The sequence below is a fragment of the Oncorhynchus gorbuscha genome, linkage group LG09 (genome assembly GCF_021184085.1).
Source record: "Oncorhynchus gorbuscha isolate QuinsamMale2020 ecotype Even-year linkage group LG09, OgorEven_v1.0, whole genome shotgun sequence".
Classification (NCBI taxonomy): Eukaryota; Metazoa; Chordata; class Actinopteri; order Salmoniformes; family Salmonidae; genus Oncorhynchus; species Oncorhynchus gorbuscha.
In genome coordinates this window covers 91,230,275-91,343,419 of record NC_060181.1, presented here as the reverse complement: position 1 = coordinate 91,343,419, position 113,145 = coordinate 91,230,275, and the positions used below count along the sequence as shown (strand labels likewise).

Here is a 113,145-nt window from a genome sequence, read left to right as displayed (position 1 = left end):
ACTAAAAGTGGCAGTAATAAAGCATAAGGAAGTGGATGGCTGCAAACTTTCTACTATTAAACTCGGACAAAACAGAGATGCTTGTTCTAGGTCCCAAGAAACAAAGAGATCTTCTGTTGAATCTGACAATTAATCTTAATGGTTGTACAGTCGTCTCAAATAAAACTGTGAAGGACCTCGGCGTTACTCTGGACCCTGATCTCTCTTTTGAAGAACATATCAAGACCATTTCGAGGACAGCTTTTTTCCATCTACGTAACATTGCAAAAATCAGAAACCTTCTGTCCAAAAATGATGCAGAAAAATTCATCCATGCTTTTGTCACTTCTAGGTTAGACTACTGCAATGCTCTACTTTCCGGCTACCCGGATAAAGCACTAAATAAACTTCAGTTAGTGCTAAATACGGCTGCTAGAATCCTGACTAGAACCAAAAAATGTGATCATATTACTCCAGTGCTAGCCTCTCTACACTGGCTTCCTGTCAAAGCAAGGGCTGATTTCAAGGTTTTACTGCTAACCTACAAAGCATTACATGGGCTTGCTCCTACCTATCTCTCTGATTTGGTCCTGCCGTACATACCTACACGTACGCTACGGTCACAAGACGCAGGCCTCCTAATTGTCCCTAGAATTTCTAAGCAAACAGCTGGAGAGGCAGGGCTTTCTCCTATAGAGCTCCATTTTTATGGAACGGTCTGCCTACCCATGTCAGAGACAGTCTTTACTGAAGTCTTTACTGAAGACTCATCTCTTCAGTGGGTCATATGATTGAGTGTAGTATGTACCTTTTGGTGAATGGAAAGGCTCTGGAGCAACGAACCGCCCTTGCTGTCTCTGCCTGGCCGGTTCCCCTCTTTCCACTGGGATTCTTTGCCTCTAACCCTATTACAGGGGCTGAGTCACTGGCTTACTGGGGCTCTCTCATGCCGTCCCTGCAGGGGGTGCGTCACCTGAGTGGGTTGATTCACTGTTGTGGTCATCCTGTCTGGGTTGGCGCCCCCCCCCCCTTGGGTTGTGCCGTGGCGGAGATCTTTGTGGGCTATACTCAGCCTTGTCTCAGGATGGTAAGTTAGTGGTTGAAGATATCCCTCTAGTGGTGTGGGGGCTGTGCTTTGGCAAAGTGGGTGGGGTTATATCCTTCCTGTTTGGCCCTGTCCGGGGGTGTCCTCGGATGGGGCCACAGTGTCTCCTGTCCCCTCCTGTCTCAGCCTCCAGTATTTATGCTGCAGTAGTTTGTGTCGGGGGGCTAGGGTCAGTTTGTTATATCTGGAGTACTTCTCCTGTCCTATTCGGTGTCCTGTGTGAATCTAAGTGTGCGTTCTCTAATTCTCTCCTTCTTTCTTTCTCTCTCTCGGAGGACCTGAGCCCTAGGACCATGCCCCAGGACTACCTGACATGATGACTCCTTGCTGTCCCCAGTCCACCTGGCCATGCTGCTGCTCCAGTTTCAACTGACCTGAGCCCTAGGACCATGCCCCAGGACTACCTGACATGATGACTCCTTGCTGTCCCCAGTCCACCTGGCCATGCTGCTGCTCCAGTTTCAACTTTTCAACTGTTCTGCCTTGTTATTATTCGACCATGCTGGTCATTTATGAACATTTGAACATCTTGGCCATGTTCTGTTATAATCTCCACCCGGCACAGCCAGAAGAGGACTGGCCACCCCACATAGCCTGGTTCCTCTCTAGGTTTCTTCCTCGGTTTTGGCCTTTCTAGGGAGTTTTTCCTAGCCACCGTGCTTCTACACCTGCATTGCTTGCTGTTTGGGGTTTTAGGCTGGGTTTCTGTACAGCACTTTGAGATATCAGCTGATGTACGAAGGGCTATAATAAATACATTTGATTTGATTTGATATAAGCGTGTTGAAAGTCTGTTGTCAATTTGTTTACTGTGAAATAACATTGTATCTGGTAAAACACCATTTTTTTCAGAAGTAAGGATTGGTAACAGGCTGAGTGGTTGGCTATTTGAGCCAGTAAAGGAGGATTTACTATTCTTGGGCAGCGGAATGACTTTAGCTTCCCTCCAGGCCTGAGGGCACATGCTCTCTAGTAGGCTTAAATTGAAGACGTGGCAATATCGTTCGCCATTATCCTCAGTAATTTTTAATCCAGATTGTCAGACCCCGGTGGCTTGTCATTCTTTTTTTAGTTTAGTCACATTTCTTAATTTGCTGTATGTTTGCCAATCAGCTGTGCAGCCAGACTTATTTGCCATTCCTTTTGCCTCATCCCTCTCAACCATACAATTTTCAAATTCCTCATCAATCCAAGGAGATTGAACAGTTTTCAGTCATTTTCTTAATGGCTGTGTGCTTATTAGTAACTGGAATAAGTAGTTTAATAAATGTGTCAAGTGCAGCGTCTGGTTGCTCCTCATTACACACCAGACCAGCAGCGTCTGGTTGCTCCTCATTACACACCAGACCAGCAGCGTCTGGTTGCTCCTCATTATACACCAGACCAGCAGCGTCTGGTTGCTCCTCATTACACACCAGACCAGCAGCGTCTGGTTGCTCCTCATTACACACCAGACCAGCAGCGTCTGGTTGCTCCTCATTACACACTACAGACCAGCAGCATCTGGTGGCTCCTCATTACACACCAGACCAGCAGCGTCTGGTTTCTCCTCATTACACACCAGACCAGCAGCGTCTGGTTGCTCCTCATTACACACCACAGACCAGCAGCATCTGGTGGCTCCTCATTACACACTACAGACCAGCAGCATCTGGTGGCTCCTCACTACACACCACAGACCAGCACATATTCTTTACATCATCAACATGTGAATCACTACAAAACGTATTGTATGACCTCTTATACACTATATTAGGCCCAGCCTTTGAAACTTTGGTTTTCCTAGATATGGGCTATTATTTTGTGATCACTACATCCTATGGATTTAGATACTGCTTTAAATAAAATATCTGCAGAATTAGTAAAGATGATTTAATTCCTGTGCTGTTTGTAAATACCCTGGTAGGTTGATTGACTGACAACCTGAACCTGTCACGCCCTGGTCTTAGTATTTTGTGTTTTCTTTATTATTTTGGTCAGGCCAGGGTGTGACATGGGTTTATTATGTGGTGTGTTTAGTCTTGTTTTTTTTGTAGGTATTGGGATTGTGGTATAGTGGGGTTGTCTAGAAAAGTCTATGGTTGCCTGGAGTGGTTCTCAATCAGAGTCAGGTGATTATCATTGCCTCTGATAGGGAACCATATTTAGGCAGCCATATTCTTTGAGTGTTTCGTGGGTGATTGTTTCTGTGTTTGTTTGCACCAGATTGGCTGTATAGCATGTATGTAAGGGGATAGATTAGGGACGGGGAGATAGGGAAAGGTATTTTGTAGGGTGAGGGGGAGGGAAGATGCTCCCCTGAGGTTTTGTTTGGGGTTTATGTTTAGTTAAGTTAGTTTAATTAAAATACCATTATTTGAGTATGTATGAAAATCATGAGTTGTAAAGAATGAATGGTATTGAAGATAATAAAAAAACATTTTTTTATTTTTTATTTTTTAAATAGGCTGTTTAGGGTTTTTTCACGGTTTATTGTTTTTGTATACTGTTCGTGGTTTCATCTTTATTAAAGATGTATACAAATAACCACGCTGCATTTTGGTCCTCCTCTCCTTCACCGGAAGAAAACCTTAACAGAACCAGGTTACAGGCATTGGTTACAGTTTGAAGTGTTTTCTTGAGTAGGCAGCTTGATAAGCCAGTCAATATTTAAAATCACCCATAAAATATACCTCTGTTGACATCACATTACATTATCAAGCATTTCACACATATTATCCAGATACTGACTGTTAACACTTGGTGGTCTATAGCAACTTCCCATAGTAATATACTTTAGGTGAAGCAGGTGAACCTGTAGCCATGTTACTTCAACAGCATCTGACATGATAGCCTCTTACAGCAATATGACTGGATATATACAGCAACACCTCCCCAACCTGTCTCTGCTGTAGATGTTATAACCATGTACTGGTGTAGTGGAGGGTATACACAGGTATACGCTGTATACCCACTTATTTTTCAATGGGCAATGCGTACAGTCTACTCACTTCTGTCTACTCACTTCTTAATCCCAATGATGTGTATCAAAGCATATATTATTATATATATTATTAATCCCAATGATGTGTATCAAAGTAGTGTAGTGGAGGTATTGTACCCCTCTGTTGACATCACACATATTATCAAGCATTTCACACACATTATCAAGCATTTCACACACATTATCAAGCATTTCACACACATTATCCAGATACTGACTGTTGGCACTTGGTGGACTATAGCAAATTCCCATAGTAATATACTTTAGGTGAGGCAGGTGAAGTAATATGGCTACAGGTTCAACAGTATTTAACATTATATTGTCTCTAAAGCTTTACTGGAACGTGTTTCTGAATATAGATCGCAACACCACCCCCTGTTAACATTTCTCTCTTTACAGTAGATGTTATAACCATGTATTGCTACCACTGTATCAAAGGTATTATCTAGGTGAGTTTCAGAGATGTAACAAGCAAGTTGTTGACTTCATGGACCTTGTTTCTCAGGCTGCATATGTTAATATGGGCTATTTTTAGCACTTTTCTGGGTTGCTTGATTGGTTTTTAATGCTTTACTGGGAAGCTTATCAGAGGTAGACTTACTCGTGTTATTTACATTGGAACTGATAGTGCAGGGTGAGCTGCACAAAGTGGTCTTCTGTGATGGAGAAGCGATTGGTGTACACACACCATTTTGATGGGGGAGTATTGTATATATATTTTAATATATAAAGCTGTCCCATAATGTATACTTTTGGTGACAGTACTGTTTTTCTTCCAGAATCGCTATGTAAATAAACATCCTTGAACAGAAGTACTGTTTCAGCTCCCATCATTTTATTTAATGGAGGTTAGGCTTTTTTCCCCCAGTTTTGCCTTCTGGCCTGCTCTACATCTTCCTACAAGGGTACACCGCCTCAGTGTTAACAAATAGACCCTGAATCCAACACTAACAAACACCTAACCTTTACCCTAACCTTATCCCCTAGCTTAGCTAACGTTAGCCAAAACAAAAATAGACCCTGAATCAAACACTAACAAACACCTAACCTTTACCCTAACCTTATCCCCTAGCTTAGCTAACGTTAGCCAAAACAAATTACAATTCGTAACATATGAAATGGACATCCACAAATGAATTACATACCATACGAAACGTAACATATGATACTCATTTGATTGTTACAGCTTTACGTTTACTATGTTCCGTCTATCCCTGAGTCCAGGTTGGAAGGACCTGTGGAAATAGAGGGGAGAGAGGCTGTCAAGATCAGGGATGAAGATATGCTATTAAACCTATTTGCATGGCCAGCCTTCCTCTTTGCAAACCCAAAGCCTTCCTCTTTGTAACAACAAGTTACATACAACTCTCCTTCTGTGGCCTCCAACTGCTCTTAAATGAAAGCAAAACTAAATGTATGCTCTTCAACCGATCGCTGACCACACCTACCCACCCGTCCAGCATCACTACTCTGGACAGTTCTGACTTAGAATATGTGGACAACTACAAATACCAAGGTGTCTGGCTAGACTGTAAACTCTCCTTCCAGACTCACATTAAGCATCTCCAATCCAAAATTAAATCTAGAATCGGCTTTATATTTCGCAACAAAGCATCCTTCACTCACGTTGCCAAACATACCCTCGTAAAACTGACCATCCTACCGATACTTGACTTCGGCGATGTCATTTACAAAATAGCCCCCAGCACTCTACTCGGCAAATTGGATGCAGTCTATCACAGTGCCATCCGTTTTGTCACCAAAGCCCCATATACTACCCACCACTGTGACCTGTATGCTCTCGTTGGCTGGCCCTCGCTTCATATTCGTCGCCAAACCCACTGGCTCAAGGCCATCTATAAGTTTTTGCTAGGTAAAGCCCCGCCTTATCTCAGCTCCCTGGTCACAATAGCAGCACCCACCCATAGCATGCACTCCAGCAGGTATATTTCACTGGTCATCCCCAAAGCCAATTCCTCCTTCGGCCACCTTTCCTTCCAGTTCTCTGCTGCCAATGACTGGAACTAACTGCAAAAAATCACTGAAGCTGGAGACTCATATCTCCCTCACTAGCTTTAAGCACCAGCTGTCAGAGCAGCTCACAGATAATGCACCTGTACATAGCCCATCTGTAAATAGCCCATCCAACTACCTCATCACCATATTGTTATTTATTTATTTTGGTCCTTTGCACCCCAGTACCACTACTTGCACACTCATCTTCTGCACATCTACCATTCCAGTGTTTAATTTGCCATACTGGAAATGTTTTGCCACTATGGCCTATTTATTGCCTCACCCCCCCTTATCCTACCTCATTTGCACACACTGTATATAGACTTTCTCGATTGTATTATTTGACTGTTTGTTTACTCCATGTGTAACTCTGTGTTGTTGTTTGTGTTGCTTTGCTTTATCTTGGTCAGGGTCGCAGTTGTAAATGAGAACTTGTTCTCAACTAGCTTACCTGGTTAAATAAAGGTGAAAAAAAAAAAAAAAGTTGAACTAAAAATTCAGTTATAGCTTGTTCCACTTGTACTTTTGTGATACTTGAGCAGTGACTAGACATTTGATTAAAATAATTCAACTCAGCAGGTGTTACAGGTGAATCTAAAGGCAATATTGGTCGTGCATATAGTACATTCGTCAAGTATTCAGACCACTTAACATTTTCCACATTTTGTTAATCCCTCAATAATGACAAAGCTGAAACAGGTTTGTAGAATTTTGTACAAATTCATAAAGTAACTTTTTACATAAGTGTTCAGACCCTTTACTTAATACTTTGTTGAAGCACCCTTGGCAGCGAATACAGCCTTGAGGCTTCTTGGGAATGACGCTACAAGCTTGGCACATCTGCATTTGGGGAGTTTCTCCCATTCTTCTCTGCAGATCCTCTCAAGCTCTGTCAGGTTGGATGGGGAGCGTTGCTGCACAGCTATTTTCAGGTCTCTCCAGAGATGTCTGATCGGGTTCAAGTCCGGGCTCTGGCAGGGCCACTCAACGACATTCAGAGACTTGCAAAAATGACTGAAACCCTGTTTTCGCTTTGTTATTATGGGGTATCCTAGGGACATTGGCAGACACAATGTAAGTAACTTAATTTATGTCTCCCTAATTGCCCTGAATTCCTCTGATCCTACAGCTATTATATGTAGTAATCATGAGCCTATGAACCGGAGATATACTGTTTTGGCTAACGTTAGCTAAGCTAGGGGATAAGGTTAGGGTAAAGGTTAGGCGTTTGTTAGTGTTTGATTCAGGGTCGATTTGTTTTGGCTAACGTTAGCTAAGCTAGGGGATAAGGTTAGGGTAAAGGTTAGGTGTTTGTTAGTGTTTGATTCAGGGTCTATTTGTTTTGGCTAACGTTAGCTAAGCTAGGGGATAAGGTTAGGGTAAAGGTTAGGCGTTTGTTAGTGTTTGATTCAGGGTCTATTTGTTTTGGCTAACGTTAGCTAAGCTAGGGGATAAGGTTAGGGTAAAGGTTAGGCGTTTGTTAGTGTTTGATTCAGGGTCTATTTGTTTTGGCTAACGTTAGCTAAGCTATGGGATAAGGTTAGGGTAAAGGTTAGGCGTTTGTTAGTGTTTGATTCAGGGTCTATTTGTTTTGGCTAACGTTAGCTAAGCTAGGGGATAAGGTTAGGGTAAAGGTTAGACGTTTGTTAGTGTTTGATTCAGGGTCGATTTGTTTTGGCTAACGTTAGCTAAGCTAGGGGATAAGGTTAGGGTAAAGGTTAGGCGTTTGTTAGTGTTGGATTCAGGGTCTAGGTCTAGTGTTGGGTCTAGGAGCTACTTTAAACATCATAGTTGGGTTGGGGTTAGCTGCTTTATTGGCTAATGCACCATAAGAAAGAGGATATATGTTATAATTGTATTCTAAACAACATGGTTGAAAGCGTTGATGTGAAAGCATATACAGTACGGAGTTACCTTAAGAGGATGTAGAGGTGTGGCAAAGGAGGAGATGGGGAACAAAGTGAAAATGACATGACTTGGGAACGCCTCTCAGAACCTGGGGCTGGAAGGGTATGAGGTGTTTTTAGGGTCTTCATTTTTGTGGAATCCAGCAGAAAAGTATAGAGTCAGGTGAAGAGAGAGTGAGAATCGTCATGATCTCAGACTTTGGTTTTCATGCATATATAATTATGCATTGCTTATCACGTTGTTAATACTGTTATGTTTTGTGTCTTTTTTTGTTGTTTTCCAAGTCTTGTGCGACTCTTAGGAACCAGAAGAAGAGAAAAGGAGAAACACAAAAGCGTTCCAGCTGACATGGAACAAGACAGCAGGTTCAGCTGGAATGTCATTTTGCTGTGTGATGAGAGACGGAAATAAAATTGTGTGTGGTGTGATCATAGAACAGAGGCCATAGGGCTCTAAGCCTGTAAACCTCACGGCAAATGTTTGTTATCATTGTTTGTTCATTTGTTCGTGTTTTATTATCAAATGTGCTTCTACACCTGCATTGCTTGCTGTTTGAGGTTTTAGGCTGGGTTTCTGTACAGCACTTTGAGATAACAGCTGATGTACGAAGGGCTTATATAAATACATTTGATTTGATTTGATGATTGTTTGTCCATTTATATGTAATTTCCAAGTTTATGTAAATTGAACATTAGGAAGCTATGTTTCCATAGGAGGGACTGTTGGATTTGGGGAAACTTTGAACAGTGTTATACGCATAAACATAGTAGATAAATGAGTGGAAGAGACTGGGTTTTGCGATAGGCGATGCGATAGGCGATGCGATAGGCGATACGGGTGGAAAGCTTTGGATTTGACGTCAAGGGGGTTGAAGTCAGGTCAGGTCACCTTAAGGGAGACAGAACGGTTTATTACTCTATCACTTCGTCTTCCTGTCAAAACATACGATGTAAGGATTAGAGGAGTACATAGTTGAAGTCGTTGGAATCATGAAAACTTGTTTTTCAAACACTCCACAAATTTGTAAACAAACTATAGTTTTGGCAAGTCGGCTAGGACATCTACTTTGTGCATGACACAAGTAATTTTTCCAACAATTGTTTAGACATATTTTTTCACTTATAATTTACTGTATCACAATTCCAGTGGGTCAGAAGTTTACAAACACTAACTTGACTGCTTTTAAACAGCTTAGAAAATTCCAGGAAATGATGTCATGGCTTTAGAAGCTTCTGATAGGCTATTTAACAATTTTAGTCAATTGGAGGTGTACCTGTGGATGTATTTCAAGGCCTACCTTCAAACTCAGTGCCTCTTTGCTTGACATCATGGGAAAATCAAAAGATACAAGCCAAGACCTCAGAAAAAGAATTTTAGACCTCCACAAGTCTGGTTCATCCTTGGGAGCAATTTCCAAACGCCTGAAGGTATCACATTCATCTGTAAAACCAATAGTACGCAAGTATAAACACCATGGGACCATGCAGCAGTCATACCGCTCAGGAAGGAGACACGTTGTCTCCTAGAGATGAGCGTACCTTGGTGCGAAAGTGCAAATCAATCCCAGAACAGCAGCAAAGGACCTTGTGAAGATGGTACAAAAGTATCTATATCCACAGTAAAACAAGTCCTATAATCGACATAACCTGAAAGGCTTCTCAGCAAGGAAGAAGCCATTGCTCCAAAATCGCCATTAAAAAAAAGCCAGACTACAGTTTGCAACTACACATGGGGACAAAGATCGTATTTTTGAGAAATGTTCTCTGGTCTGATGAAAACAAAATAGAACTGTTTGGCCATAATGACCATCGTCGTGTTGAGGAAAAAGGGGAGGCTTGCAAGCCGAAGAACACCATCCCAACCGTGAAGCACAGGGGTGGCAGCATCATGTTGTGGGGGTGCTTTGCTGCAGGAGGGACTGGTGCACTTCACAAAATAGATAGCAACATGAGGAATGAAAATGTGGTTATATCAAAGCACGATCAAGACATCAATCAGGAAGTTAAAACTTGGTTGCAAATGCACTTTCCAAATGGACAATGACTCCAAGCATACTTCCAAAGTTGTGACAAAATTGCTTGAGGACAACAAAGTCAAGGTATTGGAGTGGCCATCACAAAGCCCTGACCTCAGTCCTATAGAAAGTTTGTGCGCAGAACTGAAAAAGTGTGTGAAAGGCCGACAAACCTAACTCAGTTATACCAGCTCTGTCAGGAGGAATGGGCCAAAATTCACCCAACTTATTGTGGGAAGTTTGTGGAAGGCTACCCGAAACATTTGACACAAGTTAAACAATTTAAAGGCTACCAAATACTAATTGAGTGCATGTAAACTTCTGACCCACTGGGAATGTGATGAAAGAAATAAAAAAGTTGAAATAATGTCCTCCACTATTCTGACATTTCACATTCTTAATATAAAGTGGTGATCCTAACTGACCTAAGACAGGGATTTTACTGGGATTAAATGTATTTGGCTAAGGTGTATGTAAAACTTCAACTGTGTGTGTGTGTGTGTGTGTGTGTGTGTGTGTGTGTGTGTGTGTGTGTGTGTGTGTGTGTGTGTGTGTGTGTGTGTGTGTGTGTGTGTGTGTGTGTGTGTGTGAGATATGCACACACACACACAATCCAAATGTTGGCACTCCTCACCAATCCTTACATCTATTATGGTTTGACAGAAAGGTAATAAACCATAATTTCTACCTTAAGGCAATCTGACCTCAACCCCTCATTTCAAAACATGTTTCCACCACCACCACTAGTATATACACTCCAATTTAGGCACAACTCCTTCTCTCTAATCCTGACATCTATTATGGTTTGACGGGAAGACGAAGTAATAGGGCAATAAAGCATCATTTCTCCCTTTAAGGGGACCTGACCTCAACCCCTCATTTTCCTAACACACAGATCACCATCCGTATCCCCTATAGCAATCCTGTGACTTCCTCCCGTCCACCCAACACATTCCAAAGCCATCTGGCTCCTACAGATAACCATTAACTTCTGATGTAAAACAAAAACCAGTCGCTTATCACTCCTTAAATAAGATACTGAGTTTAACAATGTTCCAAGTTGAACCCAGAATCTATCAATAACCTACGTGCGGCAACATGTTCACAATCACATCTTCCCGCCCCAGTGTTCATTTATTGATCACAGACTACACAGAGAAATCACTACAGTGTCAGTATACAATAAAAGGCCTGGGGCAAAGGGTATGAGATGAGATGAGAGATACTTTCTTTAATATGAATGCAACTCCATTTGGAAGCAATTGTTTACAGCATGCCCAACGATATAAAATGCAATAATATTTTGTCAACACTATTCACTACTTAACTCACATTAGGTAAATATCACTCTGCGTCAGACACCAGCTTGGTATAAAGCGGAGACGATAAACATTTGCATTGGCTGTGGTTATGAGGCTTTGACAGATGCAAGGTATGGTGATTTGTCAATGCATTTGGTTTCATGTCACTTCTTATCCAAAAGTTATGCTAATTATTTCCTTGTTTAACTTTGACAAAATGTGGTGGAAAAACCTCTAGGCCAGGGCTGTTTATTGATGTCTCTCTTCCTCTTTCTGATGATTTGTTCGCTGAGGTGGAACAACTTCCACCTAGAGCAGGGCTGTCCAATCCTCTTCCTGGAGATCTACTGTCCTGTAGCCCAGGGCTGTCCAATCCTCTTCCTGGAGATCTACTGTCCTGTAAGCCAGGGCTGTCCAATCCTCTTCCTGGAGATCTACTGTCCTGTAAGCCAGGGCTGTCCAATCCTCTTCCTGGAGATCTACCGTCCTCTAGAGCAGGGCTGTCCAATCCTCTTCCTGGAGATCTACTGTCCTGTAGGCCAGGGCTGTCCAATCCTCTTCCTGGAGATCTTAACAGTCCTCTAGAGCAGGGCTGTCCAATCCTCTTCCTGGAGATCTACTGTCCTGTAAGCCAGGGCTGTCCAATCCTCTTTCTGGAGATCTACCGTCCTCTAGAGCAGGGCTGTCCAATCCTCTTCCTGGAGATCTACTGTCCTGTAGGCCAGGGCTGTCCAATCCTCTTCCTGGAGATCTACCGTCCTGTGGGTTCAGTCCAACCCTCTTCCTGGAGATCTACCGTCCTGTAGGTTTTCAGTCCAACCCTCTTCCTGGAGATCTACTGTCCTGTAGGTTGAGGTTAGAGGATTGGACAGCCCTGGCCTACAGGACAGTAGATCTCCAGGAAGAGGATTGGACAGCCCTGGCCTACAGGACAGTAGATCTCCAGGAAGAGGATTGGACAGCCCTGGCCTACAGGACAGTAGATCTCCAGGAAGAGGATTGGACAGCCCTGGCCTACAGGACAGTAGATCTCCAGGAAGAGGATTGGACAGCCCTGGCCTACAGGACAGTAGATCTCCAGGAAGAGGATTGGACAGCCCTGGCCTACAGGACAGTAGATCTCCAGGAAGAGGATTGGACAGCCCTGGCCTACAGGACAGTAGATCTCCAGGAAGAGGATTGGACAGCCCTGCTCTAGGTGGAAGTTTTTCCACCTCAGCGAACAAATCATCAGAAAGAGGAAGAGACAATGAACATAGACCTTCAGGGATTCAGTTCTTGTTTAAGACTCAGGGGTCCAACCAGTAACAGTTGGACCAAAGCACCTTTCAAAACAAAGAAGAAGTCAAATAATAAGAAAACATGACACTTCCTGATGTCAGATTCTATAAGAATCATAAAAGGACAAAACTAATTTAAATGTTTCTAAAAGTAACACAATAAAAAATAAAAAAACAACAGGCACTCAGATGTGGCAGGATGTGACTATGTACACACAGGACATTCAGTACTTACACTAAACACACACACACCAAATACGCTGCTGCCAATGTACTGTCTATCATCTATACTAAGCACGCACACACACAGGACTCTCAGACATTCAATACTTACACTGACAACACACGCACACACACAGGACTCTCAGACATTCAATACTTACACTGACAACACACGCACACACACAGGACTCAGACATTCAATACTTACACTGACAACACACGCACACACACAGGACTCTCAGACATTCAATACTTACACTGACAACACACGCACACACACAGGACTCAGACATTCAATACTTACACTGACAACACACGCCCACACACGAAATGCACTGCTGCCAATGTACTGTCTTATCTATCCAAGGCACACACACACACACACACAAACACACACACACACGACAGGATTCGTTTTGAAGATTAATTAACCAGAACCATTCCTTGTCAAGAAAATGTCTTGACAGGAAAAATAGGTAGATTTTTTTGGGGGATTGAAATGGTTAAAACTGATACCCTGTTGTTTAAAACACAATGAGCTACCCTGTTTCCCCCTGGATTCACACACTTCACAGGACGCTATAAAATGGAGCGACGGTCTCAGAATTCACTGGGAACAGAAAGTACGCCCCTGGCTGTGACCAGCCGAGTCTTGAGATGAGATAAACGTGTTCCAAACTACACTAAAACATGTCAGTCATTACACCGGCCATAGAAAAGCAAGATGGACTGGGGTCTTTTAGACATCTTGAAGTCAACCCCCCCCCCATACTAAATCTGACATTCTAAAGCTTGTTTCTTATGCCCTTGAAAAAAAATTAAACACAGCAACATGGGATTCATTAAGTCCACTGATGATACAGTCCCAAAATGTTTTGCATGTCAACAGATAAGTTTTCAAAATATTGGGACTTTCAAGAAGCAAAGTGTCACTTGGCAAAGTGTCACTTGGCACACAATGATGCATTTTACATCATGTGACACTTTGCTTCTTGAAAGTCCCAATATTTTGAATCTGCTGTCCTTTGAGGAAAAACAGCAAGACGGAGACTTGAGAACATTCTGTGCAACCATTCTCATTTCTTCATTACAAATCGCCAACCATCATTGATGCTTTCCACTCAGCTCTCCTCTCTCCATTTGTCCTCAGACACAAACATCCACAATCCCCTCGTCCAGATCTCTTTCGTCAGCCGACTCTCTCCCCATCTCCTCCATCTTGACCTGCTCTAGTGTCTGCCAGGAGTCCACTTCCTGGTCTCTCCTGATTGGCTCCCCACAACTACGACCCTGCTGGGCGGAGCCTCCCTCTGTGGAGTAGATTCCAGAGTCTCCACTGTCCTGGCGGATGTGCCTGCCGCTGTCCTGCTCCAGCTCTGAGGGGGGCGCTGTGAGGGGAGGAGGGACGTGTATCTCCAGTAGCACCACCTCAGGACAGATGGTCAGCTTATCACAGCACAGCTCCGCCTCTGAATCAGCAGTGAGGAGGCGGGGCATGTCAGAGCCAGGGGAGGAGTCACAGAGGTACTGGGGGGGAAGAGAGAAAGATAAATAGTCATTGCTTATTCCGAACCACCCTGAAACACACAGACACACAGACACACCCACCAACCAAGAGGATGGACGGTACACCTGGATATTACTGTTATGCTGTTTACTGTTGAGTAAGCGTTTGTGAGACCTACCTCCTGGATGTGTGCAGGCAGCTGGATAGAGGGGTAAAAGGTGTTTTTGAGGACTCTGTAGAACCTGAAGAAGGCGTAGGAGGGAAGCAACACGAGCAGGAAACACACCATCATGGAGACCAGGAAGTACAGGAAGATCTGCCAGTACGGGGTGTCACCTGAGGACGAGAACAGTCACACTTTAGTGGCCTTATTATGCAATTACTCCTGTAAAACACACTCTGGCATCTCTACACACACATTATACAGGTAGGTAATTTGTCATGCAATTTGGAAACAAATCTCCAAGTCTTTAGTGTGAAGTGTTCATCCCTACCCTCCGTCTGCATGCACTGGGGTTCTGTGTAGCTGCTAGTCTTGTTGTAGTAGTCGTAGCGAGACTGGATCATGATACAGTACCACGTCCAGGCCTCCAGCTCAGGCAGCGTCACCAGGTTGTTGCTAGAGTCCAACACTTTAGGCTTCAGACCCTGAACATCCAATAAGAACACGTTATAAAATCAGACAGTGTTGGGATACGTCTCAACAAGTGGAACGGTTGGGGGTACTCCAGGAAAGGTTTGGAACATAGAGATGATATATAAAATCATACCCATCTGCTCTGGTGTAACACAGGGACACAGCAGAGGGGTTATTGATGTTTCAACTGGAAGAGTTCCAGAGAACATGGAACAACTGACATAGAACACTTCAAAACCTTCCAGACTATAAAGCACCATCATAGAACACTTCAAAACCTTCCAGAATACAAAGCACCATCATAGAACACTTCAAAACCTTCCAGAATACAAAGCACCATCATAGAACACTTCAAAACCTTCCAGAATACAAAGCACCAACCAGTTCCCTGCATAATGCTAAATAACTCAGACACTAGAGAAGCTAAACCAAGTTTAATTCTACCCAAGGGGTCGTTACAGCGGTGATTCGGACAACAACAACAAAAAAACACTTCACACAAGCATCTCCTAGGCTGAGTCTCCTCTTCCACAACCTAACAGCCAATGCATCTCTGTTAGACAGAACCTTGGTGATATCGGTTCTTCCTCACCTCATCTGACCTGACCTCTACCCCAAAGTGCTCACTCCTCCCCAACTTACGGCTGTCATGGTTATTGATACCAGACTGTGTCTCTTCTCCTCCCAGAGGATCCCTGATTGCTAACAGTGACATATCCTGACATAATGTAAACGTTATACCTTACCCTCTCTCCCTCAGTGACATATCCTGACAATGTAAACGATACATTACCCTCTCTCCCTCAGTGACATATCCTGACAATGTAAACGATACATTACCCTCTCTCCCTCAGTGACATAATGTAAACGTTACATTACCCTCTCTCCCTCAGTGACATATCCTGACATAATGCAAACGATACATTACCCTCTCTCCCTCAGTGACATATCCTGACAATGTAAACCTTATACATTACCCTCTCTCCCTCAGTGACATATCCTGACATAATGTAAACGTTACATTACCCTCTCTCCCTCAGTGACATAATGTAAACCTTATACATTACCCTTCTCCCTCAGTGACATATCCTGACATAATGTAAACGTTATACATTACCCTCTCTCCCCCAGTGACATATCCTGACAATGTAAACGATCCATTACCCTCTCTCCCTCAGTGACATATCCTGACAATGTAAACGATACATTACCCTCTCTCCATCAGTGACATAATGTAAACGTTACATTACCCTCTCTCCCTCAGTGACATATCCTGACAATGTAAACGTTACATTACCCTCTCTCCCTCAGTGACATATCCTGACATAATGTAAACGTTACATTACCCCCTCTCCCTCTGACATATCCTGACATAATGTAAATGTTACATTACCCTCTCTCCCTCAGTGACATATCCTGACATAATGTAAACATTATACATTACCCTCTCCCTCTGACATAATGTAAACCTTATACATTACCCTCTCCCTCTGACATATCCTGACATAATGTAAACCTTATACATTACCCTCTCCCTCAGTGACATATCCTGACATAATGTAAACGTTACATTACCCTCTCTCCCTCAGTGACATATCCTGACAATGTAAACATTACATTCCCCTCTCTCCCTCAGTGACATAATGTAAACGTTACATTACCCTCTCTCCCTCAGTGACATCATGTAAACGAGACATTACCCTCTCTCCCTCAGTGACATATCCTGACATAATGTAAACCTTATACATTACCCTCTCCCTCAGTGACATATCCTGACATAATGTAAACCTCCGCACTGCTAAAGCTAACTCTCTCTCCTCTGCTCTCATCTTCTGATCTATCGGCTGACGAATGTGAACCATCAGATTCCACCCTCTCCGAGTTGGGCATCTCCGGCCCCCAGTGACACCTGACAGGTCCTGACCAGGTGTAAATCTGTCTCCTCACCACGCGCTCTCACCACTGGTGTCCCCCAGGGCTCTGTTCTTGGCCCTCTCCTCAGTGACAAGTCATGGCTCTGTCATAACCTCACATGGTCTCTCTTATCATTGCTATGCAGACGACACACAATTAATCTTCTCCTTTCCCCTTCTGACCAGGTAATCGCATCTCTGCATGTCTGGCAGACATATCAGTGTGGATGACGGATCACCACCTCAAGCTGAACCTCGGCAAGACAGCTGCTCTTCCTCCCGGGGAAGGACTGCCCGTTCCATGATCTCGCCATCACGGTTGACAACTCCAATGTCCTCCTCCCAGAGCGCCAAGAACCTTGGCGTGATCCTGGACAACACCCTGTCGTTCTCAACTAACATCAGTGCGGTGGCCCGTTCCTGTAGGTTCATGCTCTACAACATCCATAACCCTGCCTCACACAAGCGGCGCAGGTCCTAATCCAGGCACTTGTCATCTCCCGTCTGGATTACTGCTCAGCTGACATATGCCATTAAACCCCTTCAACTCATGTAAAGCCCGTCTGGTGTTCAACCTTCCCAAGTTCTCTCATCACCCCGCTCCTCCGTTCTCTCCACTGGCTTCCAGTGATCCATAAGACCATGGTGCTTGCCTACGGAGCTGTGAGGGGAACGGCACCTCAGTACCTCCAGGCTCTGATCAGGCCCTACACCCAAACAAGGGCACTGCGTTCATCCACCTCTGGCCTGCTCGCCTCCCTACCACTGAGGAAGTACAGCTCCCGCTCAGCCCAGTCAAAACTGTTCGCTGCCCTGGCCCCCAATGGTGGAACAAACTCACGACGCCAGGACAGCGGAGTCAATCACCACCTTCCGGAGACACCTGAAACCCCACCTCTTTAAGGAATACCTAGGATAGGTTGTAAACCCCACCCCCTAAGTTTTAGATGCACTATTGTTAAGTGACTGTCCCACTGGATGTCATAAGTGAATGCACCAATTTGACATCGCTCTGGATAAGAGCGTCTGCTAAATGACTTAAATGTAATGTAAATGTTATACATTACCCTCTCTCCCTCAGTGACATTGTTAGGTTCTAAGATCTCCAGCCGTCTCCCCTTATCAATGCCACATGTAATCACGCAACATATTCCAAGCTTAGTTGTCTTACTAGAGATTTGATTTGACTCCTCACTCCTTTACATACTACTGGTCGGATCTATCATGTCTTTAATATCGCAATGTTCAAAGTCTACTCCGAATCCAACAATAGAAAAACACACTTGTGTTCCTATCTTTAAGTTTGTTGTTTAGAATGTTACATGTTGTAGTTTCTGGTAGCAGTTACAGGGTTACTGAGGGGAGGCTAAGGTTACAGCAGTCCCAGGGTTACTGAGGGGAGGCCAGGTGACAGCAGTCCCAGGGTTACTGAGGGGAGGCCCAGGTTACAGCAGTCCCAGGGTTACTGAGGGGAGGCCCAGGTTACAGCAGTCCCAGGGTTACTGAGGGGAGGCCCAGGTGACAGCAGTCCCAGGGTTACTGAGGGGAGGCCCAGGTGACAGCAGTCCCAGGGTTACTGAGGGGAGGCCCAGGAGTCTTTAGAGGCCACAAAACAAGGCAGAAGGTTGTGCCAGTACCTGAGGGTCATCAGAGCGGCTCCAGTACAGGATGCGGTAGTACAGGTAGAGGACGTGTTCCTTCATGGAGTGCTGGGTGCTGGTCATGGGGTCAGAGATGGTCACGTCCAGCAGGTTCCCCACAGGAGCCATCTCCACCCTGGACGGTGGGCCCAACGAAGCTAGACAGGGGGAAGTACAGATAAGACCTAAATAAACTCAAGAGTTACAATACAGCCAACTCCAGAGTCCTGGGAATGATTCTTGGTGAATGACAGATTAACTGTTTGTGAGTGAAGTTGTGTTTGTGTGTGCACGAGAATAGTGTTGTGTGTGTGCGCGCGAAGGATAGTGTTGTGTGTGTGTGTGTGTGTGTGTGCACGCGCGAAGGATAGTGTTGTGTGTGTGTGCGCGCGCACGAGGATAGTGTTGTGTGTGTGTGCGCGCGCGAAGGATAGTGTTGTGTGTGCGCGCGCACGAGGATAGTGTTGTGTGTGTGCGCGCACACGAGGATAGTGCTGTGTGTGTGCGCGCGCACGAGGATAGTGTTGTGTGTGTGATAGTGCTGTGTGTGTGCGCGCGCACGAGGATAGTGTTGTGTGTGTGCGCGCGCACGAGGATAGTGTTGTGTGTGTGTGTGCGCGCACGAGGATAGTGTTGTGTGTGTGCGCGCACACGAGGATAGTGCTGTGTGTGTGCGCGCGCACGAGGATAGTGTTGTGTGTGTGCGCGCGCACGAGGATAGTGTTGTGTGTGTGCGCGCGCACGAGGATAGTGTTGTGTGTGTGCGCGCGCACGAGGATAGTGCTGTGTGTGTGCGCGCGCACGAGGATAGTGCTGTGTGTGTGCGCGCGCACGAGGATAGTGTTGTGTGTGTGCGCGCGCACGAGGATAGTGTTGTGTGTGTGCGCGCGCGCGAGGATAGTGTTGTGTGTGTGTGTGAACACTTCACACTGACCATTGTACTCGCCCTAGCAGAGCTGGTTAGTCTGGTTTCATGTTATCCAGAGCGTTGGTGACTAAATATGCTAATGGCAAGAATGTTATGCGGACGTTTACTGACACCGGTGTTCAACAGGTATTACCAGTTCATGGCACAAGAGAGTGCTCTGAAATCGGAGTAGCTAGCCCGACTGAATTAACAATGTCCACTGAGAACGCACAACGACTATAGCACTTAGCTAAGCATGACGGGAATAATCAAGTCGATAAACGTTAGGTAGTTAAAATAGCATATAGTTAATATACTGGCAAGTCCAATGTATTAGTAGCCAACTAATGTTAGTTAGCTAGCTAGGCTCACAAACCAGTACATACTGCTTTAATATGCTATGTGGTTCGTAAGGATAGCGGAGCAAACAAAATGTGTAACTTATTGGAAAAGTAATTACTTTATGACATTACTCATAATTAGTTAAAGCAATGAGTTTGTATCCTCTCTCGTCAGACCTCGGCTGCATATTTTCCACCATTTACTACAAATCTGAAAATGTTGTGAAGCCACACCCCCTTTTCTGAGGAATTGCATTATGGGCCCCAAAAGCACAGAAATTGTGTCTACTGCTTGTATACTTTTTTTTAAATTCAGTACAACATCCGGGAACTTTTGGCATACTAACTACATCCACACTATGACCAATAAGCAGACTACATACTCAATTTAAGTCACTAATAGTACAGTTAGAGCAGTTCGTATGAGTATTCGAACACAGCTTAAGTGTCACAAGTTACAGATACATTTGAAGATTAGAAACAACTGCAGCTATCACAAACAGTGTCGTCGATCAGAGTCTTAAAAAAAACAGGCAAAGACACTAACTCCCATAACTTTAATATCTTTCGAAGCATATTTCAGGATGAAGGCATTAAGGGAAAAAAAAGGCCTTCCCCACCTCAGATCTAGACTTAGGAACAGACAAGGACAGCAGCGACTGAACGAAGACTGTATTGAGTGACTGATCCGGTCAGTAATGAACAGAGATACAAAGGGAGTTGTGTACCAGTGTACCAGTGCTTTAGCCTCCTGGTGGAGAGGTACATTGCACCATGGGTAATTGATGTAGCATTTGTTTCGAATCTTAAAGCACCATGATACACTGTGTCCAGAGTTTAAGGTACTTGTGGAGGCCTGCATATAGACAATATCACCATAAATCGAGGACCGATAACAAAGTGCTTTGAACAAGATCCTTTCTGATAGATATTGAAAAGCAAGATTCGTTCCTAAAATAGAAACCCAATTTCAACGTCAGTTTCTTCGTCAATATTGTTTCAAATTCAGCTTTTCATCTAACCAATTCCCAAGATACTTATAGGTGACCCTATCAAATGTGTGACGCCACCTGTTAACTTGAAGAAAAATTATCATGCATTTAGTTTCTTGCATTAAGCACAAGTGTCAATTTGAAAAGTGGCCTCTGAATAACATCAAAAGCCAACTATAAGTCCTGAAAAGCAATCTCAATATTAGATGCGCTAGAATAAATCATTGTGATATATAGTGATATATAGTGATATATGTGCATGCAGAGCAAACAACAAGCTGCACAAGAACTCACTACTGTAGTGGTCCAGGTTACAAAGTGGCTCAGTGACTCACTACTGTAATGGTCCAGGTTACAAAGTGGCTCAGTGACTCACTACTGTAGTGGTCCAGGTTACATAGTGGCTCAGTGACTCACTACTGTAATGGTCCAGGTTACAAAGTGGCTCGTTGACTCGTGTTTGCATCTCAATGTGAAAAATTAAATGAAAATAAACTGTTTGCATGGTTTTCCACAAAGAGGGCAACAGATGCTACTGAGCCACATGTCTGTGTGTCAGGGAAGAAGCTCCAGGTGGTATCTGATTTTAAGTACCTTGGCATCATACTTGATTCCAACCTCTCTTTTAAAAAAGCATGTGAAAAAGGTAATTCAAATAACCAAATTCAACCTAGCTAATTTCCAATTTATACGAAATTGTTTGACTACAGAGGTAGCAAAACTGTACTTCAAATCTATGATACTCCCCCACTTAACATACTGCTTGACTAGTTGGGCCCAAGCTTGCTGTACAACATTAAGACCTATTCAGTCTGTCTACAAACAGGCTCTCCAAGTGCTTGATAGAAAGCCCAAGTCATCATCACTGTTACATCCTCAGAAAGCATGAGCTCTTGAGCAGGAAAAACTTGTGCATTACACCAACGCATGTCTTCTATTCAAGATCCTAAATGGCCTGGCTCCCCCTCCACTCAGTACTTCTGTTAAACAGAAAACCCAAACATATGGCAGCAGATCCTCAAGGTCTGCCATGAGAGGTGACTGTATAGTTACCTTAAGGAAAAGCACCTTTGGTAAATCCGTTTTCTCTGTGAGAGCTTCCCATGTCTGGAATACACTGCCATCAGACACACAACTGCAAAATCACATGCTTGAAGACATGGCTAAAGGTCTATCAGATGTGTGAACATGGTCCCTAGCTGTGTATTGCCGCTTTCCATGTTGTCTGTAGCTTGTGAGGTGTGGAAACACTGATGCTTTTATGAATTTTGTCTTGCTGCTTTTTGTCCTACGTTGCTCCGTGTGTATGCTACGTCTTGCTTGTCCTACATTGCTCTGTCTGTATGCTACGTCTTGCTTGTCCTACGTTGCTGTCTGTATGCTACGTCTTGCTTGTCCTACGTTGCTCTGTCTGTATGCTACGTCTTGCTTGTCCTACGTTGCTGTCTGTATGCTACGTCTTGCTTGTCCTACGTTGCTGTCTGTATGCTACGTCTTGCTTGTCCTACATTGCTCTGTCTGTATGCTACGTCTTGCTTGTCCTACATTGCTCTGTCTGTATGCTACGTCTTGCTTGTCCTACATTGCTTTGTCTGTATGCTACGTCTTGCTTGTCCTACATTGCTCTGTCTGTATGCTACGTCTTGCTTGTCCTATATTGCTTTGTCTGTATGCTACGTCTTGCTTGTCCTACATTGCTCTGTCTGTATGCTACGTCTTGCTTGTCCTATGTTGCTAGTCTATATTGTTTTTAATAACCTGCCCAGGGACTGAGGTTGAAAATTAGCCGGCTGGCTAAAACGGCACTTTTACTGAAACGTTGATTAATGTGCACTGTCCCTGTAAAAATAAAATAAACTCAAACTCAATCAACACATGCTTGTGGCTGTTGGTGTGTAGGTGTTGGTGTGTAGGTGTTGGTGTGTGGGTGTTTAAATGTGTGAATGTTCACAACTGTGTTGATTTTCTTCTCTCATTTAGTTTCCATCTGTGCCCAAGTCTGTCTGCCTTCTCCCATTCCTCTCACCATCGATATCAGGGCAGAAGTCTTTGTTGACCCAGTCCGAGTTGACTCCGCCTGCGCTGGCTCTGACTCGGAGCACGTACATGCCCAGGTAGTGCAGATCAGAACCTGTGAGGTCACAGCGGGTGCGTGTGGTCCTTTCACACACACGGCTCCAGTTCTTCTTCTTCATCTTCATCTTGTACTTCCTGTTGGGGAGCGAGCGAGAGAGTCAGTGATGAGAGCCAGTCTTTGCCCAATACCAGATCATGACTCTCATGGTGGTAAAATAAAGCAGAAGAGTCACTGTTTGGGTGTAGGAGGTGAAATACAGTATGTGACATGTAGGAGGTGAACTACAGTATGTGACATGTAGGAGGAGAGGTGAACTACAGTATGTGACATGTAGGAGGAGAGGTGAACTACAGTATGTGACATGTAGGAGGGGGAGGTGAACTACAGTATGTGACATGTAGGAGGGGAGGTGAACTACAGTATGTGACATGTAGGAGGGGAGGTGAACTACAGTATGTGACATATAGGAGGGGGGAGGTGAACTACAGTATGACATGACAGGAGGGGGAGGTGAACTACAGTATGTGACATGTAGGAGGGAGGTGAACTACAGTATGTGACATGTAGGAGGGGAGGTGAACTACAGTATGTGACATGTAGGAGGGGAGGTGAACTACAGTATGTGACATGTAGGAGGGGAGGTGAACTACAGTATGTGACATATAGGAGGGGGAGGTGAACTACAGTATGACATGTAGGAGGGGGAGGTGAACTACAGTATGTGACATGTAGGAGGGGAGGTGAACTACTGTATGGGACATGTAGGAGGAGAGGTGAACTACAGTATGTGACATGTAGGAGGGGAGGTGAACTACTGTATGGGACATGTAGGAGGAGAGGTGAACTACAGTATGTGACATGTAGGAGGGGGAGGTGAACTACAGTATGTGACATGAACAGGGCTCCGGGCAGCCGAGCGGAAATGGAGGAAAACTCGCCTCCCTGCGGACCTGGCATCCTTTCACTCCCTCCTCTCTACATTTTCCTCCTCTGTCTCTGCTGCTAAAGCCACTTTCTACCACGCTAAATTCCAAGCATCTGCCTCTAACCCTAGGAAGCTCTTTGCCACCTTCTCCTCCCTCCTGAATCCTCCGCCCCCTCCCCCCCCTCCTCCCTCTCTGCAGATGACTTCGTCAACCATTTTGAAAAGAAGGTCGACGACATCCGATCCTCGTTTGCTAAGTCAAACGACACCGCTGGTTCTGCTCACACTGCCCTACCCTGTGCTCTGACCTCTTTCTCCCCTCTCTCTCCAGATGAAATCTCGCGTCTTGTGACGGCCGGCCGCCCAACAACCTGCCCGCTTGACCCTATCCCCTCCTCTCTTCTCCAGACCATTTCCGGAGACCTTCTCCCTTACCTCACCTCGCTCATCAACTCATCCCTGACCGTTGGCTACGTCCCTTCCGTCTTCAAGAGAGCGAGAGTTGCACCCCTTCTGAAAAAACCTACACTCGATCCCTCCGATGTCAACAATTACAGACCAGTATCCCTTCTTTCTTTTCTCTCCAAAACTCTTGAACGTGCCGTCCTTGGCCAGCTCTCCCGCTATCTCTCTCTGAATGACCTTCTTGATCCAAATCAGTCAGGTTTCAAGACTAGTCATTCAACTGAGACTGCTCTCCTCTGTATCACGGAGGTGCTCCGCACTGCTAAAGCTAACTCTCTCTCCTCTGCTCTCATCCTTCTAGATCTATCGGCTGCCTTCGATACTGTGAACCATCAGATCCTCCTCTCCACCCTCTCCGAGTTGGGCATCTCCGGCGCGGCCCACGCTTGGATTGCGTCCTACCTGACAGGTCGCTCCTACCAGGTGGCGTGGCGAGAATCTGTCTCCTCACCACGCGCTCTCACCACTGGTGTCCCCCAGGGCTCTGTTCTTGGCCCTCTCCTATTCTCGCTATACACCAAGTCACTTGGCTCTGTCATAACCTCACATGGTCTCTCTTATCATTGCTATGCAGACGACACACAATTAATCTTCTCCTTTCCCCCTTCTGATGACCAGGTGGCGAATCGCATCTCTGCATGTCTGGCAGACATATCAGTGTGGATGACGGATCACCACCTCAAGCTGAACCTCGGCAAGACGGAGCTGCTCTTCCTCCCGGGGAAGGACTGCCCGTTCCATGATCTCGCCATCACGGTCGACAACTCCATTGTGTCCTCCTCCCAGAGCGCCAAGAACCTTGGCGTGATCCTGGACAACACCCTGTCGTTCTCTACTAACATCAAGGCGGTGGCCCGTTCCTGTAGGTTCATGCTCTACAACATCCGCAGAGTACGACCCTGCCTCACACAGGAAGCGGCGCAGGTCCTAATCCAGGCACTTGTCATCTCCCGTCTGGATTACTGCAACTCGCTGTTGGCTGGGCTCCCTGCCTGTGCCATTAAACCCCTTCAACTCATCCAGAACGCCGCAGCCCGTCTGGTGTTCAACCTTCCCAAGTTCTCTCACGTCACCCCGCTCCTCCGTTCTCTCCACTGGCTTCCAGTTGAAGCTCGCATCCGCTACAAGACCATGGTGCTTGCCTACGGAGCTGTGAGGGGAACGGCACCTCAGTACCTCCAGGCTCTGATCAGGCCCTACACCCAAACAAGGGCACTGCGTTCATCCACCTCTGGCCTGCTCGCCTCCCTACCACTGAGGAAGTACAGCTCCCGCTCAGCCCAGTCAAAACTGTTCGCTGCCCTGGCCCCCAATGGTGGAACAAACTCCCTCACGACGCCAGGACAGCGGAGTCAATCACCACCTTCCGGAGACACCTGAAACCCCACCTCTTTAAGGAATACCTAGGATAGGTTAAGTAATCCCTCTCACCCCACCCCCCCTAAGTTTTAGATGCACTATTGTTAAGTGACTGTCCCACTGGATGTCATAAGGTGAATGCACCAATTTGTAAGTCGCTCTGGATAAGAGCGTCTGCTAAATGACTTAAATGTAAATGTAAATGTAAAATGTATATGTAGGAGGGGAGGTGAACTACTGTATGGGACATGTAGGAGGAGAGGTGAACTACAGTATGTGACATGTAGGAGGGGGAGGTGAACTACAGTATGTGACATGTAGGAGGGGAGGTGAACTACAGTATGTGACATGTAGGAGGGGAGGTGAACTACAGTATGTGACATATAGGAGGGGAGGTGAACTACAGTATGACATGTAGGAGGGGAGGTGAACTACTGTATGGGACATGTAGGAGGAGAGGTGAACTACAGTATGTGACATGTAGGAGGGGGAGGTGAACTACAGTATGTGACATGTAGGAGGGGAGGTGAACTACAGTATGACATGTAGGAGGGGGAGGTGAACTACAGTATGTGACATGTAGGAGGGGAGGTGAACTACAGTATGTGACATGTAGGAGGGGAGGTGAACTACAGTATGTGACATGTAGGAGGGGAGGTGAACTACAGTATGTGACATGTAGGAGGGGGAGGTGAACTACAGTATGTGACATGTAGGAGGGGAGGTGAACTACAGTATGTGACATGTAGGAGGGGAGGTGAACTACAGTATGTGACATGTAGGAGGGAGGTGAACTACAGTATTTGACATGTAGGAGGGGAGGTGAACTACAGTATGTGACATGTAGGAGGGGGAGGTGAACTACAGTATGTGACATGTAGGAGGGGAGGTGAACTACAGTATGTGACATGTAGGAGGGAGGTGAACTACAGTATGTGACATGTAGGAGGGGAGGTGAACTACAGTATGTGACATGTAGGAGGGAGGTGAACTACAGTATCATGTGACATGTAGGAGGGGGAGGTGAACTACAGTATCATGTGACATGTAGGAGGGGGAGGTGAACTACAGTATGTGACATGTAGGGGAGGTGAACTACAGTATGTGACATGTAGGAGGGAGGTGAACTACAGTATGTGACATGTAGGAGGGAGGTGAACTACAGTATGACATGTAGGAGGGGGAGGTGAACTACAGTATGTGACATGTAGGAGGAGAGGTGAACTACAGTATGTGACATGTAGGAGGGGGAGGTGAACTACAGTATGTGACATGTAGGAGGGAGGTGAACTACAGTATGTGACATGTAGGAGGGAGGTGAACTACAGTATGTGACATATAGGAGGGGGAGGTGAACTACAGTATGACATGTAGGAGGGGGAGGTGAACTACAGTATGTGACATGTAGGAGGGGAGGTGAACTACTGTATGGGACATGTAGGAGGAGAGGTGAACTACAGTATGTGACATGTAGGAGGGGAGGTGAACTACAGTATGTGACATGAACAGGGCTCCGGGCAGCCGAGCGGAAATGGAGGAAAACTCGCCTCCCTGCGGACCTGGCATCCTTTCACTCCCTCCTCTCTACATTTTCCTCCTCTGTCTCTGCTGCTAAAGCCACTTTCTACCACGCTAAATTCCAAGCATCTGCCTCTAACCCTAGGAAGCTCTTTGCCACCTTCTCCTCCCTCCTGAATCCTCCGCCCCCTCCCCCCTCCTCCCTCTCTGCAGATGACTTCGTCAACCATTTTGAAAAGAAGGTCGACGACATCCGATCCTCGTTTGCTAAGTCAAACGACACCGCTGGTTCTGCTCACACTGCCCTACCCTGTGCTCTGACCTCTTTCTCCCCTCTCTCTCCAGATGAAATCTCGCGTCTTGTGACGGCCGGCCGCCCAACAACCTGCCCGCTTGACCCTATCCCCTCCTCTCTTCTCCAGACCATTTCCGGAGACCTTCTCCCTTACCTCACCTCGCTCATCAACTCATCCCTGACCGTTGGCTACGTCCCTTCCGTCTTCAAGAGAGCGAGAGTTGCACCCCTTCTGAAAAAACCTACACTCGATCCCTCCGATGTCAACAATTACAGACCAGTATCCCTTCTTTCTTTTCTCTCCAAAACTCTTGAACGTGCCGTCCTTGGCCAGCTCTCCCGCTATCTCTCTCTGAATGACCTTCTTGATCCAAATCAGTCAGGTTTCAAGACTAGTCATTCAACTGAGACTGCTCTCCTCTGTATCACGGAGGCGCTCCGCACTGCTAAAGCTAACTCTCTCTCCTCTGCTCTCATCCTTCTAGATCTATCGGCTGCCTTCGATACTGTGAACCATCAGATCCTCCTCTCCACCCTCTCCGAGTTGGGCATCTCCGGCGCGGCCCACGCTTGGATTGCGTCCTACCTGACAGGTCGCTCCTACCAGGTGGCGTGGCGAGAATCTGTCTCCTCACCACGCGCTCTCACCACTGGTGTCCCCCAGGGCTCTGTTCTTGGCCCTCTCCTATTCTCGCTATACACCAAGTCACTTGGCTCTGTCATAACCTCACATGGTCTCTCTTATCATTGCTATGCAGACGACACACAATTAATCTTCTCCTTTCCCCCTTCTGATGACCAGGTGGCGAATCGCATCTCTGCATGTCTGGCAGACATATCAGTGTGGATGACGGATCACCACCTCAAGCTGAACCTCGGCAAGACGGAGCTGCTCTTCCTCCCGGGGAAGGACTGCCCGTTCCATGATCTCGCCATCACGGTCGACAACTCCATTGTGTCCTCCTCCCAGAGCGCCAAGAACCTTGGCGTGATCCTGGACAACACCCTGTCGTTCTCTACTAACATCAAGGCGGTGGCCCGTTCCTGTAGGTTCATGCTCTACAACATCCGCAGAGTACGACCCTGCCTCACACAGGAAGCGGCGCAGGTCCTAATCCAGGCACTTGTCATCTCCCGTCTGGATTACTGCAACTCGCTGTTGGCTGGGCTCCCTGCCTGTGCCATTAAACCCCTTCAACTCATCCAGAACGCCGCAGCCCGTCTGGTGTTCAACCTTCCCAAGTTCTCTCACGTCACCCCGCTCCTCCGTTCTCTCCACTGGCTTCCAGTTGAAGCTCGCATCCGCTACAAGACCATGGTGCTTGCCTACGGAGCTGTGAGGGGAACGGCACCTCAGTACCTCCAGGCTCTGATCAGGCCCTACACCCAAACAAGGGCACTGCGTTCATCCACCTCTGGCCTGCTCGCCTCCCTACCACTGAGGAAGTACAGCTCCCGCTCAGCCCAGTCAAAACTGTTCGCTGCCCTGGCCCCCCAATGGTGGAACAAACTCCCTCACGACGCCAGGACAGCGGAGTCAATCACCACCTTCCGGAGACACCTGAAACCCCACCTCTTTAAGGAATACCTAGGATAGGTTAAGTAATCCCTCTCACCCCACCCCCTAAGTTTTAGATGCACTATTGTTAAGTGACTGTCCCACTGGATGTCATAAGGTGAATGCACCAATTTGTAAGTCGCTCTGGATAAGAGCGTCTGCTAAATGACTTAAATGTAAATGTAAATGTAAAATGTATATGTAGGAGGGGAGGTGAACTACTGTATGGGACATGTAGGAGGAGAGGTGAACTACAGTATGTGACATGTAGGAGGGGAGGTGAACTACAGTATGTGACATGTAGGAGGGAGGTGAACTACAGTATGTGACATGTAGGAGGGGAGGTGAACTACAGTATGTGACATATAGGAGGGGAGGTGAACTACAGTATGACATGTAGGAGGGGGAGGTGAACTACAGTATCATGTGACATGTAGGAGGAGAGATGAACTACTGTATGGGACATGTAGGAGGAGAGGTGAACTACAGTATGTGACATGTAGGAGGGGAGGTGAACTACAGTATGTGACATGTAGGAGGGGAGGTGAACTACAGTATGACATGTAGGAGGGAGGTGAACTACAGTATGTGACATGTAGGAGGGGAGGTGAACTACAGTATGTGACATGTAGGAGGGAGGTGAACTACAGTATGTGACATGTAGGAGGGGAGGTGAACTACAGTATGTGACATGTAGGAGGGGAGGTGAACTACAGTATGTGACATGTAGGAGGGGAGGTGAACTACAGTATGTGACATGTAGGAGGGGAGGTGAACTACAGTATGTGACATGTAGGAGGAGGTGAACTACAGTATTTGACATGTAGGAGGGAGGTGAACTACAGTATGTGACATGTAGGAGGGAGGTGAACTACAGTATGTGACATGTAGGAGGGGAGGTGAACTACAGTATCATGTGACATGTAGGAGGGGAGGTGAACTACAGTATCATGTGACATGTAGGAGGGGGAGGTGAACTACAGTATGTGACATGTAGGAGGGGAGGTGAACTACAGTATCATGTGACATGTAGGAGGGGGAGGTGAACTACAGTATCATGTGACATGTAGGAGGGGGAGGTGAACTACAGTATGTGACATGTAGGAGGGGAGGTGAACTACAGTATGTGACATGTAGGAGGGGAGGTGAACTACAGTATGTGACATGTAGGAGGGGAGGTGAACTACAGTATGTGACATGTAGGAGGGGAGGTGAACTACAGTATGTGACATGTAGGAGGGAGGTGAACTACAGTATCATGTGACATGTAGGAGGGGGAGGTGAACTACAGTATGTGACATGTAGGAGGGGGAGGTGAACTACAGTATGTGACATGTAGGAGGTGAACTACAGTATGTGACATGTAGGAGGGGAGGTGAACTACAGTATGTGACATGTAGGAGGGGGTGAACTACAGTATCATGTGACATGTAGGAGGGGAGGTGAACTACAGTATCATGTGACATGTAGGAGGAGAGGTGAACTACAGTATGTGACATGTAGGAGGTGGAGGTGAACTACAGTATGTGACATGTAGGAGGGGAGGTGAACTACAGTATCATGTGACATGTAGGAGGAGAGGTGAACTACAGTATCATGTGACATGTAGGAGGGAGGTGAACTACAGTATGTGACATGTAGGAGGGGAGGTGAACTACAGTATGTGACATGTAGGAGGGGAGGTGAACTACAGTATGTGACATGTAGGAGGGGAGGTGAACTACAGTATGTGACATGTAGGAGGGGAGGTGAACTACAGTATGTGACATGTAGGAGGTGAACTACAGTATGTGACATGTAGGAGGGAGGTGAACTACAGTATGTGACATGTAGGAGGGAGGTGAACTACAGTATGTGACATGTAGGAGGGGAGGTGAACTACAGTATGTGACATGTAGGAGGGGAGGTGAACTACAGTATGTGACATGTAGGAGGGAGGTGAACTACAGTATCATGTGACATGTAGGAGGGGAGGTGAACTACAGTATCATGTGACATGTAGGAGGGGAGGTGAACTACAGTATGTGACATGTAGGAGGGGAGGTGAACTACAGTATGTGACATGTAGGAGGGAGGTGAACTACAGTATGTGACATGTAGGAGGGGAGGTGAACTACAGTATGTGACATGTAGGAGGAGAGGTGAACTACAGTATGTGACATGTAGGAGGGGAGGTGAACTACAGTATGTGACATGTAGGAGGGAGGTGAACTACAGTATGTGACATGTAGGAGGGAGGTGAACTACAGTATGTGACATGTAGGAGGGGAGGTGAACTACAGTATGTGACATGTAGGAGGGGAGGTGAACTACAGTATGTGACATGTAGGAGGGAGGTGAACTACAGTATGTGACATGTAGGAGGGGAGGTGAACTACAGTATCATGTGACATGTAGGAGGGGGAGGTGAACTACAGTATGTGACATGTAGGAGGGGGAGGTGAACTACAGTATGTGACATGTAGGAGGGGAGGTGAACTACAGTATGTGACATGTAGGAGGGAGGTGAACTACAGTATGTGACATGTAGGAGGAGGTGAACTACAGTATCATGTGACATGTAGGACGAGAGGTGAACTACAGTATGTGACATGTAGGAGGTGGAGGTGAACTACAGTATGTGACATGTAGGAGGGGAGGTGAACTACAGTATGTGACATGTAGGAGGGGAGGTGAACTACAGTATCATGTGACATGTAGGAGGAGAGGTGAACTACAGTATCATGTGACATGTAGGAGGGGAGGTGAACTACAGTATCATGTGACATGTAGGAGGGGAGGTGAACTACAGTATGTGACATGTAGGAGGGGAGGTGAACTACAGTATGTGACATGTAGGAGGGAGGTGAACTACAGTATGTGACATGTAGGAGGGGAGGTGAACTACAGTATGTGACATGTAGGAGGGAGGTGAACTACAGTATGTGACATGTAGGAGGGGAGGTGAACTACAGTATCATGTGACATGTAGGAGGGAGGTGAACTACAGTATCATGTGACATGTAGGAGGGGGAGGTGAACTACAGTATGTGACATGTAGGAGGGGAGGTGAACTACAGTATCATGTGACATGTAGGAGGGGAGGTGAACTACAGTATCATGTGACATGTAGGAGGGGAGGTGAACTACAGTATGTGACATGTAGGAGGGGAGGTGAACTACAGTATGACATGTAGGAGGGAGGTGAACTACAGTATGTGACATGTAGGAGGGGAGGTGAACTACAGTATGACATGTAGGAGGGGAGGTGAACTACAGTATGTGACATGTAGGAGGGGAGGTGAACTACAGTATGTGACATGTAGGAGGTGGAGGTGAACTACAGTATGTGACATGTAGGAGGGGAGGTGAACTACAGTATGTGACATGTAGGAGGGGAGGTGAACTACAGTATGTGACATGTAGGAGGGAGGTGAACTACAGTATGTGACATGTAGGAGGTGGAGGTGAACTACAGTATGTGACATGTAGGAGGGAGGTGAACTACAGTATGTGACATGTAGGAGGGGGAGGTGAACTACAGTATGTGACATGTAGGAGGGAGGTGAACTACAGTATGTGACATGTAGGAGGGGAGGTGAACTACAGTATGTGACATGTAGGAGGGGGAGGTGAACTACAGTATGTGACATGTAGGAGGGGGAGGTGAACTACAGTATGTGACATGTAGGAGGGGAGGTGAACTACAGTATGTGACATGTAGGAGGGGAGGTGAACTACAGTATGTGACATGTAGGAGGGGGAGGTGAACTACAGTATGTGACATGTAGGAGGGGAGGTGAACTACAGTATGTGACATGTAGGAGGGAGGTGAACTACAGTATGTGACATGTAGGAGGGGAGGTGAACTACAGTATGTGACATGTAGGAGGGGAGGTGAACTACAGTATGTGACATGTAGGAGGAGAGGTGAACTACAGTATGTGACATGTAGGAGGGGAGGTGAACTACAGTATGTGACATGTAGGAGGGGAGGTGAACTACAGTATGTGACATGTAGGAGGGGAGGTGAACTACAGTATGTGACATGTAGGAGGGGAGGTGAACTACAGTATGTGACATGTAGGAGGGGAGGTGAACTACAGTATCATGTGACATGTAGGAGGGGGAGGTGAACTACAGTATGTGACATGTAGGAGGGGGAGGTGAACTACAGTATGTGACATGTAGGAGGTGAACTACAGTATGTGACATGTAGGAGGGGAGGTGAACTACAGTATGTGACATGTAGGAGGGGAGGTGAACTACAGTATCATGTGACATGTAGGAGGAGAGGTGAACTACAGTATGTGACATGTAGGAGGTGGAGGTGAACTACAGTATGTGACATGTAGGAGGGGAGGTGAACTACAGTATGTGACATGTAGGAGGGGAGGTGAACTACAGTATCATGTGACATGTAGGAGGAGAGGTGAACTACAGTATCATGTGACATGTAGGAGGGGAGGTGAACTACAGTATGTGACATGTAGGAGGGGAGGTGAACTACAGTATGTGACATGTAGGAGGGGAGGTGAACTACAGTATGTGACATGTAGGAGGGGAGGTGAACTACAGTATGTGACATGTAGGAGGGAGGTGAACTACAGTATGTGACATGTAGGAGGGGAGGTGAACTACAGTATGTGACATGTAGGAGGGAGGTGAACTACAGTATGTGACATGTAGGAGGAGGTGAACTACAGTATCATGTGACATGTAGGAGGGGAGGTGAACTACAGTATGTGACATGTAGGAGGGGAGGTGAACTACAGTATCATGTGACATGTAGGAGGGGAGGTGAACTACAGTATCATGTGACATGTAGGAGGGGAGGTGAACTACAGTATGTGACATGTAGGAGGTGGAGGTGAACTACAGTATGTGACATGTAGGAGGGGAGGTGAACTACAGTATGTGACATGTAGGAGGGGGAGGTGAACTACAGTATGTGACATGTAGGAGGGGAGGTGAACTACAGTATGTGACATGTAGGAGGTGGAGGTGAACTACAGTATGTGACATGTAGGAGGGGGAGGTGAACTACAGTATGTGACATGTAGGAGGGGAGGTGAACTACAGTATCATGTGACATGTAGGAGGGGAGGTGAACTACAGTATGTGACATGTAGGAGGGGAGGTGAACTACAGTATGTGACATGTAGGAGGGAGGTGAACTACAGTATGTGACATGTAGGAGGGGGAGGTGAACTACAGTATGTGACATGTAGGAGGGGAGGTGAACTACAGTATGTGAAATGTAGAAGGGGAGGTGAACTACAGTATGTGACATGTAGGAGGGGAGGTGAACTACAGTATTTGACATGTAGGAGGGGGAGGTGAACTACAGTATGTGACATGTAGGAGGGGGAGGTGAACTACAGTATGTGACATGTAGGAGGGGTCTGGTGTGAGTGCATCTGGTGACTTACGCCATGTACTCTACAGTGAAGGTAACAGAGTTGCCTGTGGTCGTCTGGTCCCAGTCCCACGTCAGTACATACTGTGTGTTCAGGGTGAGCAGAGTCAGGTTCTGAGGTTGAGGCAGCTCTGCAAGCACTGGAACACAGAGAGTAAGACAGGCAGACCGGGTCACTGAATAGTTCTTCACTGTTTGGTACCGTGTTGTTTACATGTTATATGATGGGAGTTGGATATAATCAACTGATTCGGCAGCAAACTTTGAAGTTAAAAATAGCCTCAACATTTGCATACTTTAGGCTGTTGGCCAGGGTGTAGATTTATGACAGTCAAATACCTCTTTCCCCATTTTTCCTCTCTCTACCCTACTGCTGTTACATTTGCAAACCCAGTTGGATAACATAGAGATTCTAGGAACATCAGAAGGGGGGAAATGAACTATATTCTGGTAATCCGACCAATTGAACATATGCGGTGGTACTTAATGAATATGATGTCAGTTCGGTTGTCATCTGAGACATTCTCATCAATGATAAGATTACAAACTCTACAGTGGAAAGTCTACACATCAGAGTTATCAGATTCACATGGAATTGTTGTTCAATTTCAAATGTTTGAATAAGAAATTATTCATGATGGGATGAAATGTGATTTTGGCTTCTAAAATGTGAGATTTGGGTTTTCGTAAGGTAGGGCTCTGCTCAATCAGTGGCCCGCCCCTGTGAAGGGACATGGGCTATAAAACTTTTCAAAAACACCCTCCTCTCCCTTCCTATATAAAGCCTTGACGACAATATAACCTTCTGTTCCGAGGATGTGAGGACGACGGTCCGATGTCAGAATGGAGCCAACATCAGCATGAGCTTTGGTTGCGAAAGGTATGAACTTTGAACTCTTATTCACTACAGAAGTGATACCTCCTAGCCGTTGAATTAGCAACAGCAGCTGCAAACGCAGGTTAGGAAGGAACAGACAGAGTATCCCATCTACCACACAACAACGTATCCAATTTACCAGCAGAGACATTCTTCAAAGGACTCGGTTGGGCAACACGGCCTTCCATCTACCACCAACCTACCGAAGCGCAGCTCAGAGTAAATATTTATTGTATTTTCCTTTTCCAAATGGGCAGTAATTTATAATGCATAAGATACTGTATTTATGATAGCATAGCTTCACCCTTTCTTCCACAGTCTTCCTGCTCTTTCACTCAAACCCAGCCCCTTTTCTTTTGTGTAACAAGCTGTCAAATCTGTTCCGCCCGCTTAGGGATGTTTTCCTTTCTGACGTAATTTGTAATCAAGTTATGATTTAATTATGTGTATGTTTAATTGTGTGATTAGTTAGGTATGTAGTAAATAAATAATTAAACCCAATTTTGTATTGCTGATTCAACTTGTTAGCCAGGGTTCATGCAGATAACCAAGAATTTACAACTTTCAGATGAGACTGAATTAAGATGATGATTAAATATCGACTGCTATTGATGTAAAATATTACTAGGTCTTTAAGAGTTTATTTGGAGGATAACAGCTCTATAAATATTATTTTGTGGTGCCCCGACTCTAGTTAATTACATTTACATGATTAGCTCAATCAGGTAATATTAATTACGGAGAAATTATTTTATAGAATAGCATGTCGTATCACTTAATCCGGCATAGCCAAATACACGACACTTTATTTCTTCACAGCCAACCACCAATTCACATGTCATGTGGACAACATGATGTCATAAGGTGAATGCACCAATTTGTAAGTCGCTCTGGATAAGAGCGTCTGCTAAATGACTTAAATGTAAATGTAAATTCAACAAAGAGGAATTGATCCAATATTTAAAATCTCTGAAGAACAAATAAGCAAACACACCCGTGGTGAGAAAGAAACAATAGACTGGCAACAATGACTGTGACCTCACTAGCCAGCCAGCGTTTCTATTGGCCGATTCCACGCCTGGGTTTCTATTGGCCGATTCCACGCCAGCGAGAAATATTTTCAGTATGTCAGAATGTTCTTGTAATTCTCACATAGGAACAGCATTGGGAGGAAGGATGTTTATCATGCGGTTTACCTATGTAGCAAACTATTATTATTATCATTTAAACACGATTAAAGTGGCCATTTAAGACCCTAATGATCTGTAAACCGTACATTATAGACATCTTGGCGTCATTATAACTCCTTGTTGTGTTCTCTCAAATATGGAGTATGTCTAGACTATTTTAAATATAAAAAATTGTCACATTTAATCAACATAAAAAATATTGATATCTCAAAAGGACACTTTTCGATTTAGCTTATTTTTAGAGACATACCGTTTGTAAACAATATACTCTTCTTCAGGAGAAACATTTCCAGAGTAGTACTTTTAATGATATGATCCATCTATTACATAGAAATGGACATTATAGATCATTAACCAATCACATCCCTCCTTTAGGATTGCACATTCAGCAAGTCACCAGCAGATGGATTGACTTTGAATCCCATTTTCCCCATTCACTGTGTTGGTGGTGCTCATAAACTGATTCACACAGAATTAGCAGAGCCCACTCTGGAAATTTGATGTACTTGTAGAGTATTCAAATTGGTCGGAAGCCGAAAAAGGAAATTCCTGAGGACAACAATGCAAACTCCACCTATGCTCTCCAGTAAACATTAAATCACATGGTTTTATCTGGTTGCTCTGTGACTGCAATAACTTGAGAACCAAATTTGACTACAATAAAGTTGCCAATGTCTTTGCAAATGATCCAAAACGAGCCACGTATAAGCAACATGCTTCAAATGAAAACTCAAGATGGAACAGCAGGCTATAGGCTCATTACACACGAAAGAGAATTGTCTACATATCGAACCCAAGACCGTCATATGCCAGGGCAGTGACGATAGGCGGTACGCTACAAATCCTGTAATAGATGCATCAACTTGATTTAAAAATTGTCCGTATGATGACAGCAGCACATTTTTTTTTCTCCAAAAATTTGGATTTTCAGTACTGATTGAATGTTTAGTCATCTTTGGTTATTTATTTTTTCCTTAAAAACAGTTGTTGGGTTCAAAGACACTCATTTTATCACATCCCTAACAAAGTCAGTAAGCATGGAGTTTAACTGCACGCATCACACGAGCAAGGGATGATTATTATGATGTTGAGATTGTTTCTGCAACTTGGGAGTCCACGTGGTAAATTCAATTGACTGGACAAGATTTGGAAAGGCACACCTGTCTAGATAAAGGACCCACAGTTGACAGAGCATGTCAGAGCAAAAAAAAACAAGCCATGAGGTGAAAAAGGAGCTCAGAGACAGGACTGTGGTCAAGCCACAGATCTAGGGAAGGGTACCAACAGAAATTCTGGTCCCCAAGAACACTGTGGCCTCCATCATTCTTAAATTAAAGAAGTTCGGAACTACCAAGACTCTTCCTAAAGGTGGCAGCCCGGCCAAACTGAGCAATCGGGGATCTGACCAAGAACCTGATGGTCACTGACAGGTCTCCAGAGTTCCTCTGTGGAGATGGTTGTCCTTTTGGAAGGTTCTTCCATCTCCGCAGCACTCCACCAATCAGGCCTTTACAGTAGTGGCCAGACTAAAAAATAAAAGGCACATGACAGCCCGCTTGCAGTTGGCCAAAAGGCACCTAAAGGACTGACAATGAGAAACAAGATTCTCTGATCTGATCTGATGAAACCAAAATTGAGCTTTATGGCCTGAATGCCAAATGTCACGTCTGGAGGAAACCTAGCACCATCCCCACGGTGAAGCATGGTCGTGGCAGGATAATGCTGTGGGGATGTTTTTCAGCACCAAAGACTGGGAGTCTAGTCAGGAGAGGCAAAGATGAATGGAGCAAAGTACAGAGAGATCCTTAATGAAAACCTGCTCCAGAGCCCTCAGCACCTCAGACTGGGGAGAAGGTTCACCTTCAAACAGGACAACGACCATAAGCACACAGCCAAGACAACACAGTAGTGGCTTCGAGACAAGTCTCTGAATGTCCTTGAGTGGCTCAGACAGAGCCCGGACTTGAACCCGATCAAACATCTCTGGAGAGCCCTGAAAATAAATGTGCAGCAACACTCCCCATCCAACCCGAGAGCTTGAGAGGATCTGGAGAGAAGAATGGGAGAAACTCCCCAAATACAGGTGTGCCAAGCTTGTAGCATCAAACCCAAGACGACTAGAGGCTGTAATCGCTGCCAAAGCTGCTTCAATGAAGTACTGAGTAAAGGGTCTGAAAAATTGCTTTGTCATTATTGGGTATTGTGTAAATGGATTAAATTGTTTAAAAAAAAAAAAAAAATCATCAATCTTCCTTTGCATCTCATCCAACTGGTGTTACCTTGACAGATGCTAGCTGATACTGTTGCGTAGCAACTGAGTTGGTCGACCGGTTTAGAGCTCTGAGATAGGGCTGAAAGATGTCAGCATTGTTAGAAATGCTAAAAGAAAAAGTAGCACATCCTTAGTTTTTAAATGATCAGAAATGTGCCCATGAGACACAAATGGTTGCACCAAAAACCTGTTCAGTTCAAATGGATTTACTCTCTATATATACAAAAATATATATATATTTTTATATAAGTGCCCGAATACCCTAATGCTAGCGACCTCGCCCGAACACCCTAATGCTAGCGACCTCGCCCGAACACCCTAATGCTAGCGACCTCGCCCGAACACCCTAATGCTAGCGACCTCGCCCGAACACCCTAATGCTAGCGACCTCGCCCGAACACCCTAATGCTAGCGACCTCGCCCGAACACCCTAATGCTAGCGACCTCGCCCGAACACCCTAATGCTAGCGACCTCGCCCGAACACCCTAATGCTAGCGACCTCGCCCGAACACCCTAATGCTAGCGACCTCGCCCGAACACCCTAATGCTAGCGACCTCGCCCGAACACCCTAATGCTAGCGACCTCGCCCGAATACCCTAATGCTAGCGACCTTGCCAAAAATCTGGTATAATGGTTCTCTGTACAGCCGGACGGATCATGACGAGAGGCGGTGTGACGTGTTCCGCCTGTCAAGTTGATTTGCAAATGTTCATCGATATTGGTGTCATATTGGCTTAGATATGACAGTAGAGAGATTTTAATTTAACAATTGAACTGCAAAAACAATGCACACTATAGTTGAGCCAACAGAAACTACTATAATATTGTTCCAAAAAAAAGGGGGGTGTTTCTATTGATATAAAAAAAAATATTAACAAATTCATGCTAACATTTTTACTTAAGAATCAAGACAGGCTTCTCCATATGTTAGAGTACACTATAAGGAGTATAATGATACCGTCATCATAAGGCCTGTATATATCTTAAAAGAGCCTAAATTTGCCACTTTCATCATAAATCCCCCCCCAAAAAACAAGTGTACAAATTTAAAAAGCATTTCAAACCTTTCCCCCCCCCCAAAAAAATAAAATAATGTACTTGAGAATGTGTGTGTGAGAATGGCCAGAACAAAAGCAGAGATATTCTCCTGCTGGTGTGGAAAAACCTTGTAGAGCTTGCTTGACTGAGACCCAATGCCTCAACAGGATGTTGCATCGGATGGGGGGAGGGGCATCTAATTTAGAGGGAACAGTTCCCCTAACATCTGTGTGTGCTAAGCTTCAGTGCACCCTCAGACTCAAATCTGTATCTTTTTTCCCTCCTTCTAAATCAGGAAGGGGGCACAGTCGGGGTGCCTGCTAAACCAAGTATAACTATAAGAAATCTAAGATGTGTCAAATTATATCCAGCTCAGGGTCTCCAGCTATGCATTTGATTTGCTAACTAAGTGGCTAGATGTCAAGATTAAGTTTATTGGTCACTGTGGAGACATTCAATCCAATCCTGGATCGAGATCCTCCCGTTGCCTAATTTGTTCTGTGCATGACTATGACTGGTTATGACGTTTCCTATAACTCAGCCTTTGCACTCCGAAACAAAAGTCCACGGTGTTGGAGTTATAAAAAAAAGTATGAGTGTGACAGAGTGACAAAAAGCTTACCATGGTTTCGGGAATCATCCCAGGTTATAAATAGCTCGTCTACAATGAAACCAGTAATGTACTGCTTTATTGTACTCTACTGTGCTGTCCAAATTTGTGAACCCAACAATGGTGTGACTATGAATTCCAAATGTAGCCAATTCAATGGCAGAAATTACCGATTTTTTTTCCATAAATTCCGTTTTACCGATTTGGTCATGGAATTGTTTTAATCAATTAATCATTCCTAAACAAAATATCAGTAAAACAAATTGATAGTAACAAGTAAAGTTAGAACTTCTGTGACCTTTCATTATCCTCCCTCATGAAAGACACATTTTAAAATACACCACATGCATGACTATGACTGGTTATGACGTTTCCTATAACTTAGCCTTTGCACTCCGAAACAAGAGTCCACAGTGTTGGAGTTATAAAATAAAGTATGAGGGTGTGACAGAAAGCTAACCATGGTTTCGGGAATCATCCCAGGTTATAAATAGCTTGTCTACAATGAAACCAGTTAGACTGCTGATGACAATGTAAATAACAGTACATATTGAACATGAAGTATGACACATCCAAGATCCAGAAAGTGACTCAACCATAAAGGAATTGTACAGCGTGGAGAACAGCATAACTTTCCAAACTGTCACTGAAGCACTGAAACAGATTTGGAACATTGGAATTCAGGAAACTCTAGGCTAGGGTCTGCTGACTTTAGTTCCTCTTCCCTGACCTAACCTCTCCAAGTCTATTAAAAAAGGTTGCTAGAGGTTCTTAGGCTACAGGGCAATTCCACGGTGACGGCATTAAACTGTGACTCAAGATTTTTCACTTCAAAATGAATGCCCAAATGAATGCCCAAATGAATGCCCAAATGAATGCCAAATGAATGCCAAATGAATGCCAAATGAATGCCAAATGAATGCCAAATGAATGCCAAATGAATGCCAAATGACTCTGAAAATATATATTTTCAGTTATTGAACTACAGTAAATAAAGTGGATTTACACCCAGTAACAGAATTTAATTACGGGTCTGTACTACACAGAAATGCATAATTAATTATGGATATTAATGTTATTCTCTTCATGGTGATGTATCCTATGCAGGGCTCTACAGTGTCGACCATTTTACGCGCATATGGGAATAAATATTTTGCTATGTGACGAGGATTGTTTTTACACCGGAGCACCAATGCGCAAATATCCTAAAATATGTGTGTTGTCCGGACCAAATCTGAACCAAGCATCGACATCTATGTTTTACAATTTTGGCCATAAAAGTACAGCTCCGGTGGCAGGGTAGCCTAGTGGTTAGAGTGTTGGACTAGTAACCGAAAGGTTGCAAGTTCAAATCCCCGAGCTGACAAGGTAAAAATCTGTCGTTCTGCCCCTGAACAGGCAGTTAACCCACTGTTCCTAGGCTGTCATTGAAAAGAAGAATTTGTTCTGAATGGACTTGCCTGGTTAAAATAAAGGTTAAAAAAAAAAACACAAAAAACACAGTGTACTCAACTCGTGTGATCTAATGTGTACTGTAATGTAGTGCTTTATTGTACTCTACTGTGCTGTCCAAATTTGTGAACCCAACAATGGTGTGACTATGAATTCCAAATGTAGCCAATTCAATGGCAGAAATTCCGTTACCGATTTGGTCATGGAATTGTTTTAATCAATTAATAATTCCTAAACAAAATATCAGTAAAAACAAATTGATAGTAACAAGTAAAGTTAGAACTTATGTGACCTTTCATTATCCTCCCTCATGAAAGACACATTTTAATATACACCACATGGCCAAAGGTATGTGGACACCTGCTAGTCAAACATCTCATTCTAAAATCATGGGCATTAATATGGAGTTGGTTCCCCCTTTGTTATAGCAGCAGTCTCCACTCTTCCGGGAAAGGGTTCCACTAGATGTTGGAACATTGCTGCGGGGACTTGCTTTCATTCAGCCACAAGAGCACTTGTGAGGTCGGGCACTGATGTTGGGCGATCAGGCCTGGCTTGCAGTCGGCATTCCAATTCATCCCAAAGGTGATCGATGGGGTTGAGGTCAGGGCTCCGTGCAGGTCAGTCAAGTTCTTCCACACGATCAACAAACCATTTCTGTATGAACCTCAGTCTCCCGAGTGGCGAGGCGGTCTAAGGCACTGCATCTCAGTGCTTGAGGCGTCACTACAGACCCTTTTACAATTTCAGGCTGTATCACAACCAACCGTGATTGGGAGTCCCATAGGGCGGCGCACAATTGGCCCAGCGTCGTCCAGGTTTGGCTGTCATTGCAAATAGGATTTGCTCTTAACTGACTTGCTTAGTTAAATAATAAATAAAAATACACACACACACACACACACACACACACACACACACACACACACACACACACACACACACACACACACACACACACACACACACACACACACACACACACACACACACACACACACACACAGAGAGAGAGAGAGGATGCCTGGTTATTCTTTAAAAGTGCTTTCCTCACCATCTTAAGTAAGCATGCCCCATTAAAACATGTTGATGTTCTGAAAGGGCTGAAAAATCTGTACCGCTACAAATCAGCTGGGCTAGACAATCAGGAACGTCCAAAATTATCCGTCACAATTGTTGCAACCCCTATTACAAGCCTGTTCAACCTCTCATATCGTCTGAGAGACCCAAAGATTGGAAAGCTGCCGCGGTCATCCCCCTCTTCAAAGGGGGAGACACCCTAGATCCAAACTGTTACAGACCTAGATCTTACCCTGCCTTTCGGAGGTCTTCCAAAGCCAAGTCAACAAACAGATCACTGACCATTTCGAATCCCACCGTACCTTCTCTATGCAATCTGGTTTCAGAGCTGGTCATGGGTGCACCTCAGCCACGGTCAAGGTCCTAAACGATATCTTAACAGTCATCGATAAAAGAGAATACCGTGCAGCTGTATTCGTCGACCTGGCCAAGGCTTTCGACTCTGTCAATCACAACATTCTTATCAGTAGATTCAACAGCCTTGGTTTCTGCCTCGCCTGGTTCACCAACTACTTCTCAGATAGAGTTCGCATGGCTTGTTGTCCGGACCTCTGGCAGTCTCTATGGGGGTGTCACAGGGTTCAATTCACATGCAGACTTTTCTCTGTATACATAAAACAACATCGCTCTTGCAGCTGGTGATTCTCTGATCCACCTCTACGCAGACGACACCATTCTGTACACCTCTACCCTAGTAAAACTTCGTAACGACTTAGGCATTGTCATTTACAAAATAGCCTGCAACAACTCTACTCAGCAAATTGGATGCGGTCTATCACAGTGCCATCCGTTTTGTCACCAAAGCCCCATATACTACCCACCACTGCGACCTGTATGCTCTCGTTGGCTGGCCCTCGCCTCATATTCTTCGCCAAACCCACTGGCTCCAGGTCATCCATAGGTCTTTGTAAAGGGGTAAAGCCTTGCCTTATCTCAGCTCACTAGTCATCATAAGCAGCACTCACTAGCACGCGCTCCAGCAGGTATATTATATCACTATATTGTTTTCTTGTTGCTCCTTTGCACCCCAGTATCTCTACTTGCACATCTGTCACTCCAATGTTTAATTGCTAAATTGTCATTTAACTCTTTAAAAAAAAAAAAAAACGTTATTTAACTAGGCAAGTCAGTTAAGAACAAATTCTTATTTTCAATGACGGCCTACCAGGGAACAGTGGGTTAACTGCCTGTTCAGGGGCAGAACGACAGTCAGCTCGGGGATTTGAACTTGCAACCTTCCGGTTATTAGTCCAACGTTAACCACTAGGCTACCCTGCCGCCCCGACTGACTCTGTCTTGTTGTTTATGTCACACTGCTTTGCTTTATCTTGGCCAGATCGCAGATTTAAATGAGAACTTGTTCTCAACTGGCCTACCTGGTTAAATAAAAGGTGAAATAAGAAAAATAAAATTAATAAAACTCAATGTAAGCGTGAATCGATTCCCAATTGCGGCACGGTTCTAGAAACAAATCCATTTACTTGCATATCACATCAAAATCAATACTTACTGTACACGGTTTTAAAAAGGTGAACGCAGTTGCAGCCGACATTATTTTTCAGTGTATAAACAAAGACTAGACGCTGCTAGGGCGAGAGGAAAATGGTCAGAAGGTGGAAGTAACTAGCATGTGTGGTCTGAATGCTTGGATTAACCCTTACACCTCGAACCAGAGCACTCCTCATTTATTTGAGAAAAAAAGGTACATCTAACAAATGCTCTGAATTTTCTAAAACGTCCGGAGTACCATCTGACACTCCACAGTGAATTTATAAACACACCCAGTGAAGAAGGCGAAGACATAACAATATTGTATCCATATAAATCATCGGGTCGACATCTATATTCATGTAGTTAAACACACGGGGGTTTCAGCCACTGACGCACCACCCGCCATTAGAAACGAATGTTCAAATAGCTCTCAGATAATTACAAATCAAGTCGATATAAAACCCACCGAGTTTGACCGAAGGTAACGTTAACTATCCGTTTACAGGGATCTCTAATTACAGCTAAATTAGCTAGTTGCTGTACTTACCATTGGTTATTGGGAGAGACCAGAGGAGAACGAGTGCAAAGCCCACCTTCATGATGAATAATGATTATTTAACAAGTAATCCAACGGTACGTTTTTCCCCCCAAAAAACTACCATCACAGATCGTTCATTTCCCCACTCCCAGCTTTAGTTGCTGTGGCCCGTTGATTTGGTCCCGGTTCAAGGGAACATCACCGGATAAACAAACCGATATGGACGCCAACGAAATTACTTATATGGAGATGTATGAATGACGTCAAAACTCAGTAACTTTACTCTGATTGGTCCTACGTGATTACGTTTTTTTTGTACGTAGTTTGCGACACAGTCGTCAAGACATGGATGAGATCAATGGATAATCAGATATGGGTAAATACATAGATGGACAGTTAGATGTGTAGCTAGCTAGTTAGTTTGCAACAATAGTTTAATTTATTTTATTTTATGCTTGGTAGATTATTTTGTTTAGTTTTACAAGGTTGGTGAAATTCAGGAGGGGTGAATGTAACAGTTGTTAAAATACTTTGTGAATTTCACCAGGTTCATATATTAATATAGCATGTTGATTTGTTATTATGCATGCTTGTAAAAATAATTAAAGAGCAGCAGGAAAATAACAGTAGCGAGGCTATATACAGAGGGTACCAGTACAGGGTCAATGTGCGGGGGCACAGGTTAGTTGAGGTAAATGAGGTAATATGTACAAGTAGGTAGAGTTAAAGTGACTATGCATAGATAATAAACAGAGAGAAGCAGCAGTGTAAAAAAAAGGGGGGGGGCAATGCAAATAGTCTGGGTAGCCATTTGATTAGCTGTTCAGGAGTCTTATGGCTTGGGGGGTAGAAGCTGTTTAGAAGCCTCTTGGACCTAGACTTGGCGCTCCGGTACCGCTTGCCGTGCGGTAGCAGAGAGAACAGTCTATGACTAGGGTGGCTGGAGTCTTTGACAATTCTTAGGGCCTTCCTCTGACACCGCCTGGTATAGAGGTCCTGGATGGCAGGAAGCTTGGCCACTTCCTTAATATTAGATTTCATGCACCAGCTGTTATTTACATATGGACACAGACAGCTGTTCTATCTTGCCTACACACGGAAAACCCAGCCAGCTGTATGTTATCCATGTCGTCGTTCAGCCATGACTCAGTGAAACATAAGATATCACAGTTTATTTTTTGTTTTATTTTTTATTGTATTTTTATTTTTTATTTTTTTATTTTTTTTACCTTTATTTTACTAGGCAAGTCAGTTAAGAACATATGCCCCATAATGTCCCGTTGGTAGGATAGTTTTGATCGGAGCTCATCCATTTTATTACACAATGATTGCATGTTGGCTAATAGGACTGATGATAGAGGAAGATTACTCGTTGTCGGATCCTTACAAAGACCCCGACCTACTTCCCAGATATCTTCTTCATGTGAATGATGGGGATGTGGGCCTTGTCGTGTGTCTGAAGTAAATCTTTTACGTTCGACTCGTTAAAGAAAACATCTTGTCCAGTACGAGGTGAGAAATCGCTGTCCTGATTTCCAGAAGCTCTTTTCGGTCATAAAAGACGGTGGCAGAAACATTATATACAAAATAACTTACAAATAACGCAAAAAAAACTTCAATAGCACAATTGATTAGTAGCCCATAAAACGGCAGCGTAAATCCAGCACAATACTGTGACTAAATATTACACTAAACCCTAGGCTGTGGAACGAGAGGCTGTTGAACGAGAGGCTGTGGAACGAGAGGCTGTGGAACGAGAGGCTGTGGAACGAGAGGCTGTTGAACGAGAGGCTGTGGAACGAGAGGCTGTGGAACGAGAGGCTGTGGAACGAGAGGCTGTTAAACGAGAGGCTGTTGAACGAGAGGCTGTTAAACGAGAGGCTGTTGAACGAGAGGCTGTTGAACGAGAGCAACTTACCAACCCAGCGCCTACAAAGAGAGGTAGTTGAAATGAAGGCTACATGTAATGCAGATGCTGTAGTATATTTAAGCAATAAGGCCTGAGGGGGTTTGTGGTATAGGGGGGGCAGAGAGTGCTGTAGACCCCTGGATGTAGGGGCGAGTGACCTGCAGGGACACCACAGTAAATTCTATCAACAAATTGATGAAATGAGGACCACTAGAATGGACAATATTTTTCCATTTCCAAAAGAGCAGACTAAAGTTTCACTCAGTTGGACTTCTGGCTAAGGGTGAAGGCCTGAACACGGGCCTGACAGTAACAGAAAGAATCCTTGAACTTGTTAAAGAGGTCATATGGCTGGTTGGTCTTCAACCTGGCACAATCCTTCACATGAGTTCTTCCTGGAGGAGGGAACAAGAGACAAAGAGAAATAGTGAAACCGAGAGTGAGATATAGAGGGGAAAACAAAGCTAAGGACGATCAAATCTAAACTGTCCTAGATTGTATCGCTGCAATTGTGCAGTATTTTGCCTTTACCACGTAACCAGCTGAAAGGAAAGCACTTACTCAGCAGCTACACGAGAAGGATCGAGAAAGGAAAGCACTTGCTCAGCAGCTACACGAGAAGGATTGGAAAAGGAAAGCACTTGCTCAACAGCTACACGAGAAGGATCGGAAAAAGAAAGCACTTGCTCAACAGCTACACTAGAAGGATAGAACAATGAAAGCACTTACTCAACAGCTACACGAGAAGGATCGGAAAAAGAAAGCACTTGCTCAACAGCTACACTAGAAGGATCGGAAAAGGAAAGCACTTACTCAACAGCTACACTAGAAGGATCGGAAAAAGAAAGCACTTGCTCAACAGCTACACTAGAAGGATCGGAAAAAGAAAGCACTTGCTCAACAGCTACACTAGAAGGATCGGAAAAGGAAAGCACTTACTCAGCAGCTACACGAGAAGGATCGGAAAAGGAAAGCATGGGACTGAAGAGTAAGAGCGTACCTGAGGCTCTGAACTGTGAAGTGGGTGTTGGCAGGAGTCCCTGGACAGGGCAGCCAGGTCAGAGTGTGCTCAAGGTTGAAGGAGACAATGGACACGTTGCTAAAGACTGGGGGCAGGCACACCACTGAAACATATTGACATATAGAGAGAAAGGGAGGGAGACGCAGACAAAAAAATATAAAATGATAGACACAAAGAAAATGTTTCAGAGAATACAAAGAACGAAGATAAGGTAGGTAACGGAAGCTGCTCTTTCCATGACACACACTGACCAAGTGAATCCAGATTAAAGCTATGATCCCTTATTGATGTCATTTGTTAAGTCCACTTCAATCAGTGTAGATGAAGGGGAGGAGACGTGTTAAAGATGGATTTATAAGCCTTGAGACAATTGAGACATGTATTGTGTGTGTGCCATTCAGAGGGTGAATGGGCAAGACAAAATATTTAAGTGCCTTTCAATGGGGTATGGTAGTAGGTGCCAGGTGCACTGGTTTGAGTGTGTCAAGAACTGCAATGCTGCTAGGTTTTTCACACTCAACAGTTTCCTGTGTGTATAGAGAGTGACCAACCACCCAAAGGACATCCAGCCAACTTGACAACTGTTGGAAGCATTGGAGTCAACATGGGCCAGCATCCCTGTGGAACGCTTTCGACACTATGTGGAGTCCATGCCCCGACAAATTGACTGATCTGAGGGGTGCAACTCAATATTAGGAAGGTGTTCCTAATGTTTTGTACACTCAGTGTATTTCTTTGCTGTCCATTTTGATGTAATATTTTGAAGTGTTTGCTGTATTAGTTGTGTTTCTGTGGTTTGAAGGATATCTGTCAGGAACATAAAAAGCTTCTAATGTTGTACTGAATAGTTTCTTAACTGTGTTTATAACAAACAATAAAACAAAATGTTCAGATGGTATAGAAAAATATTTTATTACATTAAAAAAAATGAAGGATTAAAATAATGGTCTTTAAGACTCATTACAATATGTTTGTATTATTCATTGCACCCTTGGCGTTAACAAATATTACATTTATTTTACATTTGTTGTAATTTTACAGATTACAACAAATGTATAATACACACTTCAAAAGGACGACTTTTTCCTGAATATGTAACAGATTAAATGTTTCTTACAGTATAGCAAAAAGCAAGTAAACAAGTACTACTACGATGATCGCATAAACACTAAAAAGTATGTTGACCTTCTGAATAAGTACAGAATACTGTATTGTATAGCTTGACCAATGATGCCCTTGACGTTTGCCCGTTAGCATTAGTACTACTGGCTAATGCTGTCTGTGAACATCGATAATATAACCCCAAAGTACTTGTAAACCTAATTTAACTTTTGATAATGGCTCTCACATTCAAGTTAGCAACTTAGCATGGCCTCTTGAGAACTAGATAGAGGTAATATCTACTTTACAATTTCACGATGTAAAAAACATAATTCTATTTGTCTGAATATTTTTAAAACGATATGTAATCATTACGGACTACAAAGGGAAACCCAGCCGCCCAGTGACGCGAGCCTACCAGATGAGCTAAATGCCTTTTATGCTCACTTCAAGGCAAGCAACACTGAAGCAGGCATGAGAGCACCAGCTGTTCCGGACGACTGTGATCACGCTCTCTGTAGCCGATGTGAGCAAGACCTTTAAACAGGTCAACATTCACAAAGCCGCGGGGCCAGACGGATTATCAGGATGTGTACTCAAAGCATACACAGAAACAACTGCATGCACGCCACCGTGGCCTATTTATTTCCTTATCTTACCTCATTTGCACTCACTGTATATATTCTTTTTGTTTTATTTTGTTCTACTGTATTATTGACTGTATGTTTTGTTTATTCCATGTGTAACTCTGTGTTGTTGTATGTGCCGAATTGCTACGCTTTATCTTGGCCAGGTCGCAGTTGCAAATGAGAACTTGTTCTCAACTAGCCTACCTGGTTAAATAAAGGTGAAATTAAAAATTTACAAATTTTTAAAAACTGGCATGTGTCTTCACTGACATTTTCAACCTCTCCCTGACCGAGTCTGTAATACCTACATGTTTCAAGCAGACCACCATAGTCCCTGTGCCCAAGGAAGTGAAGGTAACCTGCCTAACTGGCTACAGACCCGTAGTACTCACGTCGGTAGCCAAGAAGTGCTTTCAAAGGCTGGTCATGGCTTACATTAACACCATCATCCAGGAAACCCTAGACCCACTCCAATTCACATACCACCCCAACAGATCCACAGATGATGCAATCTCAAATCACACTGCCCTTTCCCACCTGGACAAAAGGAACACCTATGTGAGAACACTGTTCGTCGAGAGGTATTGCCATGTTGAATGCACCGAGCTGTCTGTCTACACTACTGGCACACAGCTCTGACACCCATGCATAGCCCACAAGACATGCCACAAGAGGTCTCTTCACAGACCCCAAGTCCAGAACAGACTATGGGAGGCACACAGTACTACATAGAGCCATGACTACATGGAACTCTATTCCACATCAAGTAACTGTCGCAAGCAGTAAAATTTGATTTTAAAAAATAGATAAAAAACACCTTATGGAACAGCGGGGACTGTGAAGCAACACAAACATTGGCACAGACACACACACACACACACACGATAACATACGCACTATACATACACATGGATTTAGTACTGTAGATATGTGGTAGTGTTGGAGTAGGGGCCTGAGGGCACACAGTGTGTTATATATATATATGTGGTAGTGGTGGAGGAGGGGCCTGAGGGCACACAGTGTGTTATATATATATGTGGTAGTGGTGGAGTAGGGGCCTGAGGACACACAGTGTGTTATATATATATGTGGTAGTGGTGGAGGAGGGGCCTGAGGGCACACAGTGTGTTGTAGATATGTGGTAGTGGTGGAGGAGGGGCCTGAGGGCACACAGTGTGTTGTGAAATCTGTGAATATATTGTAATGTTTTAAAATGGTATAAAATTGCCTTAATTTTGCTGGACCCCAGGAAGAGTAGCTGATGCTTTGGCAGCAGCTAATGGGGATCCATAATAAATACAGTGTTCAACACCATAGTGCCCACGAAGCTCATCACTAAGCTAAGGACCCTGGGACTAAACACCTCCTTCTGCAACTGGATCCTGGACTTCCTGACGGGCAGGAAGAGTAGGCAACAACACATCTGCCACGCTGATCCTCGAGGACCCCTCAGGGGTGTGTACTTAGTCCACTCCTGTGCTCCCTGTTCACCCAAGACTGAGTGGCCAAACATGACTGTAACACCATCATTAAGTTTGCTGACGACAACAGTGGTAGGCCTAATCACCGACAACGATGAGACAGCCTATAGGGAGGAGGGACAACAACCTCTCCCTCAATGTGAGCAAGACAAAGGAGCTGATAGGGGACTGTAGGAAAAGGAGGGCCGAACAAGCCCCCATTAACATCGACGGGGCTGAAATTGACCGGGTTGAGAGTTGAGTTCCTTGGTGTCCACATAACCAACAAACTATCATGGTCCAAACCCACCAAGACAGTTGTGAAGAGGACAAGACAACACCTTTTCCCCCTCAGGTGACTGAAAAGATTTGGCATGGGTCCACAGATCCACAAAAGGTCCTACAGCTGCACCGTCGAGAGCATCCTGACCGGGTGCATCACCGCCTGGTATGGCCGTAATACGCTACAGAGGGTAGTGCGTACGGACCAGTACATCACTGGGGCTAAGCTTCCTGACATCCAGGACCTCTATACCAGGCGGTGTCAGAAAAAGGCCCTAAAAATTGTCGAAGACTCCAATCACCCACATCAGACTGTTCTCTCTGCTACCGCACAGCAAGCGATACCGGAGCGCCAATTCTACGACCAAAAGGCTCCTTAACAGCTTCTACCCCCAAGCCATAAGACTACGGAACAATTAATCAACTGGCCATCTGTACTTTTTACACTGCTGCTACTCACTGTTTATTATCTATGCATAGTCACTTTCCAAATTACCTCAACTAACCTGTACCCCCGCACACTGACTCGGTACCGGTACCCCCTGTATATAGCCTTGCTATTGTATGTCATTTTCTTGTGTTACTTTTTGATCAGATTTTTTTTCTCTTCACTTTAGTTTACTTAGTAAATATTTTCTTAACTCCATTTATTGAACTGCATTGGGCATTTCACAGTAAGGTGGTATACCTGTTGTATTCGGTGCATGTGACAAATAAAATGTGATTTGGTTTTAGTTTAGTCCATATCAGTATTATTGGTTGCCTGACGACTTTAACGGAATTATTCCGCTGTTCTGTCGTTCGCTACATACTTCAGTCTGAAACTGACATCAATTAAGTCATTGGTGGTGACATCAAAAGGAGGGGGTGTTGTACTAAACAAAGTCATCAGCAATTGGATCATCTCTAACCAATCAGAGTATCAAAAACCAATGACACATTTTCTAAACGCCGCTTTACCGTGTGTTCTAACTCTGGCCAATCCATCAGTTTCTGGGACCAATCAGAATGGTTAGAAAGTGTTTGCATTCTAGAAATCATCGGGGAGGTACTCGGATCCAGACTCATTGAGGAGAAAAAAAAATGTCCGTGGGCGTGGCGTAGCATATGGACGGAGCAAGGAGTCTGGCTAGTCAGGCAAATACATTCTCTTTTACATTTAAATTTGAGCTGGTCTGAAAATACAAAAAAAGTCTAAGCAATATGGTGGAGAGATAAACAGTTATTTTCACATAGTGCAGATAAAGGAGGGGAAACCACTTCAGCCTATCTTAAGAAGACTGTGATATTTATGCCAGAAGAGTACACTAAATGTCCACCCGTCGGCACCATATGACTTTCAGAAATACATTTAAAAAACTCCTGACAAAAAAGAAAGTCTCAAAAAGCTTGTCGTCCGCACGCTGTATGTGGTGGACAAGGCTCCCTTGCTTTCACAGCATAACAGGGTGAACAACGTTATAGGAGAAATGCCTTTATCTTCTCTCAATGTATTTACAGCCATCGTACACAGAGAATGAAGGATAGAAGGGAGAGGCTCGAGTGTAAAGAATTAGCTTGTGAAATCGCACAGTGTGAAGGCAACTATCAGGCCATGTTGTGCAGAGTGCTTTCAATTGCAAGCAGACATCGAATTGCATAGTGTGAGATGCTGCCACCGTTTCAGATAGTTGAAATTGTCCTTAAAGTACAAATCCAAAACCACCCATTTCTATAACAAAAAACGATGTGTGAACAAATGTTTAATTTAGGCATTATTAAATGGTCGGTAATCTAGCAACGTGAAAATCGTTGTGGAAATCCGTTAAAGCTCAGGTCGACTACAAAATCCACAATGCAATGCTCTCTCTATGGCCTGGCTGGCTTAGGTACAAACAATAATACCAAAGATAATATAAGCATGTGAAGTAGATAGTTATAGTGCAGTTTGTTTAGGGGATTTTACAGCTATCAATTTAGGAGTCTACAATCTCACTATGTTCAACCTGCAGATTGATGTGCCTCACAGAGTGGTGGAGTCTGACATTAGCAACAGCAGAGATACTTTTGATGAGATGGGACACTCCATTGGAATTAACTGCCAATGCTTCGTCAATGGACCATACGGTTCATTCAGAGTGATTCTGGTACAAGAAGAGCGCTCCTTCAATGAGGAAATGGGAGTCAATTGGGCGCAAAACTCAAAACTTCCACATTTGCATGAATTTCGTCAACAGGAAAGTACAACAATACAAATATTTTCCGAGATGTGAGATAATTAACTTGATATCTGTAATATTGTAAAGCTTTGGGATCGTGATATTACGTACTTTTGAGGACAATAAGGCACGTTTCTCGACTCGTACACTGTCACACGCGTTTGACTTTAGCAACCGCTCGACACAGCATGACAACATGAATGCGATTGGTCGACAGTCTGCTGGGTGGGCTTCCTATCTCCTTTCTCTAAAAATCAATGTAAATTAAACAATAAACAGTAAACATTAAACTCACAAAAGTTCCAAAGGAATAGAGACGTTTAAAATGTCATATTATGGCTATATACAGTGTTGTAATATCTCTGACAACGGCACCATGACATTCCTTCAGCACAAGCTCATTCCTTCAGCACAAGCTCATTCCTTCAGCACAAGCTCATTCCTTCAGCACAAGCTCATTCCTTCAGCACAAGCTCATTCCTTCAGCACAAGCTCATTCCTTCAGCACAAGCTCAGCCATTCACACAAAGGTATGCGTGTGCAATGATTACATTTGGAACATTTTCACGCTGTGAGAAATTGTACAACACGACATCACAATACAAGCATAACGATTGGGAACTATTTCACGCTGGGAAGATTTTTACATGACAGGTAGGAAAGCCTGCTCCCTACTAACCCTAGGATAGGCAGGCCTACTACACTTAATAGCACAGATAGTTGATAGGTGTTATGATGTTGGCCATTAGACCACAAATGCAGTGTTTATCTGGGACTGGTCTTGTTCCATTGGCACTAATTCCTGAAACCCAAATAAACCTGTAGAAATTTGTGTAGATCTGGAAGTATTGAAAATGTATGCTGGTAGCTCCATGTTGACCTCTGATTGGCCAGGTGGGATTAAAGACATTTGATGTTGAGGTGTGTTATTTTTAATTTTGTATTGGCATTGGTACAACACAGTTCTTTTGCTAGCTAGGTCTCAAAACGATCTTGTTGGAGCTCTGATCTTGACGCTGCAATAAAGACACTGCTTTTCTATGCACTAAAGTAGATGAGTGATACATTTTTATTTATTTAACTAGGCACGTAAATTAAGAACACATTCCTATTTACAGTGTTAAACTGGGCGAAGAGTGTTGTGGTTTTAAATTAAATTGACCTGCTAGGTATACGTGCAACAACACTATTTGCACAGTTTAACACTGTACATATGAATGTGTTTTTAATTTACGTGCCTAGTTAAATAAAGGCTAAATATAAATAAATGCGTCACCCATCTAGCTCGCTAAATAGCTGGTCGTTTTGTGAATAGACCTCGTGTGCATCGCATTCAGATTTGCTATTAACAAATATAATTTTGTTATTGCAAACGAACTAGCTAAGAAGCTATCTATCTATTCAATTCAATGGGCTTTATGGGCATGGGAAACATGTGTTAACATTGCTATCTATCTATCTATCTATCTATCTATCTATCTATCTATCTATCTATCTATCTATCTATCTATCTATCTATCTATCTATCTATCTATCTATCTATCTATCTATCTAATCTGTACAAAAACACGTAATCACGTAGGACCAATCAGAGTAAAGTTACTGAGTTCCGACGTCATTCATACATCTCCATATAAGTAATTTCGTTGGCGTCCATATCGGTTTGTTTATCCGGTGATGTTCCATTGAACCGGGACCAAATCAACTGGCCACAGCAACTAAAGCTGGGAGTGGGGAAATGAACGATCTGTGAAGGTAGTTTTTTTGGGGGAAAACGTACCGTTGGATTACTTGTTAAATAATCATTATTCATCATGAAGGTGGGCTTTGCACTCGTTCTCCTCTGGTCTCTCCCAATAACCAATGGTAAGTACAGCAACTAGCTAATTTAGCTGTAGTTAGAGATCCTTGTAATGGATGTTTTTTTTTTTTACATATATTTGTAAATCTTTATTTAACTAGGCAAATCGGTTAATGACAGCCTACCCCGACCAAACCCTCACCCTAACCAGGACAACAGCTGGGCCAATTGTGCACTGCCCTATGGGACTCCAGATCACCAGCTGGTTGTGATACAGCCCGGGATCGAACCAGGGTCTGTAGTGATGCCTCTAAATCAAATCTTAATGGTCACATACACATGATTAGCAGATGTTATTGTGAGTGTAGCAAAATGCTCGTGCTTCTAGTTCCGACAGTGCAGCAATATCTAATATGTAACCTAACAATTCCACAACAACAATATACATATATCTAAGTAAAGGGATGGAGTAAGAATATATTTATATGGATGAGCAATGCCCGAGCAGCATAGATAAGATGCAATAGATGGTATAAAATACAGTATATCCATATGAGATGAGTAATGCAAGTTATGTGAACATTATTAAAGTGACTAGTGATCAATTTATTAAAGTGGCCAATGATTTAAAGTCTGTATGTAGGCAGCAGCCTGTCTGTGTTAGTGATTGCTGTTTAACAGTCTGATGGCTTTGAGATAGTAGCTGGTTTTCAGGCTCTCGGCGGTGTGGTAATCCTAACCTTAGCACTGAGATGCAGTGCTTTAGCCCGCTGCACCACTCGATAGCTACGTTAGGACGACATTTGGGATTAGCTATGTAGATGTTGGCCCCGATGGTATATGGATACAATTGTTACGTTTTCGCGTCCAATTCCCTCTGGAGTGCCAGGGTGCTCTGGACTTTCGCAAATGCAAAGTATTGTCAGATTGTCCGTTCATAAATTCAGAGCGCACACTTGACTGGACTGCAGAGCCCTGACCTCAACCCTATTGAACACCTTTGGGAGGCGTGGGGTTGATCGGAGCGTTCCGACATCAACCGCAGTCAAGTACCCAAGCTAGAAAAGCTGATTGTGTTGTGTTCATGTTATCTAGAGGGATGGTGCCTGTGCTGCTGGCAATAATTGTATTGTGTTTGTTTTTTTGCCGACGTTTACTGACACTGGTCATATTCAACAAGTGTTGAGTATTTGTAAACAGTTATTCTGCACTCCGGCGCTCAGACGAGAGCGCTCTGGAGTCGGAATAGATGGCCAGAGTTGAATTCACGAACGCACAGCTCGTCCTTGACTCCCGGTTCCACTACACAGGGTTAGGATTGGATTGAACTCAGCCATATTTCCACGTTACAGTGCTTGTTAACGGAAAACCGGTACCTGTGCTAATTAGCTTGCCATCAGCGTCTCCGAACACGTATGTTTAATTCAACAAAGACAGACGCCGAAAATGTGTTTTCACTGAAAAATAATGTCGGCTGCAACTGTGTTAATCTTTAAACCGGTGTACAGTAAGTATATTTTGCGTTTGTTAAATTATTTGAATGTGATATGACAGTAAAGGGATTTGTTGCTAGAACCATACCGGAATTGTGAATTGATTCACGTTTAGACGGAGTATTTGGCTGTTTTGTTTTCGAGACAATTTGCGCTTTAAACAAAACCTGTACATTAATTTGGACTACGGATGAACCAAATACACCACAGTCTGTCGTTTCCAAATGGGCGCAAATTGAATCTGAGTAGGTAGAACGAGCAAGGAGGTGGGCAGAGCCTAACAAGCGAGCTCGAGCCTATTGGCACGTTCAAGCATGTATTTTCAAAATGGGTTTGGCGACTGCCAGGAGGGCGCTATTTGCCCGAATGCATAGTGCCAACTAACGTTTCGAGCAAGAATAATGGGTTGGGCAGTTTTTCATGGTTTGGTCAAGGCCCCTTTAGTTCCAGTGAAGGGAAATCTTAATGATACTTTTATTTCACCTTTATTTAACCAGGTAGGCTAGTTGAGAACACCTTTATTTAACCAGGTAGGCTAGTTGAGAACACCTTTATTTAACCAGGGAGGCTAGTTGAGAACACCTTTATTTAACCAGGTAGGCTAGTTGAGAACACCTTTATTTAACCAGGGAGGCTAGTTGAGAACACCTTTATTTAACCAGGTAGGCTAGTTGAGAACACCTTTATTTAACCAGGTAGGCTAGTTGAGAACACCTTTATTTAACCAGGTAGGCCAGTTGAGAACACCTTTATTTAACCAGGTAGGCTAGTTGAGAACACCTTTATTTAACCAGGTAGGCTAGTTGAGAACACCTTTATTTAACCAGGTAGGCCAGTTGAGAACACCTTTATTTAACCAGGGAGGCTAGTTGAGAACACCTTTATTTAACCAGGTAGGCTAGTTGAGAACACCTTTATTTAACCAGGGAGGCTAGTTGAGAACACCTTTATTTAACCAGGTAGGCTAGTTGAGAACACCTTTATTTAACCAGGTAGGCTAGTTGAGAACACCTTTATTTAACCAGGTAGGCCAGTTGAGAACACCTTTATTTAACCAGGTAGGCTAGTTGAGAACACCTTTATTTAACCAGGTAGGCTAGTTGAGAACACCTTTATTTAACCAGGTAGGCCAGTTGAGAACACCTTTATTTAACCAGGTGGGCTAGTTGAGAACACCTTTATTTAACCAGGTAGGCTAGTTGAGAACACCTTTATTTAACCAGGTAGGCCAGTTGAGAACACCTTTATTTAACCAGGTAGGCCAGTTGAGAACACCTTTATTTAACCAGGTAGGCTAGTTGAGAACACCTTTATTTAACCAGGTAGGCTAGTTGAGAACACCTTTATTTAACCAGGTAGGCTAGTTGAGAACACCTTTATTTAACCAGGTAGGCTAGTTGAGAACACCTTTATTTAACCAGGTAGGCTAGTTGAGAACACCTTTATTTAACCAGGTAGGCTAGTTGAGAACACCTTTATTTAACCAGGTAGGCTAGTTGAGAACACCTTTATTTAACCAGGTAGGCTAGTTGAGAACACCTTTATTTAACCAGGTAGGCTAGTTGAGAACACCTTTATTTAACCAGTTAGGCTAGTTGAGAACACCTTTATTTAACCAGGTAGGCTAGTTGAGAACACCTTTATTTAACCAGGTAGGCTAGTTGAGAACACCTTTATTTAACCAGGTAGGCTAGTTGAGAACACCTTTATTTAACCAGGGAGGCTAGTTGAGAACACCTTTATTTAACCAGGGAGGCTAGTTGAGAACACCTTTATTTAACCAGGTAGGCTAGTTGAGAACACCTTTATTTAACCAGGTAGGCTAGTTGAGAACACCTTTATTTAACCAGGTAGGCTAGTTGAGAACACCTTTATTTAACCAGGTGGGCTAGTTGAGAACACCTTTATTTAACCAGGTGGGCTAGTTGAGAACACCTTTATTTAACCAGGTAGGCTAGTTGAGAACACCTTTATTTAACCAGGTAGGCTAGTTGAGAACACCTTTATTTAACCAGGTAGGCTAGTTGAGAACACCTTTATTTAACCAGGTAGGCTAGTTGAGAACACCTTTATTTAACCAGGTAGGCTAGTTGAGAACACCTTTATTTAACCAGGTAGGCTAGTTGAGAACACCTTTATTTAACCAGGTAGGCTAGTTGAGAACACCTTTATTTAACCAGGTAGGCTAGTTGAGAACACCTTTATTTAACCAGGTAGGCTAGTTGAGAACACCTTTATTTAACCAGGTAGGCTAGTTGAGAACACCTTTATTTAACCAGGGAGGCTAGTTGAGAACACCTTTATTTAACCAGGTAGGCTAGTTGAGAACACCTTTATTTAACCAGGTAGGCTAGTTGAGAACACCTTTATTTAACCAGGTAGGCTAGTTGAGAACACCTTTATTTAACCAGGGAGGCTAGTTGAGAACACCTTTATTTAACCAGGGAGGCTAGTTGAGAACACCTTTATTTAACCAGGGAGGCTAGTTGAGAACACCTTTATTTAACCAGGGAGGCTAGTTGAGAACACCTTTATTTAACCAGGGAGGCTAGTTGAGAACACCTTTATTTAACCAGGGAGGCTAGTTGAGAACACCTTTATTTAACCAGGGAGGCTAGTTGAGAACACCTTTATTTAACCAGGTAGGCTAGTTGAGAACACCTTTATTTAACCAGGTAGGCTAGTTGAGAACACCTTTATTTAACCAGGTAGGCTAGTTGAGAACACCTTTATTTAACCAGGTAGGCTAGTTGAGAACACCTTTATTTAACCAGGTAGGCTAGTTGAGAACACCTTTATTTAACCAGGTAGGCTAGTTGAGAACACCTTTATTTAACCAGGTAGGCTAGTTGAGAACACCTTTATTTAACCAGGTAGGCTAGTTGAGAACACCTTTATTTAACCAGGTAGGCTAGTTGAGAACACCTTTATTTAACCAGGTAGGCTAGTTGAGAACACCTTTATTTAACCAGGTAGGCTAGTTGAGAACACCTTTATTTAACCAGGTAGGCCAGTTGAGAACACCTTTATTTAACCAGGTAGGCTAGTTGAGAACAAGTTCTCATTTACCACTGCGACCTGGCCAAGATAAAGCATAGCAGTGTGAACAGACAGCAACACACGGAGTAAACAATAAACAAGTCAATAACACAGTAGAATTTTTATTTTTTTATTTTTTTAAAATAGTCTATATACATTGTGTGCAAAAGGCATGAGGAGGTAGGCGAATAATTACAATTTTGCAGATTAACACTGGAGTGATAAATGATCACATGGTCATGTGCAGGTAGAGATACTGGTGTGCAAAATAGCAGAAAAGTAAACTAAATGAGGTAGGTAAATTGGGTGGGCTATTTACCGATGGACTATGTACAGCTGCAGCGATCGGTTAGCTGCTCCGATAGCAGATGTTTAAAGTTGGTGAGGGAGATAAGTCTTCAACTACAACGACCTTCTAGACAATTCTGTGCTTCAAACTTTGTGACAACAATTTGGGGAAGCCGTTTCTTGTTTCGGTATGATAATGCCCCCATGCACAAAGTGAGGTCCATTTAGAAATGGTTTGTTGAGATCGGTGTGGAAGAACTTGACGGGCCTGCACAGAGCCCTGACCTCAACCCTATTGAACACCTTTGGGATGAATTGGAATGCCGACTACGAGCCAGGCCTAATCGCCCAACATCAGTCCCCAAATGTTCTCCTGGCTGAATGGAAGCAAGTCCCTGCAGCAATGTTCCAACATCTAGTGGAAAGCCTTCCCAGAAGAGTGGAGGGTGTTATTGCAGCAAACGGGGGACCAACTCCATATTAATGGCCATGAGGTGTGTATTTTCAAATGTCTTTCATGTGGGAGGATAATGGAAGAAACAAGTACAATTAGACCTTTCAGTTAGTGTTTTTACTGATATCAATTTTGTTTATGAATTAAGTGATTAAAACAACTCCATTACCAAATTGTTAAATTGTTAGTGGAATTTCTGCAATTGGCTACATTTGGAATTTATAGTAGTCACACCATCGTTGGGTTCACAAGTTTGGACAGCACAGTAGAGTACAGTGAAGTAGAGTACAGTACACAGTAGATCACAGTACACAGTAGATCACACGACTTGAGTACACTGTACTCTACTGAGCTGTACTGTGGTGTACTTAGATGTCTATGCTTGGTTCAGATTTGGTCCGGAACAACCAAATTTTGTCTTGTTTTGATGCAGAGCTCATTTAGAATAATGCCCAAGTATGCAAAGGAGGATATTGCATATTGCAGACCTTTTGTGTACTTACTTGGGTTTACGCTGTCGTTGACATATTTTATAAGGAGCACATGTGTGTTGAAGTTGAGAAATGTAGGCGGGGCACACAGAAATTTAGGAACACAATGCAAAATATTTGCTCTAATATTGCTAGAATACTTAATTGTTCCAGGTGCATTGGTGCTCCTAAATAAAAAAAAATGTTATCTTAGTCACACAGGTTAGTGTGGCAGGGTAGCCTAGTGGTTAGAGTGTTGGAGTAGTAACCGGAAGGTTGCAAGTTCAAACCCCTGAGCTGACAAGGTACAAATCTGTTTTGCCCCTGTACAGGCAGTTAACCCACTGTTCCTAGGCCGTCATTGAAAATAAGAATTTGTTCTTAACCGACTTGCCTAGTTAAATAAAGGTAAAAAATACCCATATTGACAAAGCAAAAACAGGTTTTTAGAAATATTTGCAAATGTATTTCAAATAAAAAACATAAGTATTCAGACCCTTTACTATGAGACGCGAAATTGAGCTCAGGTGCATCCTGTCTCCATTGATCATCCTTGAGATGTTTCTACAACTTGATTGGAGTCCACCTGTGGTAAATTAAATTGATTGTACATGATTTGGAAAGGCACACACCTGTCTATAAGGTCCCACAGTTGTCCGTGTATGTTAGAGCAAAAACCAGGCCATCGAAGGAATTGTCCGTAGAGCTCCGAGACAGGATTGTGTCGATGCACAGATCTGGGGAATTTACCAAAACATGTATGCAACATTCAAGGTCACAGTATCCTCCCACCATTCTTAAATGGAAGAAGTTTGGAACCACCAAGACTCTTCCTGCCCGGCCAAACTGAGAAAGTGGGGGTGAAGGGCCTTGGTCATGGAGGTGACCAAGAACCTGATGGTCACTCTGACAGAAATGCAGAATTCCTCTGTGGACTGGGAGACTAATCAGGATCGAGGTAAAGATGTACAGAGAGATCCTTGATGAAAACCTGCTCAGGACCTCAGACTTGGGCAAAGGTTCACCTTTCAACAAGACAACGACCCTAAGCACACAGCCAAGACAACGCAGGAGTGGCTTCGGGACAACTCTCTGAATGTCGTTGAGTGGCCCAGCCAGACCCCGGACTTGAACCTGATCAAACATCTCTGGAAAGACTTGAAAATAACTGTGCAGTGACGTTCCCCATCCAACCTGACAGAGCTTGAGAGGATCTGCAGAGAAGAATGGGAGAAACTCCCCAAATATAGGTGTGCCAAACTTGTAGCTTTATACCTAAGAAGACTCGAGGCTGTTATCGCTTCCAAAGGTGCTTCAACAAAGTACTGAGTAAATGGTCTGAATCATTATGTAAATGTGATATTTCAGTTTTGTGTTTTTTTTTAATGCATTATCCCAAAAATTTAAACTCTTTTTTTTGTCATTATTGTGTGTAGATTGCGGAAAAATCTCAATTTTAGAATAAGTGAACCAAATGTGGAAAAGTCAAGGGGTCTGAGCACTTTCTGAATGCACTGGATAATGTAAATGTCTCGGTGGGTCACATCATTAAAAGTACCAGAGCCCACTCTGGAAATTTGACATGTTTGAAAAAGTATATATTGTTACAAACAAACAGTATCCCAAAAAATAAGATAAATAAAAAAAGCGTAGTTTAATGTTGAATAAATGAATGTGGCAATTATTTCAGAGTCTAGACATACTCCTTATTTGAGAGAACACAACAAGGAGTTATAATGACGCCAACATTTACATTTAAGTCATTTAGCAGATGCTCTTATCCAGAGCGACTTACAAATTGGTGCATTCACCTTATGACATCCAGTGGAACAGCCACTTTACAATAGTCTATCATGTACGGTTTACAGATCATTAGGGTCTTAAATGGCCACTTTAATCGTGTTTAAATGATAATAATAATAGTTTGCTACATAGGTAAACCGCATGTTAAACATCCTTCCTCCCAATGCTGTTCCTATGTGAGAATTACAAGAACATTCTGGCATATTGAAAATATTTCTCGCTGGCGTGGAATCGGCCAATAGAAACCCAGGCGTGGAATCGGCCAATAGAAACGCTGGCTGGCTAGTGAGGTCACTAGGCCGCCCAACAACCTGCCCGCTCGACCCTATCCCCTCCTCTCTTCTCCAGACCATTTCCGGAGACCTTCTCCCTTACCTCACCTCGCTCATCAACTTATCCCTGACCGCTGGCTACGTCCCTTCCGTCTTCAAGAGAGCGAGAGTTGCACCCCTTCTGAAAAAACCTACACTCGATCCCTCCGATGTCAACAACTACAGACCAGTATCCCTTCTTTCTTTTCTCTCCAAAACTCTTGAACGTGCCGTCCTTGGTCAGCTCTCCCGCTATCTCTCTCAGAATGACCTTCTTGATCCAAATCAGTCAGGTTTCAAGACTAGTCATTCAACTGAGACTGCTCTTCTCTGTATCACGGAGGCGCTCCGCACCGCTAAAGCTAACTCTCTCTCCTCTGCTCTCATCCTTCTAGACCTATCGGCTGCCTTCGATACTGTGAACCATCAGATCCTCCTCTCCACCCTCTCCGAGTTGGGCATCTCCGGCGCGGCCCACGCTTGGATTGCGTCCTACCTGACAGGTCGCTCCTACCAGGTGGCGTGGCGAGAATCTGTCTCCTCACCACGCGCTCTCACCACTGGTGTCCCCCAGGGCTCTGTTCTAGGCCCTCTCCTATTCTCGCTATACACCAAGTCACTTGGCTCTGTCATAACCTCACATGGTCTCTCCTATCATTGCTATGCAGACGACACACAATTAATCTTCTCCTTTCCCCCTTCTGATGACCAGGTGGCGAATCGCATCTCTGCATGTCTGGCAGACATATCAGTGTGGATGACGGATCACCACCTCAAGCTGAACTTCGGCAAGACGGAGCTGCTCTTCCTCCCGGGGAAGGACTGCCCGTTCCATGATCTCGCCATCACGGTTGACAACTCCATTGTGTTCTCCTCCCAGAGCGCTAAGAACCTTGGCGTGATCCTGGACAACACCCTGTCGTTCTCAACTAACATCAAGGCGGTGGCCCGTTCCTGTAGGTTCATGCTCTACAACATCCGCAGAGTACGACCCTGCCTCACACAGGAAGCGGCGCAGGTCCTAATCCAGGCACTTGTCATCTCCCGTCTGGATTACTGCAACTCGCTGTTGGCTGGGCTCCCTGCCTGTGCCATTAAACCCCTACAACTCATCCAGAACGCCGCAGCCCGTCTGGTGTTCAACCTTCCCAAGTTCTCTCACGTCACCCCGCTCCTCCGCTCTCTCCACTAGCTTCCAGTTGAAGCTCGCATCCGCTACAAGACCTTGGTGCTTGCCTACGGAGCTGTGAGGGGAACGGCACCTCAGTACCTCCAGGCTCTGATCAGGCCCTACACCCAAACAAGGGCACTGCGTTCATCCACCTCTGGCCTGCTCGCCTCCCTACCACTGAGGAAGTACAGTTCCCGCTCAGCCCAGTCAAAACTGTTCGCTGCTCTGGCTCCCCAATGGTGGAACAAACTCCCTCACGACGCCAGGACAGCGGTGTCAATCACCACCTTCCGGAGACACCTGAAACCCCACCTCTTTAAGGAATACCTAGGATAGGATAAGTAATCCTTCTCACCCCCCCCTTTAAGATTTAGATGCACTATTGTAAAGTGACTGTTCTACTGGATGTCATAAGGTGAATGCACCAATTTGTAAGTCGCTCTGGATAAGAGCGTCTGCTAAACGACTTAAATGTTAAATGTAAATGTACGTCACTGTCATTGTTGCCAGTCTATTGTTTCTTTCTCACCACAGGGGTGTGTTTGATTATTGGTTCTTCAGAGATTTTAAATATGGGATCAATTCCTCTTTTTTTGTATATTTCATATTGTCCACAGGACATGTGAATTGGTGGTTGGCTGTGAAGTAGTGATGAAATGCAAAGCCTAAAGTATGCAAATGTTGAGGCTATTTTTAACTTCAAAGTTTGCTGCCGAATCTGTTGATTATATCCTACTCCCATCATGTAACATGTAAATGACACGGTACCAAACAGTGAAGAACTATTCAGTGACCCGGTCTGCCTGTCTTACTCTCTGTTCCAGTGCTTGCAGAGCTGCCTAAACCTCAGAACCTGACTCTGCTCACCCTGAACACACAGTATGTACTGACGTGGGACTGGGACCAGACGACCACAGGCAACTCTGTTACCTTCACTGTAGAGTACATGGCGTAAGTCACCAGATGCACTCACACCAGACCCCTCCTACATGTCACATACTGTAGTTCATCTCCCCCTCCTACATGTCACATACTGTAGTTCATCTCCCCCTCCTACATGTCACATACTGTAGTTCACCTCCTACATGTCACATACTGTAGTTCACCTCCTACATGTCACATACTGTAGTTCACCTCCTACATGTCACATACTGTAGTTCACCTCCCCCTCCTACATGTCACATACTGTACTGTAGTTCACCTCCCCCTCCTACATGTCACATACTGTACTGTAGTTCACCTCCTACATGTCACATACTGTACTGTAGTTCACCTCCCCCTCCTACATGTCACATACTGTAGTTCACCTCCCCCTCCTACATGTCACATACTGTAGTTCACCTCCCCCTCCTACATGTCACATACTGTACTGTAGTTCACCTCCCCCTCCTACATGTCACATACTGTACTGTAGTTCACCTCCCCCTCCTACATGTCACATACTGTACTGTATTTCACCTACACCCAAACAGTGACTCTTCTGCTCTATTTTACCACCATGAGAGTCATGATCTGGTATTGGGCAAAGACTGGCTCTCATCACTGACTCTCTCGCTCGCTCCCCAACAGGAAGTACAAGATGAAGATGAAGAAGAACTGGAGCCGTGTGTGTGAAAGGACCACACGCACCCGCTGTGACCTCACAGGTTCTGATCTGCACTACCTGGGCATGTACGTGCTCCGAGTCCGAGCCAGCGCAGGCGGAGTCAACTCTGACTGGGTCAACAAAGACTTCTGCCCTGATAAAAATGGTGAGAGGAATGGGAGAAGGCAGACAGACTTGGGCACAGATGAAAATACACACACACACACACACACACACACACACACACACACACACACACACACACACACACACACACACCACACACACCCACACCCACACCCACACCCACACCCACACCCACACCCACACCCACAGCCACAGCCACAGCCACAGCCACAGCCACAGCCACAGCCACAGCCACAGCCACAGCCACAGCCACACCACACCCACAGCCACCACACCCACAGCCACACACACCCACAGCCACACACACCCACAGCCACACACACACACACACACACACACACACACACACACACACACACACACACACACACACACACACACACACACACACACACACACACACACACACACACACACACACACACACCCACACCCACACACACACACACACACACACAGCCACACACAGCCACACACACACACCACAGCCACACACCACACACACAGCCACACACAGCCACACACACACACAGCCACACACACACACACACACACACACAGCCACACACACACACACACCACACACAGCACACACACAGCCACACACAGCCACACACACCACACACACACAGCCACAGCCACACACACAGACACACACACAGCCACACACACACACAGACACACACACACACAGCCACACAGCCACACACACAGCCACACACAGCCACACACAGCCACACACACACACACAGCCACACACACACACACACACACACACAGCCACACACACAGCCACACACACAGCCACAGCCACACACACAGACACACAGCCAGACACACACAGCCACACACACACACACACAGCCAGACAGCCACAGCCACACACACAGACACACAGCCAGACAGCCACAGCCACACACACAGACACACAGCCAGACACACAGCCACACAGCCACACACACAGACACACAGCCACACACACACACAGCCACACACACACACACACAGCCAGACAGCCACAGCCACACACACAGACACACAGCCACACAGACACACACACAGCCACACAGACACACACACAGCCACACAGACACAGCCACAGCCACACAGACACAGCCACAGCCACACACACACAGCCACACACACACACAGCCACACACACACCACACACACACACAGCCACACACACACACAGCCACACACACACACAGCCACACAGACACAGCCACAGCCACACAGACACAGCCACAGCCACACAGACACAGCCACAGCCACACAGACACAGCCACAGCCACACACACACACACAGCCACACACACACACAGCCACACACACACAGACACACACGTGTGTTGATTGAGCTTACAGAAGTTGTAAAGGCACTCAAATCTATTGGTATTAAGAAAGCCGGCTGGCCCGGATGAATTGAACCCTAATTCTTCAAATAATGGGTGCCGAGATTATTGCTGCCCCTCTCACTCATATATTAAATATTTCATTGGCGAGTAATACCATTCCTAAAGTCTGGAAAGCAGCCTACGTCACGCCTTTACGTTAAGGGTGGAGATATGTCCCAATTGGATAACTATCGTCCCATGTCTAAACTGTCTGCACATCCAAACATTTAGGAAAAAAACTGAGTGAGTTTTTTTCAGGTTCTCAATTCCAGTTTTAGAGCCCAGCATGCTGCCCTACCCAGCAAAAAGGCAGTAACTGCTCATAGTGTGGATCTGTGGAAAATTACTTTTATTTACCTTGGTTTCACAGTAACTTTTATACAGTAACTGTTAACATGACCCCAATTTTCACCACAACTCAATACAATAGAGGCAGGATACTTGTCCACATGATTAAGCATGTATTTAACTGTAGCAAATGAGCAGTTACTGAGCAGTTACTGCCAGTTTTGCTTGGTAGGGCAGTATAGGAAAATTACTGCAATAATGTTGGTTATTTTCTAGATGCTCACTTTCTATCGACTTGTCAAAGGCCTTTGACACTATTAACCATGCCCTGCTGTTGAATAGACTAAATGTTTAAGTGTTGATGCATTGTATTGGTTCCAAAACTACCTTTCTGACAGAACAGTGTGTAGCACAGCAGGGTATGGAATCTGAGTTTCGAAGACTTACGATAGGCGTCCCCCAGGGCTCCACTTTAGGTCCGATCTTTTTTACACTATATAAATTACATAGGGAAGACTGTTGACTCTGCAAATCTCCATCTGTATGCTGATGACACAATGACTTATTCTTGCACATCTAATATTGAGATCACTTTTCTGGAGTTATAGTTGGCTTTTGATGTTATTCAGAGACATATTTTCAAATTGAAGCTTGTGCATTTTTTTCCTTATATTTAGTTGGAGTCACTTTCAGATTTTAACTATGAAAGGCCAGCAAATTGATAGGGTCACCTCCTATAAGGATCTTGGGAATTAGTTGGATGAAAAGCTGAATTTTAAACAGCACATTAATAACATTGACGAAGAAACTAGTTGCAATTGGGTTTCTATTTTAGGAACAAATCTTGCTTTTCAATGTCTGTCAAATTATCTTGTTCAAAGCACTTTGTTATCGGTCCTCGATTATGGTGATATTGTCTATATGCAGGCCTCCACAAGTACCTTAAACTCTGGACATAGTGTATCATGGTGCTTTAAGATTTGAAACAAATGCTACATCAATTACCCATGGTGCAATGTACCTCTCTCTCCACCAGGAGGCTAAAGCACTGGTACACTTTTGTATACAAAGCATTGATGGGACAACTCCCTTTGTATCTCTGTTCGTCGCTGACCAGATCAGTCACTCAATAGTCTTCCTTCACAGTCGCTGCTGTCCTTGTCTGTTCCTAAGACTAGGACCGAGGTGGGGGAGGCTGGGACCGAGGTGGGGGAGGCTGGGACCGAGGTGGGGGAGGCAATATCTTTTTTTCCCCATAATGCCTTCATCCTGGAATATGCTTTGAAAGATATTAAAGTTATGGGAGTTAGGCAAAGACACTGTTTTTAAGACGCTGATCAATGACACTCTTTGTGATAGCTGCATTTGTTTCTCATCTTCAAATATATACACTGCTCAAAAAAATAAAGGGAACACTAAAGTAACACATCCTAGATCTGAATGAATTAAATTCTTAAATACTTTTTTCTTTACATAGTTGAATGTGCTGACAACAAAATCACACAAATTATCAATGGAAATCAAATTTATCAACCCATGGAGGTCTGGATTTGGAGTCACACTCAAAATTAAAGTGGAAAACTACACTACAGACTGATCCAACTTTGATGTAATGTCCTGAAAACAAGTCAAAATGAGGCTCAGTAGTGTGTGTGGCCCCCACGTGCATGTATGACCTCCCTACAACGCCTGGGCATGCTCCTGATGAGGTGGTGGATGGTCTCCTGAGGGATCTCCTCCCAGACCTGGACTAAAGCATTCACCAACTCCTGGACAGTCTGGTGCAACGTGGCGTTGGTGGATGGAGCGAGACATGATATCCCAGGTGTGCTCAATTGGATTCAGGTCTGGGGAACTGGCGGGCCAGTCCATAGCATCAATGTCTTCCTCTTGCAGGACCTGCTGACACACTCTAGCCACATGAGGTCTAGCATTGTCTTGCATTAGGAGGAACCCAGGGCCAACCGCACCAGCATATGGTCTCACAAGGGGTCTGAGGATCTCATCTCGGTACCTAATGGCAGTCAGGCTACTGCTGGCGAGCACATGGAGGACTGTGCGGCCCCCGAAAGAAATGCCACCCCACACCATGACTGACCCACCGCCAAACCGGTCATGCTGGAGGATGTTGCAGGCAGCAGAACGTTCTCCACAGCGTCTCCAGACTGTCATGTCTGTCACGTGCTCAGTGTGAACCTGCTTTCATCTGGGAAGAGCACAGGGCACCAGTGGCGAATTTGCCAATCTTGGTGTTCTCTGGCAAATGCCAAACGTCCTGCACGGTGTTGGGCTGTAAGCACAACCCCCACATGTGGACGTCGGGCCCTCATACCACCCTCATGGAGTCTGTTTCTGACTGTTTGAGCAGACACATGCACATTTGTGGCCTGCTGGAGGTCATTTTGCAGGGCTCTGGCAGTGCTCCTCCTGCTCCTCCTTGCACAAATGCAGAGATAGCGGTCCTGCTGCTGGGTTGTTGCCCTCCTACGGCCTCCTCCACATCTACTGATGTACTGGCCTGTATCCTGGTAGCGCCTCCATGCTCTGGACACTAATGCTGACAGACACCGCAAACCTTCTTGCCACAGCTCGCATTGATGTGCCATCCTGGATGAGCAGCACTACCTGAGCCACTTGTGTGGGTTGTAGACTCCGTCTCATGCTACCACTAGAGTGAAAGCACCGGCAGCATTCAAAAGTGACCAAAACATCAGCCAGGAAGCATAGGAACTGAGAAGTGGTCTGTGGTTACCACCTGCAGAACCACTCCTTTATTAGGGGTGTCTTGCTAATTGCCTATAATTTCCACCTGTTATCTATTCCATTTGCACAACAGCATGTGAAATTTATTGTCAGTGTTGCTTCCTCAGTGGACAGTTTGATTTCACAGAAGTGTGATTGACTTGGAGTTACATTGTGTTTAAGTGTTCCCTTTTTTATTTTTTTGAGCAGTGTATATAACTAGTGACACTTTAGCTGTGTTCGAATACTCATACTAACCATACTATTTTTGATGTACATGCTTATTTGGCATAGTATGGATTTTTATTTAACCAGAGAAGTCAGTTAAGAACAAATTATTATTTATAATGTCACCCTACCAAAAGGCCTCCTGCAGGGACGGGGGTCTGGGATTAAAAAGAAATGCAATATAAATATAGGACAAAACACACATCACTACATAAAGAGAGACCAAAGACAACACCATAGCAAGGCAGCAACACATGACAACACGGCATGGTGGCAACACAAAACATGGTACAAACATTATTGGGCACAGACGACAGCACAAAGGGCAAGAAGGTAGAGACAACGATGAATCACACAAAGCAGACTTTGTAGCGGGGCAGGGGAAAAAGAGGGAGGAGCATCGGGGATGGTCGCATTAGAAGGGATGGGAGATGAGGAAATGTTGGACGGGCAGGGAGGCATGGCTGAGTCAAATAGGAACTCTGACTTAATGAAATGGTGATTTTTTTTTTTAAAAAGCTCAGCCATGTTCTTGTCAGTAACAACCACATCAACATTAAGGGACATAGGCGGCTGTGAGGAGGCAGGTTTATTCTCCAGGTCTTTAACCGTTTTCCAGAACTTCTTGGTGTTAGACCCACAGAGCTAGAACTGCTCCTTAAAGTAACTGACATTGGCCTTCCGCATAGCCTGAGTGCACTTATTTCTCATTTGCCTGAACGATAGCCAGTCAGCCTGAGTATGTGTGTGCTGAGCCTTTCGCCAAATGCATTTCTTGAGGTGGAGTAACTCTGCAAGATCGCGGTCGAAACAGGGGCTGAACTTTGAAAAAAAAAAAAAATGTAATTCTCATTTTCTTTATTTGGGGCGTGTTTGTTAACAATACCATTGAAAATATCCAAAAAAGAAGGTCCAAGCGCCTTCGACAGAGGGGATCAAGCTGTCTCTATACCATTTTACAGATATAGTTAGTATGACAATTCCCAGATGTGGTCCTAAATTTGCTGAAGTATACACGCAGAGGACACTATTTCTGTACTTTAGGGCCCATAATGCAATTCCTCAAAAGGGGGTGTGGCTTCACAACATTTTCAGATTTGTAGTAAATGGTGGAAAATATGCAGCCGAGGTCTGACGAGAGAGGATACAAACTCATTGCTTTAACTAATTATGAGTAATGTCATAAAGTAATTACTTTTCAAATAAGTTACACATTTTGTTAGCTACGCTATCCTTACGAACCACATAGCATATTAAAGCAGTATGTACCGGTATGTTAGCTAGCTACCTAATGTTAGTTGGCTACTAATACATTGGACTTGCCAGTATATCAACTATATGCTATTTAATTTAGTTAAGTTGTGTAGTCTTAGTGTGTTCTCAGTGGACATTGTTAATTCGCTCTGGCGATCTTAAAAAAAATATTATAATAATAATTTTAAAAAGCATGATTCAATTGTTGCCAGCAGCACAGTTGGTTACCAACACTCTGGATAACATGAAACAAGCCTAACCAGCTCTGCTAGGGCGAGTACAATGGTCAGTGAAGTGTTCTCTCATTTGTGTCTGGATGTAGCTAGCAAGCTAGCCAACATTAGCCAGTTACAACGGCACCCAAGCTGAGGTCAGAACACTTGGATCAACCCTCCACCAGAGCGTCCAGTGTGCGTTTATGAACAGATAATCTGACAACGCTCTGAATTTAGGAACGCCCAGAGCGTCCTCTGCCACTCCCAGATTGAATTTAAGAACACGGCCAAAGTTTTATGATGTCCTAGCTAATAATTTGTTATTCTAACAATCTAGCAAGCGGTTGCAAAGCAACAGCATCAAATTCCGGGATAGACGGGTGAAGCACTGGTACGCTCAACTGAAAGAATACCGTTTAGTTTACAGTATAATAAAATTAACAAATAGTATGTAGTGTATATACAGTATGTTAGTGTGGGTATTCGAACGCAGCTTTTGTATTTTTCTGTAATATTTTCTGGACACGCTGCTATTTCCCTGTTTTGTCTTCTTGTCAGGTCGCCCGTCACAAAATAGGCTTTTAACCTCAATGGCTCTTACCTGGTTAAATAAAATGAAAATATAACTCACACACAGCGACACGCCAACACGCACAGCCACCCTTACACACAACTAGCACAGAGACCGTTAATCTGTCCTTCACCAAGAATCATTCCCAGGACTCTGGAGTTGCCTGTGTGGCGACTATTGATTATTAGTGAGTTTATTTAGGTCTTATCTGTTCTTCCCCCTGTCTAGCTTCGTTGGGCCCACCGTCCAGGGTGGAGATGGCTCCTGTGGGGAACCTGCTGGACGTGACCATCTCTGACCCCATGACCAGCACCCAGCACTCCATGAAGGAACACGTCCTCTACCTGTACTACCGCATCCTGTACTGGAGTCGCTCTGATGACCCTCAGGTACTGGCACAACCTTCTGCCTTGTTTTGTGGCCTCTAAAGACTCCTGGGCCTCCCCTCAGTAACCCTGGGACTGCTGTCACCTGGGCCTCCCCTCAGTAACCCTGGGACTGCTGTCTCCTGGGCCTCCCCTCAGTAACCCTGGGACTGCTGTCACCTGGGCCTCCCCTCAGTAACCCTGGGACTGCTGTCACCTGGGCCTCCCCTCAGTAACCCTGGGACTGCTGTCACCTGGGCCTCCCCTCAGTAACCCTGGGACTGCTGTCTCCTGGGCCTCCCCTCAGTAACCCTGGGACTGCTGTCTCCTGGGCCTCCCCTCAGTAACCCTGGGACTGCTGTCACCTGGGCCTCCCCTCAGTAACCCTGGGACTGCTGTCACCTGGGCCTCCCCTCAGTAACCCTGGGACTGCTGTCTCCTGGGCCTCCCCTCAGTAACCCTGGGACTGCTGTCTCCTGGGCCTCCCCTCAGTAACCCTGGGACTGCTGTCACCTGGGCCTCCCCTCAGTAACCCTGGGACTGCTGTCACCTGGGCCTCCCCTCAGTAACCCTGGGACTGCTGTCACCTGGGCCTCCCCTCAGTAACACTGGGACTGCTATAAAATACCAGAAGCTACAACATGGTGTAACACTAAACAATAAACTTAAAGATAGGAACACAAGTGTGTTCTAATAAGGCTTTCAATGCAGATAACTGGTTGGTGCTCTGTATTCTAGAAGGTTTTGAAGTGTTCTATGATGGTGCTCTGTATTCTAGAACACTTCAAAACCTTCTATGTCAGTTGTTCCATGTTCTCTGGAACTCTTCCAGTTGAAACATCAATAACCCCTCTGCTGTGTCCCTGTGTTACACCAGAGCAGATGGGTATGATTTTATATATCATCTCTATGTCCCAAACCGTTCCTGGAGTACCCCCAACCGTTCCACTTGTTGAGACGTATTCAGGACTAGCACATCTGATTCAACTTGTGAAGGGCTTGATGATGAGTTCATCACTAGAATCCCATGTGCTCCTACTGGAATGGGTGAAATAAGTGGAATGTCTGGGGGGGGGTTAGGGCAAGACAGGGCAGCATATCCCAACACTGTCTGATTTTATAACGTGTTCTTATTGGATGTTCAGGGTCTGAAGCCTAAAGTGTTGGACTCTAGCAACAACCTGGTGACGCTGCCTGAGCTGGAGGCCTGGACGTGGTACTGTATCATGATCCAGTCTCGCTACGACTACTACAACAAGACTAGCAGCTACACAGAACCCCAGTGCATGCAGACGGAGGGTAGGGATGAACACTTCACACTAAAGACTTGGAGATTTGTTTCCAAATTGCTTGACTAATTACCTACCTGTATAATGTGTGTGTAGAGATGCCAGAGAGTGTGTTTTACAGGAGTAATTGCATAATAACGCCACTAAAGTGTGACTGTTCTCGTCCTCAGGTGACACCCCGTACTGGCAGATCTTCCTGTACTTCCTGGTCTCCATGATGGTGTGTTTCCTGCTCGTGTTGCTTCCCTCCTACGCCTTCTTCAGGTTCTACAGAGTCCTCAAAAACACCTTTTACCCCTCTATCCAGCTGCCTGCACACATCCAGGAGGTAGGTCTCACAAACGCTTACTCAACAGTAAACAGCATAACAGTAATATCCAGGTGTACCGTCCATCCTCTTGGTTGGTGGGTGTGTCTGTGTGTTTAAGGGTGGTTGGGAATAAGCAATGAGAATTTATCTTTCTCTCTCACCCCCCAGTACCTCTGTGACTCCTCCCCCGGCTCCGACATGCCCAGTCTTCTCGCTGCTGTTTCAGAGGCGGAGCTGTGCTGTGGTAAGCTGACCATCTGTTCTGAGGTGGTGCTACTGGAGATACACGTCCCTCCTCCCCTCTCAGCGCCCCCCTCAGAGCTGGAGCAGGACAGCGGCAGGCACATCCGCCAGGACAGTGGAAACTCTGGGATCTGCTCCACAGAGGGAGGCTCCACCCAGCAGGGTTGTAGTTGTGGGGATCAGGACAGACCAGGAAGTGGATTCCTGGCAGAGACTGGCGCAGGCCAGGATGGAGGAGATGGGGTGAGACGTCATATCATGAAAGTCCAATATTTTTGGAAACTTGTCTGTTCAAATCAAATCAAATCAAATTTATTTATATAGCCCTTCGTACGTCAGCTGATATCTCAAAGTGCTGTACAGAAACCCAGCCTAAAACCCCAAACAGCAAACAATGCAGGTGTAAAAGCACGGTGGCTAGGAAAAACTCCCTAGAAAGGCCAAAACCTAGGAAGAAACCTAGAGAGGAACCGGGCTATGTGGGGTGGCCAGTCCTCTTCTGGCTGTGCCGGGTAGAGATTATAACAGAACATGACCAAGATGTTCAAATGTTCATAAATGACCAGCATGGTCAAATAATAATAAGGCAGAACAGTTGAAACTGGAGCAGCAGCACAGTCAGGTGGACTGGGGACAGCAAGGAGCCATCATGTCAGGTAGTCCTGGGGCACGGTCCTAGGGCTCAGGTCCTCCGAGAGAGAGAAAGAAAGAGAGAATTAGAGAGAGCATATGTGGGGTGGCCAGTCCTCTTCCGGCTGTGCCGGGTGGAGATTATAACAGAACGTGGCCAAGATGTTCAAATGTTCATAAATGACCAGCATGGTTGAATAATAGTAAGGCAGAACAGTTGAAACTGGAGACATGTTGACATGTTTAACATTTTGGGACTATCAAAAACCTAAATAAAAAATGGTTATGGATGATTTTATTTATGCAGCATGTTATTCATGTGATTCTGGTCTTTTAGTATACCAGTACACTGTCAGCTGCCTGGGTTGGCCTGGGAATCTCATGTTGCTGTGTGTTTAAGGGTGTAGAAACATGCATAAAAAGTGTCAGATTTGGTATGGAGGCGCATTGACTTTTAGACATCTTAAAGTCAAGTCCACCTTTTCTTTTCTATGACTTGGGTATAGAAGCTGTTCAGGGTCGTGTTGGTTCCAGACGTGGTGCACTGTGGTTGCTCGAGTCTTTCACAACGTCAGCAACGTGGGGACTTGCTCTTGACACTGCCTGGTATATTGGTCCTAGATGGCAGGGAGCTCTGCCCGAGTGATGGACTGGGCCGTACGCACCCTGCGTTGTAGCGCCTGGCGGTCGGGTGGCTTGTAGTTGCCTTTCCAAGCGGTAATGCAGCCAATCAAGATTATTTCGATGGTGCAGCTGTCGAACAGCCTCCTGAGGTGTAGAGGTGCTGTCATGCCCTCTTATCAACTGTGTGTATGGACCTTAAGTTCTTAGTGATTTGGACACTGAGGAACTTGAAGCTCTCGACCTGCTTCACTACCGCCCCATTGATGTGGATGGGGGCGTGTGTTCTCCCCTCCGTTTCCTCTAGTCCATGATCGGTGTCTTCCTGTGTCTTGCTGACGTTGAGGGAGAGGTTGTTGTCCCTACACTACACAACCAGGTTTCTGAACTCCGCCCTATAGGCTGCCTCTTCGTCCTAAGTGATAAGTCTTACCACCGTCGTGTCGTCAGCAAACTTGGTGTTAGACTCGTGCGCGGCCATGCAGTCATGGGTGAACAGGGAATACAGGAGGGGACTAAGCACACAGCCCTGCGGGGCCCCTATGTTGATGGTCAGTGTGGTGGAAGTGTTGTTGCCTACCCTCACCACCTGGGGGCGGCCCATCAGAAAGTCCAGGATCCAGTTGCAGAGGGAGGTGTTCAAACCCAGGGTCCTGAGCTTGGTGGTTAGCTTGGAAGGGACTATGGTTTTGATTGCTGAGCTGTAGTCAATGAATAGCATTCTTACATAGGTACTCCTTTTGTCCAGGTGGTTGAGGGCAGTATGGAGTGCAATAGAGATTGCGTCATCTGTTGGGGTGGAATGCAAAATGGAGTGTGTCCAGGGTGTCTGGGATGAGGGTGTGAACCATGACCAACCTTTCAAAGCATTTCATGGCTGTAGATGTGAGTGCTACGGGGTAATTTGCCAGCTCGTCAGTGCAAACTCTGAGGATGTGGCCTGGTATTCCATCTGGCCCCGCGGCCTTGTGAATGTTAACCTGTTTGAAGGTCTTACATTTACTACGGAGAGCAAGATCATACATTAGTACTGAACAACTGGGGCTCTCATGCATGGTTCTGTGTTGCTTACCTCAAAGTGAGCATAAAGGCATTTAGCTCCTTTGGTAAGCTTATGTCGCTGGGCATGTCACGGCTGGGTGGATTACAAAGGGTGTGCAAGTTTTTTTGAAAACTTTTTTTTTTAAACTTTTAAAAACATTAATTAGTTTGTTCTTTATGGAATCTGAAATCAAGGAAAGTGTCATGTTTTCTTATTATTTGACTTCATCTTTGTTTTGAAAGGTGCTTTGGTCCAACTGTTACTGGTTGGACCCCTGAGTCTTAAACAAGAACTGAATCCCTGAAGGTCTATGTTCATTGATGTCTCTCTTTCTGATGGTTTGTTTTCTGAGGTGAAACTCCCCTGTGGAACAAATTCATCTTAGAGGTTTTGCACTATTCATACCAAATTTTTGTCAAAGTTAAATTATCAGCATCATCTGGGATAAAAAGTGACATAAAACAAAATGCATCCATGAAAAACCATACATTACATCTGTCAAAGCCTCAAACACAGCCAATGCAAATGTTTGTCTATGCTTTATCATACCTAGCTGATATCTGACGTGGCATTATAGTTACATACTGTAGGTTTAAAAAGTAGTCCTGGTGAGTCTTGTGCACAAACAATTGTCGCATTTTACAGTAACACACCTACTCATTCAAGTTTTTTATTTTATTTTCACTGTTTTCTACATTGTAGAATAATAGTAAAGACAGACTATGAAATAACACATATGGAATCATGTAGTAACCAACAAAGTGTTAGATACAAATAATATAATAATAATAATAATATAATAATAATAATAATATAATAATAATAATATAATAATAATAATATAATAATAATAATATAATAATAATATAATAATAATAATAATAATAATAATAATAATATAATAATAATATGCCATTTAGCAGACGCTTTTATCCAAAGCGACTTACAGTCATGTGTGCATACATTCTACGTATGGGTGGTCCCGGGAATCGAACCCACTACCCTGGCGTTACAAGCGCCATGCTCTACCAACTGAGCTACAGAAGGACCATCAAAATATCAAAATATATTTTAGATTCTTTAAAGTAGCCACCCTTTGACTTGATGCCAGGTCATCTGATGCAGCATTCCATCACTCTCCTTCATCAAATAGCTCTTACACAGCCTGGAGGTGTGTTTTTTTTGGGGTCATTGTCCTGTTGAAAAACAAATGATAGTCCCACTAAGCGCAAACCAGATGGGATGGCGTTTAGCTGAAGAATGCTGTGGTAGCCATGCTGGTGAAGTGTGCCTTGAATTCTAGGACATATTTCCACCAGTCTAATGTCAATTGCCTGTGTTTCTTGGCCCAAGCACGTCTCTTCTTCTTATTGGTGTCCTTTAGTAATGGTTTCTTTGCAGCAATTTGACCATGAAGGCCTGATTCATGCAGTCTCCTCTGAAAAGTTGATGTTGAGATGTCTGTTACTTGAACTCTGAAGCATTTATTTGGGCTGCAATCTGAGGTGCAATTAACTCTAATGAATTTATCCTCTGGGTCTTCCTTTCCTGTGACGGTCCTCATGAGAGCCAGTTTCATCATAGCGCTTGAGGCATCTCTATAACAGAACAAGGCATCTCTATAACAGAACAAGGCATCTCTAGAGCAGAACAGGGCATCTCTAGAGCAGAACAGGGCATCTCTAGAGCAGAACAGGGCATCTCTAGAGCAGAACAGGGCATCTCTAGAGCAGAACAGGGCATCTCTAGAGCAGAACAGGGCATCTCTAGAGCAGAGCAGGGCATCTCTAGAGCAGAGCAGGGCATCTCTAGAGCAGAGCAGGGCATCTCTAGAGCAGAACAGGGCATCTCTAGAGCAGAGCAGAACAGGGCATGTCTCTCACGTCCTGCTCTACATGTCGGTACCGGTCTGGTTTCGGGCAAGAGAGCTGCCCGTCTAGTTTTGACTATAAATCAACCACAGGAATGTTGATGCTATTCATTTCACACACCTTCCACAACAGCTTTCTCGTGTGTTGAAGTGTACTACCGCTCCAGGCAGACTAAAAAGTCTCAGTTTCTTATGTTGGTGTAATGTTTTAGTTGTCCTCCACGTCTGCTTATTACTGCACTATAGCATCCAACATTCCTGTGATGCTGAAGTACAATGTGAAACGTGACATAATAATAATAATATATGCCATTTAGCAGACGCTTTTATCCAAAGCGACTTACAGTCATGTGTGCATACATTCTACGTATTGGTGGTCCCGGGGCTCGAACCCACTACTCTGGCGTTACAAGCGCCATGCTCTACCAACTGAGCTACAGAAGTTCTGGCCTTGTGTTTCTCAGCGTCTGCTACGCTGCCCAGACCTCACAACGTGACCGTGCAGTGAACACTCCATACATCCTGAGATTGGACCGTTCCCTGACATCCAGGACAACGATACAAGGCGGCGTTAGAGGAAGAGGCCCTAAACATTTTAAAAGACTCCAGCCACACAAGTCATATATGGCACGGCACGTGGTACCGGAGCGCCAAGTCTGGGACCAAAATGGCTCCTGTAAAGTTTTTACCCCCAAGCCATAAGACTGCTAAAACTGTTCATCAAATGGCGACCCGGACTATTTACATTGACCCTCTTGTTATTTTGTTTTGCGATAATTCTCATGCGCTGACCCTATTCACACTCACTGGACTTTACCCACTCACACATACTGCGCTGACCCTATTCACACTCACTGGACTTTACCCACTCACACATACTGCGCTGACCCTATTCACACTCACTGGACATTACCCACTCACACATACTGCGCTGACCCTATTCACACTCACTGGACTTTACCCACTCACACATACTGCGCTGACCCTATTCACACTCACTGGACTTTACCCACTCACACATACTGCGCTGACCCTATTCACACTCACTGGACTTTACCCACTCACACTACACACACACTACACACTCATGCATATTGACACCTCACACATGGAAACACTTTTACACTCCTCACATACGCTGCTGTTATTCTGTTTATCATCTATCCTGATTGCCTAGTCACTTTTAGCCCTACCTACATGTACATATTACCTAAACTACCTGGTACCCCTGCACATTGATTCGGTACTGGTACTCCTTGTATATAGCCTCGTTATTTTATTAACTTTTTACATTTTTTGACAATTTTTGTACTTTTTTTAAACTGGTATTGGGAAAGGGCTTGTAAGTAAGCATTTCACGGTAAAGTCTACACCTGTTGTATTTGGCACATGTGACAAATAACATTTTATGAACTTTGATTTGAATCACTCCCTAACCAATCACAATGTCACGTTCAACGTACAAAACACTTTGGGAATATACTCTTAGAAAAAAAGCGTTCCAAAAGGAAAAACTCTTTTTGGTTCCGGGTGGAACCCTCTGTGAAAAAGGAACACATGGAACACAAAAGGGTTCTCCTATGGGGACAGCCGAAGAGCCTTTTCAGTTTCTAGATGGTACACTCTTATAAAAAAAATTTAAAAGGTGCTAAGATCCTTTCTTACTCCGGGACTGTAAAGAGTACATGTTTATTTGAGGTAAATGTAGGGGAGGAGCGACTTCTCTGGGGAGATGGACAACTCTGGCTCATACAGTACGTACTGAGATTGAGGGCAAGGGTCAGATGTCTAACTAGTCCTGGCTGAAGTTCTATCCTTATCAACACGGTGAGGCCAACAGTATCCGTTACCTGGACAATCACACTGTGGCTGTGTCCAAGCTTTTGTTTCAGCCCAGCTCCAACACACCTGATTCTAATAACTGTGGTCTAAAATAAAGACTGTTTGTTGATGATTTGAATCAGGTGTGTAAGTGCTGGGCTGGAACAAAGCTAGCCGACAGACTAAAAACGGAGCATGCTCACAACTGCCATATGTTGTTGTTCAGAAGGCTGGGGTGTAACCATGACAGCAGATTGTGTTCCTGTGTTACAGTGGCCCTAAAATCGTACATTCGGACAGATTTCCACCAGTCTAATGTCCATTGCCTGTGTTTCTTGGCCCAAGCAAGTCTCTTCTTCTTATTGGTGTCCTTTAGTAGTGGTTTTTTCGCAGCATTTTCGACCATGAATGTCTGATTCACGCAGTCTCCTCTGAACAGTTGATGTTGAGATGTGACTGTTACTTGAACTCTGTGAAGCATTTTTTTTGGTGCTGCAATCTGAGCGTATCCTCTGCAGCAGAGGTACCTCTGTTTCTGCCTTTCCTGTGTGGTCCTTGTGAGAGCCAGTTTCATCATAGCTCTTGATGGTTTTGCGACTGCACTTGAAGAAACTTCAACTTCTAAGTTCAAAGTTCTTGAAATGTTCCGCATTGACTGACCTTGTCTTAAAGTAATGGTGGACTGTGATGTGATCGTACTGCAGCAGGGTGAGAAGGTGGGGGGGACGAATGTGCTGTGGGGGGGGGGGGGACGAGCTGCAGCAGGGTGAGACGGTGAAGATATGCTATTAAACCTATTTGCATGGCCAGATTCCCTCTTTGCATACCAAGGTAAGTTTCCATACTCAAAATAAAATGACAGATTGCTCCACTTGAGCAGTGACTAGACATTTGATTAAAATAAATCCCAACTAAACAAGTGTTACAGGTGAATCTAAAAGCATGCAGTAATGAGTGTGTATACAGTGCATTAGGAAAGTACTCAGACCCCTTGACTTTTTCCACATTTTGTTACGTTACAGTCTTATTCTAAAATGGATTGAAATGTTTTTTCCCCCCTCATCCTCATCAATCTACACACAATACATGACATCACAATACCCCAAAATGACATCACAATACACCATAATGACAAAGCAAAAACGATTTGGTAGAATTTTGTACAAATGTTGTTGTTTTTTAAACTAAGAACCCTTTACGTAAGTCTTCATACTCTTTACTCAATACTTTGTCGAAGCACCTTTGGCAGCGATTACAACCTCAAGTCTTGCGCATGACACTACAAGCTTGGCACACCTGCATTTGGGGAGTTTCTCCCATTCTTCTTTGCAGATCCTCTCAAGCTCTGTCAGGTTGTAAGGGGAGCTTCGCTGCACAGCTATTATCAAGTCTCTCCAGAGATGTTCGATCCTGTGTCTGGCTGGGCCACTCAAGGACATTCAGAGACTTGTCCCGAAGACACTCCTGCATTGTCTTGTCTGTGTGCTTAGGGTTTTTCATCCTGTTGGGAGGTGAACCTTCACCCCAGTCTGAGATCCTGATACTCTGGAGTATGTTTTCATCAAGGATATCTGGGTGAACAGGCAGTTGCTTGGGTGGTTGATGTCCTTGATTATCTTTTTTGGCCTTCCTGTGACATCGGGTGCTGTAGGTGTCCAAGAGGGCAGGTAGTTGGCCCCCGGTGATGCGTTGTGCATACCGCACTACCCTCTGGAGAGCCTTGCAGTTGAGGGCGGAGCAGTTGCCGTACCAGGAGGTGATACAGGATGCTCTCAATTGTGCATCTGTAAAAGCCTGTGAGGGTTTTAGGTGACAGCCTCCTGAGGTTGAAGAGGCACTGTTGTGCCTTCTTCACCACGTAGTCTGTGTGGGTGGATCATTTCAGTTTGTCTGTGATGTGTACGCCAAGGAACTTAACTTTCCGCCTTCTCCAGCCTTCTCCATTACCGTCCCATTGATGTGGATAGGGGAGTGCTCCCTCTGCCATTTCCTGAGGTACACAATCATCTCCTTCGATTTGTTGATGTTGAGTGAGAGGTTGTTTTTGAGTGCCCTCACCTCCCTGTAGGCTGTGTTGGTAATCAAGCCCAATACTGTTGGGGGAGAAGGGCCTTGGTCACCTCGCCGAATAAGGCCCTTCTCCCGCCGATTCCTCAGTTTGGACAGGCCTCCAGCTCTAGGAAGGGTCTTGGTGGTTCCAAACTTCTTCCATTTAAGAATGATGGAGGCCACTGTGTTCTTGGGGACCTTCAATGTTGCACACATTTTTTTTGTACCCTTCCCCAGATCTGTGCCTTGACACAATCCTGTCTTGGAGCTCTACGAACAATTCCTTCCACCACATTGCTTGGTTTTTGCTCTGACATGCACTGTCAACTGTGGGACCTTATATAGACAGGTGTGTGCCTTTCCAAATCATGTCCAATCAATAGAATTTGCCACAGGTTAGTTGTAGAAACATCTCAAGGATGATCAATGGAAACAGGATGCGTCTGAGCTCAATTTTGAGTCTCAAATCAAAGGGTCTTGAATACTTATGTAAATAATGTATTTCTAAAAACCAGTTCATTATGAGGTATTGTGTGTGTGTGTGTGTGTGTGTGTGTGTGTGTGTGTGTGTGTGTGTGTGTGTGTGTGTGTGTGTGTGTGTGTGTGTGTGTGTGTGTGTGTGTGTGTGTGTGTGTGTGTGTGTGTGTGTGTGTGTGTGTGTGTGTGTGTGTGTGTGTGTGCTTTTTCTCAGCGCTGATCTGATTGGTCAATAGACCAGTTAGTGAAAAAAGATCAGAATTGAGCTGTGTGTCTAAACTGAGCCATCTTTACCCATGCTGTTATGAGTAAACTTGAAATTACTTTTTTTTCATGTCATCATTCTGTCAATAGTGACATTTTCTTCAGTGTTGCAATGATTATTTTATTTTTTGCAGAACTGAGAACCGCAAGAGCACATGTCTCATTACACAAGGCAAGTGTCAATGTTAATTCCCATAACAGACGGATAATTAAGAGACTGGTTTGTGTGTCATAATAGCCCTGTTAAATACCAGTTTTTTTCCCCCCCATGCGTCCTGTGTTCTGATCGTGCCCACATTTTCAGACTGGTGATGACAATTAAAACACGCATTGGGAAACTATTGTGAACCAATCTTCTTGACCACCTCAGGAGGTAATCAGCGATGCTTCATGCATTGTGTATCTGGAAATCTAACCTCATCCTCAGGCTACATTGCTAACAAGAGAGAGCCGGCTGGTGGACGAGATTACTTCAATGGTATAATGAAAACCACATGTTAATGCAAAGGTGTAACCAGTGTTTATATAACTGGTTTGTCACACATATATATGTTCCATTAGCTATCTTGGCCAACTAACAGCTTGATTGCCTGCTGTGTCTTAGATTACTGGCCCTGAATTGTGGGTAAGAGTTGCTTGGTATGTACACCACACACAAAACCTAATTTGGCTTCCTCAGGGTTAAGTGCTGTTGTCTTTAGTAATTGTCTTTTTAGATCAGATATGCCATTTCAATTGGTACTGTATTTCTGTTAACAGGTGGCAGAATTTCAGTGTCAGATTAAGTCTCTGCAGAGCCAGCCACACAGCAGACACCTGCCTTCTTACTAAGGGCAGAAAACCCCTGTCCACTGCTTGGATTAACCCAGGACTGGTAGACTTCCAACCTACATTCAGTGCCTCTGTAGCACATGGGGATGTGTGAAACTCACTCATCAGCCTGAAGTGTCCCGACTTGCACTGCTGAATAGCTTTTCGGTGTCAGAACTGGGTGAGATGCTTCAGGACGGTCATGTGTGTTTGCGAGGCAGAGCTCCTCGTTATGAGCTGAATCAGGTGGAAGTGGTAGGCCTATTCACTAAGCAAGAAACGGGGCAAAAATGGATTGTACTGTGATGTTGAACAAGGAAAACTACTTGGATTTGCAAAAAGTCATAAATGTGAATTTTGTATTTTTTTCACCCAACTTTTGAACCTAAAATCCCATTTTTGGGGGGGTTTGATTTCACCTTAGCTGATAACTTAACCAAATGTAAATCCAAACTAGACGTTGTATGTGCCCACTGTGTTACACCTTTACCATTTAGCATAATTATCCCACAGTCCAGTTAGTGAACATTTCTAATACAAATAAGTTACAGTGACATGCTCTTCATACTGTATGTGTCTAATCTGATCAGTAGTGGGGAAAGTACCCAAATGTCCTACTTGAGTAAAAGTAAAGATGCATTAATAGAAAGTTACTCAAGTGAAAGTCACTGAGTAAAGTCATACTTGAATAAAAGTCTGAATGGATTTGGTTTTAAATATACTTTAAGTATCAAAAGTAAACGTAGTTGCTAAAATATACTTTAAGTATCAAAAGTAAACGTAGTTGCTAAAATATACTTTAAGTATCAAAAGTAAACGTAGTTGCTAAAATATACTTTAAGTATCAAAAGTAAACGTAGTTGCTAAAATATACTTTAAGTATCAAAAGTAAACGTAGTTGCTAAAATATACTTTAGTATCAAAAGTAAACGTAGTTGCTAAAATATACTTTAAGTATCAAAAGTAAACGTAGTTGCTAAAATATACTTTAAGTATCAAAAGTAAACGTAGTTGCTAAAATATACTTTAAGTATCAAAAGTAAACGTAGTTGCTAAAATATACTTTAAGTATCAAAAGTAAACGTAGTTGCTAAAATATACTTTAAGTATCAAAAGTAAACGTAGTTGCTAAAATATACTTTAGTATCAAAAGTAAAAGTACAAATAATTTTAAATTCCTTTTATTAAACAAACCAGACGGCACAATTTTCTTGTTTTTATTTATTTATGGGTAGCCAAGGGAACGCACCAACTAAACATAATTTACAAACAAAGCATGTTTTCAGTCCTCAAGATCAGAGGCAGTAGGGATGACCGGGGATGTTTTCTTCATAAGTGTGCGAATTAGACCATTTTCCTGTTCTGCTAAGTATTCAACATGTAATGAGTACTTTTGAGTGTCAAGGTTAAATGTATGGAATAAAAAGTACATCATTTCCTTTAGGAATGTAGAGAAGTAAAAGTTGTCAATACCCCCCCCCCCAAAAAAAATGACTTAAGTAGTACTTTAAAAGGTGTTTTTACTTAAGTACTTGATAGAGGAAAATATGTTTGAAATGACTAATTATGTATACATTCCAATCAGAAACTGACTAGTCCAAATGCTATAATGTATTGTCCCTCTTGCTCCCTTTCACAATTGTATATAATGTAGTCAGGAAGTTAAGTAACAATGAAGGTCTGTTCTTTAAGTTCATTCAGTTGTACAAATCTCCAGGTGGTGGGAACGGGCCATCTCCAAAATGGTCGGGAATGTTGATTTATGCTGACTGGCCTTGACTTCGTGCTGTTAACGCGGAGGCTTGAGAATTAGAGGGGCCCTCTGTTTGTGAAACGGAACGTTTGGAAAACGCTGACGTCATTTTCAGTTTATAACCTGTGGTAATGTGTGTGAGCATTCAGTACTCATCAAGAATAAATGCTGAACTTGTTTTTTAAGACTGGTCTCTTACTAATTCATGCAAATGATAAACTTACAACTTATCATGAATTAGAAATGAGTGCGAATTAAATTGGTTTTGGCAATAAAACATAAGGGAATTTAAAATTCCTCTATCAATTTGGTCCTTCGAAGCCGGATCTAAATATCTTTATCTGTTATCTGAAGGTAATACGCTGAAAATCGTGCACGGACGAGTTTGACTCGTTTTACTAAAGACCTGACCTCTGAATTGAGGTTAACTTAAACAGGCCTGCGTATTATCACAGAGAACAGAGAGAGTGACTAGATACAACGAACATTGCTTTCCCAGTCGGCGATAAGGTCAGTATGTTTTATTCTTGATTAAGGGGGAATGATTTAAATTATCATAGAGTGATTTAAGTTGTTCTCAGTTTAAAAGTCAACTCTACAAATAGGCTATGCTTGGAGCGACATTGTAGTTCAAAGTCCTATAGAGAACAGGGATTACTGTATAGTCCTACAGTGATCACTGTATACGGGTGAAAACTAATGTTAGATTGAGCGATGAATGGACGGGGGGGGTCTTTCCCGGTTTTTAGTAGTCGGTGTTCTTGATAGTGAAAAGTGATCGTGTGGTTGAGGTTCCGTGGGAAGAAACGGAACAGGTGATTTTATGCCATCAGCTTTCAAGAATAGACACTGCAGGATTGGTTTTGGGACTGGCCTCGGTCCATTTGTTTTCGGTCAACTTTACAAGTAGGCTAGGTTTGGAGCGACATAGTTTAAGTTAAAAGGCCTAAAGGAACGAGGATTACTGTATACGGGTGAGTTAAATGTCAGATTGAACAATGTATCCAGCGGAGAGACGGAACAAGTGACCCCATAGATATATAGATCTTGGAAATAGACACTGCAGGTTGGTGGTCCTTATTTTTTAGATTATGGGGAACAATTGAGTTGCTTTTCCGTTGGTCATTTTCAATCAACTCTACAGATTAAGCTATATTTGGGGCGATATTTTAAGTTCAAAGTCCTATAGGAACATTGATCGCTGTATACGGGTGAAAACTAGTATCAGATTGAACGACGAGTGGACGGAGACTCTTGAGACTCGGTCTATTTGTCTTCGGTCAACCCTACAAGTAGGCTGATTTGGAGCGACAATCTTAGCAAAAGTCCTAAAGGAACAGTAATGTATCGTATACGGGTGAGACTTAATGTCAGACTTTAGTAGATGAGGATCCCAATAAAAGAGATATTAACCATAAGGTGTTAAATATTGGAATTATTAGGCGTAAGTAGATAAGGATTCCAATAAAGAGAAATTAACATAAAGGGTTGGAGATTGGAATTATTTTGGGGCAGGAATGTATTATAATGGGTAGTAACCCTTCTAAACTGCTTTCTGAAGAGACGGAAGATTACCGTTATATGAAACAAAAAAGATAGAAGGAATGTAGATTTCTGTCCTAAATGGGAAAAAGGGTATGGTTTTGACGGACGCCTAGATGTCGAAAAGTTAGAATTCCTGGTAAAACAAATACATAAGGAATGTGGTAATAATGTGAAAAAGAAAAATACAAGATGTTTTAATTGTAACAAAATTGGGAGTGTAACACTCCACGAAAAAATCATCAACAGGTTGTAATTTAACTGTGGGGAAGTCAGAGGCGACAATCGAGTAAAGAAAGGGAACTGAGGGAAAACTTTGGGCGTTCAAATTTGGGCTATTTTCTGTTGTCTAGATGTCGGAGTAACAAATACAATTAACTGTGAAAAAGGGGATAACGGAGAGATACAATACAATTCCAGCCTGCCTGGACGTTATGGCTATTTATGAATCAATTGACATGAGAAGTTTAACACAAAAACAGGGTACGTTAAATGTTAGGGTAAATTAAATTGAGAAGTTCGGTTGGGTTTACTCTGATTATAATTTAAAACTGAACTCAATCGGAATAGGGAATATATATTTTACAAAGGCGGGCAGATTTGTGTCTATAGCCAAGCAACGGAATTGCTAGACACTCAAATGGGGCTATATAGTGCAACGCTTTTGACTATAAATTAGGTAAGAATAGTTTAATCGTAAGAAGTTGTGATTGTTTTTCTGATTATTGATGTTTGGTTAAGGTAACGCCAGTGAATTTGAACAAAAAAAGTAACGTATTCTAAAAACGATCTGGTTTCCGTTCTCATTGCGGGGAACAAAGGAAAAGTCTTATCTTAAAGGGACAGTGCACGGTAATCACAGTGGTTTGAGTTGTAATTAGACAAGTGAATAACGTATTGGGAATAGAGTTGTAATTAAAATACTAAGTCAAAGACGAGACAGGTATTTAGAGCAAATTGGATTCTAAATGATAACAAAGAGACAATCATGATTTATGCCCATCGAAAAGATTTTATAAAATTGGCGAATTTAGAGATGATTGGTTGGGGTGGTAAATTATAATTCAGAATTTGAACAGATGTGACAAATTAGGTTTGGTTAATCGAACAATAATTATTTACAATTCATTTGAAGTCGCTACGAATTGGCAGATTGAGCGCTTGATGATGACGTCACCATCGTGACACTTTTGTCACCAGAAAACTGGCAATAACGGAGCAAACTGTATGGCTATTAGAGTGTGTATCGAGGCTTCGAGTAAACCTTTCAGAAGTTGAGAAAAGTTTTTGTTTATTTGTTTATTGGTTATAGTCAATTTTTGGGTTTGATTTAACTTAGTTGAACAGTGTTTTCTGGCGGGTTTAGGTAGAACTCTTTGTTCCTGAACGGATGAAAGTTACCCAAGATAAGTAAATTAAAGGAGCCATGAGAGAATGCGAATGCATATTTATTAAATATCGGGGATTAAATTACGAATTCCTTACACTGTGAAATGTATGACATTTGCGGCAGAGAGAAAAAGTAATTCATTGGATAATAATGTTATCGGGTTAATTGTATCTAAAAGTAGCATGGTCATTTAAGTAAACATATCCGTAGACGATGTTTAAAACTTATGATTAATGATTTGAGTCAAAGGGGAATTATCATTAGGTTTAGTTATAGTTCACCTATTGAGTTTCTGATTCGAAATAGCATTAGGGAATGATAGTTAGGGGTGAGGTGGCTCACTTTAGAGGCCTCCTGGGATTACAACTTTGGGGAGAGATAAGCTTTAAAAAGGTCTACAAATTATACACATGGAACAACTGTTAGAACTGTTTGTTTAGTGCAAGGGTATTTTAGAGGCAGGCTCACATATGGAACCTTATGAGATGTTTTTTATGGGTTTGAATTATACAGGTGACTATTTCTATTCAAAAGATAAAGGGTTCTTTATGCCTAATATGGTATGACCTTTTGACCTTATCATGACTGGCTCCCAAGGTCTGATCAGCCTCGGGGGAGAGTCATTTGTATAATGAATGGGGTCATATTGAGTTACTAGTTTTAAGGTAAATTCATTAGAAATGAAGCAGTTTTGGTTGAGGGTTAGAATTACTGTTTGAACCGCAAATGAGAAAGTGGTTCAGGATTCTGTCTTATAACATTAGCTGTGAAGTTTTTGAATGGGCTATTAGGGATTTGGTATTGTAACAGAGAGAAAGTCATATTTATCATTGAGAATAAATAGTGGAAGATAACATATTTAGAGCCAACAGGGCAGGGAAGAAATTGAGATATTTTTGTTTGGTTTTAACACTCGGTTACAGGAGTGTCAAAAGACGGGAGACATTACCTGTGTAATAGGGGAGGGTGTCCGTATGATAACCAACTTGGGACAGTTTTGGGACTGGAGAAAGGGGATCCCACAAAGGTGGATAGGCTTTCCATGATATGAGGAAAACCTGGGAGCACTGTTGAACTTTGTAAAGGTGATGAAATCCTACTAACCATCAAAACTATTAAGCTCTCTGATGCAGGCACTTGCACCCCCGGACTACAAAGGACCGGGACAGACACGGTGGGTGTGTTTTCTATTAAGGTACTGCCAAAACCGGAGGTCTCAGACGGACCGGGGCCAGACACACTCCTCTATCACCCCTGGACCGAACCTGTCACCACTATGCTAAAAATCCCATTCAGGTAATTAATGTTAGACTATTCAGCTATTGATCAATGAGGCACGGAGACTGGTTTTGATGGTAGGGACAATTTGTGGCTGTCTTATACAGAATGGACTTGCTTAGAATATGCTTCTTGCTAGTCAGGGGGGAGTCTACAAAATGTTCAGTGAACAATATTGTACGTATATCCCTAATAACACCAGTCCAGATGGTAGTATATCTAAGGGCCTTAAATGGGCTATCTGCTGAGATGAGGACCATGGCGGGGGTAGAGGAGTCTGACTGTCCACCCTGGTTGGGAGACTGGTTTGGTAAGTATACCGGTATGGTGGTTACTGGATTTCTGACCCTAATTCCTGTATTATTTACTGACTGAGGATGACCCATGTATGTTTGTTCTCCCTGTCGTGAAGGGTGGCATGGTGCCCACCTGATGCTGGATAAGAATAGCTGAGAGGACCAGATGGGTTATAAGAATGCTTTGTTCTGCTTTACTCTGTTTTCCAGGACCAAAGTTTTATTCCACACTTTGCAACACATATTAAACCCATGTTATTGTCGGATAGAATACTGAGGGTCCCCAAGGAGAGGGCTTGTTAGTGTAGGAAGGATTTTTAATATGGTTAGCATCTATTAGATTATACGTTTTTAAATAGTATTATATTTAACAGGAATATAGGACATCTATGAGGAGTTAGGATTATTGTTGGGATTAAGATAGATTGATTAAGGAATTTGGAGAAAAGCCGCTCATAGACATTTTTTTTTTTTTCTAAAAGAGGGTCCATGGGTTTGTAGTTCCCATGTAGTTCAAATTTGGAAAACATGAGAAACATACAGAGGAGCCCTCCCCGCACCGCAGAGACCTTGAAGGTGGGAGAGCAGAGAAGTTAGAGGGGGGTGCAGGAAGAGCAAAGATAACATAGTGGGTAAATAAGTTTCTAAATGGGTCAGAATGGGAGCTGTAGATAGAGGAGGTATTTGGCATAAAGGGAATCTACCTGTTTTACCTAAGTCACTGTTTAAATATGCTGCTGTATTGATACATGGGCAAAGCCATGTATCAACAGGGGGGATGGTAGGAATGGTTAAACAGCACTTTGTAGCATATGGAATAACTAACTATTTTAAAAACTTTTGCTCACGGTGTACTATATTGAATTAACTAGGAGTGAAAACAAGAAGTGGTGTTTAACAATAATTGATAAATATACCAAATGGGTAGAAGTGTTTCCTACATCCTCAGCAGACGCAGAAACAGTGGCTAGAGCATTATGTCAGGAGATAATTCCGCGATTTGGATTACCAGAAGTAATTGAGCATATAGGTCAGAAATTGGATATAAATATGAAGAAACATAGTTCTTATCACCCCCAAAGCGCTGGCCTTATCGAGAACATGAATCGATCGGTAAAAGGTTGATTAAGGAAAACACACCTAAGTACTGGAATGAACGGGATAAAATGCCTGCCCATAGTGTTAATGACTATTAGAATAACCCCTGATAGGGAGGGGCTATCTCCATTTGAGAAAGTTTTTGGTAGACCCTATAGAGTGCCCCAATTAGGGCGATTAGAAATAGAAAGCAGTATGGTGGGACACATGAGGAGGTTGTTCATTAATCAAACACGTATGTCAAAAGTTTTATGCCCAGCAGGAGAATTAGAGGGAGGTGGCACACACGAGATTCAACCAGGAGACTGGATCTGGATCCAATCATTGAAGAAAAAAACTGGAAGCAGCCTCGGTGGGAGGGACCATTCCAAGTACTACTGGTGACTGCCTTCGCGGTGAGAATAGCCGAAAGAGCTACCTGGGTACATGTCACACATTGTAAGGGGGTGAGTCATACTGGCACTGTCGATCGGTCACAGGGGAAGGAGAGGAACCGTGACCCATATGGAACGGGGGTCAAACTCCTTCTGAAGATTCCCTATACCTGACCTTTCCCCAGCTGTGAGCGTTCATAGAAGTGAAGTGATGGCTTGGCCTCTGGCTGTTGATATGTTCTCGGGGAGAGGGTGGGGCTTCACGTGTGCACTGACCGTCCTGAGCTGTTTTATTGTGGGGGCCATATTCCTGATTCACCATGATCCCCGGAAAGTGCCAAAGAGGATAATTTGACTCATGTGCTAGATGAGGGAAATGGGATGTTACCTAAGATTCTCTGAAGGTCACTGAAACAAAATAGTAAGGAAGTGAGGGTGGAATTGGGCAAGGATCTCTCAGTAGAATTTTGTGTAGATCAATTGGGGTCATTCACCCCTTGGCAGTCTAGAACCATGGGACTCTATGGGAAGTATTTGTGTAAATCACCGTGTAAGTCGTGGAGCCAGGTCATAGCTCACACTGAAAGGGATGGCTATGTAAACCCATACACTCAATTTGGGACCAGGTAAAGTATAGTAAGGGAATGGCATGTATGGTAAAGCTGTTCATGAAAGCAGGAATGCCAAGTAATGATAGCTGTATTGATTTACACTATTTATATCCCCAGGTTCCATTTAAATCAAGACTTCCTCCCTTTATCGTGACGAGAGGAGAATATTACTGTTTTGACAGATACAGTACACACGGGAAATACGTGGGGGAAGTTGGTACCTGCAATAAGACAGAGAATATTACCACTGACGAGACCATGTCTGATTTGACAGGCTGGTTGAACTCTGGAGATTTCAAAATGTTGAAGGTGGCCAGGGCTGACATCTGGTGGTTGTGCGGGGGAATTAATTTGTGGTCGGTATTACCGACTGATTGGACTGGGCTATGCGCTCTAGTACATTTAGGAATGCCTTTTACACTCATACAACACCAAGACGTGAAGTTAGCCAAAACGAGAGAGATGCTCCATCTGGGTCTTTTGACGACAGTATATATTGATAACATTGGGATTCCACGAGGTGTGTAATTATAGTTATGGTAATCAACAGCGCTTTAGCAGGAATACCAAAGGTGTTGTTAAAGGTTTTGTAGAACAGACTGAAGCAACCAGCTGGAAGACCTGACAGAATAGAATTGCATTAGATAAAAGGAGGAAGTGGGCGTGATAATCAGGACCATGTCTTACATCCCAGGTAGCACGGCTCCGGACGAATCAGTGCCCGAAGTCTCAGCTGGTTTGACCACCCTGGCTCACGGGTTGGCAGAAACTCTGGGGTGGATACTTCTCTGAACTAAATTGGGTAGACAGTATTTATGGAAAAATGTGGTGTTTTGGGCTGTATCAACCTGTATGACTGTATTAATTTTATGCGGCTGTTGTCTAATTCCCTGTGTGCGAGGCCTTGTTTCCAGGACTCTGGAAAGATCAATGACCCAACGGATGGTGCGTTATGGGCCGATTCCAGATTCTGACCTGTGTAGGACTGGAGGCATGTCTACAGAGGAAGTGGACGAATCCGGATCTGTCATTTGTGGGGAATTTATGTTTGATGAGAATAGTGTTGACATGAAGGGGAATTAGATTGTAATTTGTTTCAATGATTAAACTGTTTTTTTGATGAAGATTGTAAAAAGAAAAACAAAAAAGAATCCTGGAAGGAAGAGTTATGATTCTGATGTAGATTTAAAAACAGTTGGAGTTAAGGTTAGAATTGATTAATGAAATGTGGAGAGTTGGATAAACATTTATAATTGATTTGTTGATTATTTGTCTATTCATATGATAATCTGATAAACCTCTATAAAAAGGTTAGATAAATTCGTTTATAATTTCATTTTTTATGATTAAATAAAACTAGATGTAGAATTGAATGTATAATATTTGATCAAAGGGAGGATTGATAGAGGAAAATATGTTTGAAATGACTAATTATGTATACATTCCAATCAGAAACTGACTAGTCCAAATGCTATAATGTACTGTCCCTCTTGCTCCCTTTCACAATTGTATATAATGTAGTCAGGAAGTTAAGTAACAATGAAGGTCTGTTCTTTAAGTTCATTCAGTTGTACAAATCTCCAGGTGGTGGGAACGGGCCATCTCCAAAATGGTCGGGAATGTTGATTTATGCTGACTGGCCTTGACTTCGTGCTGTTAACGCGGAGGCTTGAGAATTAGAGGGGCCCTCTGTTTGTGAAACGGAACGTTTGGAAAACGCTGACGTCATTTTCAGTTTATAACCTGTGGTAATGTGTGTGAGCATTCAGTACTCATCAAGAATAAATGCTGAACTTGTTTTTTAAGACTGGTCTCTTACTAATTCATGCAAATGATAAACTTACAACTTATCATGAATTAGAAATGAGTGCGAATTAAATTGGTTTTGGCAATAAAACATAAGGGAATTTAAAATTCCTCTATCAGTACTTTACACCACTGAATCGTATTGTGCTGTTTATACTAGATGCTGGAGGTGTTACTTGTGTGGTTTGTTTGACTGTACCCCAGCCCTCATATATTCACCACGGAAACCACACTGATACCGCAGACTCCTCTCACTTAAGCATGAGGTGCATAGACTTACACTATTTGAAAATACATTTCCAAAATGATTCTTTGTGTGGGAAAACTGGTTCTTCTTAAATGTTTTTATTCCCCTATTTTGTTTTATCAAGGTAATTCGCTTATAAATAACCGTATATTAAGGCCAAATCGCTTCATGACAGTTGTGGCTGACCGCCTCGTTTTCCTGCTTCAGTTTGCCTCGAATGATTCTAGGGTATCGGGTTACATATCCACAGCCATTGGATGCTCGGGAGTCCTGTCTTAACTCTCATTCGCTGATCGGACTGTCCGTCAATTAGTGACGACACAGCGGCAAATCGAATCAATTCAGATTGTTTTGACGGTGTCGGGAACTGCATTAGAGGTGTCATGGCTCCCGGTGTTGTAAACGGATGATGTGTTTACGTTTATACTGTTGTGGTTTAGTGGAGCAGGGGCCTGTTGCACAAAAGTAGAATTAAGACATCCGGGATAAATGACTCAGCTGAGCTCAATGAAGCCAAAACATGTGCGTCCAGGCTTAATTGGTTGCACAAAGACCAAGCCAGGATGAGCAGACACGGATTCATTAAGCCAGGTGAAACCAATCCTGGATAGGTGCGCGCTCACGGCTCACTCAAATAGACCCCGCCACAGATCACAGATTAATTGATTTACCATGGCAACTAGAGCCGCGTACTTTTCCCCGTCGGAAGCACAAATCCTCATGGAGGCATACGAGGAGGTAAAAGATATAATTAAGAAGAAAGGCAACACCGCCACAGTGATAAAGCAAAGAGAAAAAGCGTGGCAAAGTATTGCAGACCGCCTGAATGCGTAAGTAGTGCACAATTACACACTCACCGCTCCGCTGAAACATCACAATTACAATTCAAATATTTAATTCACATCTCCAAAAACGCAGTTGTACTGTAATTATGAAACGGTTAAATTTTTAATTGAAATGCACTGCAGATATGAGTGAAATTGTGTAAAGTAAGTCCATCACACTGTATAAAGCTATGATAAATTATTATTAAAGCCTTACATTATTATTTAACGTTACTACGCTCAGTACGGTTTAATCTTAGCCGTTGTACTCTGCTTCTTATGTTGTCCACCGTTGTTTTTGTGTTTCTCCTGCTTTCATTGATGTAAAGCTGCTTTGACAGAATGAAACAATTGTGAAAAGTGCTATATAAATAAAATGTAATTGAATAAATAGATGAGCTATAATAATAATCACTTTAATTTATATAGCGCCTTTCAAAGGACCCAAGGTTGGTTGCTCACTGCACTGCAAAAATGTCTTTCTTTCTTAGTATTTTTGTCTTGTTTTCAGTAAAAAAAAATATCTAAAAAACATCTTGAATATTTTCTTGAGCAAAATTACCTAGGAAAATAAGCAAAAAAATCTGCCAGTGAAACGAGAACTTTTCTAAAATTAAGTGTTTATGGAAAAAGTAAACTTATTTCAAGAGAATTTTTATTATATTGACAGATTTTTATTTGCTTGTTTTAAGCACACATTTACTTAAAGTTTATATTTTTTGTCTAAACTATACTTATTTTGCTAGGTCATTTAGCAAATCAAGAAAATACATCTTTAATTTTTTTGTTTGTTGATATTTCTACTGAAAACAAGACAAAAATACCAAGTAATTTTTTTTTTGCAGTGTGTGTGTGTGTGTGTGTGTGTGTGTGTGTAGATTAAACATGAACGGGCCAAAACGGACATGGCAGCAGGTCAAAATCAAATACAAGAACATTCTGCAGAATGGTATGGTCCCTGACTAATATTTAACAAAGCACAAGCATATATTGTACCCAGAAGGTGCCTGCTCACACATTGTCTGTACTGTTTTAGCAGTGAAAAAGAATACCCACAGACAAGGCACGGGTGGTGGGTCACCAAAGGCTGACCTTACCCCAGCAGAGGACATGGCCTTGGAGCTAAATAAAGGCAGGCCCGTCTTAGAGGGGATCCCTGGGGGGAAAGAGACGAGCATAGGTTCCTCCCAAGATGCCACCCGCTTCATTCAAGGTATGTCCTTCCATCTCTACATGGAATACAACCACATTCATATTGAATCAATTTGGACTGTCTGACTTTGGTTTACCTATTGCCTTGCAGTGTCTGGCAGCACTGTGTTCCTGTTAGAGCCACCAGCACAAGCACCAGACGATGCTGATCCAGTGAGTACTCCATCAAAGGCATACTGTAGGCCTGGCATGTCTTGTCTACTAGCTTCAATATGAATCCGATTAAATGTGATAGGGTGAAGGCCCCAGTGCAGCAGCAACAGCACATGATGGAGACGATGATGATGAGGAGGATTCTGGATTCCAGAAGGCATGAGGTATCATGGTAAGACTGTGAAAGTACTATTTACTCTACAATGGTGAGGAGTCCTCATCAAAATAAAAAAATCTAATTTCTTTTACAGGACCCAGATGCTATACAGTGGGAAAACTAGCCTGGCAACATAGTGCGTATTAATAAAAGGACACCACATCCTGCCAAATTCCAGCTGCGCTAATTGTATTGTGTTCACAGAGCACACAAGCTATCAGAAAGTTGTATGGCAACCACCTCCGGCGCCAAATAGAACTGGCAGACATAGACATTCAGTACAAGAAGAAAAAGATGGAAAATCTTGCACTGGAGTCCGAAATAAAAAAGAGGACAATTAGGAAACTGGACCTTGAAATAAAAAACCTTGAGAGGGAGGTGAGATATGCCTTCAATGTACACTGTATGCTAACTGGAACACAAATGTATTAATCATTATTTGTATTTCCTCCCCCAGCTCCAAGAAGATGACACAGCTCAAAATAAAAATTAGGTATATTCTCGTAAAGTCAAGTGAGCCATGACATATGAGCTCTTATTGTGAGCACACAGGACGGTGGCATCTTTCTAAGGTTTTTTTTTATTTTCCCAGCAATCAGTACAACCAAGTCATCGTTATAAGGCATCGCCCTCTTTTGCTCACCCCCCCAGCACCAGGTGTGGCCACTAGCCTATATGAAGGCCCAAAATTGTGTGTTCCTTTCTGCTCTGACAATGGCATGCCCATTCGTGCGAGATGTGGTGGATGAAGAAGCACTTGTGCTGAGGAGAGCCTTCAGGCGAGAAAGGGTCTTCGGGGACCGGTTGGACCCACTGGCCTTCCCTGACGACCATCTATATGAAAGATACAGGTTTTCTGCAGATGGCATCAGGTATCTATGCAGACTACTGGGTCCCAGGATTAAGCACCGCACTGCACGGAGCCATGCACTGAGTGTGGAGCAAATGGTTTGTGTGGCCTTGCGCTTTTTTGCTAGTGGAGTCTTCCTGTACTCAGTGGGGGATGCAGAACAGCTGAACAAGGCCACAATTTGCCGCACAATAAGGAGTGTGTGTCTGGCTATCAAAGCATTAGCAGATGTCTTCATCTCCTTCCCTGGCCACAGAAGACTCTGTGACATCAAAGAGGAGTTCTATAGGATTGCAGGTAAGAGGATCTACAAATTACAGGACAACTGTTAACACATAGTAGGATACTCATTACTTTGTGTGACAGGTTTCCCCAATGTCATTGGTGCAGTGGACTGCACACACATAAGGATAAAAGCCCCCTCAGGTGCCCATGAGGCCGATTTTGTGAATAGGAAATCCTTTCACAGCATTAATGTTCAGGTGAACATAACTTTTTGATATTGTCCATTGACTAACACTCTGCATTGCCAGTGATGTGCATTGATTGGTGTAATATTCCTCATCTTATGATTTCAGATGGTCTGCAATGCTGACTGTGTGATCAGCAATGTTGTGGCAAAATGGCCTGGCTCAGTCCATGACTCCAGAATCTTTCGGGCCTCTGAAATCTATCAGTGCCTCTGAAATCTATCAGTGCCTATCACAAGGTAAGCCACACAACCCCTATTTATAACCATCATGGCTGTGTCAAGAATATCACTGTGTTTATGAGGTAGTAATGATGAGATTTTGTGTTGACAGGTGAATTCTCTGGTGTGTTGCTGGGAGACAGGGGGTATGGCTGCCAGCCTTTTCTCCTGACACCTTTCACAGACCCCCAGGAAGCACAGCAGGCCTACAACCATGCCCATGCCAGGACCAGGGCCAGAGTTGAAATTACCTTTGGCCTCCTGAAGGCACGCTTTCACTGCCTTCACAAATTAAGGGTCAGCCCTGTTAGGGCATGTGATATTACTGTGGCTTGTGCTGTCCTCCACAATGTGGCCTGCCTGAGGAAGGAGAGGGCCCCCAGAGTGCCACCAGCCATGGACTGGGACAATCCGGCAATCTTCCCTGATGACGACAGTGGTCGGCTGCTGAGGGACCAATATGTGTTGAATTATTTTAGTTAGTATGTGTGCTTTCAATTTTGGTTAAATATGTCCTGCGGTGGCAGAGGAATTTGGGTTTTTTGGGTTCGTTTTTTACGAATTTGGCCTCTTATGATGTTTGTGCGGTATACTGTGTGTAATACAAGGCTGCAGGGAGGCTACTGCATCCATTCATTTGTCTGTTCAGTTGATGTGTATGGATTTGTCCTGCATTTATTTTAGTGTGCAGACATGCAGGGTGTGTTATATACAGACCTTTGAATGTGTATGTATCATTTTGTATAATATGCTTGGATTCTGTGCTTTCCATCTTGTAGAGTCACTGTGACTTCAGTTTCGAAAGGAGCTGATGGTTTACCTGCTTTGTTTTGTCCTTATTCAATAAAGGAACATAATGTTACACATTGTGTTTTTATATTCATATGGAATGTGTATTTGTTTATATGACAGAGTACTAGGGCCACACTGAAGAAAAAGGATAAAGTCATAAATTTATGAGGCTGGTTCTTTCTGCAGAAAAGCTACATATTGTTTTTACAGTTTTGATACTTATGACAATGTGATACTTAATAGTCTGGCACATCAGCATGTCTTTGTTTATGAAACCATACTGAAGTACAATTTCACGAAATGCCCCGCATCTGTCATTTTAACAACTGTCCTCCTTTAAAACAACTGGTTACAATATTATGACTTGTCTTTTTTTTCCTCTGTGGCCCTAATATTCTATCATTTTATATATAGTCTATGGGAAACTGTAAATTATCTAATGATAGCAACATCTAAAAATAATGTTTTATCCAAAATCATTGAAATTAATGATCACAAATGTTTAAATAATGACAGTGGGTCTAGTTATATGTGATAACAATGTATAGTGAGCAGTGAAATAACTATTGGTTTCCATTTGTGGTGACTGCTGACTGACATTAGGGATGAGATTAAATAGATCCTGGAATTTAGCCTGGTCTGGAGCAGGCTAGCTCCACAGAATAAATCTCCATGGTAATTTATACCATAACATATCCTCCTGCCCCCTATCCATCTTTAGTGCAACCGGATTACGGATCAATTGAGCCAGGATCACCAAGATATCCTGGATTAATCCCTTATCCTAGTTTTGTGCAACAGGCCCCTGGTGTACAACAGTTGTTGACAACTAGCATTGTAGCTAAACCTAACCCTTTACTAGCCTTAACCTCATTCCCCTAACGTTGCTGCGTTAGTTATTATAACCTACTATGTAAACAAACCATCTCTGCCGACAAATAATCAGTATCACCACACCTGTTTAACTTGACCTGATTTAATCTAGGGGTATTCAATCCATTTCGCGGTAATTCAGTGTTACAGTGTGAGTGATATGCAAAGGAAATGCTCTGCAGTCACTGTAAACTCTGTATAAATTGTCTCAGTCGGAAATTCCCTTTACATTTCTAGCACACTGTCTCACTTTGAAAGACTGAATAGAGCCCTGTTGATTTTTCAGTGTAAACTAGACGTTGAATTTACAAATGTGCCTAGTGTGTTACACCATTACTGTTTAGCATAATTATCATATAGTCCAGTTAGTGAACATTTGGTTCAGGATTCAAATAAACCAAGTATTGGTTTTAAAAACCAGAGTTGAGTGTGATCGTGTCATTTTTAATCTGCGTAGAGTAAAACACTCCAAACCACGCTCAGCATTATCATATTTCCCAACATGCTTCATTGCAGGTTGATTTCAAGAATTGTTTGTTTCAATATCTGTGTTTTTCCATGTAAATGGACTGGTTGATTAATCTTGAACTAAATTAAGATAACAATATTTTCTAAAAATAAACCAATCTGTTAGTAGTTGGACATATTACACCCCGTTACTGAGATGTTTGTTCCAGTTTAGATGATTTAGGTAGTCTTAAGAATTCAATTTTCCCACCCTGGCAGTCATTTCGTAGAAATTCTAATTGTTGGCTATCCTCACTCTGTCTGGATTCCAATAGGAATTACACATCACTTTTACAAGCCAGCATAACCTGATTTGCAGGCATGTTGTGGCCTGTAAATCAGGAGTTTCCTAACAGCACTGTGTTAGGGTATAACTAGGCACTCACAGAAAGGCCTTAGTTATGATATAATGTATTGTCAAAAAGTTTCATTTTAAAAGCTAATAAGGCTGGTGGAACCGTTCATAAAAAGTTATAGGAAGAACCTATAAAAGAGAAAGGGGTTGTCAGCAGAACCCTTCAAAGAGGGTTCTAGGTAGAACCATTTAAAATGGGTTCTATGTAGAACCCTTTGCAAAGGATTCTACCGAGCACCAAAAATGGTTCCTCTATGGGGACAAACTGAAGAACTCTGTATGGTTATACTTACCATATATTTTTTCCTAAGAGTGTCATTGGCAAAATCACATCTCTACATCAAAGAGTGATCTTGCAATTGTCCAATGCAGAGAACGCCATACGAGAACAATTTTTCAATTCATATTGTTTTTAAAGATGAGCCTACACTCATTGATAATACAATTATGACTATCTGTTCTGTAATGATTTCTACACAGAAGCATAACGTTTTTACTCTGATATTTTCATAATAAATGTTGCCATTGGGTTGTTCCTTTAAATGGGCGTTTCTACTTTGCCTAAGGACGAAGCGATTGGATAGGAGAAGGGAAGTCAGTTTCACACAGATTCTGGGAATTGGATGTAGGTTTCGTTCCATGTTGTTAGTAATATAGTGATCTATAATAGTATGTTGCAATCCCATAAATGATCCTGATCTACTGAAATGTTGTGTCTGAACGGCGTTTTGTTGTTTTGGAGTCTCTGTCATGTCCTCAGACAAGGTAATCCATTTATTCCCCCCCTCCACGTTGGCTATTATTCCTACTTCTTCGGTATCGATTTACAGGCTACACTTTTTTTTCATAATGTTTGTAAGTAGCTAGCTGGTCAGTAGTCTCAGATTTCCTTTTCTAACATTAGCTAGCATAAAATCATGAGCATTTTGATCTAACTGTAAATGTCTAGAGACATTCCTGATTTGTAAGTCGCTCTGGATAAGAGCGTCTGCTAAATGACTTAAATGTAAATGTAAATCATGGACACTCTTACAGACAGTTGTGTCTGCTTTGCGTGATGTATTGTTGTCTCTACCTTCTTGCCCTTTGGTGTTTTTTGTACCCTGTTTTGTTCAGCTACCATGTTGTGCTGCTGGCATGCTGTGTTGTCGCCATGTTATCTTCTTAGGTCTCTATTTATATAATGTTGTCTCTCTTGTCCTATATTTCTATTTAACTTATTTTTAATTCTAGCCCCCATCCCCGGGCAGGAGGCCTTTTTGGGAGGCCGTCATTGTAAACAATAATTTGTTCTTAACTGACTTGACTTGTTAAATAAATGTATTTAGGCTCCTAGAAAGTGATGAATCTTTTGCCTGTAGCGTGGTCTGAGGATGAGCTGTCATCTCCACGGGACGTGCGCGTTGACTCTGCTGTGCGTTGGAGCCCCGCCGCAGACAGGCCAGGGATAAAGTACACGGTCCAGTACAGGACGTGAGTATGTCTAGTAGCTGTGGTACATGGCTTAAATCAAATCAAAGTTTATTTGTCTACAACAGGTGTAGTAGACCTTACAGTGAAATGTTTACTTACAGGCTCTAACCAACAGTGCCATTTTTAAGTTAAAAAAAAGGTTATTAAGTGAACATTAAGTAAAGAAATAAAAACAACAGTTAAAAAGACAGTGAAAAATAACAGTAGAGAGGCTATATACAGTAGAGGGGCTATATACAGTAGAGGGGCTATATACAGTAGAGGGGCTATATACAGTAGAGGGGCTATATACAGTAGAGGGGCTATATACAGTATATACAGTAGAGGGGCTATATACGGTAGAGGGGCTATATACAGTAGAGGGGCTATATACAGTAGAGGGGCTATATACAGTAGAGGGGCTATATACAGTAGAGGGGCTATATACAGTAGAGGGGCTATATACGGGAGAGGGGCTATATACGGGAGAGAGGCTATATACGGGAGAGGCTATATACGGGAGAGAGGCTATATACGGGAGAGGGGCTATATACGGGAGAGGGGCTATATACGGGAGAGGGGCTATATACGGGAGAGGGGCTATATACGGGAGAGGGGCTATATACGGGAGAGGGGCTATATACGGTAGAGGGGTTATATACGGTAGAGGGGCTGTATACGGTAGAGGGGCTGTATACGGTAGAGGGGCTGTATACGGTAGAGGGGCTGTATACGGTAGAGGGGCTATATACGGTAGAGGGGCTAACCAATAGGAGCCCTTCTTTGCAAACTATTGAACAACCTCCCTGGTCTTTGTGGTTGAAATATGTGCTTTGAAATTCACTGCTCGACTGAGGGACCTTACAGATAAATGTATGTGTGGGATACAGAGGTGGTGCAGTCATTTAAAAAAATTATGTTTAACAGCATTATTGCACACAGTTAGTCGATGCAACTTAATAAATGACATGTTAAGCACATCTTTACTCCTGTTATTTAGGCTTCCCATAACACAGGTTGAATACTTATTGACTCAAGACATGTGAGCTTTTTATTTTCTAATCATTTAAATCAAATTCCACTTTAACATTATGGTGTATTTTATGTGGATCAGTGACATAAAAACCTAAATCGTATCCATTTTAAATTCAAGCTGTAACACAACAGAATGTGGGAAAAAGTCAAGGGTGTGAGTACTCTCTGAAGGCAATGTTTATCGGTGTCCCAGGTCAGTTGACCAGCAAAAACTCCTGACCCCCTAAGGACAGATGTTTTGCTCGGTTATGACACAGTTATTTCCTCGTCTGAGCCTTCTTTTTAATCCACAGCAGTGATCGCGAGAAGTGGCACAACATTTCGGGCTGTGTTCAGACCGAGCTCACCACCTGTAATATACAGTCTGGATGTGTGATGGTGCGAGTCCTGGCTCAGGAAGGGAACCGCACATCCAGATTCGTCGAAGCCTGTCGACATGGTAACAGATCGTTCCACTTCAGTTATTGATAAACTGTATACAATTTGGATCTGGCCTGTTTCATGTCAAGTCCAAGGCCTAGTCTGCTTCATCAGTAGGCCAGCGCATTGGTAGCATTGTGGTTTGGTGCGAAAGCTTGAGCAACGGTATTTTAAAATCAAGTTCCCCACCCCTTCTCTTTCTGACCCACCCTCTCTTTCTGACCCACCCACCCCTCTCTTTCTGACCCACCCACCCCTCTCCTTCTGACCCACCCACCCCTCTCCTTCTGACCCACCCACCCCTCTCCTTCTGACCTACCCACCCCTCTCTTTCTGACCCACCCCTCTCCTTCTGACACACACCCAACCCTCTCCTTCTGACACACCCACCCCTCTCCTTCTGACACACCCACCCCTCTCCTTCTGACCCACCCACCCCTCTCCTTCTGAAACCACCCACCCAGCTGATTCTTGCAGCCCTGAAGTCCAGTTGACCTCCAAGGAAGGACTTCTGATGGTCCACATGGTAAAGAACAACCGTCTACTGGAGGATAATGGAGACCATTTTCAGTACCACGTTCAATACGGCCGAGACGGCGAGGAGCTCAAAGTGAGTAGCAACGTGGAAGCAAGCCAGGTTTAAAAAAAAAACTAAAACATTTAAATTAAAAATGAATGCAGGTTTTCTTTATCCAGCACTGAAACACCATATTCATCCAAGGTTTGGGAAATGAATTGGGAAGTTATCAGGCGTTTTGGAGATCCCCACTGTAGGATGTTAGTGTGATCGAAGATGTGTTGATGTGCCTCTCTCTACCCTTGTTTTAGCAGGATCTTTACACCTCCACATCCCTTAAGACCATCGAACGTCTGGATGTGGGCCGGAGGTACTGTGTACAGGTCCGGTATTTATGTTACCAAAAACCCTTTGGAACCCCCAGCGTTCAACATTGTGAGTCCATTCAAGAGTCAGGTGAGGCTCATCCAGGCTCTCTCTGTATTAGTTGACTTGCTATTACCGTTATTCTATCCTCTAATGCAGGTATTCCCAAACTGGGGTACCCCCAAAATATATATATATATATATATATTCTTCACATTTTCAAACAGTTCATTTTATATTTTACTACAACAGGGTTATACATTTGGGTGAGTTTTTTTCTCTCGCCTGGGTAGCCTTGTTTCACTGCCAAAAATAAAATTAAACCATCTAGTTTTCAGCGAAATGACAACACGATGTCAAATACAGGTAGCCTTGTCAAATAATTAACATCCAATCACATTAACCAGGTAGCCTTGTCAAATAATTAACATCCAATCACATTAACCAGGTAGCCTAGTCAAATAATTAACATCCAATCACATTAACCAGGTAGCCTTGTCAAATAATTAACATCCAATCACATTAACCAGGTAGCCTAGTCAAATAATTAACATCCAATCACATTAACCAGGTAGCCTAGTCAAATAATTAACATCCAATCACATTAACCAGGTAGCCTAGTCAAATAATTAACATCCAATCACATTAACCAGGTAGCCTAGTCAAATAATTAACATCCAATCACATTAACCAGGTAGCCTAGTCAAATAATTAACATCCAATCACATTAACCGTTACCCTCTCGCGGGAATTCCACTAACGTTCCGTAGGTAGCTAAACGTAGCTGCTGATCATGTTGGTATCTGTACTGATGGCGAGAAAGCCATGACAGGGAGACAGTGGAGTGCAAGCAGTTGCTCCCGACGCCACTTGGGTACACTGCAGCATCCACCGAGAGGCTCTTGCTGCCAAGGGAATGCCTGACAGCTTGAAAGACATTATGGACACTATAGTGAAAATGGTTAACTTTGTTAAAGCAAGGCCCCTGAACTCTCGTGTATTTTCTGCCCTATGCAATGATATGGGCAGCGACCCATGTAACGCTTTTACAACATACAGAAGTGCGCTGGTTATCAAGGGGCAAAATATTGACACATATTTTTTTTTATTTTATTGAGAGAAGAGCTTAAAGTTTTCTTTACTGACCATAATTTTCACTTGTCTGATGACGAGTTTCTCACACGACTGGCCTATCTGGGTGAAGTTTTTTTCTCGCCTGAATGATCTGAATCTAGGATTACAGGGACTCTCCGCAACTATTATCAATGTGCGGGACAAAATTGAGGCTGTGATTAAGAAGTTGGAGCTCTTCTCCAGGTCTTTCCATCATTGTATGATTTTTTGTTGTTGTTGTGTGCAAATGAACTCAAGCTTACGGACAATGTCAAATGTGATATAGCGACGCACCTGAGTGAGTTGGGTGCGCAATTACGCTGTTACTTTCCCGAAACGGATGACACAAATAACTAGATTCGTTATCATGCCTTGCCTCCAGTCCACTTACCGATATCTGAACAATTGCAACAAGCAGTTCTGTGAAAATTGTATTTAATCAGAAGCCACTGCCAGATTTCTGGATAGGGCTGCGCTCAGAGTATCCTGCCTTGGCAAATCACGCTGTTAAGACACTGATGCCCTTTGCAACCACGTACCTATGTGAGAATGGATTCTCGGCCCTCACTAGCATAAAAAAATACAGGCACAGACTGTGTGGAAATGTATTTAAGACTGAGCCTCTCTCCAATACAACTCAACATTGCAGAGTTGGGTGCATCCTTTCAAGCACACCCTTCTCATTAACCTGTGGTGAGTTATTCACCATTTTTGATGAACAAATAAGGTTTTACATGTAAGATGGTTAAATAAAGAGCAAAATGATTGATTATTATTATATTATTTGTGCCCTGGTCCTATAAGAGCTCTTTGTCACTTGCCACGAGCCAGGCTGTGACAATAACTCACACTCATTCTTGTGTTTAATAAATGTATGTGTGTGTGTGTGTGTGTGTGTGTGTGTGTGTGTGTGTGTGTGTGTGTGTGTGTGTGTGTGTGTGTGTGTGTGTGTGTGTGTGTGTGTGTGTGTGTGTGTGTGTGTGTGTGTGTGTGTGTGTGTGTGTGTGTGTGTGTGTGTGTGTGTGTGTGTGGCAGGCTTACAATGATCGCAAAAAAAACAAAAACATTTGAGTGCGCTGACCCTGGTTCTAGAGGGGGTACAGCTGACCCTGGTTCTAGAGGGGGTGCGCAGCTGGAGGTTGAATGTTTGAAGGGGTACGGGATGATAAGAAGTTTGGGAACCACTATTCTAATGATAACAGTTCGCCTAGTAACTCCTCATTCTCTCTCTCAAAACACTCAAAGGCCAGTTTTAAGTACACCACCTCGTTCGCGAAAATGGTTCGCTACCTACAGACAGTGAGTCACGTGGCCGTGCATTCGGATAGTATTCAGACCCCTTGACTATTTCCACATTTTGTTACGTTACAGCCTTATTCTAAAATTGATTACATACTTTTTTCCCCCCTCGTCAATCTAAATGAAATACTCCATAATACATCCTTAACAGCCTGACTTCTTCGGGCACGGAAACATTTCCAAATTGGTATCAATTGACCTAATGTGTGCCATGAAAAAAAAATCCCCCACACCATTACACCACTGCCACCAACCTTGGCTTTTTCCTCATTTTGGTACATTACAGCCTTTTATTAAAAAAAATATATATATTGTAAAAAAGTTTGGACACCTACTCATTCAAGGGTGTTTCTTTACTTTGACTATTTTCTACATTGTAGAATAATAATGAAGACATCAAAACTATGAAATAACACACATGGAATCATGTAGTAACCAAGAAAGTGTTGAACAGATATTTATATTTGAGATTCTTCAAAGTAGTCACCCTTTGCCTTGATTACAGCTTTGCACACTCTTGGCATTCTCTCAACCAGCTTCACCTGGAATGCTTTTCCAACAGTCTTAAAGAAGTTCCCACATATGCTAAGCACTTGTTGGTGGCTTTTCCTTCACTCTGCGGTCCAACTCATCCCAAACCATCTCAATTGGGTTGAGGTTGGGTGATTGTGGAGGCCAGGTCGTCTGATACAGCACTCCATCACCCTTCTTCTTGGTCAAGTAGCCCCATACACAGCCTGGAGGTGTGTTCTGGGTCATTGTCCTGTAGAAAAACAAATGATAGTCCCACTAAACGCAAACCAGATGGGATGGCGTATCACTGCAGAATGCTGTTTAAGTGTACCTTGAATTCTATATACACCAGCAAAGCACTCCCACACCACCTCCTCCATGCTTCAAGTACTGAGTAAAGAGACTGATATTTCAGGCAAGCTGCACTGCTTCTTGACACAATGCCCACATAACCCGGAAGCCAGCCAATGTGTCGAAGGAAACGCCTGGCAACCGTATCAGCATGCACTGTGCCCGGCCCGCCACAGCGTGATGGGACAAGGACATCCCCTAACCTGGACGACGCTGGGCCAATGGTGTTCTTCAGCTTGCAAGCCTCCCCCTTTTTCCTCCAAACATAACGATGGTCATTATGGCCAAACATTTCTATTTTTGTTTCATCAGACCAGAGGACATTTCTCCAAAAAGTACGATCTTTGTCCCCATGTGCAGTTGCAAACCATAGTCTGGCTTTTTTATGGCGGTTTTGGAGCAGTGGCTTCTTCCTTGCAGAGCGGCCTTTCAGGTTATATTGATGTAGGACTTGTTTTACTGTGGATACAGATACTCTTGTACCTGTTTCCTCCAACATCTTCACAAGGTCCTTTGCTGTTGTTTTGGGATTGATTCGCACTTTTCGCACCAAAGTACGTTCATCTCTAGGAGACAGAACGCGGTTCCTCCACATTCAACTTAGTGTATGTAAACTTCTGACCCACTGGAATTGTGATACAGTGAATTACAAGTTAAATAATCTGTCTGTAAACAATTGTTGGAAAGATTATTTGTGTCATGCACAAAGTAGACGTCCTAACCGACTTGCCAAAACTATAGTTTGTTAATAAGAAATTTGTGAAGTGGTTGAATAACGATAATGACTCCAACCGAAGTGTATGTAAACTTCCGACTTCAACTGTATCTATATGAATCTATATTGATAGATGGATATATCTATATCGCTCCCTATTTCTCTGTGTGAGATGTGTGTTATCTTCTTTTACAGAAAAGACACAGAAAAAGAAGATTGTGGCGATCGGTGTGACCTCTACCATCCTGTTGGGTGTCTTGGTAGTGGGTCTTACGCTCTTCATCTATAGGCACCATACGAAAATCAAACAGTTCCTTCAGCCCCCACTACGGTTACCAGACCACTATTGTGAGGTACGTCTTTCCACGGATACAGTGATCATAGATGTGTTGTTTCATGTGATAACAGCGTCTGTTCATATGGGTGCCTGTCAACTAAATACCTAGGCGGCAGGGTAGCCAAGTGGTTAGAGCGTTGGACTAGTAACCGAAAGGTTGCAAGTTCAAATCCCCGAGCTGACAAGGTAAAAAATCTGTCGTTCTGCCCCTGAACAGGCAGTTAACCCACTGTTCCTAGGCCGTCATTGAAAATAAGAATTTGTTCTTCTTAACTGACTTGCCTAGTAAAATAAAGGTAAAAATTTAGTCAAATTTTAGTCTCATCACAGTTTGTAATACCTCCTTTACCTATAGTAAACACAGTGTCCCTGAAATTATTCTTACCCCTTGACCTATTCCACGTTTTGATGTTGTTACAGCCTAAATTCCAAATGGATTTCATTTATTTTTCACCCATCTACATACGATACCCCATAATGACAAAGTGAAAACATGTTTCTAGAAATGTTGGCAAATTTATTGACAATGAATTACAGATATAATTTTCTTTAACTATTAAGTATTCACAATCCTTTGGTATGAAACTCCAAACTGAGTTCAGGCGCATCCAATTTACTTTTATGGTCCTTGAGATGCATGGAAGAATTGGAGAAAAATCTCCACATCCAGATGTGCAAAGCTGATACAGACATACCCAAGACGAATGTGTCGAGGGGTTTGAATACTTTCCGACGCCATTGTATGTGACCTATAGGTTAATGAGGCATTACAAATGTGATGTGACAAAAACAGAGGGCATTTAGTTAACTAAAATGATAATAAATAAATAAATAAAACCAATATGTCCCTGTTTTCATGATTTTGATAATGACTAGACTAAATCATTGTTCAAATAATAAAAATGACAATGCTATTTAATCTATTTATTTTAGTCTAAATTATTCAGATTAGATTAAATCTATTCAAAAAAAAGTGCCAAAATGAACAGGCATCTGTTAATGGGACTCCCTTGCATAAATAAAATGCATCAGTTGCCTTGTGCGAGCCAGAATGGCCCATAGGGCAGGAGGTGCATCAGTTGCCTTGTGCGAGCCAGAATGGCCCATAGGGCAGGAGGTGCATCAGTTGCCTTGTGCGAGCCAGAATGGCCCATAGGGCAGGAGGTGCATCAGTTGCCTTGTGCGAGCCAGAATGGCCCATAGGGCAGGAGGTGCATCAGTTGCCTTGTGCGAGCCAGAATGGCCCATAGGGCAGGAGGTGCATCAGTTGCCTTGTGCGAGCCAGAATGGCCCATAGGGCAGGAGGTGCATCAGTTGCCTTGTGCGAGCCAGAATGGCCCATAGGGCAGGAGGTGCATCAGTTGCCTTGTGCGAGCCAGAATGGCCCATAGGGCAGGAGGTGCATCAGTTGCCTTGTGCGAGCAGAATGGCCCATAGGGCAGGAGAATGGCCCATAGGGCAGGAGGTGCATCAGTTGCCTTGTGCGAGCCAGAATGGCCCATAGGGCAGGAGGTGCATCAGTTGCCTTGTGCGAGCCAGAATGGCCCATAGGGCAGGAGGTGCATCAGTTGCCTTGTGCGAGCCAGAATGGCCCATAGGGCAGGAGGTGCATCAGTTGCCTTGTGCGAGCCAGAATGGCCCATAGGGCAGGAGGTGCATCAGTTGCCTTGTGCGAGCCAGAATGGCCCATAGGGCAGGAGGTGCATCAGTTGCCTTGTGCAAGCCAGAATGGCCCACAGGGCAGGAGGTGCATCAGTTGCCTTGTGCGAGCCAGAATGGCCCATAGGGCAGGGGCCTGTTTTTGTGGCGTTAGGCCCCTTGATGTACAAGTAGCTTACAACCACTGGACAAAGCACTAACAACTTTCACGATGGGGTTTATTTTCCAGTACCTGTCAGGGGTGTTCCCCAGCAGGACCTGTCCCTCACAACCAGTCCCTGTGAAGAACGGCATGATCTCATCTCCATCGTCTGCCTTGAAGAGGACCTGATTCCTGAGTCTGACAGAGAACAGGATTATGACTCACCTAATGGACTGGATTTCTTAGATCATTATGAATGATCCTGTGACTTCAGACATGAGACTTTTGCACTCCATTAGGATTTGAGATGAACTTGATAGCGTCAGAACATTAACTAGGGGCGGCAGGTAGCCTATTGGTTAGAGCAGGTAGCCTATTGGTTAGAGCAGGTAGCCTATTGGTTAGAGCAGGTAGCCTATTGGTTAGAGCAGGTAGCCTATTGGTTAGAGCAGGTAGCCTATTGGTTAGAGCAGGTAGCCTATTGGTTAGAGCAGGTAGCTATTGGTTAGAGCAGGTAGCCTATTGGTTAGAGCAGGTAGCCTAGTGGTTAGCGTGTTGGGTCAGTAACCGAAAGGTTGCTGGATCGAATCCCTGAGCTGACAAGGTAAACATATGTCGTTCTGCCCCTGAGCAAGGCAGTTAACCCACTGTTCCCGGTAGGCCGTCATTGTAAATAAGAATTTGTTGAACTGATTTGCTTAGTGAAATAGTTTTATAGTAGGCCTGGCTATTGCACTGTTTCCACTCAGCTACCACCATTATTGTTGATCAAAAGAAAACTATTTTACAATAAAGTAAACTTCTGTGGGTATTTTAGTTTGCTCTGCAACTGGGGCCAGAGAAAGGTGCTTGTGTTTCAGTAATTACACCTACCCAGTAGCTGGATTTTCATTGGATAATAATAGGTGCAATCAGGTAATCCAGCTAAAAATAGAACCGCTATACATTTCTAAATCATTTTAGGAACGTGCTGAGGTTTTCTGGAAAAGTAAGAAAGTGTCCTTGGGCCAGGACTTAAATTGGGGATTTTTGTTTTTTTACATTACTGCTGTATATTACAAATCTGTACATGTTACACTATTTCTAAGTATTAAAAAATCATTCAAATGTTTAATGGGGTACTTTGGGATTTAAGCAATGCTAACTATCGTTAGTGCTAACCACCGTTAGTGCTAACCACCGTTAGTGCTAACTACCGTTAGTGCTAACCACCGTTAGTGCTAACCACCGTTAGTGCTAACCACCGTTAGTGCTAACCACCGTTAGTGCTAACCACCGTTAGTGCTAACCATCGTTAGTGCTAACCACCGTTAGTGCTAACTACCGTTAGTGCTAACCACCGTTAGTGCTAACCACCGTTAGTGCAATGACTGGGAAGTTCATGGGTATCTGCTAGCAGGTAATTTTACGAACCAATTAAATGACATTTTCCCTGAGGTGTACTGTATGTATGTTCAAAGTTGGTTATGTCTTAAGTGTAAAAGTGTGTTGAGACCTATATGCTGTCACTTTATACGTTCTCCTCGTACTAATTGAATTTATTTTTATATCGATTGTATTTATTCTGTCAAATCCTTTCATTAGGACGGCGGCAGGGTAGCCTAGTGGTTAGAGCGTTGGACTAGTAACCGGAAGGTTGCAAGTTCAAACCCCTGAGCTGACAGAGCTGTCGTTCTGCAGTTAACCCACTGTTCCTAGGCCATCATTGAAAATAAGAATTTGTTCTTAACTGACTATGCCTAGTTAAATAAAGGTAAAAAAAAAAAATTACTTCATGCTGTTTAATAAATGTTTAGACACAGTCAAGGGTGTTTCTTCATTCTGACGATAGTGAAGACCAAAAAACACTGAAATACCACAGAATCATGTAGTAGCCAAA

General features: G+C 43.6%; 3 protein-coding genes and 1 pseudogene across 5 annotated transcripts; 3 read left to right on the top strand and 1 right to left on the bottom strand.

Annotated features, from left to right (window-relative positions):
• Positions 1 to 13,331: 13,331 nt before the first annotated feature.
• LOC124044273 (interferon alpha/beta receptor 1a) lies at positions 13,332 to 45,605 on the bottom strand. Its single transcript, XM_046363910.1, has 7 exons — positions 44,900 to 45,605; positions 34,354 to 34,480; positions 22,772 to 22,956; positions 18,503 to 18,663; positions 14,810 to 14,963; positions 14,494 to 14,651; positions 13,332 to 14,335 (listed from the first exon to the last, which is right to left on the bottom strand). Exons 1-7 carry the CDS (start codon positions 44,949 to 44,951, stop codon positions 13,955 to 13,957), a joined length of 1,218 nt encoding a protein of 405 aa, XP_046219866.1. The 5' UTR covers positions 44,952 to 45,605; the 3' UTR covers positions 13,332 to 13,954.
• Positions 45,606 to 54,022: 8,417 nt separating this feature from the next.
• On the top strand, positions 54,023 to 97,264 carry LOC124044271 (interferon alpha/beta receptor 1a-like). Of its 3 annotated transcripts, XR_006840463.1 has the most exons (10): positions 55,157 to 55,356; positions 65,145 to 65,271; positions 65,890 to 66,071; positions 72,976 to 73,136; positions 74,258 to 74,411; positions 74,572 to 74,729; positions 74,880 to 75,197; positions 96,794 to 96,970; positions 97,061 to 97,122; positions 97,205 to 97,264. XR_006840463.1 is itself a non-coding variant. In XM_046363908.1 (8 exons), the coding sequence occupies exons 1-8, from the start codon at positions 54,138 to 54,140 to the stop codon at positions 92,164 to 92,166; spliced, it is 1,131 nt and encodes a 376-aa protein (XP_046219864.1). In that variant the 5' UTR covers positions 54,023 to 54,137; the 3' UTR covers positions 92,167 to 94,062. The 3 variants fall into 3 exon arrangements, 2 of the variants coding, with proteins under 2 accessions (XP_046219864.1, XP_046219863.1); XM_046363908.1 differs by lacking the exons at positions 55,157 to 55,356; positions 96,794 to 96,970; positions 97,061 to 97,122; positions 97,205 to 97,264 and adding exons at positions 54,023 to 54,144; positions 92,143 to 94,062; XM_046363907.1 differs by lacking the exons at positions 96,794 to 96,970; positions 97,061 to 97,122; positions 97,205 to 97,264 and adding an exon at positions 92,143 to 94,062 and having other exon boundaries at positions 55,156 to 55,356.
• A 16-nt stretch (positions 97,265 to 97,280) lies between these two features.
• On the top strand, positions 97,281 to 99,360 carry LOC124044272 (putative nuclease HARBI1). Its single transcript, XM_046363909.1, has 5 exons — positions 97,281 to 97,657; positions 97,737 to 98,426; positions 98,496 to 98,611; positions 98,708 to 98,838; positions 98,933 to 99,360. Exons 2-4 carry the CDS (start codon positions 97,955 to 97,957, stop codon positions 98,813 to 98,815), a joined length of 696 nt encoding a protein of 231 aa, XP_046219865.1. The 5' UTR covers positions 97,281 to 97,657; positions 97,737 to 97,954; the 3' UTR covers positions 98,816 to 98,838; positions 98,933 to 99,360.
• A 2,572-nt stretch (positions 99,361 to 101,932) lies between these two features.
• Positions 101,933 to 111,726, top strand: LOC124043021 (annotated as a pseudogene).
• Positions 111,727 to 113,145: the final 1,419 nt, after the last annotated feature.

Bases quoted from the DNA above. Each gene is read 5' to 3' on its own strand.
- LOC124044273 (XM_046363910.1), bottom strand. From the start codon at position 44,951: ATGAAGGTGGGCTTTGCACTCGTTCTCCTCTGGTCTCTCCCAATAACC. The intron at 14,964-18,502 runs GTACTGGCACAA...TTGGATGTTCAG, and splicing joins GCCGCTCTGATGACCCTCAG to GGTCTGAAGCCTAAAGTGTT. The intron at 14,652-14,809 runs GTAGGGATGAAC...TCTCGTCCTCAG, and splicing joins CCAGTGCATGCAGACGGAGG to GTGACACCCCGTACTGGCAG.
- LOC124044271 (XM_046363907.1), top strand. From the start codon at position 55,305: ATGAAGGTGGGCTTTGCACTCGTTCTCCTCTGGTCTCTCCCAATAACC. The intron at 55,357-65,144 runs GTAAGTACAGCA...TCTCTGTTCCAG, and splicing joins GTCTCTCCCAATAACCAATG to TGCTTGCAGAGCTGCCTAAA. The intron at 65,272-65,889 runs GTAAGTCACCAG...GCTCCCCAACAG, and splicing joins TTCACTGTAGAGTACATGGC to GAAGTACAAGATGAAGATGA.
- LOC124044272 (XM_046363909.1), top strand. From the start codon at position 97,955: ATGAAGGCCCAAAATTGTGTGTTCCTTTCTGCTCTGACAATGGCATGC. The intron at 98,427-98,495 runs GTAAGAGGATCT...TTTGTGTGACAG, and splicing joins GGAGTTCTATAGGATTGCAG to GTTTCCCCAATGTCATTGGT. The intron at 98,612-98,707 runs GTGAACATAACT...TTATGATTTCAG, and splicing joins TTCACAGCATTAATGTTCAG to ATGGTCTGCAATGCTGACTG.